Source organism: Peromyscus leucopus, chromosome 9 (genome assembly GCF_004664715.2).
Source record: "Peromyscus leucopus breed LL Stock chromosome 9, UCI_PerLeu_2.1, whole genome shotgun sequence".
NCBI lineage: Eukaryota > Metazoa > Chordata > Mammalia > Rodentia > Cricetidae > Peromyscus > Peromyscus leucopus.
Genome location: NC_051070.1, coordinates 49,765,431 through 49,909,174, shown reverse-complemented (window position 1 = coordinate 49,909,174; position 143,744 = coordinate 49,765,431). Strand labels below are relative to the sequence as shown.

Here is a 143,744-nt window from a genome sequence, read left to right as displayed (position 1 = left end):
CTTGAAGGACTCTGGTCTCCATCTGCTTTTCCTGAGTTGCCATTGCTTTAGTGGATGTTAGTAGCATCCCTTATATAGACACCCCAGTCATCTTTGTCCTTCTTTATTTTTATTTTTATTTTATTTTATTTTTTATCTCACTAAGCAGCCCTAGCAGGACTGAAACTCTCCTGTGTAGATCATGTTAGCCTTGAGTTTACAGCTATTCTTCTGTCTGCTTTGCAAGTGCTGGGATGATGGGCACGTGTCATCACACAGTCTAGCCTCCATCGGTGATTTCTTTGACCCTTTTTTTTTTTTTTTTGAATTTTCTTTGTTTTGTGCTTTCTTCTGCTCTGAGACAGGGTTCTCTCGATCCGTAGCTTTGTGCCTTTGCTGGACTAAGCTGTGCACACTGCCCGGCTTCTTTCACCCTTCTTAAGCACTCAACTAAGCTTACCTTAATTCTCCAAACATGTTTGCTCAAAGTCCTGAGTTCAATCTCAGCATCAGAACCAACAGAGCAAGCCAGCTGCTAGTGGCTTTTTATAAAGCCAAGCTGAAGTTTTAATAATGACCTCAGACCTTAACACAACTGACTCCATGATGGAAGTGCCATTCAGACTATAAAACTCAGCACAGACAGCAGCACCGGCCAAAACGAAAATAAAGGCCTAATCCATCAAAGTCCATAGTTCTGGGAACGTCTCTAAATGTACTGACCTTGATTTTTAGCTTCTGTAGTTCCGATTCTGGCTAACTGTTCTTGTTAACTAACGTGTGTCAACCCAGGACATGGTTTGCTTAAAAGCTCACCCTGAGAAGGCTCAGGGCTACACTGGGATTCTGAACACCCAGTGTAGTCACCAGCTGGCTGATAAAGACTTGCTATTGGCTTAACCCATGTCTGAGCAGTCGTCTCTGGTGAATACCCCACAACAGTTTTTTTGTTTTTTTAAAGCCCTGCTCTTGCTGCTCTCCAGCCATTTCTTTTGCGGTTCCTTCCCTTTTATTTGACTTTCTAGCAACACAATTCACTTATCCAACTCTTTCCAAACACATCTGAAAATCGACTCTTTCTAAAATCCTATGCATAACTACCTGCTATCTTATTATCTGACCTCAGGTGCTAGACTATCTGACCTCAGGTGCTAGACTATCTGACCTCAGGTGCTAGACTGTCTGACCTCAGGTGCTAGACTGTCTGACTTCAGGTGCTAGACTATCTGACCTCAGGTGTTAGACTATCTGACCTCAGGTGCTGACTGACCTCAGTTTAGACTGTCTGACCTCAGGTGCTAGACTATCTGACCTCAGGTGCTAGACTGTCTGACCTCAGGTGCTAGACTGTCTGACCTCAGGTTCTAGACTGTCTGACCTCAAGTGCTAGACTATCTGACCTCAGGTGCTATATCTTGAATGCATGGGTTAATCTAAGCATTCTTTGTTAAGCCAGAACACCTGTGCTTACCTGCCTTCTGACCCATTATATATTATCTATTGCTAAAATAATCAAATTAACCATCACAGAGAGGTGGCTTAAAACTTGAGTTTATTAAATAAGAAACTGTCCTGGCTGGTTTTATGTCAACTTGACACACAAACTAGAGTCATCTGAGAGGAGGGAACCTCAAATGAGAAAATGCCTCCATAAGATTGGACTGCAGGAAAGCCTGCAGGGCATTTCCTTAATTAGTGACTGATAGGGGAGGGCCCAGACCATTGTGGGTGGTGGCGTCCCTGGGCTGGTGGTCCTGGGTTCTATAAGAAAGCTGACTGAGCAAGCCATGGAGAGCAAGCCAGTAAGCAGCACCCCTCCATGGCCTCTGCATTAGCTCCTGCCTCCAGGCTCCTGCCCTATTTAAGTTCCTATCCTGACTTCCTTCTATGATAAACAGTGCTGTGGAAGTGTAAGGTTAATCAACCCTTTCCTCCCCAAGTTTCTTTGGTCATGGTGTTTTCATCCCAGCCATAGTGACCCTAACTAAGACAGAAACCCCATTTAAAGCCATTTATAGTGGCTCATGTCTATAATATCAGGACTCAGGAGACTGAGGCAGGGGGATTGCCATGAGTTTGAGACCATTCTGGGCTACATAGTGAGAGCCTGTCTAAAAAGAAAAAATAAATTAAGAAAAAAAAAATCTCAACTTAGTCATCAAACTGGGCAAACTGGTGCTTAAACCAGAGCTTTGCTCATGCTGGGCAAACGCTCTACCACTGACCCAATCCCTAGTCACAAGCTGTATTTTCAGGAACTCTGGTAGGAAAGAAAATGGCCCCCAAAGGGAGTGGCACTACTAGGGTAGTGTGGCCTTGTTGGAGTACAAGTGGCCTTGTGTGAGGAAGTGTGTCACTGTGGAGGTGGACTTTGAGGTCTCCTGTATGCTCAAGTCATGCCCAGTGAGAAAGACCACTTTCTGTTGCCTGTGAGTCAAGATGTAGAACTCTCAGCTCCTTCTCCAGCACCATATCTGCCTGCAGGCTGCCTTGCCACCTGCCATGATGATAATGAACTAAGCCTCTGAATCTGCAAGCCACCACAATTAAATGCTTTGCTTTGTAAGAGTTGCAGTGGTCATGGAGTCTCTTCACAGCAATAGAAACCCTAACGAAGACAATAGTACAAATAAGATAGCTGTTTGACTTAAACCAATTACTAACTTATTTGCTCTGCTTCATTAATCACCCTACTAAACTTTAAAAACTCAATGTGCCAAAGCTCAACTTTTTTTAATTGGATTTTGTTTTGTTTTTGTTTTTCGATAGGGTCTCATTCTGTAATTTAGGCAAGTCCTGAATCATTATCAAGTCCAAGTTGGCCTTGAATCATGGCAATTTTCCTGTCGCAGCCTCCTAAGTATTGGAATTACCAGTGTAAGCCACCACCTCCTGCAATAATTCATCTTTTGAGGTTTTCTAGGTAAGATGGTGAATTAGATCTGCCTCCAGGTGATCCAGTTAAGAAGACTCCACACATGAAGGAATGGTCTCTACTACAAAGAGAGAAAGAGTTTAATGCACGAAGGCAGCTCTAGGACAGCTGGAGAGCTAGAGACGAAGATGCACTGCACAGTGAATGGAAGCTATCAGAGGTCCAGTGAGGCACAGGGATGGGGGAGAAGCCCCATGCAAAAGTTAAACCAGATGTCCCTGGTGAAAAGAGGTTAGCAGTCACACAAGCCCACAGTCTTCATAAGTTGCTGGCTTTGGTGAGACAGAGATTCCTCTGTTCAAGGTCAGCTGGAGGATGGAATCCCCTTTGGTTACTCCATGTGGCTGGAAGTGAGGACCACCTTGGGATCCGGAGAACAGCTTACAGTCACAAGTCTAAGAGACTGAATTCACCTTCCATAGCCCCAGGGGAAGACAGCCCTGGGCTGAAGATTTGGAAAGCATGACATGGCCAGCCGAAAAGCTCATGCAGAAGGCTCCGCTCAAGTAGTGACGCTCACTCCCCCTCCCGCCAATGGCCAGGAGCAGATCTCCTCAACTAAGAGCCCTGAGCCTGAGGTCAACAGATAGATCAACCTCTGGAGCCACCTGCCTGCCCTTGAGTGCTGCAGAGTCTGAGAATTCCAAAGGGCATCCCTCGGCTGGGTGACCTGTACTTAGGCCATCTGTGAAGTATGAAGTAAGTTCCCAGCTAGAACATTGAAGACAAACTGATAGCAACACTCTTCATGTTGTTCTACAAAATAGCCAGGGAAGCCCCACTACCAATGCCTTCTAGGCAGCCAATATTACTGTGATACCAAAAGGATAAAAGAAAATTATAGACCAATTGTCCTGGTGAACATAGACATAAAAATTCACAATAAAATACTTGTGAGTTGAACTTAAAACACAATAAGAAGACCATACCACCACAAGCAAATCGGTTTCATCTAAGGATAAAAAGTTGGCTCAACATATCCAAGTCCATGAATACACTGTGACAGATAACGTGATTTAAGGACAGAAAGCACATGTTCTTCTCTGTAGACGCAGAAAATTACCTTCACAAAGGTCACCATCCCTTCTTGATAAAAGTCCTAAAGAAATTAAAAATAAGAGGAATGGGACATGTGGGGAATGCTGGGGGTGGTAAGGGTGTCATTTGGGGTAGATATGCCCCCATTGTGATCTCAAGATACACTGTGGACATGTATGAAACCATCAAAGAATAAATAAGAGATACTCTATTTTAAAAGGAACACATCTCAACACAACACAATAAAGGTTGTAATGACACACTGTGGACAACATCATCAGTGGGGGAAACTGGAAGTGAGATGCTTTTTCTTTTGTCTAAAATCTAGAACGATGCAAGAGTGTCTCTCACTATTCTTATTTAATATAGTGTTCAAAATCTTAGCTACAGAAATAAAACAAGAAAATAAAAAGGGAGGGATACAAATAGGAAAGGAAAAGTCAAACTATATCTGTAGATGGTATGATCTTATATTTAAAAGAACGAAGAGTCCACAAGAAAACATGTTTTCAGAAACTTTGCTGATGCAAAACCAACAGACAAAAATCAGTAGCTGTTCTCTATGCTAAGTGTCGTGGGATGAGTGAGAAATGTCCCTCATAAGCCCAGGTATTTGAACAGTTGGTCCCCAGTTGGTGGCACTGTGTGGGGAATGTTATGCAACCTTCAGGATGTGGAGTCTTGCTGGAAGAAGCACTTTCCTGGAGGCAGATTTTGAGAGTTCATGACCTTGCCCCACTTCTGTTCACTCTGTTTACTTCATCCTTGGAGCGGAAGATGTGATCTCTCAGCTTCCTACTCTGGCTGCCTGTTGCCATGACACACCGCAAACCGCCCCCCCCCCCAATTATGGACTCTCTCACAAGCCAAATTGAACTCTTGTAAGTTGGTTTTGGTCATGGTGTTCTATCACAGTAACAAAAGTAGCTAATATAGAGTGTGGTACCAGGAATGGAGTGTTACTATGTAGAATATGACCATGATGGGGTTTTGTTTGTTTGTTTGTTTGTTTGGTTTTTTTTTAAGGAATGTGGAAGATTTGGGGACATTGGATTAGAAAATTTAAAATTAATAAAATTTATAATAAAATTATTAATAAAATAATAATTGAAAAATTCCAAGAATTGACAAATGGGATAATATGAAAATAAAAAGCTTCTGTCCAGCAAAGGAAGCTCTCACCAGAGTAAGGCTACAGCCTCCACAATGGGGCAAGATCTCTGCCAACTGTATGTCAGAGCTGGGATTAATATTTAAAGTGTATAAACAACTGCAAAGATTAAAAGCCAAAGAACAAATGGTCTAATCAATAAATAGGCCAATGAACTAAATTGTAATTCCCCCAAAGAAAAAATCCAAATGGCCAATGAGTACTTTTAAAGTGCTTAACATCCCTAGCCTTCAGGAAAATGCAACTTAAAACTGCTTTAAGAGTTCTGTCTCTCCCTAAGCAGAAGGGCTAACATCAAGAAAACAAAATAGGGCATGGTGGTGCACACCGTTTACTCTTGGCATCCAGGAGGCAGAGGCAGGCAGATCTGTGAGTTCAAGGCCAGTCTAGTGTACAGAGGGAGTTCCAAGACAGCCGGCACTACACAGAGAAATCTTGTCTGGAAAACAACAAAAACCCAAAGGGGTTAAAAAATCAAATTTATAGGGGCTAGAAAGATGGATCAGTAGTTAAAAACCCTGGCTGCTCTTCTAGAGGATCTAGGTTCAATTTCCAGCACCCACATGGCAGTTCACAACTGTCTGTAACTCCGGTTCCAGGGGATCCGAAGCCTTCTCCTGGCCTCTGTGGATACTGCATGCGTGCACTGCACAGATGTAACACAGGCAAAACACTAATTAATACACATAAAATAAAAATAAATATTTTTTTTAAAAACAGAAGAACTAGAGAGATATCTCAGTGGTTAACAGCACTTGCTGTTCTTGAAGAGGACCTGATTTCAATTCCGAGCACCAACATGGCAGTTCACATCTGTAACTCCAGTTCCAAGGGATCCAATGCCCTCTTCTGTCATCTAAGAGGACCAGGCACAAACATGGTGTACATACATACATGTAGGTAAAATACCCATACACATAAAATAAGTCTTAAAAAAGAAAAGTGTGTATGTATGAAAAAAAAAAAAAGAATAAGAAACAGAGGACTGGGTGGCCAAGTAGCTGAGTATGAGGGATCTGAGTTCAAATCTCCAACACCATATAGGATCCAGCTGTGGCTGCATGTGCCTGTGGAGACAGAAACGGGGGTGTTTCTGGGGCTGCTGGCTACCAGCATAGCTCCAGGTTGAGGGAAAGACCCTGCCTCTCTAGAGAGTAGGGTAAAAAGTGATAGAGTATGTTGCTATGGATGATTGATTGATAAATAAAACACTGATTGGCCAGTAGCCAGGCAGGAAGTATAGGCGGGACTAGCAGAGAGGAGAATTGAGAGAACAGGAAGGCGGAGAGGAGGAGACGCCAGCCTGCCGTCCAGGGAGCATCATGTAAAGGCAGCAGGTAAAGCCACGGAACACATGGCGACATATAGATTAACATAAATGGGCTGAGTATAAGAGTAAGAACTAGACAATGGTAGGCCTGAGCTAATAGCCGAGCAGTTTAAATAATATAAGTGTATGTTTATTTTATAAGTGGGCTATGATACTGCCGGGGCTTGGTGGGACCCGGAGAGAAAAACTCTAGTTACAGTATGTGCTGGTCAGTCTTATGTCAACTTGACACACAAACTAGAGTTATCTGAAAGGCAGGAACTTTAACTGAGAAAATGCCTCCATGTGATCGGCTGTAGGCATTTTCTTAGTTACTGATGGTGGAGGGCCCAGCTCATTGTGGGTGGTGCCATCCCTGGGCTAGTGGTCCTGGGTTCTATAAGAAAGCAGGCCAAGCAAGCCATGGGAATCAAGCCAGTAAGCAGCACCCATCCACAGCCTCTGTATCAGCTCCTGTCTCCAGGTTCCTGCCCTGCTTGAGTTCCTGTCCTGACTCCCTTCAATGACAGACTACAGTGTGGAAATGTAAACCAAATAAACCCTTTCCTCCCCAACTTGATTTTGGTCATGGTGTTTCATCGCAGCAATAGAAACCCAAACTAAGACAGAGCAGGACACCCAGTGTCCTCTTCTGGCCCTCACATGCATGCCTGGGCATGCAGACCTACACACACAGTTATACATAAACACACACACACACACACACACACACACACACACACACACATAAAAAGAAAGGGATCTGGGGGGATGGCTCAGCAGTTAAGATACATACCCACTCCTGCAGTGGACCCAAGTTCAGTTCCCAGCACCAATGTCAGGAAATTCACAACTGCAGGTAACTTCAGCTTCAGAGGCATCTGGCCTCTATGGCACTGACACTGATGGTCACACAACCATACCCACACATTCAAAAATAAAAAGTAATTCTTTTTTTGTAAGAAAGGGTACAAGAAGACAAACAGCACAGATGATGGCGAAGGGAAGTGGGAAAGGAACTACTTACACAGCGCTGGTGAGATGTAGCCTTGAGCACCCACTGTGACGGTCACTATGGGCGTTCCTCACAAAAACTAAAAACAGAGCTATCATTGGACCAAACGACACTGGCAACTCCTGGACGTATATCACAAAAACTTTGTATCATTATTTATTACATCTCTACTCACAGTAAATAGGAAATGGAACCAGCATAGACTTCCAGCATAAAATGAACGGATAAAGAGAATGTGCATATGCACAATGGAATTTTTCATGAAGGAAAAGAAAATCACAATATTCACAGAAAAAAAAAATGGATGAAACTGTATAGATCATTAGGTTAAGTCAAACAAGCCAGACTCAGAATGACAACTGTTTTCTCTCATAGGCGGAATCTGGATCTAAACTTGTGTGTGTGTGTGTGTGTGTGTGTGTGTGTGTGTGTCTGTGTTTAGGTCATAAAAATAGAAAAGAGATCATAAAAGAGGAGAGGAGGGGAGGGGAGGGAGAGGCAGGGATGGGAGGGAAAGGGAGAGGAACAGAAACAGAGGGTAAAGGAATCCATGTGATATGAGAGTGAAGGGAGGGTTATGGGTGGGGTGTGTGGGGGGAACAGGACCAGCAGGAGTGGGTCAAAGGGGTGGCAGAGGGGAATATATACCAACAAGGACTGGCATGTATTTATAACGATGTCAATGAAAGCCATCAGCTGGTACACTCATTTGATAGTGAATTTTAAAATTTCTTATTTTAGGCCTGTGTATTTGTCACTGGAGCTTAAGTCCTGCAGAACCAGGCACAGACCCTGGAATGTGCTCCAGCCACCCAAATTCATCTCCATCTTCCACCCTGACGCCCACTGACGTCCGGTGTCATGTACCATCCAGAGTTCCCACCAGCATCGCACTCCCCCCTGGTTGTTTAATCAATATCTCCAGATTGGAGCACTTAGCCAAGACTCAGCTTCTTTCCTGGTCCCTTTGTCAAAGGCCTCTGGGCTCTGCTGCCTGGGGATGGTTCCTTGCTGTTCAGCCCTACTCCCGAGGGAAGAGGTTGCTGAGAGACGGATCCATGAGACATGATGGGCACTCAATGCTTTTGGCTCAAAATCTGAGTTTCCTAAGCCACTTAAATTTACTACGTTTAAATTCAGAGTTAGAGCACTGTTGTTTTGTTGAGTTCCCAGCAACCACATGGTGGTACAAATCTGTGTGATTGGTGTTTTTGTTGCAGGATATGTGCGTACTGTTTTAATTTTTTTTTGTTTATTGTGTGTGTGTGGTGTCTGTTATTGTAGGGAGGAGGCACATATGCCACAGTGTAGTTGTGAAGGCCAGAGGATACCTGTGAAAGTGTTTTTCTTCTCTTGCTTCTCTCTCTCTCTCTCTCTCTCTCTCTCTCTCTCTCTCTCTCTCTCAAGAACTTGAGCCAGAAAACAGACCAGTTGAAACTGATGCAGAGAAAAGTTGGACAGGCCATGATCGGTTGTGTAAACCAAAGTTATAAAGAAGTCGGCCCAGGAATATATAGATGCTATAGCAAGAAGAAAGCTATGAAGAGTGCTGTGTAGGAAAAGCTGGAAAAAGAGACCGTGTGGCCAATGAAAATGATCCTGGGTATAAAATGACTTTGCAGGCTATACCCGCCCCCAACACACACACACACACACACACACACACACACACACACACACACGAGCTCCACCCAAAGTAACCTACTGTCCCTTGCACCCCCATTGTAACACAAGTAAAATAATAACCCTGTCATGATTTACATGAGGCCTCTGTTGGATGCTCACCTGTCCCCCTGGTCTCTCTCGTCCCACTATGTCCTTGTGTTGTGTAAACCTTTACTCTGCGATAGAAAATTCCCATCCTGCCGGGAAGGTCCTTAAGCAGGAAGGTAAACAACTCAAAATAGCTTCAGGAAGTCCCTGAAACTGACCAGATTCTCAAGGCCCCTTTCCTCCCAGAGAAAACAATAAAAGCACCTCAGACCAGCTGAAGTGTCTGGAAGAGGTTTAGGACCAGAGTCACTTAGAAAGGGACACTCTCCAACCTGTGGAGCTGCCTGCAGGCTGCGGGTTCCCAGCCTTGTGAGTTGACACCCATGCTGGGGTGGGCTTTAGTGAAGCAACTGCCTTTCAGTCATTTCTTCTCCTTGTAAGTAACTCCTCACCCATACATACTCCTGTAAGTAACCCCAATAAAACTCACTGGTTCACCAAATTAGACTATGGTGATAGCTGTACTTTGGTCTGTCATGGCTCCCTATCCGGGATGAGTAGTGTAGTATCTCCCCAGGAAAGGTTTTGGTATACAACACCCTGCCTCCTCAGAGACCTTCTAGTCTTCACTATTTCAGAGCTTTGGTGAGCTCTGTTTTTTTCATCCCTTGCTTTTCAGCTAAAGCACTGCCCTCCTTAGAGAATGTTTCAGTGGCTGTCCATGGAGGCAGCCCTCACCCTTCCACAATGTTTATTATAAACCAGTGGTTCTCAGCCCATGGGAGTTACATAGCAGATACCCTGCATCTCAGATACTTACATTATGATTCACAACAGTGGCAAAATGACAGTAATGAAGTAGCAATAATTTCATGGTCAGGGGTCACTACAACATGAGGAACTGTAGTGAAGGGTAACAGCGTTAGGAAAGTTGAGGACCACTGCCATAAACTAAATCTGTCTGGTGTATTAGGTTGTTAAAGCCCAGCCTCCCTGTTGGAAAGTCGGCTGTAGAAGGGTGAGGATCGTTTGGGTCACCTTTCATTGTGTCGGTAAAGTCTCTGTCGTGACCCCAGGACCACAATTCCTCGCTTACTGTGCTGTGCTGGAGGATTAAATGGATGGAAAGGCTCGTGCTCAGATTTGTGTGCAAGATTTCTTTCCATCTGAGTGCTGTCTCTCTCTCCCTCTCCACTCTTTTCACATCTAAAGAGAAATGCAGACCAGGAGATTATCCAGCCAAACGTCTATCAGCAGAGGCTCCAAAGTGGTCTGCGCGCCCGGCCTGGAGTTTTCCCATGGCCATTCTCTCTGCCTCCGCCTTTGACCCTTTCTCATGATGACTCAGGCCAGAGGCAGCTCTGATGGCCTTTCTTGCTTGAGAAGTATTTCCTGGGGCCACTTTGAACCTACCTATGTCTCTGGTGGGAGGTGCCATACAGGAACTGCAAATATATCCACTATTATCCAGAATAGACAGGATAGACCAGCGTTTCATAATCTTTGGCTTTGGGCCATTTCATTGTTCTTGATGATGCCGGCCAGGCTCTTCACCAGTTCTGGGGAATCTAAAGTTTCTGACCAGCGCTCCAGAACACACACACAAGCCAAGGAGCTCAGTTTTGCAAACATTTAAATATGCATCTGTCAGACTTCTCTCTTGCCAAATGATTTCACATCTGAATCTGGCACTCACTGCTCTGTGGGTTTGGTATAAAGCCACTAACACTTCTAAACTCCAAACCCTCTTTGGAATTGTTCAGGTTTTTGTTTGAGAAGCATCTCTGGTTTTGCCAGGACCTGAGAACTACCTCTGGGGCGCTTTGCACAACACACTGGTGTGGTGGGAGTGTGCACAAGCCGATCCTGGAAGTGGATTGTCTGCACAGCCCGCAAATGAAGCGTTTTTGTGCTTGTCTGGTTGGGAACAGATAAAAAGCCTGGAGCAGACAGAGTGAAATGTGGCTGTTTGGCAAGGGTTTCCCAGAGAGAAGAAAAGGTCTGGCAAAGAGCAGCGTTTGAAGCTTCAGATCTCCTAGGAGAGAGAATTGAGTGCCTGTAATTAGAAATTTTATATCAGGTATTAGATTCACAAAATGGGCAGGGAATGTTCTGGAAGCCTGACTGCCGAGGACAGGGAGTCACTGTCTGCATGTCTGCATTGGGGCTGCCCAAAGGGAGTAACTTATTGGGGGAGGGGGGTGAGAACTAGACCTGGCGGCTGCCCAGCAAGACCAAGAGCAACGTGTTATCCAAGAAGAGCCGGGGGCCAGCTCCAGAGACTGAAAGGACAAAGAGCCCACTGTCCCGCAGGAACAAGTCCCGAGAAGCCGCCTTTAACCTCGCTGCTTTTACTCAAACATTTAGCAGTAAATTCACCTTGGTGCCTTTAGTGATATGAATCTGGGCAGGCTCGGAACCAGAGAGTGCGCCTTTGGACGCGTCTGAAAGTAAATGAAAAGATGGGACTCATGGTGTCTTTGTCGAGGAGACTGGTTGGGCTCAGGGCAGGGGTCTTGAGGTGGATACAATTCTGCACTTGCTGGCCCTGGCCTTTGTTTTTCTCCATGCCTTGGTGGGTAGGACTACAGCGACTCATTTGCACAGGGTCATATAGCGCTTCCCTGATTGTGACAAGCATTCAGACGGCAAGGTTAAGGCATTCTGAGGCACACTGTGCCAATTTAACGCCATTGTTTAGCTCATCAAGTGTTTTAGGAATTAAATTAAATTACTATACATTTATCAAGCATCTGTCTGTCACGTGAGAGCTAATGGGCAAAAGCAAAACGGGTTTGAAATGCAAGGAAATTGAAAACAAAGAGATAACGGCCAATCTTTTCTGAATTGTCTCCCCAGAGTTAAAGACAGGAAGCTCACGGACTTACCAACAGCTGAAGGAAACTTTTCTGGGAAGTGTCCCGTAACACAGCCAAAGCAAATATTTTGATCGCGAAGAAAACAAAGGTTGAAATGAATGTAAAACTGACCTTCACATGAAGATGCTAGATGAGTCCCACGATGGGAAGAAAATGCTGAACACATCCCGGGTGTCTAGCAAATGTACAAAGGTTAAAAGACATGGACGGCCTACAAGAAGAGCCATTTAAACATCTTACTCTGTGAAAAAAACAAGTTCTGTGTCACTTCATTTGGTGATGCTGAAGTTTAGACCCAGGACCTTACATGTGCTAGGCAAGCACACTACCTCTGAGCTGTGTCCCCAGCATCCCACACCCTCTTTCCTGAGAGTCTCACTAGGTCTTCCAGGCCGCTATGAACATGCTATAGAGTATAGACAGGCCTTACATTTTGAATCATCCTGCCTCTGCCTTCTGAGTGGGTGGAATTATAAGTATGAATTAGCCAGGCCAGCTTCATTTCTCTTTTTTCCTTTCTCTTCAAATCTCATTTTTTTCTTTCCATTTTCTTTTTGCTCCCTCTTCCCCCAAGTCTTTCCTTACCTCTTCTCTTTCCTTTCTTCTTCCTTCTTGCCTCATCCTTTTCCTTCTTTTTCTCTTCTTCCTCGTCCTTCTGTGTTTTAGGGACATTGGGAAGAAAGGGGCAAAAAATACATATTGTATTGAAATCCATCAATTAGACTTTGGCCAAGTCTGTTATGGTCAGGTGGTGGGTGGTTCATTGCATTTGCACTGGTTAATTGGCTGTAGTTTAGCATCCTTTATTGACGGCTGGCCACTGAGAGCAATCAGTCTCCACCATGGGTCCTTAAATTCAGAAGGTTCAGACATCGAGCAGGTTGAGACCGTCTGCAATCATTTTGTACTGCTATCGTAGAACCCCTCAGGCTGGATCTTTATGATAAACAGAAATGCAATGGTTCGTGACCTTGAGCTGGGAAGAAGAAGACGTAGGAGCCACATCTGGCAAGGCCCTTCTTGCTACGCATTTAAAGTAAGTCGTTGGTGACTCCGGCATTTGAAGCTAGAGGGTGGCCACAGGCCTGATGGCAGCTTGGTTTACATTGTGATTTGTAGCAGGCTAGTGGGGTAGTACATCATCTCACCTAAAAACAAACAAAACGGTGGTGATGGAGTGCTCTGTCTCTCTGGCTGATTTATCTTTCCCTGGTCCTCTCTGTTCCTGCCTATCTTCTAGCCTCTCCTAATACTAAGCCTAACACACTTCTATTTTGGGCTCTCTGTTTTTAGGTACCTTCTCTGGGTGATCCCTGTGTGTGTGTGTGTGTGTGTGTGTGTGTGTGTGTGTCTGTTGTCTGTCTGTCTGTCTGTCTGTCTGTCTCTCACTCTCCCATTCTCTCTCACTCTCTGATTCTCTGTCTCTCTGTGTGTCTCTGTCTCTCTATCTCTCTGTGTGTATCATTCTCATTCTGTGTGTGTGTGTGTGTGTGTGTGTGTGCATTTGTGAGCACCCATGTGGAAGCCAGAAGAGGGTGCCAGTAGTCTTCCTCTCCTTCTCTCTACCTTATTTCTTGAGACAGGGTCTCTCATCAACCTGAAGTGCTCATTTTAGCTAGTCTGGCTGGCAGCAGACTTCTGGATCTTGCCTGCCTCTGTCTCCCCACCCAATACCACAGTCATCGGCACACATGGCCATGCTCAGATTTTACACGGGTGCTGAGGATTTGAACTCAGGGCCTCTTGCTTCCACAGCCAGCACCTTCACCTATGAAGACATCTCTCTAAGCAACTTTAGGAACTTCCTTGTCTTCCTGTTGTTTTGTTCATTCTCATAGCCCAGCTCTCAGTTCAGTCCCCAGAACATACACAGAACTTGGGAAACATCTGTTAAAGAATAAATGAATCTGTGTGTTCAGGCACACACCTGTAATTTCAACCATTGGAAGGTTGAGGTAGAAGGATCAGGGACTCAAGGCCAGAGTAATCAATATAACAAGTTCAAGGCCAGCCTAAACTCCAACAGATCCTTCGTCAAAAGACAAAAACCAGAAGAATAAGTGAACCTGTCAGCGGAGGCCACGAAGAGACCCACCTTTCTTTAGTTACGACAACCAGTAAGTTTTTTTTTTATTTATTTATTTATTTATTTATTATGTATACAGTGTTCTGTCTGCGTGCCAGATCTCATTATAGATGGTTGTGAGCCACCATGTGGTTGCTGGGAATTGAACTCAGGACCTCTGGAAGAACAGCCAGTGCTCTTTAACCGCTGAGCCATCTCTCCAGCCCAACCGGTAAGTTTTTAATGATGCCTGAAATTGCAGGGAGACTGTGACTTTATTTTTAGATCCAATTCATTCTAGCTGACCTTTCCTTTGAAACCACACCACAAATATTTAAAGAGAATGAAAGATTTATCCTAAACAATTTGTTAGCCTCAAAGTCCAAGAATGTAGGGAGTTAAAAATCAAATGCTGCACTGGCCACAGGGCTAATGACTTTAACTAGCTTAGAATGTGGCACAGTTGGGATTTGTTTTTTTGCTATATTATGGACTTCAATTTAAAGTTATATTTTTATTTATTTCGTGTCGGCAGCAGTAAGGTTGCTTCCTTAATTTTAAATGCCTTTTTTTGTCCTGTCCCAGTTAAGTTGTTTGTGTAAAATGTGCAGTTGGGTTCCGGAGGGTGCTGGGGATCAGTTCCCCTGTGGTTTTTCCTGTTTGGAAAACAGTGTCCGCTTGCCTCCTGATACAGAGTAACCATTCCTTGACCCCTGCTGTTAGAGGGGTATATAAGCCCATGTTGGTACGAATAAAGAGAGCTGCTTCCCTGACAAACTGAAACTGGGTGTCTAGAGAGCTGTTTAACCTCCGTGTCCCTTGTGGGCTGTGGCGATTTTGTACGTGTGTGTGTGTGTGTGTGTGTGTGTGTGTGTGTGTGTGTGTGTGTACATTCTGTGGCCAAAGGACAGCCTGGGGACTCAGTGCTCTCCTTTCACCATGTGGGTCCTGGGGATGGAACTCTGGTCATTAGGGTTGGCAGCAAGTGTCTTTAGTTGCTGAGCCATCTTGCCTGCCCATATTGTGGTTTTGAAATGAGGAGGTAGGTTGCTTCTGAGGAAGGTTTTCCAGTGTAGCTCATTCATATTGTGAATCTTCCTAATGCACAGAAGTCTTAGTTAACTGGGTAACTCAATTTATGAAAAACAATTTAAATGACACATTTTGAAGCTTTCTAATTGATTTTAAACATTGGTGCTGTTTTCCTAAAGCACAACTTACTGAGACCCATACCCTGACCTAGTAACTTCTATTTTATTTTTTTGAAAGAGATCTCACTGTGTAGCTGAGGCTCGCCTTGAACTTGTGATTTTACTGTCTCAGCCACCCAAGACTTGCCGTTCCAAGCATATGCCACCACACTGAGCTCCCTGCTGAGAGGTGACAGAGTTTCAGATACAGTAAGTGGTAATTAGTAATAGTGAAACTTGGCCTTCTGGAGCCCATCCCTGGTATGGGAGTTTGAATGAAAATGGCCCCATAGGTTCATAAGGACTGGGAAGTGTGGCCTCATTAGAGTTGGTGTGGTATTGTTGGAGGAAGTGTGTCACTTGGGGTGGGCTTTGAGGTCTCAGAAGCTCAAGCCAGACCTAGTGTGATTCAGGCTTTTCCTGCTGCCTGCAGATCTAGATGTAGAACTCTCAGCTGTCTCTCCAGCACCATGTCTGCCTGCCTGCCTGCCGCCATGTTTCCTGCCATGACAGTAATGGACTAAACCTCTGAACTGAAAGCCAGCCCCAACTAAATGTTTTCCTTTATAAGAGTTTCTGTGGTCATGGTGTCTCTTCACAGCAATAAAAGCCTAACTTGCCGGGTGGTGGTGGCTCAGCTTTAATCCAGCACTCAGCAAGCAGCGATCTCTGAGTTTGAGCACCTGGCTACAATGAGTTCAGAAAGCTCAAAGCTACAAGAAACTGTTCAAAAAATAAAAATAAAAATAAAAGCCTAACTAAGACACCTTGGTAAGCACAAACTGAAGCTTGATGTTGAAGTAGTTATTATTTTTACTTGAGATTAGAGGCTCTGAGATCCATGCCTTCTGGTAGAGTCTCAATGCTTTTTGCTTCTTGGAAAATGGAGTTAATGGATGTAGTGGGCCTTGTTTCCTTCTCTCATTGCCCGGCTCCTGGGAGAGGAATGACTAATTCTGCTTCTCTACCTCATCCTTCATCTTGAACAGGAGCCTGTAAACTTAATTTGGGAAATGGCTAGGGAAAGGAGCTCCCAAAACAGAGGCAGATGATGGACTAATGCCTACAAGTTTCCATAGCAGTGTCCAGCACCGTAACTGTGAGATATTCCATCTTTGGTTGAGGATGTTTCACATTTTGGAATCTGCTTTAAAGTATGTCGAGGACTATGTGAAATATTGAGAATAAGCTTTTTCTTATTTTCTTGCAGGCAAGCTGTAAGTAATTCTAATTTGTTTTTAGTGTCTTTAATTTCCCCTTGTATCTTGTCTTTGGTGATTTCAGCATCCCTATCAATAGTAAATTCAATATTTATTAGTGCCCACTTGCTTATTACATCGTGTGTAGTCGTCACATACAAAGGAGGAATTGCTGAATACAACACTGGTGTACAGACACGCTGGTGGCTGGGGAAGCTATTGAGTGTCTTGGTCTATGCAGTGCTGCTATAACAAAACCTCCGGCACTGGGTAATGTGTAAGGAACAGAAATTTGGTTGGGTGAGAAAGGTGTTTGTTGTCAACCCTGAAGACCTGAGTTCAGTCCCCAGAACCCACATAGTGGAAGGAGAGAACCAACTCCTGAAAACTGCTTTTCCTCTCATGGTTCTAGAGGGTGAAAAGTCCAGGACCAAGGGTTCGATTCTAGTGAGGGCCCATGAAAAAAGGGCCGGAGGGCTCGACTGCCAGAGGGAAGAGGACCCTCACTCCCTAGTAACTAACTCACTCCGTGAAATAACAGCATCAATCCATTCACAGGAGTTCCCGCTCACCTCCTAAAAGGTTCAGTTCTCCACGCTCAACTGTTGGGGTGTTTGTGTGCCAGGCAGACTGTCTGTGGGCATGTGGGTGAGCATGTGGGTGGGCATGTGGGTGGGCATGTGGGTGGTCTCACACAATGCAGACAGGTTATGGAAGCCCCTTCTGATTTTGCTTCTTGGTGCATGGAGTAAAGCAAGATCCTAAATTGGGAGGGGAGGGAAAAGGGGATGCTGGGTACTCGGAGACAGGCAGCAATGTGAAATAATGCCGAGGAGATGGAGAGGATTTAGAACATGGACATGGCGTGATCATGTAGTCTCAGTGAGAGTTACTGGAGATCCCGGGTTTCTAGTCATGAATTTTTAGTATAACCGAGAGGCCGGTATGTTTTTCTCCATCTGTATTCATCTGTGTTGGTATAGACAGGTAGCAGCCAAAGTTGCACTTAGCCTAGTGTGAGGTCTTGACAGGACAGCGACATATATCAGGATGGGGAGAGGGCCTGGGAATGTAGCTCAGTGGTAGAGTACTTGCCTAATATTCAGAAGGCCCTGGCTTCGGTATGCGGTACCAAAAAAAAAAAAAAAAAAAAAGAGTGGGGTGGGGTGGGGAGAGCAGGTCACATGCACATTCGAGGCAGTATCGTTCGGTGAACCCTGCAGATCCTTAAGGACATGCAAGCCCTCCATATACGCCACTGGGGCTGTTCCCATAGCTCTGCTGTTTTGGAGGTCAGAGTCTGAGACCAAGGAGCCTAAAGCCAGAAGGCCTGGCTTGCTGTTTCCCTCTGAGGCTTCCAAAGAGCCACCTCACTGCGTCCTCACAGGGCCTTTTCTTTGTATCTCTGGCACATCTCTTACTCTCTTTAGGGTACCGGTCAGGTGGCTAGGGCCCTACCCTAATAACCCTTATTTGATGTAATCACCTCTTTAAAGGCCCTGTCTTCAAACTTTTCACATTTCCTGCCCACAGGGAGACATTCATAATATAGCCCAGCATGGTGGAACACACTTTCAATACCAGCACTTGGAAGGCAGAGAGATAGGTCAGCCTGGTCTACATAGAGAATTCCAGGGCAGCTAGAGCTATGTAGTTAAGACCCTGTCTCAAAAAAAATCATAAGTTTATAACTGAGGAAAGTTTTCATAGAGCAGAACTATGTATCTGGTCTTTTGACACTTTTCTCTTTAAAAATCCCTGCAGAGCTTCTCTATTAGATACCTGATGTAAATAACAACCAATAGATGGGTGCAAATAACAGTGAAGCATGTGAGCATCACGGATTTCACAGACTCTTGGATCCTAAACTAGGACAGAGGAAGAGGAATGGGATATTGATGAGACATAGAGTTCTGGTTCATCATCATAGGAAAGAAATACACATGTAAAGAGTTCAATAGACATATAGGGTATATGCAGATCCTCTTAAAAATCGGGGAGCAAATAGTAAAAGTCATATTTAAAAATACTGAAAGTAATTGCCTCCATGGAATGGCACGTGGTAGAAAGTGGGGCTCTGGAAGTGACAGTGTTAACATTTTGTTTGTCAAATGCTTATTTTCATGTTTATAAATACGGTTTATTATGATGCCTGATGATTGATGTGTTCACAGCAAAGCATCATAGAGATGGGGGTAGGCAGAAAACAAAAGGAGTCCGTGAGTCTCTTGCACTGTATAAGGAAGAAGGCACCCTGCCTCATGAACACAAACATTCTGATCTCTAACACAAATATCCCCGCACTGTGGATGCGCATGGCCTCATGGCAGCACCTGTAACTTATCCTCGTTTATTCTAATTCGAGTTCACCAAACAACTATGGCGATAATGGACTTTCCTATAGGTCTGTTCTTGGGAAAATGTGCTCAGCACCATTGTTTTTCATTATATGTGAATAAACTGACATTCTGGATTACACAGCTGTGCCTGTGAGTGGATTTATAAACACGAGTCTCTCAGGGAACTGTGGGTTCTGCATGCCCAGGAGGAGTCAGACGCCACGGGACAGTGGACAGGACTAGACCCGAAATGGTGAGAGCAGAGTCACTACTACTGTCCCATCCAGTGGCTGGCCGTGAGTAGTGTCTTCACCCTGTCTTTTTGCTAATAGCAACACGACTCAGCAAGAGTCCTCATTCCCAGCAGCTGGAATTCTCAGTTTTCCAGGGAGGGAAAGTTCCCTACTGTGTTGAAGAGCGGGAAGAGACACACTTCCAATGCTGATACACTGTCCTGCTGTGGAATACGTACTTCGTCAGTTATTTACACTGTTTTCTTGAACTGCCATTCACGCATTCTGTTGATTCATTCAGTTCTCCAGTCATCTTGACTAATGAGCAAAGCATTTTGATGGAAGATACAGGAGCCTAAAGATGAGTTCTAAAAAAACCAAGAAAGCAACCCAACCAAATGCCGTCAGATGGTGGGTAGGATGTGCGCATAAATGGAGTATTGTTCAGACTTCAGGAGAGGAAACTCTGGAATCCATTTCAATGTGGATGAAACTTGAGGGCATTTATGCTAAATGAAATCAGCCTGGTGTAGTGGCTCAGCATTCAGTAAGCTGAGATGAGCAGGAGAGTTCCTTCCTTGATTAGGACTAACTCACACAGCAAGATTCTGCCTCAAAAGAAAAGAAAAGCCCATACCTGAACAGTCTGTGTGATTTATCTCATACAAAACACCTAGAACAGTCAGATAGAAACAGAAAGTACACTGGGTGTTTTGGCGCACACCTTTGGAGGCGGAGGCAGGTGGATCTCTGTGAGTTCGAGGCCAGCCTGGTCTGCAAAGCAAGTTCCAGGACAGCCAGGACTATTACATAGAGAAACCCTGTCTTCAAAAACAAAAACAAACAAACAACCCCCGCCTCAAAACAAAAAGAAAGAGAAATTACAATGTGGTTTCCAGGAATGGGAAGTTGGTCTTTAGAGAGTATAAAATTTACATTTTACAAGATGAAAAGAGTTGGAGATGGATGTTGTTTAACAGCAGTTTTGTTTTGAGACAGGATTTCTTTATGGAATTTCTGTCCTGGAATTCTCGTTGTAGGCCAGGCTGGCCTAGAACTCAGAAATCTGCCTGCCTCTAAAGGTGTATACCACCACCACCCTTCTTATTTAACCTCAATTTAAGACCAGTGAACCCTATACATAGAGTGGTTAAGATACTGAATTTTAATAGCCTGGTGGTGATGGCACATGCCTTTAATCCCAGCACTCCAGGGCTTGGGATATGGCTCAGTAGGTAGAGGGCTTGCCTAGCATGCATGGAGCTCTAGGTTCAAGCCCCTGTCCTTCATAAACCAGGTGCGGTAGCACATGCCTAGGCAACATGAGACACTATTAAAAAACAAAAAAACAAAAAACTTGAAAATCCCAGCACTCTGGAGCAGAGGTAGACAGAGCTCTGAGTTTGCCAAACAAAGAGTGGGAAAGGGAAAAAGAATTTTAGTTCCTGCTTTAAGATGCTTACTACAAACCTCATGGGAGAACAAACTCGGTGGCCGGGATGATATTTATGGGAATACAGACAAAATGGAAATTAATAATTATGCAATTCTCTCAGTTTCTTAAAATCCGTTTGTTAGAAACTTTCCTCTGCGGCTGAGGAAGCAGAAGACCCCGGAGACTGGGCACTGTGTCTCTCTCTCTCTCGCTTTCATCCTGAGTCCAGCTGGCGCAAGCCAGCCTGGGGCGCAACACAAGTCCTCCTCCACCCAGCAGAGGGCGCCCGAACTGCAGTGCACCTCCAGGACCATAGGCGGCGCTCTAGCGCGGCCTCTCTGTCCCATCCTCGGTGGCTCTTCCTTCCGTCTTCCGGCCCCGCCCCTCCTGCCGCTCGCTCCCAGTGCGCATGCGGCGGTCGGGGAGCGGCTGGGCGATGGCGGCTTCTTCAAGTGGGGAGAAGGAGAAGGAGCGGGTGGGAGGCGTCTCGGTGATGGCAGGCGTTGGCAGCACACGAGAGCGGCTGCTCTCTGCGCTGGAAGATCTGGAGGTCTTGTCGAGGTAACCGCGGCCTGGGAAGCTGGTCGGGCCGGCGTCGGCTGTGGGCGTGGGCGAGGGTAGGCGGCTGGGGAGTCTCCCCGGAGTGCGGTGTCCTGGGGTCTGCTGCCTGCCGGGGCTTTGGGCGGCACTTCCCCACCCAGGGGACATCTCAGTGACAATGACCTGGAACCCCCAAGACAGTCAAAACTGCAGTCGCCTGTAAGAAAGGACCCTACCCACGGACACTCAACAGATAGTTAAAGGGAGTGCACTGGGGTGTGAGGAGCTGATGAGGTGCTGGGGTCCTGGGGTCAAGGGAAGGCGAGATGCCGACGCGAAGGAGCCCAGGGTCACGAGGGAGTCAGATGTGTAAGAACTGCTGGGAACCAGTTTGATGAGGGTCGAGCTGCAGCCTTCTGGAGTCCACTGATGGGCCTCCTCCTGGTGTTAGCAAGGCAAGCTTCCCCGAGAAATGGGCTGCTGCGAAGTCATCAGACTCATTAGGCGGCTGGTATGTGATTCCGTCATCCGAAAAAGCCCGGAAACCTGCAGGACTTGGTGGGATGATGGCTGGTCTGTGGCAGAGATAGATTAAATTATGTGTCCTCCATATTTATGGTCAACGATAGTCCTAAATCTGTCAGTTGAAGCCTCGTAAGGGGAAAGCCCCCATCGTCGTGACAGTCAGGACTGCCCTTACTTCAAGAAAACAGACCTACGTAAGCTGCAGCCCTTCTGGAATTGGCCGGCAGGCCCACAGTCCAGGTCAGGTAGTTTCTTTTTTTGTAAAGCACAGCTGAGACTTTTGGTGATGATGTGCGTAGCCTGTGAGAGCTGAAGTGGGTACAGTCCCATGAGTGTCCAGCTTGCTGGGGGGACCATGAACCCAATAGTCTTGGGGCAGAGAGCAGGTCAAACAGTTTCTTTTTATGTACTTTCACAGATTTTCTTTTTACTGTGTTCTTAAAAGGTTTCACTAGGTAGCCCAAGCTGGCCTGAATACGTCTCCCCCGCCACCCCTCTCCCCCAATACTGAGTTTACAGGCAAGCACCACCCTACCCTGATGGTTATTTTTCTTTTAGGGAACTTATAGAAATGCTGGCAATTTCAAGAAATCAGAAGCTGTTACAGCTGGATGAGGAAAACCAGGTAAACGGTTAATTTTTTTAATCTAAAAAGCCGTGGTGGCACACACCTTCAGAGGCAGGCAGATCTCTGTGAATTTGAGGCCATCCTGGTCTACAGAGTGAGTTCAGGACAGCCAGAGCTACATAGTGAGACACTGTCTAAATAAAACTGTGCTTTTTAAAAAAAGTATCAATTTAAAGATTTCAAGTAACATCCTGTTCTCACCAAAACAAATATGATCTTTTTTTTTTCCTCAGTCTTTTTAGACAGGGTTTATCTGTGCTGGCTGTCCTTGAACTCAGAGATCCATTTGCCTCTTCCAAGTCCTGGGATTAAAGGCTTGTGCCACCATCACCCATCTCTTTTTCTTTTTTTTTAAAGATGGATTTTTATGTAACCCCAGCTTGCCTTGAACTTACTGATTCTCCTGCCTTTACCTCAGTGTTGGGATTACTGGTGTGGTAAACCTGACTGGCGTGCTGAGTTCTTCTGTGTGTTGTAACATGCAGTATATCATGAGTCCTTGAAACAGTCTGGTATATAACAGGTGTTATTAGGGAAGATTTCTTTTTAGAGAAAATAGGCTCCTGGAGGGCAGTGACTTCCTGTGTATACTGCTGGCAAATGAAGGGCTACAAACTGAACCCCAGGCTTATGTTGCCCATTAACCTTGTGGTATTTTGCCATATCTGCATACCACCTATTGTCTGTCTGTCTGTCTGTCTATATCCATCCATCCATCTCTATCTATATATTTTTTTTGTTTGTTTGTTTGGTTTTTTTTTTGATGACAGGCAGATTTCTGCCTCTGCCTCCCAGTGCTGGGATTAAAGGTGGGTGCCACTACTGCCCAGCTTATTTTATTATTTGTTTGAAACTACCTCATTTTCTAGGCTCTTTGCACTATAAGCAATACTGGGTGTGAAATTACAGTTTTAAATGTATCCCAGTTAGCTTCTAATAGCTGACTTCTAATAGCTTTTAATATATTAGTGCAACTTGCATCTCAAGATTTTTAAAGTTTTTGGTGCCAACTAAAGTCACCTCAAACCATTATACCTTGGAAGAGCTTTTTATTCCATTGGTTTTTTTTTTTTTTTTTTTTTGTTTTTTTTTTTTTTGATGTTTGTTTTTTGAGACCGGTTTTTCTGTAGTTTTGGTGCCTATCCTGGATCTTGCTTGCTCTGTAGACCAGGCTGGCCTTGAACTCACAGAGATTCACCTGGCTCTGCCTCCAGAGTGCTGGGATTAAAGTCGTGCACCACTGCTGCCCAGCTATTTCATTGTATGTTATGTTTAAGGACAAACTTTTTAATTTTATCTTTGGGAGATGAATAAACCTGAATTTAGCACAGTACTATTTCTGAAAGATTTGTTCATGGAAAGGAGCAGAATAAGTGGAAATTCTTTATCTTCAGACTGTTTCCCCAAATTACCACAAATGGGCTGTGTATATTGTTAATACTGATTATAAACCTAGCCAATTCAAGTATGGGTTCTTGGTCTCGTTGGTGGTACCCTTGACTATCCTGTTATCTGATGGAATCAACTCTTTTTGTCAGGTCTTGGAGTTGCTAATTCACAGAGATGGGGATTTTCAAGAACTAATGAAATTAGCACTTACTCAGGGAAAAGTCCACCATGAAATGCAAGCTTTAGAAAAAGAAGTTGAGAAGAGGGACAGTGATATTCAGCAGCTGCAGAAACAGCTGAAGGAGGCAGAGCAGATACTGGTGAGTCGACCGTTAGTCCTGAAGAGGGCTGCTTCATTCTCTTCTGAAAGGTCTGGCTACATTTTGAAGGGGAAAACTCTCCCTCCCCCTTTATTGTTTTTTTTTGATTTTTCGAGATGGTTTCTCCGTGTAGTCTTGGCTGTCCTGGAACTTGCTCTGTAGACCAGGCTGGCCTCTAACTCAGAGATCTACCTGCCTCTGCCAAGTGCTGGGATTAAAGGCATGTGCCACTACTGCTTGGCTTTATTTAAATATTTTAAATTATAAAAATAGGAAGCTTTACTTTAATTTGGCCTAATTCAGGTTTGATACTAGTAGTTAAAATCTCCAGTTTATGAAATATTTTAAGTCAATAAACATGTACTATTTTCACAAATTCTTTAAAATTTTATTATTTTGTTTTTCCATCTTAAGGTAGGCAAGTTTGTTATCGATCAAGGCTCTATACTAGGTTTTCCTTTGATATCTACTATTTAAAACATTTTTATTTACATTTTTAAAAAGATTTATTCACGCAGTTTGTGTATATGGATGTTTTGTCTGTATGTACATTTGCACATCAGAAGAGGGCATCAGAACCCATGCCACTACAGATACAGATTGTTGTGACCTTCATGTGGGTGCTGGGAGTTGAACTCAGGGCCTCTGGAGGTGCAGCCAGTGCTCTTAACCACTGAGCTATCTCCCAGCCCCTTTTATTTACATTTTTAAAGAAAAAGATTTTTATGTGTATGAATGTTTTGTCCATGTAAGTGCACCAAATATTTGCAGTGCTGGCAGAGGCCAGAAGAGGGCATCAGGCCCCTGAACTAGACTAACAGATTATTTTGAGTTGCAGTGTGGGTATGGTTGCCAGGAACTGAACCTAGGTCCTTGTATGATGAGCCATCTCTGTCAGCTCCTTTCCTTTACCTTAAGACAGGGTCTCCCTATGTACTCTGGCTGGACTAGAACTCTCTAGGTAGACCAGGCTGCCCTCAAACTTGGAGCTATCTACCTGCCTCTGCCTCCTGGGTGCTGGGATTAAAGGTGTGCACCACCATGCTGGCTTGGCTACTTCTTTTGAAGAAGTAGTTCATTTGCTCTGATTAGTCCAGTTACTTTGCTAACTGCTAACGTAATTATCGTAGGATCACAGAAACGACTGAGTGTGACTTCCATGTGACTCAGTGGTGCTGCCATTCTTGTCCCTGATGAACAGCTTCCAGATGTGTCACATGGGCTCCAGGAAAAGGAGTCTGAGTGGCTTAGGGTAACTTAGAATCCCCAAAAAGAGACCCCAAGTAAATGCTTTGGGGTTTTTGTTTTGATTTTAATAAATGCTTTTAAAAATTATTTTTTTCTTATGAAAGTAATATTTACTCACCAGAAAAAAAATCAGACATACAGAAAAGTAGGAAAAAAGAAAATTTCCTTTTGTTTTGTTGCTCGAAATCCACATTTGTTACATCTGTTTGTTTTGTTTTTAGAGACAGGGTTGGTTTATTTCTTTTGGGTTCTGAGCATGCTTTTACTTGCACCCCCACCTTTCCCTCTCCCATCCTCCTTCCCCAGTGTTCCCTCCCTGTCCTTCCATATATTCCTAACAGATGTTTATTAATGGGAGGCTGAGTCATGAATATATTTCTTTCATTAAACCTATCAAGTGGAGTTTCAGAAGATTACAGTTAAATTTCAAAGATTTCTGAGTCTTAAAAGTTGTTCCTGTGGGTTAGTAACCTTGTGATTCAATCTAGAAACTGCTTGGCATAGTTAAGGATAATTTGCATTTTAAATTTTGTTTAAATTAGGCAACAGCTGTTTACCAAGCAAAGGAGAAACTCAAGTCAATAGAGAAAGCAAGAAAAGGTTAGTATCATGGGTAGGCTGGCTGACTTAAAATGCAAGTCTGTGTCTCAAGAAGCTGATAAAGGTTCAGGAGATGATTCAGTGGGTGAAAAGTTTGTGGTTCATGTGTGATCCCTAAAACCCATACAAAGCTGTGCGTGTGCCCATATTGACATGTTTTCACACACACCTACATACATTCTCACATGTGTTTATACATAAAACTTTTTTAAACTGATAAAAATACTAATCACACTGTTGAAAGGATGCCCAGTAGGTTTTCACTGTTAAGTGTGTTGTGTTCTTACATTGTAGTTGGCATCCCAGAGAGGGTAGACATGTCTTACAACCCTCCTCTAGTTATAAGAAGCAATCACTTGTGCCCTTCACTTACATGTATAGTAAAGACAGTAAAAACAGTCTATAAAACTGTTAAGAAAGAGAAAGGGGGTTTACATAGGATCTTGCAGGCTAGGCAGAGAGAACAATGGTGACCACACTAACCTGAGATGGGAGCACTGTTTGCTTGCCTGCCTTTTGCCCACTTTAAAGCCTTACATCAGAGCTCACTGGATCTCCAAATACTGAGAGTGTAATTATGGTTCTTTGGCTTTAATACCTTGTACATTTGGTCTGATTTGTTTTCCTCTGCCCGTTTGGAATCTGCTTCTGATGGTTAGAAATGTGAGAAAAGAGTTAACATTCTCTGAGAGATGGGAGGGCTTCTATAGCAAGAAACAAATCTTTAGGAGAGGTTGCCGACTGGTTAGAAGTCCATAGTGCTTTTTGAAATAGGTCCAAAGGATAGAAGGAAGAGCTGCTCCTGTTCCTCAGAGGCAGCTGCTATTTCTGTTTGGTGCCCGGTCCATCTAGAACCTCCTCCTCAGTAGTCAACAGGATGTGGACTGCTGGCTTAGCAGCGTGGATGTTGCTGGAATAAAGTGCTTTCCCCTCATTTTACTGTTCCTCACAGTGGTGGTCGGAAGAGTTCTGCATTTGATGGCCGCTAGTAATTGAGATTATTGAGCATTATCATACAGGTCTCAAATTTATGTTAGCTGATTTTGAAGAATGGTGTCTTGGTTCTTTAGTTTGGAAATGTTCATAACAGTTTCAGTGTATAAGCAGGTGTTAGGGAAGGTAGATGGCTGAGATTATCCTATTTTCTGATTAGTTTGAAGTTAAGTATGATGGGTGATTGTGATGTTTAGTTTGGAAATGTTCATAACAGTTTCAGTGTATATGCAGGTGTTAAGGAAGGTAGATGCTGAGATTATCCTATTTTCTGATTGTTTGAAATTAAGTCTGATGGGTGATAGTGATGTATACTCTTCTAAACTTATATTTGCTGATCTGAACTGTTCTATTTTCTCAACTCAGGCGCTATCTCCTCAGAAGAAATCATTAAATACGCACATAGAATTAGTGCAAGCAACGCTGTGTGTGCACCACTGACTTGGGTTCCAGGTAACATGCTTCTTATAGAAGATTAAAACTATTCAAATGTAGAATGCACTTGTCTAAAATAACATCTGCTAATAAAGGTGTCACAGTAAGGCCATCTGTGACCTGTTCTCTCTCAAGAGTATGTATCATTGTTACGTTTCCTACTAAAAAGTAAATTAAGTTGGAAGAATTGAGATTGTTATAATTTGCCTATCTCTGCCTCCTGAGGGCTGGGATTAATGGATGTGCCACCATGCCCAGCTTGAGAATTTTAAATGCAACCAGGCAAGGTATGGTAGTACATACTGTATAGTACATACTGTAAAGGCAACAACTGGAGAGGCTGAGGCGGGATTGCAAGTTTGAGGCCAGCATGGACTACATACTGAGACCCTTCTTGTCTCACGAAGAGCTTGAGGTTTTTAGTGTGCACCAAGGAAAGATTACTTCAAAGGACATAAAATGTTTCTTTAAAACCTGAGTTAGAAGCTCTTTTTATTGTTTTAGGAGACCCTCGGAGGCCGTACCCAACTGATTTAGAGATGAGAAGTGGATTGTTGGGTCAGATGAACAACCCTTCCACAAGTGGTGTGAATGGTCATCTCCCAGGGGATGCCCTTGCAGCAGGTAGACTGCCAGGTAATGTGAACTGGAAGGGTGTTTGCAAGCAGACCAAGGTTTTTCATAGGTGCCAGTGAAACATCATCTAGCAGCAAACACTTCTGTCCCTGCGTGCATCTTCTGTCACCCTCCCTGGCACTGGACCTTTCCTTTACTACTACTCTGAAGAGCATTTTTGCAATTGTGAGGCGGGCATGTTTTGTAGGTGCCATGTTTTAATGTGAAAGATTCTTTCTAAAGGAGAAGGGACGTAAGTGGGGGACTGTGCTTTCTGAAGCCCATTTTTAGCTATTACTTGTGTCCTAAAGTGTAGATTTGGGAACTCTGTGCTTATTAATTCCCAGATATTCCCTTCTTTCTCATTGCGATTGTACTACACTGTTGGTTAGTTATAATCCTTTTGAGAGACAAACCACACCAGCAACTTGAGTAGGAAGCTTGGAAGAATTATTAACTAGCAACAGATACGGATGACTAGCCATTATATATAGGACCATGGCACAGGACCCATGGCGGGGGTGGTAGATGGATGCAGTTTGTTGTTTGTGTGTTTAGCACATGTGAACCCTAATCTTGTTAGGTCTTTGGTACTACAAGGTAGGTGGGTAGATAGAATTAAAATACTTGCATAAAGGTGGGTGATTGACATGTAGGTGGATTACAGATAGAACTGATCCCATGTGCTTCTTTTCTCCAGATGTCCTTGCTCCACAGTACCCATGGCAGTCAAATGACATGTCTGTGAACATGCTCCCACCCAATCACAGCAGTGACTTTCTCCTGGAGCCTCCTGGGCACAACAAGGAAAACGAAGATGATGTCGAGGTTATGTCAACGGACTCTTCAAGCAGCAGCAGTGACTCCGATTGAAGAAGGCGTGTGGCAAGCAGCACACAACCAACTCCAGTCCTGTAGAGATCTGTCCAAAGGGAAATGCAGACCACAGACCGCTGGTTTTCTAGCTCATCTGCTGGGCACATGTTTGAGGATTAGTCAGCGTTCCTGTTGTGTTGGGTTCATGCTTAGCAGCTCTGGAAAGGAGACTGAAGGAGAATGACACACTACTCTGGGATTACTTGAAAGGGCTGAGCCAGGCATGGAGACTCATCCCTGTAATCCCAGCACCTGGGAGACTGAGGGATTGCTGCGTGTGCAGGGCCAGCTTGAGCTACATAGTAAGTTCTGAGCCGCACAGGGCTACAGAGCAGCCCTGGCCAGAACAAAGGCTGTGGAGTATGTGGTATTTCAAACGGAAAGTGCTCTCTTGAAAGTAGAGTCGGCTGCTTTTGTGGCGACAGAACTATCACTATTATTTAGATGTGGTTAATACTGTAATTTGTGTAAATAAACTTGCTTTTCTTTGTACTAATTTTTTCAATTTTCTTTTTAATTTATATATTTTTTTATTTAGGTACACCTTCAATGTAGGAAGGAAACATTTAAATCCAGTTGCACTTAAGCTGGGCAGTGGTGGCACATGCCTTTAATCCTAGCACTCACTCAGGGCAAAGGTAGGCAGATCTGAGTTGGAGGCCAGCCTGGTCTATAAAGCCAGTTCCAGGATAGCCAAGACTACAACAGAAATCCCTGTGTTGAAAACAGAAAGCAAACAAAAAATCTAGTTGCATTTGGTGATATTCAAATAAGATTCTGGTATATATGAGAATATACAAGATAAAATAACTATATCTTAACTAGTAATCACAATTAGGTTTCTGAGAACATTAATAGTTAAAAACATTTATTACAATCCCATACCACACAAACACAGAGTAAATTTTTTGTTGTTTTTACTTTTTCACAACAGGGTTTCTCCTGAGTGCTGGGGTTAAAGGTGTGCACCTGTGGTGATACTTTCTTAGCGTTCTAACAAATAAAGCTTGCCTGGAGATGAGAGTGTGGAGCTAGCCGCAAGAGGCCAGACAGTGGTGGCACACACCTTTGATCTCAGTACCTGGGAAGAGGAGACAGCGCCGCCCTTTGCAGTCTGAGGATTCCTGGAGGTAAATCTTTCTAGTGGCTGGCGCTCTCCTCATCTTTCAGCTTTCACCCTGATAGCTGCTGGGTTTTTGTTATTAAGACCAATTAGAACTGGAGCCCAGCGTGCCACCACCATCTGTCGATGGTTGTTCTTCACTCTTTGTTCTTTGGCTCTTTGGGGGCCCGCACCCAGCTCCCAAGTCATCACACATGGGAGACTTAATTCTTTCTTAGGAATGCCTGGCCTTACCTTGGCTTGTTTCTAGCCAGCTTTTCTTAAACTATCCCATCTACCTTTTGCTTTTTACCTTTCTCTGTTTCTGTATTTCTTTTCTTTCCGTCTTATTCCATGTCTGGCTATGTGGCTGGGTGGTTGGCTCTTATTCTTTCATCCTCTCTTCCCAGATTTCTCCTATTCTCTGTGCTTGGCAGCCCCGCCTATCCTTTCTCCTGCCTCCCTATTCGCTGTTAAGCTTTTTTTTTATTATTATTAAATTTTATTTAACTTCATTTTATGTACATTGGTATGAAGGTATCAGATCCTCAGAACTGGAGTTACAGTTGTAAGCTGCCATGCGGGTGCTGGGAATTGAACCTGGGTCCTCTGGAAGAGGACTGCTGAGCCATCTCTCCAGTCCCCATTCAGCTCTTTATTAGACCACTCAGGTGCTTTAGACAAAGTAACACAGCTTCACAGAGTTAAACAAATGCAACGGAGAAGAATGCAACACATCTTTCCATCATTAAATGTTTCACAGCATAAACAAATGTAACACATCTTAAACTAATATTCTACAACCAGCATATAGAGTAAATTTTATGGAAGGTTTTGGAATGGAAGACCATCCATCACCTTGTCTCCTTATCTCATGTTTTACAGGACTGGGTCTCTGCTTATATAATGTACACAGGCTAGCCTGGGACTTGGAGTCACCCACTACTTTTACTGTAGTTTGTCAAAAGGACTTACTTTGCACTGTTTTTAACTTCAAGCAGTTAATATCTATGTCTAAGATGTTTGTGAGATTATCAGTTTTAGGCAAATTTTTTTTTAATAACTGCAAATATAACATTATTGTAGAACATTTAAGAAACAACATAAAACATAAACTTAGCCTACCAGAGTTAGTACCAGTTAACATTTTGGTGTAGATTCTTGTTAGAAATCCACATGTGCATGTACCCCCCAGCACTGGGGAGGCAGAGGCAGGCAGATGTCTGAGTTCCAGCACAGCCTGTCACACAGAGAAACCCTGTCTCGATAAAGAAACAAACGCACAGGGCTGGAGAGACGGCCCAGTGGTTAAGAGCACGGGCTGCTCTTCCAGAGGATCCAGGCTCATTTCCCAGCTACCACACGGCAACTCACAACTGTCTATAGCTCCAGTTCCAGGGGATCCAGCACCCTCACACGTATGACAAAAACACCAGTGCACATAAAATAAAAATAAACTTTTAAAAAAATCCACATGTGCCAGGCATGGTGACACAGGCCACAGTGCCTGTATGGCAGGGGCAGGCAGATGTCTATATTTAGAGTTTGAGGCCAGCCTGCTGTACATAGCGAGTCCCAGGTCAGCCGACATGGGTGCTGGGTCCTTTAAGACGAAGCAGGAAGCATCTTCCCAGTCCCAGCAGTTTAAGGACCGTACACTTACACTTGAACACAAGTATTGAGAAAGATACAGGTGTAAGAGAAAATGGGATTGATAAATAGGTGCAATTTTGAAAGCAATTTCCTTAGCAAGCATCACAATAGTACAGTGTGTTGAAAGAGCAAAACTGAATTGTTAGCGACCAGACGAGACTCACAGAGGTGGGCTTGTAAAGGGGAAGATGAGCTGTGGTCTAGTGCAGTCATTCAAAATGCCTTTGGTTGCCATTTCTTTCTTTAGTGCTTTTGTAATTTTTTTTCTTGGAGCTGAGGACTGAACTCCACCTAGTAAGTGCTCTACCCCTGAACTAAAACCCTGCCTCCCCTAGGTTTTTGGATCCCTCTATAAATGCCTAAACATCATAGATTGTATTTTTAGACGTCTTTATGAAATGATATTTAACATTAGAAATTTAAAATGAGGAAAGTTTATTGACCACATAAAAATCGAATGCACGTTAACAGAGTCTTCTTACAGTCTTACAGAGAGAAAGTCATCATTTTATTCTTTGGCAAATCTCTTCGGTGGCTGACCTGACAGGAAGAAGCTGACTTCTCTTGCTTTTGCACCTGTTACAGTGCTTGCCCATCACGTGCAAAGCCCTAGGTTCAAAGCAACAACCACCGGAAACTAATGATGCCCCAGGCAGCTGCCAGTCAGCTGTTCTGCCACTTAAAAGAGAACGAGGAGGGATGCAGCTCCAATCTTCGCATCAGGGAGGCTCAGGCAGGAGGATCAGAAGTTCAAGGTTATCCTCAGCTACAGACTGAGTTGGAAGTCAGCCTGAGACGAGACTGTTAAAAGTGGGGGGAAAAAAAAAAGCAGTGATATTTGGGTATTATAAAAACAACTCTGGGCTGTACAACAGCCCTCTCCAGCCCTCTGCCGGGGCTGTGCACAGGAGGTGTGGGCAGCGTTCCCCCACCGTCATTTTGTTTATGCTAAGAAATTAACCCATGTGAGCCAGGCCATGGTGGCGCACACCTTTAATCCCAGCACTCGGGAGGCAAATGCAAGTGGATCTCTGAGTTCTAGGCCAGCCTGGTCTACAGAGAAACCGTCTCACAAAACAAAAACAAAAAAAAAAAAAAAAAAAAAAAAAATTAACCCATGTGAAACGGGAATGCTGGTGAAAGAAAAAAATAAGACCCCAAAGTAAAGGACACAGAGCTCCAGCGGCGTCTATGCTGCAGAGTGGACTGGCAACAGAGAAAACCTTACAGGAGCTCCCCGGGGCCTGTGCAGCAGAGTGACTGCCTGGTGACAGAAACATCAGCCAGAAACTCGTGCTCTGCCTGACCAAGGGAAGATGAGAGCGCACACGTAATCCAAGGGCTTGGCCTAGACGCTGATCAATGGGGGCTGGTTAGGAGCTTCAGCTATTAACATTAGTTAAGCCTGAGGTGATCCTTTATGCCCAGAAGGTTTCCCAAACCCAAAGCCCCCTCTAAAGCCAGAAGCAGCTTCAGATCCAAACCAGCCCCACAGCTGCCACTGCAGACGGGTGCAGCCCCGCGCATGCTGCTCCCGGAGAGGCTTCACTGTTAGAGCTCTTCTCACAGCGAAACCTGACAATTTGCTGGGGGCAGGAGGTGAGGGGTGGGGGAGGCAACCAACCAACCAACCAACCTTTGGCCTTGGCGCCCTGCAAAGATCTTGAGGACTCCTGGGAGATCCCCACACACACTAGGAGACCCAGTGCTCCGCTCTGTGTAATCCCAACATATGAGGACACAAGATCTCAGGAGGAGAAAGTGGGAAATTCAGATGACTTGGCCTTTAATAGTGGGATCCAAGCTTAGTTGTCTCACATTCAGCCCTGATTCTCTGTCAGAAACCAGGAAAGTACAGCATACCACATGTCATGATCTCTCGAGTTACGCGGTCATTTAAAAATTCTTTTCAAGTAAGAGGAAAAAGGACATCAACAATCATGATGAATTTTGCAGTGAGCAAATTGCTTCCAAACTTGAACAGCCACATTTGAGTTGTGACCTCTATTTGAATGAGAACAGGAAGACAAATTCTGTGGCACTTGCCTCCATGCAGCCAACAACAGTAACTTACAGTAGTACAGATAATTAACCACAAGTTCCTTATCCATATTACTCAGTAACACAGCCCAGGAAGATTTTCTCAAGGGTTCGAGTTACTTTAGGAGACTGTGAATAAACCGGTGACCACGTGGCTTTGTAGATAAAATGGAGTTATCCTGAAACGCGGAATCTTCCATTTACTAAAGTTTGTTTGTTTGTTTTTTTTTTAAATCAAGGAATTGTCCTAGCTCCTTCGAGGTGCTCTCCTCTATACCCGTCCAGGTGGTTCAGGTCCTCTCTAAATGGGTCGTAGCCTTGCTCTTTTAAACAACGGAGAGCCCAGAAAAGCTGGTCTGATGGAGGAAATTCTTCCCAAGGAATCCACTCCCAACCTAGAAGAGACAGATGATCGGTGCACACAGATGGCAGAGAGCAATGAGCTTTCACTTGGTGAACTGACCTATACTATATATTCAGAAAAACATGAGCTGAATTTACAAGTGACCTAGCACTAATCAAAGCAGCAGTGATGTCTGGGGCTAGCTTGGCTGTGCAAATCAAATCTACGTTTTAATGTGAAATACTGGGCTGTTTTGTTTCTTTGTTTTGAGACAGGGTCTCAAGCACCAAAGCTGTTAGTCCATACCTGAACTCATGTGAGGTGCCTATTGTTCTCACAGATAAGAAAAGATATCTAACTTAGCCAAGGTCACAGAGAACTGTTAGGTCCAAAGTGAACTTCCAAAATGGCAGTGCCACTGACTATGTGCCACTTACAGTCTGGGCTCAGCTCAGGCTGGTCTCTGACCAGGGTACACAGAAGGATTGATTGCTGGTACATAAACAAAAACCTATGCTGTGGAAGAATCTTTGTACACTGTAAGTATGTATTACTCTCATTTGTTAATAAAGAGCCTACAGCGGGGCAGAAGAGATTGGGCAAGAGAGCCAGACTAGGATGCTGAGAAGAAGGGTGGAGTCTTGGGAGTCACAAGCCAGACTTGGAGCAAGCAGGACATATAGAAAATGAGGTAACAAGCCATGAGCCATGTGGTAGAACTTAGATAAGAAATACAATTTTTTAAGTTGTAAGAACTACTTAGTAACAAGCCTAAGTTGTTGGCCAATCATTTATAATTAATATTAAGTCTCTGTGTGGTTATTTGGGAGCTGGCTGGTGGTCCTAACAGAAAAATTCTGCCCAAAAGCCTAAAATCAGCGCTCCTTAAAAACTGGTTCTTAACCATCCTAATGCTGTGACCTTTTAATATAGTTTCTCATGTTGTGGTGACCCCCCAACCATAAAATTATTTTTATTGCTATTTTATAGCTGTACTTTTGCTATGAATCCTAATGTAAATACCTATGTTTCCTGATGGTTTTAGGTGACCCTCGTGAAAGGGTTGTTTGACCCCACAGGTTGAGAAATACTGCTTAAAAGCTTGTGAACAGGGCTTCTGTCTGTCAGGAAGATCCACTACTTCCCTTATCTGGCCCTACAGCTCCATGTGGGGCATCTAGTTCCACATTAAGACATATCAAAGTCCCCAAGCTAGCACCGTCCCTTCTCCTTCCCTGCAACATCCCCCAACTCTAAACTTCCAGGCTATTCCAGCTTACAGGCTCCCTCCCATCACCACCTGTTCTTTAAAACTGTCAAGGCTTTCCCACCTTTGCTGTTCTCTCTGTCCTCCCTCCTACCTCTGGAGATAGCCATGGCACCTTTCAATTTCTCCAAATAAGCCTTTCTTTCTACCAATGGAGTGATCCAGTTCAGTGGTTGCACTGCATCCTCAAAAGAATACAGTGTTAAGAACCATGGCGCAAACCCAGGCAGTCTGTATTTTATGTCCCTCAGGATCTACGTATTTTCACATCTCTACATTTGTCTCTGTCTGCGCTGCTATAACAGGACAGCTTGCACTAAGTGGCTTATACACCGACATTTATTTCACACAGTTCTGCAGGCTGGACAACTATGATCGAGATGCTGGCAAGGTATGATGTCTGGTAGTGGCCCGTGGCTCATGGGACAGCCGTACTCCCTCTGTATCCTCCTATGTAGGAAGTGGCAAGGCTCTCTCTGGGGTCTCTTTTTATGTGAGCACTACTCCCACTTGTAATGGGCTGTTACACTTGATACGCAGTGCTCCACACAGGCTCAGAATGAACAGTGGGTCCCAGCTGCTGCTGCTATTTTGGGAGGCGATGGAAACTTTAGGAGGTGTGGACTGTGTAGAGGAGGTCACTGGGGATATGCCTCAGACAGCTATACCTGGCGCTTCTCAAAAGGTTGCACCTTGCTGTGGAATATTCCTTTACACTGTGTGAATATATGTCGCTATGACTGGTTTAATAAACAAGCTGTATGGCCAGTAGCTGAACAAGATAAAGTTAGGAAGGAGAGCCAAACTGAGAATGATGGGATGAGGAAGGGCAGAGTCTGGAGTCCCTAGTCTGATGCAGAGGGAGCAGGAGATGAATGTGTCATGCTAATAAAGGTACCACCACGTGGCAGAGCATAAATAAGGAATATGGGTTAACTTAAAATGTAAGGGCTAATTAGTAATAGTCTGAGCTATTGGCTAAACATTTGTTGTAGTGATATATTGTGTTCCCCAATATATTATGCACCCTAATAAACTTATCTGGGGATCAAAGGACAAAGCCAGCTACTATATTAAACAGAGGTCAGGCAATGGTAACACATGCCTTTAATCCTAGCATTCTGGAGGCAGAGATCCATCTGGAACTCTGTGAGTTCAAGGTCACACTGGAAACAGAGCCAGGCAGTAGTGGTACACACTCTTAATCCCAGGAAGTAATGGTAGGAAGCAGAAAGGTATATAAGGCGTGAGGACCAGGAACTAGATGCTTTTAGCAGCAGTTCAACTGAGACCCTCAGGAGTGAGGACTCAGAGGCTTTCAGTCTGAGGGTTCATGGAAAAAGGATTGGCTGAGGAGTTGGTAAAGTGAGGTTGGCTGTGGCTTGCTTGTTCTACTCCTCTGAGCTCTCAGTTTTCACCCCAATATCTGGCTCCAGGTTTTGTTTTGTTTTAATAAGACCGTTTAGCAATCTGTGTTAAAATTTGTGATTCATCTTAAGCCTCAGAGTGGTTATTTGGGACCAGGCGGTCGGGACAGGAAGCTTCCACCTACAACACCTGGCCCTACTCAGAAGGCTGCCCTGGCCCTCCTCCCACTGCTTCTCCGCTGTGGGGTTGGGAGGTGAGAAGACCTCTACTATAGCTCCTCCTTGATAGTCCACCTCACAAAGGGCCCAGAAGCCACAAAGCCCAGGACCATGGGCTAAAACCTAGGAAATCAGAGCTAAGGAAATCTTCTTCCCTTTATGTTGTTACTGTTTTTTGTCACAGCAATGCAAAGGCTAAGCTTTGTCCTCATGACCTAACCATGTCCCAAACACACATCTTCTGCTACCATCACCTTGAGGATTAGAATTTCAACACGGGGGTTTTCGTTTTTTATTTTCTTGTCTTTTTTTGGAGACTGTATCTTGCTATGTAGCTCTAGCTAGCTTAGAACTTGCTACGTAGTCCAGGCTGGCCTCAAACTCACAGAGATCTGTCTGCCTCTGCCTCGCAAGTGCTAGGGTTAAAGGCCTGTGTCACCACTGCTAGCTCCAATACAGGAATTTTTGGAGGGGTGAAGACAGAAATCTGAGAATCCAATTCTCTTCACACAGCAACGGTATGCCTAATAATATAGTTCTTTGAAGAAAAACACATTATTATATATGATTCTCTTACTCTCATTTTTTTCAGGTTCCATATTTTTTGGCTCTGAATCATGAGCCATGTCCACCTCTCCTTTCATTAATATGGTGACATAATGGTAATTCTCCTTCTCAACAAAAGAATTGACCACGGAGGCAAAGCGCACGTTTTTCAGGTGTAGCGCAGCCTCTTCCCAGGTTTCCCTCTGAGCGCACTCTTCCCAGGTCTCACTGGAAAAAGAAACACAGCCTGGTCAGTATACACATAACAAGAGACTCTTGGCTGGAAGGCTGTAGTATAAAATAAAAGCAACAGTAATTAGTTTATGCTTTAAAATGATTAAAAAAAACCCCTCTGCCTTGACATCCTGCATATTCTATATTTAGTGAATCGAAGGCCTAAAGAGCCTTATATTGGACAAAAATCATCATTTAACCACTAGCATTAATATTCAGGCCTGGAGACAGACCTAGGCAGCTAAGTGACAGTTTAGTGTGCCTGGTAAGAAGCCAGGCTTTTAAGATAGCTGTACCCAAGCTGGAACATGAAGTTATACTTTCTATCTTAAATAGAAAAGGGAAACATTAAATTTCTCGTGGGGTTGTTGTTTCAAAAGTGCATTAAATGCCTTCACTAGGCTTCAGAATCTCAGTTGAAGCCTCAAAATTGAGGCCATTAGGCAACACAGGAAGCAAAGAGCTCATGAGGTTCAGGAGCTTGCTGCAGTAGGCCAGAACAGTGTGTTCCCAGGTCACACACAAGTACAGGCTACCCTCACGAGGAAAGACGCTGTGCACTTTCAGCCTGGTAGGAATGTTTCCCTTCCTTACGATGGAGAGCTAGCGAGAGGCACCTCCAATGACTCAGCCATGACACAATCGCCAACCCTCAGGAAGCTGAGGCAGGAGGTCTGTTGGAAGTCCAGGCCACCCTGGGCCACAGTGAGTTCCAGGCCAGCATGGACCAGAATAAGACTTTGTCTCAATAACAGATAAACAACAACGAAACTCCCAAACACAAAACCGAACAGGAAAAGAACCAGTCATTGACACACTGAGCTGCCGAACTTCACGAGGCTTGCCAAGTGCGCTGCCTCAGAGCAGGCGTCCTGGGGCAGAGCTCACAGGTAAATGTGACTGCACCGGAACACAGAGACTGGGAATTCCACAGTGTGAATTTGGAGTGAGGAGACCATCTGGCATAGGTCCCCGGGCTGAGATAGAAAAGGGCAGCCATGAACAAGCAGCATTCCCATCCTGGAATGCATGTTCCCTTTGGACCAAGCAGATGCCACAAGAGACTGCCGGGGTCTAGTGTGGTGGTGCACGCCTTACACCCCAGCACTCAGGAAGGAGCGACAGGCAGATCTCTGTGAGTTCCAGGCCAGCAGGGCTACATAGTGAGATCCCCGTCTCTTTAAAAAAAAAAAAATTAAATCTATTAGATAATATTTACAGATAATAGGAAGTCTAGGATTTCCTTTTAAACAGTCTAGAAAATCAAGCACAGTACATGCTGGATAGAAGGAGGAGACGCAGAGGGCGTGAGGATCCATCTTGCAAGTGTTTTATATTACTACACATTACCAAAGGAAACCACACTGGATCCTGAGGATTTAGATACTTTAATCTGCTATATTAGTCACACTCTAGTAAAACACACTTATGAGCACAGGGCCAGGGTTTCTTCGCGTTGTGTAGAAACTGACTTAGCTACTCTTCCCACTTTGTGGGTCACAGGGGAGAAGGCAACGCGGCCAGAAATGAAATAAATGGAAATCTCATGGGGCAAATGAAATCTCAGTTTTTCATAAGCATCCTCTTTCTCTGTAAGCACTAAGCAACACAGACACAGCCACCTGCAGCCAGGGGAGGACAGATGGAGGACAGAGGAGCCGAGGAGCTCGGCACAGCGCCCCCTCCCGGCGGGAACCCAGAAGATCCCGGAGCCGTAGGGGACACACGGAACGCAAGTGCGCGCTGACGCGCGTGACACGGACGCATTTGTCGTGGGACTGGTGCTACTCTCACAACTTCCGTCTTCCCGAGGTCGACCTGCTCACCCGAATTCCAAATGGCCCCCAGGAAGCTGGAAACTGCCGGCTCCAAACGACCCTTTCCTCTTCCCCAGAAGGACGCAGCGAGGATGCTCGCAGCTCACCACCACCACGCCGACCCCCACTCCGGGGCGCCGCCTCGGCTCCGCGTTGGCGGTCATAGCTCCTGGCTGCCCCGGAAGTGATGTTGCCTGCTCCACATCCGCTTCCAGGCTGTACGGGAGCCGGCTGGAGCCGGGAGATCGCTTCTGTTGAGTGTGGTCTGTCTCAGACCCCAGGTGTCTGCTGGTAGATGGGTCGAGTAGAAACAACCCATAAAAATAACTGATGTAAGAGTATTCAAACGTGATTCGGAGAAGTAAATAACACGAATAAATTCAGCTAGGACAAATTATGTATTTTAGAGAAAAACACTTACAGCAGATAAAAATATGCACCAATGTGCCGGGCAGCACTAGGGAGGCAGAGCCAGGCGGATCTCTGAGTTCCAGGCCAGCCTGGTCTACAGAGTGAGTTCCCGGGAAGGCGCAAAGAGAAACCCTGTCTCGAAGCCGCCCGCAGCCCCCTACCCCCATTCACCAATTAAAAGTGAAATTCGAAAGGAAAACCTCTTGGGGGAAATCAGCTGTAACTAAACAGATTTGACATTTTACATCTCTGGATGGGTGGGTTTATTTTAAAAGTATTAATTTGTTTCTACTAAAGTAATATGTGCATAATTTTAGAAACTCAGTGGTACAAAAACTCCCAACAAGAACACTGTCTCCTTTAGTCCGGCTTCCAGAGACAGGTTTAACTCTTCGAAGTGTTAGTTTTTATATTTGCACACATATTTCTAAGTGTATCATATTTTATATACTAAGTAATTCATTAGAAAATTACAATATCAACTAGGTATGCTTAGCAAAGTCCTAAGTTTCGTCAGTCAACGAATGTGCAAATGAATAAGACAATTTAAAAGAAGAGACAGGAATAATCACTATTTTGAAAAGTGTTGGATATCTCCATCAGGGAATTGCACATCAAAACTACTTTGAGAAACCACCTCATTCCCATCAGAATGGCTGTCATCAAGAGAGCTGACAACAAATGTTAGAGGGGTTGTGGAGAGAGGGGAACCCTTATTCACTGTTGGTGGGGGTGCAAACTAATACAGACATGATGGGGAAACTCAAAAAGTTAAATATAGACTTACTGTACAACCAAGCTGTTTCAGACCTGGATATATACCCAGAGAATTTCATACCCTATCATAGAGATATCTGTATCCCCGTTTTTATTGCTTCTTTGTGCTCTATAACAAAGGAATGGAACCACCCTAGTTTTCCATCAATAAATGAATAAATAATGAAAGTTTGGTACATATATAACATGGAATTCCATTCAACTCTAAAGAAAAATGAAATTTAAAAATTTGCAGAAAAAAAATGAGGACTTGGAATGTATAATGTTAAGCAAGGTCACACACTCTCAGAAAGAAAAAAAACACTGCCTGTTCTTCCTCATATGTGCACTGTAGCCTGTAATAGAAATGTATACATGTAAACAAATGTATATGGAGGCACAGTAAAACATATAGAAAGGGTAAATGTAAGGGTGACAAGGACTGAATGAAGAAGGTAAAGGACACTCAAGTTATAAAAGAGGAAATAAGTCTAATTGCTTTTCTGGTTATACTCTGTCATGATTTTTCAGGGTCTTGGTGATGGATAAGTACATTTGATGGTGAAAGTGTAAAATCCAGTGTGAAACTCCACAGCTTCAGAATTGCTACTCTTACAGTATAGAAGCTCATTGAGCTGTATACCCTGGGGTCTGGTTAATTAATGTTGGTGGGAATGCTTCTTAAGATGTCACAGATGTGTGAGATTTATACTGTGGTGCACTGAACACTGTAACATGTTAGAAAGACTCTTAACAGTGTTCAGTGCACCACAGTATAAATGTCACACATATAAATACCATAAGATCTAGAGGATGGGTGGGAGTGCCTGGAAATACTGTCCTCTGACTGTGACAGGACTGTTGCACTCATGTACTCACAACAGCTGTGGTTACCCACAGAAGACCTGTACAAGATGGGGCCTGTCAGTATTCTACCATGGATGAGGGAAAGGCTCCACCCCTTTCTGGGGAACTGTTGGAAGTTAATGGTTGCTAGAGGACGAGAAGGTCATTTTCCTCAATGGTATAACCATTGATAAATTGCCTGTGCTCCAATAAATAGCTTCCTCACCATTATCACAAGCAACTTGTGATAGTTAGTCTTAATGGTCAACTTAATGAGGTCTAGAATCACCTGGGAGTTGAGCCTCTGAGCATGCCTGTAGGGGTTACCTTGATTAGGTTGATTGAGGTAGGAATACCCATCTACTGTGGAAGCCACTATTCTCTAGGATAGGATCCTGGAATGTATAAGATGGAGTGAATGAGCTGGGCGCAAGCATTCATTTCGGATGACCCTTGGAAACACTGTAGTCAGTGAGAGACACAGACACTCACTACTATGTCTCAGAAAGACAGTCTCCACTGCAGAACACAAAAAGAAAACACTTCACTAAGGAAACAGATGAACAAAGGGAACTAAGAAGGAATTCATCATACCCAACATAGTAAACCAGCAAAACTCTATCACTTGTAACAGAGGAAAAAAAAACAAACCTAATTCAACAGCCTAGAAAACAACCAACATGAAGTAGAATTAGCAAAATGTTCTCAATAATAACCTAAATATAACTGTTCTTGGCACTCCAAATAAAGATGCAGACTGGTTACTTGAAAAAAAAAAAAGGATCCAAATCTCTGCTATTTCTAAGATATATTCTTTGCTGGCAGAGACACTTAGTCAATTCAGAAAGCAAGTGGATGCTGAAAAGAAGCTGACTTATCAATTCTGATAACTGATAAAGTGGCTTTTTTTTTTTTTTTTTTTTTTTTTTCGAGACAGGGTTTCTCTGTGTAGCTTTGTGCTTTCTGAACTCACTTGAGACAGCTGGCTCGAACTCACAGAGATCCGCCTGCCTCTGCCTTCCAAGTGCTGGGATTAAAGGCGTGTGCCACCACCGACCGGCGATAAAGTGCTTTTAAATTGAAATTATATAAAGAAGGTCATTGCATGCTAATGAAGGGACTAATTCATCAAGAATACACAATTGTAAATATGTATGCTAAATGGTAGGGATACTGATTTCATAAAACAAAGACAAACAAAGAAAAAAAGCAATCACTAAAGACTTTAAAGACAGGTCTTGATACTAATAGCACCAGTAATAACTAGTAATAATAGTTGACATCAACATCCTATCCTTCTCAGCAGATAGGTCATCCAGACTAAAAATAAATAAGGAAACCTCAGAGTTAGTCTGCACCAAAGACCAGATGAATTTAACAGATATCTACAGAATATTCCAGCTAGCACCTTCAAGACTTTTTACTCTTCCATGGAGCTTTCTCTAAAACAGCACAGTTTAGCCTATGAAGCAAATGCTTACTAATGCAGAAAAGCCCCTTGAGACAGTTTCTTGCATCTGGACACAGCATAGGGAAATAAAATGAGAAATCAATAACAACAAAACAAAACAAAAAATAAACAACAACAACAACAAACCCAGAAAGTTTGAAACCATTTGGGGATTGAACAATACACTCTTTTCAAAATTCAAGTTTTATTTATTTTTATTTTTATTTTTTCTCTGTGTGAATATTTTGCCTCTATGTATGTATGGGCATTACATGTGTGCTGGTGACCACAGAGGACAGAAGAGGGCATCAGATCCCCTGGAACTGGAGTTATCAGCAATTGAGAGCCACTGTATAGGTGCTGAACCTCGAGCTGTCTCTCCAGCTCCACACAATATACTCCGGAATGACCCATGAGATCTTTAAAGAATCAAGGGGGCTATTGAAAAAAATCCCAGAATCAAATGAAATGAAATGAAAACTTACTAGTACCTCGGAGACACAGCCAAGGCAATTAGGAGAGAAAATTATACATATTCATGTTTTTTGTTTTGTTTTAAACTAATCAGGCCTGGGAAGATGCCTCTCTGGATAGAATTTCTTGTGCTCAGGCCTGATGATTTCAGTTTGATCCCTGGATCCCACAAAGCGGCAGAAGCAATCCAACTCCTGAGTGTTGACCTTTGGCCTCCACACGCATGCCATGTCATACTCATGTCTATAACACACACACACACACACACACACACACACACACACACACACACAGAGAGAGAGAGAGAGAGAGAGAGAGAGAGAGAGAGAGAGAGAGAGAGAGAGAGATCACAAATAAATAATCTAATCATGTAACTCAGGTTTTAGAAAGAATAATCAAAACTTCAAAGCAGCAGATAAAGTCATAAACTGCCCAGGCTCTGGTGGCACATGCCTCTAATCCCAGAACTGGGGAGGCAGAGGCAGGCGGTCGATCTCCAAGTTCGAGGCCAGCCTGGTCTACAGAGTTGAGTTTCAGGACAGCCAGGGCTGTTACACAGAGAAACCCTATCTCAAAAAAATAAAATATAATAAATAAACAAATAAATAAAATTTTAAAAAGTTTAAAAGGGAGGACATAAACTGGGATAGAAATTAATAAAATGAAAACTAAAACAAAACACAATATAAAGAATCGAAAGCCGGGTGGTGCGGCGGCAGCGGCAGCGGCGGCGGCGGCGCGGCAGCGGCGGCGGGGCGGGGGGCGGCGCACGCCTTTAATCCCAGCACTCGGGAGGCAGAGCAGGCGGATCTCTGTGAGTTCGAGGCCAGCCTGGGCTACCAAGTGAGTTCCAGGAAAGGCGCAAAGCTACACAGAGAAACCCTGTCTCGAAAAACCAAAAAAAAAAAAAAAAAAAAAAGAATCGAAACAACTTCAACACATTCTTTTTTTTTTTTTTTTTTTTTTTTTTCAAGACAGGGTTTCTCTGTGTAGCTTTATGCCTTTCCAGGCTGGCCTTGAACTCACGGAGATGTGCCTGCCTCTGCCTGGATTAAAAGCATTGCCACCATTGCCCGCCTCTTCAACCCATTCTTAACAAGCAATGAGACTGATGCAGTCATAGTTTCCAAACTATGAGACTCCTAGGACTGGGTGCACTCTGCTTAGATCTACCAAATCTGTAAGGAATAGCTAACGCTAATGCCCTGAAGCATTCCACATGGTAGAAAGGAAAGAATAATACTACACTTATCCTATGTAGTCAGTGTTGCTATGACAACAAATCCAGGCAAAGGCAAGGTCATATGGTCATTCTATTTTGAGCTTTTGAGGAACCTCCATACGGATTCCCAGGGAGACTGCGGCAGTTTTCATTCTCACTGGCAATGTGTAAGCATTCCTGTTTCCCCACATCCCTGCTGGTATTTTGTCATTGGATTTCTTGAAGATAGTGTCTGACCAGGGTGAGACAGAATCTCAAAACAATTTTAATTCACATTTTCCTGGTGGCTAATAATGTTGGAACACTTTTTCAAGTAGTTATTGCCATTCACCTTTATTCGTTTTAGGACTATTCTGGTCATTAGAATGGTCTGTTTCTCTCCCCACGATCTTGAATGCTGACATTAACCCTTAACAAGAGCCAGAACAATGTCTGTCAAATCCAGGTCTCTGCTCTCTCCCTCATCCTTAAATCTGGCAAACTCTTGTAGTGATCGAGCAAAGGGAAGAGCTAGTGCTTGGTGTTGTGTAATAAAGTAAAATAGCGCCTGTTGACACGTGCGTGCCCTTACCATCTGCTCAGAACCATTGCTTCTATGGGCTTGTGCTGTCTCCACCTGCTCATCCTCTGGGCTGTCTGCACAGCCCTAAGGACATTGTACACCCACTTTTCCGGGCTTCCCCAGCCCTTCTGTAGTAGGTATGGACACTGGGACTAAAAGTTGCTTCCAACTAGAGAATGCAACAGTCTGTAACTGTCCTGGAAGAAATGATGATGATGCACTCGTGTACATGTGTGGACAATGTCCATCTTCCGTCTTGCTAAGGCTAGCTCTCTCTTGCTTCTGCTGCTGAACTGTGTGCTCCAGGTTAGCTTCCCTGTGAACTTCTGGACAGTTCTTCTATCTCTATCTCCCATCTTGCTATAGGACTCCTGAGGTCACAAACTTATGCTACCATATGCAGCTACCACATGGGTGCTGGAGATGGAATTTGTGCCACCAGACTTGTGCAACTAGTGCTTTTCCTGACTGAGCCTTCTCCCCTGAAAGAATAAAGATTTTCTAAAGAGACACGGACACCCCTTCCTTTGGCTATCAAACTATTAAATAACTAAACCCAAGGAATTGGAACTTCCTTTGGAATCTCATGCCAGAAGGAAAAGAAATAGCCCTAGAGCCAACCAGAGCAGGAACTTGTCTCCTGGAAAGAGGTCACACAGTTCTGACAATTGTTCAGACCATCTTACAGAAGAGACTGGAGCCCAGACAGTGATGAGTGGGACCACAACTTAACCAGGGTTGCTTTGGGCATTTCTTTGCCCTCTGTTTAAACCTAAGCCTCATGTCTGGAGCCTGAAGATGAACTTGGACCTCTTCATTCCTCTTCTCAGTGTGTCCACATTGAATACATCTTTTTTTTTTCTGCTCTTCACTGTTGTACTTGGTTTCTTGTTCTTCCCTACACACAAGGGATTTTGTGACCTTGGCTGCCCATCCAATGCTCCTTGTTCTAGATTCTCAAATCTCTGTAGGGTAGCTCACCCTTTGTCCTGGATACAACAGCCCCTGGGAAAACACAACACACAGCGCCTTCTCAAGGGACTATCACCAAATATCTTGTTTCCTTCCGTATTCTCCTCTCACTGTCCACTCTAGAGGTCGGAAAATGGGAACAGTGAGCCCAAGGCAGAAGGGTAAATGTATTATCAGACCAGAACTGGCACAAAGGTTTCAGTAAAGAATGTATGCTGTGGACAGAAACACAGAGGGTGGAGAGGGGAAGGGAGAGAGGGAGAGTATGAATTGCTTCTTTGAGGGGCAATGGGATCCTATTAGAATAGCGAATTTAACTAGTCATATCATGTGGGCCATTTGTGTGAGGGCAGATTTTAGTAGATAAGAGGTGCCCAACTGTCTACATTGTTAGATAGTAAATTATTTATACCATTGTCGGTTCTGAGACTGGTCCTTTAAGGTAAGATGTCAGGGGTTCATCAGAAATTAGCCTACGTTTGTTTAAATTCTGGAACTTCTTTGGAGTTGAAAAGGGATGTTAGGGGGCTGGTTAGCATTGCTGACCTGTTATGAGGTCATAGTATCATCAGGCAAATGGCTCAAGCCATATCTGGGGAGGGGAAAGACAGTGATTATTGTAAGAGGTTAAAGACTGGACTGTGGGACATTCTTGGAGGCTGACAGGTCCTCGGTGGGAGACAGGTGCTGGAGTTGATGGTTGCTGTCCCCGGAGAGTAACATTTGGACCTTATACCCTCTAATCACAACCCATAAAATAACAATTGTAACAGAAGGTTAAGCAAGCAGGGGCCAGAGATACAGAGATGTACTTTTAAAAAGCAAGAAAGGGTCTGTAGGAGCTAATCAGTCTTCTAGACCCAACTTGACGGGATGTCTAGGAGCCGTCCCACCCAGAGCTGCAGTAAACTTTGATTTAGGTTCTTGGGGTTTGGGGTTATTTGAGATATTTTTTCTTTCCACCTTTCCATGAGTCCTGATCTAGCAGCACAGATGTCACTAAAGGAACTCGTGTGCCTCCTGCTCCTGCATTCAGGCTGTCTGGGAACCTGCAGTATTAGAAGGTTGCTCCTGCTAAGGAGCTAGGACTGTGTTGTTGTGCCTCTATAGATGTCGCTGTGACCTTCCAGACGTTGTGCAAGAGAGATATTTCTGATATTCCCATAAGTCAAAGGAGTCCTCTGAGACTAGCCTCGCCTAATGATGCCTATTGCAACCACAGGTTGTTTGCGGCTAGCACTCCAAAACGGGAATTTCAGACAATCCTGGAACTTTTGTTTTGTGACGTGGAGGGCTTGGAGGTAAGAGTGCCTTTTTTAGAAAGGATCCCAAACTGCGAAGATGCCAGAAGATGGGAAATCTGGACATCCAGCCTGGCAGTCCTATCCCTTGTTTGCAAAGACTAAAAGTTGGAGCCACATAGAAAGTTGCGGCATGCCCTCATAAGGTTACTAATCCAGTCATAAAAAGTGGCCTGTCAATAGGCTGCTGAAGTCGGCAGTAATAGAAGGGTCTGAAGGGCCTCATGGATTGAATCCTTCCGGCCTCATACCGGGAAAGTATTCAGCTATGCACAGAGGTTGCTTGAAGGTGGGGGAGTTGTGAGGGATTTGGTAAGCCAGGTTTTGAGAGACCAGAGATGAAAGGGAAAAGTGAGGTCCCACTGAACGACAAAAGTCATATTCATCGGAATGCCAGTGGCCGCTCCCGGTGCTTAGTAGTTATGCGAGTGCTGTTTGAAGGCAAAAAGGAGGACTGGGGAGATGCTCAGTGGGAAAAAAAAATCTTGCTTTGCAGACATTAACATTGATACCCTGCTGTCACTGCTCTAGAGGCAGTGGGACCTGGGAATGGAGCCCATAGATGAGGTGGACTCAAGTCTCCTGCCATAGCCAACTGTATTCAGAGCGTCAATTTATACTCTGAGGGTTAAGAAGAGTCACATAAGTAAAGGGTACAGTCACAAGGACAAGCTGCATGTGACTGGCAAGCTGCAGATGGCAAAAACATGTTTTTCTGTAGAGGCGTAAAACATCGGATTACGTAACAGCAGCAGGCAGTAGTGAGTACATTACACCTGGGAGGAGCATGAACTACATCCCAAGAACAATTCCTTTTTTTAGAAACTGAGGTCATAAGACTCGCCTTGTTTTCTCACAGTCACTCAGACTTCTCACAGGACTCCATTCTTGGGTTGTGTTCCGACACCTCACGGTGGTGGCTTGTACAAGAATGGCCCCCATAGGCTCATATATTCGAGTGCTTTAGTCACTGGGGAATGAAACTCTTTGAAAGGATTAGAAGGATTAGGAGGTATTGTGGGATTCCAATAAGGAGAATCCTTGTTGGAGGAAGTGTATCACTAGGGGTGGGCTTTGAGGTTTCAAAAGCCAATGCCAGACACACACACACACACACACACACACACACACACACACACACACACTCCCCACCTGCCCCCTGCCTGTGGATCAGGATGTAGCTCTCAGCTACTGCTCCAGTGCCATAAATACCACCCATGCTCCCTGCCGGGATGATCATGGACTAAGCCTCTGAAACTGCAAGTCCCCAGTTAAATGCTTTCCTTTATAGGAGTTGCCTTGGTCATGGTATCTCTTCACAGCTATAAGCAGTAACTAAGACACCCAACATAGGTTTTCTTAATGACTGACATTCAGGTGGAGTAGAATATGAATCTCAATGTACTTTTGATTTGCATTTTTCTGATAGTTTGTGAAACTGAATGTTAATTTTAATATGTATATTGAACACTTGTGTTTCTTTTTTAAGAACTATCTGCTTATTTTACCAGCCCTCTTTCTGATTGGATTGCTCCATTTCTTATTGTTTAGTTTTGAATTCCCTATATAGACTAGATACTAATCACCTGTCAGAGATATGCCTAGGAAAGAGGGTGGAGGTGTAGAAGTGACCTAAGACCCTTCAAGAAGCCCGGGAGATTGTGGATGGATCCCAGACATTGGACATTTTGTTATTTACACTGTTTGGGAGTTTGGCTTTTCTTTGATCTGATTGTGACTGTGCCCTGGTTCTTCCCTCTTGAAGTAAGAAAGTATTTAACTTAATTTTGATTTTTACAGGAGCCCACAGTAGAGATTTTGAACTTTTAAAAAAGATTTTGAATTTTTTAAAGAGACCGAAAAAAGGGACTAAATTTTTAGTGTCTTCAAATTTGTAATGACTGTGGGACTTTTAAAGTTATTTATGTTTTTAATGTGAGATCTTGATGGTGGATGAGAAAGGAAATGTTTTGGCTTAACAGTGATATGTTTGTATGTCAAGTTGACAAGGGATCAATTGTACTGTATCATTTTATGTCAACCTGACACAGCTAAAGTCATCTGAGAGGAGGGAACCTCAATTAAGAAAATGCCTCCATAAGACCAGGCTGTAGGCAAGCCTATAGGGCAGTGGTTCTCAACCTTCTTAGTCCTGTGACTATTTAATACAGTTCTTCATGTTGTGGTGACCCCCAACCACAAAATTATTTTTGTTGCTACTTCATAACGGTAGTTTTGCTACTATTATGAACTGTAATGTAAATATCTGATATGCAGGATATCTGATATATGACCCCTGTGAAAGGGCCATGCTACTCCGGAAGGGGTTGAGAGCCCCAGATTGGAAACCACTGATGTAGGGCATTTTCTTAATTAGTTATTGATGTGGGAGGCCCTAGCCCATTTGTGGGTTGTGCCTTCCCTGGGCTAGAGGCTGAGAAATGCCATGATGAGCAAGGCAGTAAACAGCATCCCTTCATGGCCTCCACATCAGCTCCTGCCTCCAGGTTCCTGCCCTGCTTGAGTTCTTGTCCTGACTTCCTTTGGTGAAGAAGAGTGATATGGAAGTGTGAGCCAAACAAACCCTTTCCTCCCCAACTTGCTTTTCAGTCATATGTTTCATTGCAGCAATCAAAACCCTAAGACTAGTTGTGACAATTGCTGTGATTGCTGTGACAATCCTGACCTTGTTGTTTGAGGGAGGATTGGGGGAGGACTTCGGAATTTTCAAGAAAAGCCACTGAGTGTTGAGAGCTCAGTGAGCTGTTCTGTAGTGAGCTTGGAAGATAAGAACGTTGAGGGCAGTGCAGAAGACGGAGGCCTGGCTTGTGAAGTTTCAGAGGGAAGTTTAAAGACTCTTTTGGGCCTTAAGATTCTGTGGTTCTGGTTAGCTGAGGCTGAAGAATCAGTTGTGATTAACAAGCTATCAGAACTACTAAAGTGAAACCTCTCAATGCTGGTCAGCTGGAGCTAAGAAATTAGCAGTCATTGAGAGCAGCATTGTGGAGGTGAAATCTTTGGGGAAGTGTTTCCTGAGAGTCAGCACACAGGAGCTGTGTTCCAGACATGGACAAGATTGTATCTTACACTGGGAGTTGAACTTGGTAGTTTAAGTCAACCAAGTGGTACTGGTTTTAAAGGCATGAAAGGGTCATGGAGAGGAGCTAAGGCTTAGCACTGTGATACACCAGGAGAGATCACTGGTGAAGGTGCAGTCTCAGTGGCAGTTGAAGACCCAGGACTGAAGGGTCATGCCGAGAAGTTGAGGCTTGGCACCATGAGGAGAGCCTTTTCACCTGTTGGTGAAAGTGCAGCAGAAGACATCAGCATTTTGGAGATGCCAGTACCATGAGACCAAGGACAGCAGCAGAGGGGAGTGAAGCCTGTGGAGAATTGCAGAATTTCAGGCCTTCTGGGACTTTGATCCATTTGGAGTTGGTCTTTGTATGTGGTCAGAGGTTGGGACCTAGTTTCATTGTTTTCCATGGCTATCTAGTTTTGCCATCAGTATTTGTTGAAGAGGCTTTCTCTTCTCCAACACATATTTTTTGGCATCTTAACAAAATCAGGTGGCTGTAGAAGTGTGTGTTTCCATTTTTTGTTATTTTCCATTGACCTACATATCTGTTTTGTGCTAAAAAAAAAAATTCTCCTTTTGTTATTATGACTTTTATGGTATATCTGGAAACCAGATACAGCAATACCTTTAGTGTTATTCTTTTTGTTCTGGATTGCTGTGGCTATCTAAGGTCTTTTTTAATCCTATGTAATTTTGAGGTGTTTTGGTTTTGTTGTTGTTGTTTTGTTTTGAGACAAGTTTCTCTGTGTAGGCTTGGCTGTCCTGGAACTTACTCTGTAGAGCAGGCTACCTTCAAACTCAGAGATCCACCTGCCTCTACCTCACTGGGATTAAAGGTGTATGTCACCAATGCCCAGCTCTATATGATTTTTTTTTAAAAAAAATAATTTTTGAGATTGTAACTTGATTACAGAATTTCTCCCTTCTCTTTCTTCCTTCCGAATCCTCCTATATGCTCCTCTCTGCTGTCCTTCAAATTCGTGCCTCATTTTTTTTTTTACTAATTGTTAATTACATGCATATATGCATTCACACACACACACATATTTCTAAATTTAGCCTATTCAGTCAGTATAATGCTACCTGTATTATGTTTCAGGGATGGCCATTTGGCACTGGACAGCCAGCTGGTGTGCTGTTTCTTGGAGAAGTCCACCTCTCCTGCTCCCAGCTTTCCTCAGTTGCCTGGAGCTCTTGGTATAGGGTGGAGGCCTTGTGGGCGTTTCCTCGTCCAGTGTGGCACATCCATTGGTGTCCTCCTTGTTTAGCTCATTTTTAGGCAGTCATGTTGGAGAGGCTTTATTGGTGAGCTTCTGAAGTTGCTAAGAGACACAGACTCACAGCAGACTCCCCGATTCTACTTGAATTTTAGGATTGTTTTTCTGTGTTAGGGTAAGAACAACACTGGAAATTTTGCTGGAGATTTCATTGGAGATTGAAGACTAGACTTAGTAGTGTAGCCATTTTCGTAATATTAATTCTCCCAACCCCTGAGCCTGGGAGGTCTTTCTCTCCTTTAGTTAGGTTCATTCTAAGATATTTTATTTTTGTGTTATGTGGTTGTCAGTTGTGAGTGTGATGGCTTCCCTGGTTTCTCCCTCAGCACATCGGTTAATGATGTGTAAGAAAGCTCCTGATTTGTATATTCTAATTTTGTATCCTCTCACTTTGCTAAAGTGTCTATCAGTTCTAAGTGTTTTCTGGGTGTTTCTACTGCTGTGGTGAAACACTATGACCAAAAGCAAATTGGGGATAAAAGGGTTTATTTCACTTCCACACTGCAGTCTATCATTGAAGGAAGTCAGGACAGGAACTCAAGCAGGGTAGGAACCTGGAGGCAGGAGCTGATGCAGAGACCATGGAGGGGTGCTGCTTACTCACTTGCTTCCCATGGCTTGCTCAGCCTGCTTTCTTACAGAAGCCAGGACCACCAGCTCAGAGGTGGAACCACCCACAATGGTCTGGAGCCTCCCCATCAATCACTAATAAGAAAATGCCTTACAGCTCAGTCTAATGGAGGCATTTTCTCAATGGGGGTTCCCTCCTCTAGGATGGCTCTAGTCTGTGTCAAATTGACATAAAACTAATAAAATTAGATAGCACACTGATGGAGGTTTTTTTTTTCTTTTATCTCATATATACAATCAAATCTTAAAATAAGGATGTTTTAACATTTGCCTTTCTTTTTTGTATCCATTTTTAAAATATCAATCTCTTTACTATGTATTCTTGTTTTTTTTAAGTATAGTACTATTTTGGTAGGTTCTTTTCTGGTCTTGCCTATTTGATGATCTAAGTGTATCCTGTACCTAGGCAGGCATCTCTTTGCCTAGATTTGGGAAATTTTCTGCGATTACTTTATTTACATTTTTCTTCAAAAAAAATTTTAATAGTCAGATGGTGGTGGTGCACACCTTTAATCCCAGCACTTGGGACGCAGAGGCAGGAGGATCTCCAAGGTCTAGGCCAGCCTGGCCTACAAAGTGAGTTTCAGGACAACCAGAGAAACCCTGTCTTGAAAAACAAAACAAAACCTAATTTTTAATCTTATCTTATGTCTATGGGTGTTTTGCCTGCATGTATGTACCATGTGTGTGCCTAGTGCCTCCAGAGGCCAGAAGAGGACACTGGATCCCCTGGAACTGAAAGTTAACTGACAGTTGTGAGCTGCCATGTGGGTACTGGAATTAAATACAGGTCCTCTGGAAGAGCAGCCAGTGCTCTTAACCATTGAGCTATCTCTCCAGGCCCTAAACTTTTTTTTTTTTAACTGCCATTAGCATTAAATTCTTCTATGCTCATGATTGGTAGCATTAATCTTTTTATAGGTCTTGAAAGTTTTCTTCATAATCTAAAAAAATAAACCTTTTCTCTTTTAGAAACACATTATTTTGGCCAGGTATGGTGGTGCATACCTCAGCACTTATGAGGCAGAGGCAAGCCAGGCTCCGTGAATTTGAAGCCAACCTGGTCTACATACCAAGTTCCAGGATAGCCAGGACTACATCATTAGATCTTGCCTCAAATTAGTAAAATAATATCATTTTATCTTATGTGTACGAGTGTTTTGCCTGCAGGTATGTTGGTGCCCATGTCTATGCTTGGTGCCTAATGAGGCCGGAAGAGGCACAAGCTCCCCTGGAACTGGAGTTACAAAGAGTCGTGAGCTGCCCTGTGGATGCTGAGAATGGAACCCGGGTCCTCTAGAAGAGCAGCCAGTGCTCCTGACCCGGCGCCATCTCTCTGGCCTCTCTTCACACTTCCTTATTAATTTACTATCATCCTTGTTGTAGTGATGCATTTCCTCTGCCTTGTCTTCGAGGCCTGGTACTCTGTCCTCTTCTTGATTCCATCTGTAGGGGAGGCTGTCCGTTGGAGTTTTTATTTGAATTATTGAAATTTTCATTTCCAACATGTAGTTTGGTTCTTTTCCCCCGTATTTCTATTTATTGAATTCCACTTTTATAGCCTTTATTGACTTGCTTCTTAGTTTACTCAGGTTCTCTTGCCATTCATTCTGGAGTCTGTGGTTTTTCTAAGGTCTTGGAGCGTTCTTATAGTCATTTGAATTCTTTGTCTGGGGTTTCATTGAATTTGCTGGCACTGGAAGGCATTCCTATTAGGATAATAATTTTTGGAGAGTTATGTTACCTCAGTTTTTCATCTTTCTTGTGCATTTGAAGTTTAGCCAGTTGTTGAGCTTTTTAAATCACCCTTATTCTTGCAGTGGAAATGAGAGAAACTAGGTTATGTTAGAATCGAGGTGCCATTTTCCTCTGCTAGACTCATGTTGGAGGCACCAGGCTCAATTCTTAGTACTCCCCTGACGATAGAATACTGTGTGCAAAACCAAACTCTTTCAGTGAGTAGGCCCACTATGAGAATACAATAATAATCAAATAAAAAATAAATAAATACTTCCTAAATGCCAAGAATAAAGGAGCACTGTGTTGTGTGAACTCATATATTAGTTACTGTGGGTGTAAATGGAAAGGAAATAAAGCAGAGTAAGACCAATAACTAGTAATGAGTTAAAGAGAAAAGGCAGAGGGGAGAAAAGCAAATAGAAAAGGGAGCAGACAGGGAGAATAGAAGGTTCTGGTAAAAGATTGAATGAAAAGAAAAGTTAAAGAAATGCAATCCAGCCGGACGGTGGTGGCGCACGCCTTTAATCCCAGCACTCAGGAGGCAGAGGCAGGTGGATCTCTGTGAGTTCGAGGCCAGCCTGGTCTACAGAGTGAGTTCTAGGACAGGCTCCAAAGCTACACAGAGAAACCCTGCCTTGAAAAACCAAAAAATTAAAAAAATAAATGCAATCCAGTAATTCAAAACAAGTCCTTGCCCTCAGAGGCTGAGACAAGCAGACTACAAATCAGGCCAACTAATGTTCTCTCTGGAACACTCATCAAAAGGAAAAGGAGAACAAGAGAAGGTATGTGTGGGGGAGTGGTGAGAACAGAGCAGGATGAAGCGACCCACTGAGCTGACACTGGGTATTATTAAACATCGACGGCTATGAAGGGAGAACGGGGTGGAGATGTGGACTCTGAATGCAGTCCTTCCTGCTTTCTATTCCAGTTTTAGCTTCGCAAGAACTTTCTTCTGGGGCCTAGATGCCTCTTATGTCCCCATGATCCTTTCTGACTTTAGGTCGCAGATACTGGACCTTTCCGTGAGTAGTCAGTCCTTCCTGAGTCAGGCCAGAGAAGCTGACGAAACCTCCTCAGGCTTGAGTTGGAAGTGCTGTTCTAACTTCTGCTAAGATGGGGCGTGGATGGGATGTTTGTGTCTGTGAGTGGTCCTCCCTGGGTTAGGTCACAGGCATGGGTTGTACCTCTGGGCGGTCCCTCAGAGACTGGTTATAAATGCTGGAATCCGTGTCTGTGTTCCCCTGCAGCCTTTCTGCAGTCAGATCCTCAGCTTGCCAAATGCAATGGTTCAGAATTCCTTTCCCTAAGTCTAGAGGGATTCTGCTGGACAAGTGTCAGCATTTAATCCCTAAAGTTTGGTTCCTGAGGTTCTGGGATGGCCAGACTGCTGATTCAACAGGAACGTTAAAATGGAATCTCATCGCTGCTCTGGTTGGCAGTATCAAGATTCCTCCTCATACCAACTCAGGACACTAAGTCTGTCTCCCTAAGACCTCCCACGTGGGGTGGGAGATGGCTTGGTGAGGAAAGAGCCAGCCTGGGGACATGGAATCAGATTCTCCTGCATTCACCTTAAGGATCTGGGCACAGCAGTGTTACACAGTCAGTCATATTACAGGTTTACATCTGTAACCCCAGCACTGGGAGGTGGAGGCGGGAGGCTCCGTTGGGCTCACTGGCTAGCCAGTTTAACTGAAATGGTAAGCTCCTAGTTCAGTGAGAGAGCTCATCTCCAAAAGTGAAGGTGAAAAAGCAATCGAGGCCAATATTCTGACATCATACTCTGGTCTCCATATGCTTCAGCATGGGTGCGCACACCTACACACATATGCATATCACACACACACACACACACACACACACACACATGCAACACACACACACACACCCTCCTACAGGAAGAGAAACTAGAACAGAAATCAGGCAGGACTACACTCATGAAGCACATTGAAACCACAGAGTTTCAACAGTTTACTGAGAGATTTCTTAAAGGGCTAGGTTAGTCCTTTTGACCTTCTGGGAGGATTGAGGGTGTTGGATGTCAAGCTATGTGGAAATAATCTTTAATTTTGAAAGCCTCATCCAGTTCCTGAATGTTATTAAAAATGAAAGCCTGGCCATAATCAGCCTGGTGGGAACAGAGGAGCCTGAAGTGTAGAATAATATACTCAGTGAGGATGGTGGTTACCTCTGAGGCTGTTTCTATTTTAGTAGGAAAAGCCTTTCTCTCACCAGTGAGAGCATCCACTAGAACCGGCTGTTCTCCGAGTCCTTGTATGGGCTATGGTTGAAATCTATTTGTCAATTTTCCCTGTCACAGTTCTCTTACGCTGAGCCGGTTGTAAAGGGGGAGGAGGTCTGAGAACCCTCTCAGGATGGGCTGACAACAGGTGGGTAAAGCTTTGGAAATGGAGCAGGGGTCTAAAGAATGCCTGTGCCTGTGGAAGAGGCTCAGAATGTGAAGGGTGTCGTGGGTATTGTCAACTTGACACAAACCTAGACATAGCTGGGAAGAGGGAATCTCAGTTGAGGAAGTGCCTCCATCAGACTGTCCTGTGGGCATGTCTTTGGGGGTATTTTATCAATTGCTAGTTGACGTGGGTGAGCCAAGCCCAGTGTGGACAGAACCAGCCCCGGGCAGGTGGTCCTGGGCTGTGTAAGAGAGGTAGCCAAGCAAGCCTGTAAACAGCACTCCTTCATGGGTTCTGCTTTAGTTCCTGTCTTGCCTTCTTGTGATGGCTCTTCCTGGTTGTCAACTTGACTATATCTGGGATGAACTATAATCCAGAAACGGAGGGCACACTTGTGATCCGATCTTGAGACAGGTAGACAACACGCCTTTGATCTGGATCTTGAGACTGGATGAGACACATCTTTAATCCAGACTTTGAGGATGGAAGGCACACCCGTAATCTGGGCCACACCTTCTGTTGGAATACTACATACTATAGACAATGGAAGAAGGAAGGGTGTTCTTTGCCTGCTTGCCCTCACCTCTATCAGTCCATCCATTCCTTAGAGATCCCAGCAGCCCAGCTGAGACACCCAGCCTCATGGGACTGAGCTGCTACTAGATTCTTGGACTTTCCATTCACAACTAGCCATTGTTGGACTGCAGCCTGTAAGTCATTCCAATGAATTTATATGTATATGAATTTATTCCATAGGTTCTGTACTCTAGAGAACCCTGACGAATACACTTCCTTTGATAGTAGACTGTAACCTGTAAACCAATAAACCCTTTCCTCCTCTAAGTTGCCCTTGGTTCATGTTTTATCACAGCAACAGAAACCAAACTAACAGAAACCCAAATGTGGCTTGGTGAAAATTGTTCAGAGTTTTCCATTATGAGCATCTAGGGAGCAACAGCTTGTTTGCGAGGGTGGAGTGGGGGGTGGGAGGTGCCCATAAAAAGAGATGATCGGTACTGCAGGGTTGCTGTGAAGCCCTGATTTAAAGCCTGTTCCACCTCTTGAGGGTGTATTGTAGATGAGGGAGAGTGTGATTGGGAACTAAGGCAGCCTTCAGTGGAAGCGGAGCCATTTGTTTGGTCAGTTGATCCACCAGGTTGTTACCCAGAGAAGCCTCAGAGACCTCCTGATGGGTCTTGCAATGAATGACTACCTGATCTGGAAGCAGCGAAGAGGCCCTTTCCTCTGCAGAATGGCTTCACAAGAACAGCACAGAGGAAATCTGTGTGAATAGTAAGTTTGATCCCTAGCCTATGGCCTCCGTGACACAGGTGTCACTGACACCTGGATCCTGCCACATAAGCCTCTTTCCACCTGTGATGGCCTTGTGGGGGGAAGTGGAGAATCTCACATATCCATTCCAGGGCTGGGGGGGGGGGATGTCACAGGAATTCTGTAGAGGCCTCAGAGGCAGATCCGGCAGTAAGGTCATGATATTTAGCCTCTGCCAGGTCTTACCATGTGCTCTGGAGTTTGTAGGAGCAGCTCTGGCACTTGTTCTACCAGCTGTAACTCTGTGGAAGGCTCTGGAAGAGTCTCAGAGATCTGATGAGGCACATAAGCTGTCATACTTAGCCCTAGGCTTAACTTAGATTTCTCTGCTGTTCAAGGAAGTCTAGGGACCATGTTATTTCTGGGGCTTACCCTACTCACTCTCCTTCTGGTCTCCTTAAGGCTTCATAAAGAGATTTAGCTTGCAGGCCAAAGTGGGGAATCCAATTCCTGCAAAATCCCAGCATGACAACAGAGTCCATTGTCATTGTTTTCTGGCTGGGGCCCCCATAGTCAAAATGAAATCCTCGTGGTTACTGGAAAGGCTCCTTGTGACTGGAATTAATATAAATCCCATTGACTGGCTCTTTTGGTACAAGATTGGGGCTTTTGAAGGAGAAACCTTCCATCTACATGAGGCTCACTTTTGAAGAGAGAACTGTACTTTGATCTGGAGTGGGTCTGTCTGGGTTGCAGGTTAACACGTCATTCACATGTTGAAGGGGTCTCTTCCCAAGGGGAAATTAAGGAAGGACAGGTTTTTATAGGGCCTGTCCAAAGAAGCAGGGACTTTCTTGAAAGCCAGGGCAGGGAAATAGTTCATTATTACTTTGAGTGAGCTCCCACTTTGCAGACTGGGCATGGTTGGCCATTGAGAAAGCTCAATAACCCTATGTATGTCTTTGGGCACTCTCAGATTAACTGTTGTCTTAGGGTTAGTATTGCTGTAATGAAACCCCACAACTAAAAGCAACTTGGGGAGGAAAGGGTATATTTCACCTACAGTTGCATGTAACATTCATCATCAGAAGCAGTGAGGGCAGAAACTCAAGCAGGGCGGGAACCCGGAGGCAGGAGCTGATGCAGAGGCCATGGAGGGGTGCTGATTTCTGGCTTGCTCCCTACAGCTTGCTCAGCCTGCTTTCTTATAGAGCCCAGGACCACTAGCCCAGGGATGGCACCACCCACCATGGGCTTGGCCTTCCCCTGTCAATCACTAATTAAGAAAATGCCTTTCAACCAGATCTTATGAAGGCATTTTCTCAATTGAGTTTCCCTCATTTCAGACAACTCTATCTTGTGGTCAAGTTGACATAAAATTAGCCAGCGCAGCTATCTTAGTTGACCACAATGATGGCAAGAAAGAGTCCTTTTACTCAAGTCTGGGTTGGTTTTCGGTGTGAAAATCCATGATTTTCTCAGACGGGCAAGGAGGAAGCAATCACTACTGCCATTTATTCCACCCGCCCTTTTCTCCCTTTCTTCCTCAGTTTGACAATTCTGGCCCTCAAGTCTCTAGTTAGTAAAGATCTTAGAAGCTGTGCTTAATAAAGGGGAGAGTGGAATCTGGGGTCTCTGGGCTGGTTTTTGAAGCCTTTGTCTAATACTCAGGGAAACTTAGCTTATGAAATGTACATCCAGGTCAGCTTGGCCCTCTGGACTCTCTGGGTGAGTGTATTGTGCATCCTCTCAGCTATTCAGACTGAAAGCTGCCAGGGTCTTCAGAAGATCCCCACATGATATCCCATAACTTGCTAGAGTTAACAGGCTAGATAATGGCTTTTTTCATTCCCCCTAACAGAAATGTAATCACATGGTTTCAGCAAATCCTTCCCCACTAATCTTTAAATTGTTGGTCTGATCTGATCGGCAGGGCTCTGTGTTGATCATGGTAATGAAGCCTGAGCAGGCTGGATCTGGGTTATGAGTGTGACCCTTATTTTCCTGGTGTGCCTGAAAGACAAGATTGGGACTTTTCCTCTTTTGCACAGACATGCAGCAGGTGGTCTGATGACATAGGCATTGTGTCAGGTTATGTCAAAAGCCATAGTAACGTTTTGGAACTCTCTAATGAAGGTGGCATGATTCTGGTTAAATGACCCTGGTCTGGATTGTCCTTGGAACGGGCTGGTCACAGGGAAGGGAATACTCTTGAGTATGGCAAGGTTAGCCACTTTGAAAAGCAGATGTTTTTCCTGGGAAGAGGGAATGGCTTTTATTTATTTTTGGCATTCCCTGTGTGATGTTTCCCAGTGAGTGTGTGACTGAGAGAGTTCTCCTGGATAGGGACAGGGAGATGTTAGAGAGAGCTCCTTGAGTGGAGAGAAGGAGGTGGGAGCAGGGCTTGTAAGCAAAGGAGTGGCTATTGTAGAGAAATCAGAGGTTGAACACGGGATGCATGAACACATAGGAAAGGCCATCAAGGCTGTTGTGTGTTGGTTTTAATGCAGCAGCGCTGTGTTATTCATTAAGGGCACTGTTACCGTGTGAGAAAGGCCACTAGGCACAACAAAACCCATTATCAGAGCTTTATTAGAAGAAGAGAGGGACAGAAGAGAGCATGGCCAGGCCTGTGGAAGACAGGTGCACAGAGAGAGAAGGCGAGGAGGAGAAGAAGAGGAAGGAGTCTGTCATTCGCTTCTTATGGATTCCCCGCACAAGTGCACACGGGCTTATGGAGCTGCGTCACGCATGCGCATAGTTTCCTGATCACGCTGTGAGCAAATTATGGAGTTGCGTCACGTGTGCGCATTGATTTCCTGATCACGCTGGGAGCAAATTATGGAGCTGCGTCACGCATGCGCATAGATTTTCTGATCACGCTGTGAGCAAATTATGTGATCACGCAGTGCACGGATTAGTAGGATGCAAGGCCCCTTGCTTGGCTACTGAACTGCGCATGGGTGGTCATGTAGCTGGGGGAGTGGCCAGGAATTCCAACATTGTGGAGAGGGACTAATGAAAGAGAATCTGATGAGGCATTTATGGCCTCTCTCTCCCCTAGCTATGGGACCTCTGATAAGGCTGTGAAAGCTTGGCCAGAGGAATCCTCAACCACAGTGCAAGAGGCCTACCTGAAGGCTATTACTGCCGACTGTGCCACTAGGAAGCCGCGGTTCTTTCTCCTGGCAGAGTAGCAAGGCCAATTTTTGTTACAAGGAAAATAAGTTTTCTTTTTGAGAATCAGAGACTCAAATTTGTACACTTTTTTTTTTTTTTTTTGCTGAGACATTGTTGGGGTGAGTCAGAGGAAATAGAAGATGGGACACTTATTGGGGTCCTATCAGAGGTGGAGCACTTACCCTGGAAATATCCCAGAGAGTATGAGAGTATCAGATCTCTCTGCGTGTCTTGGAAAAGCCCTGGTCTCATTGAACTGACTGCCCAGCAGTGCTCTCTTTGTGGACATACCCAAGAGAAGCAGCAGCCTCCCAGCCTGTGAGCTAAACTGGCCCAACTGGTCAGGCCAGACCAGCCTGGAAGGGATACCCACAAACTGAAACTGGCCAGCGGTTAGCTTTGAGGAGAGGGGACCCTCCCATCCTGGAGAAAGTAAAAACATGTGGGCATCTTGGATCAGGAAAATGGCAGATACAAACGCTATAGCCACACACAAATACCATAGCCACATGTCCTGTTTCCTCCCACACTGAAGCACAGAAGGCAAAACCAGTGAGGGGAGGCGGGACTGAGGCTGTCCTCAGAGACCGTGTGCACTTCCCCGGACAAGCTGCCCTTGGCAACACTCCTTCATGTTGGAGTGAGGATGCTCCCAGGAGGAAGAAAGGTAGCCCCTTGCCTTTACTGACTGTGGTAGACTAACTTTAACTTCATTTTTCTGTTGTCTTCTGGGTCCCACGAAAGCCTTGGGCCTTGGCCAGGGCCCTTCAGATGCAAATAAGAAGTAAAGCTTTCTACAATAGGCGGAAAAGCATTTCTTAGCTTTTACCTGAGGGGCAAAGTAGTCTGGAATTCCAGCTTAGAGGCCTTCAGATCCTATTGGAGAGCAGTCCCAGCCAGACATCTTTAGTTGCTCCTGAGCCAGTTGGCCACAAAATGGAGAGGCCAAGAGCTTTAAGGAGAGGTCCCAGCCAGGCCACCGAAATGTCATTCCAGGAATGAGGAGTTCCAAGTATGGGGTAAGTGTTTGCTAGATCAGAATTGATACAAAGATTTTTAAAAAACGAATATATACATTGGAGAGATGGCTTAGCAGTTAGAAGCACTTGGTGCTCTTGCAGAGGACTTGTGTTGATTCTTAGCATCCACAATGTTGACTCACAACCATCCTAGTAACTCCAGGTCCAGAGGAACTGATGTCCTCTTCTGACCTCTGGGTACCAGGCATGCCTGTGGTACACAGACATACATGAAGACAAAAATAATGAATACTTTTTTAAAAATACAAAGACTATACACAGTAGGGGCTGGGACTATTGCTCAGTTGGTAAAATGCTTGCTGTACAAGCATGAAAGCTGAATTCGGATCCCCAGCGCCGAGGTAAAAAGCCAGGTACAGCCCCCACACCTATAATCCCAGTGCTGAGACAGGTTTCCTGGGACTTGTTGGCTAGCCAGTCCAGTCGAATCTGCAAGCTCGCAGTTCCGTGAGAGGTCGTCCCCAAAACAGCAATGATAAAGTCGAGCGTGATTAAGGAAAACACTGGATAGCTGGAGGGAGCGGGGAGAGGCACTATGGATAAAAGTAACATGAGAGAATTCTCAGAGAGAAAATCAACTCCCCTCTCCAAGAGGGTATGGTGTCCTTTTATGGCAGTTAAAAGAAGTGACATGGTTTTAAGTGGGCAGATCACTCATAAATTTTAGTTCATTTTTTGACACAAAGTCTCTCTCTGTAGCCTTAGCTGTCCTGAAACTCTCTTCACAGACCAGGCTGGCCTTGAACTCACAGAGAGGAGTGTTGTGATTAAAGGTGAGCAAATCCCCCCCACCTATACATTTTATAATGTCATTTGCCTTTCCTGTGTGTGGCCATTTGGGGTGAGGCTGTACTTGTTGCTGTAAGTGTAAGTGTTACAGCTCTGAAGGGAAGGTATCCTGGCAGTCGGGAACAAGAAATTACCACAAAGTCACATTGCAAAACAAACTTCAGACAAGAGATTTATCTGGAAAAACACAAGAGGGTGGCTGCCTCTGCTCAGGAGAGAAGCAGCAGAAGGCAGGCTTATATAGGGTTTCCTAGGGACAGAGTTTTTCATGGTAGAGATTTCCAGGGTGGGGATTGGTGGGATTTCAAGTCCTGAGCTTGGGGCGAGCTCAGAGCTCAGGGATTGGTGGGGTTTCAAAACTGGGAGGTGAGCTCAGACTTTTTACCTCACAGTGGTCAGGCTCCAAGCAGTCAAAGTCTGATTGAAATAAAGTGTGGGAATTCTGGTTTTTATTTTTGGTCTTTTTGTTCCTATAGAACTTTCAATTGCTTTTCTGGGGCATGAACTTTTCATGAATTCTTCTGAGCTTTGGTTTTTAAAAGTCAAAGTTTAACTTCTTTCAGTTCAAAGCCCATGCATTTATTTGCAACTTAAAACTCGTCCTTGGCTAACATATATTCCTTTAGAAATTAGAGATTAATACAATCAATTGATTGACTAATTAAATGGAATGAAAGGTAGGAGGTTAAAAAATGACAGGTGAGATGCTAGGTGTGGTGATGCTTGCCTTTAATCCCAGAAGATGCAGGTGGATCTCTGTGAGTTAAAGGCCTACATAGTAAGTTCTAGGACCACCAGGACTACATAGAGAAAACTCATCTTAAAAAAAAAATTAGAGAGAGAGAGAGAGAGAGAGAGAGAGAGAGAGAGAGAGAGAGAGAAGAGGGGTTAAATAAAATGATGGAAGGGTTATGAATCTCAACTGTATTCCAATTATTGTCTTACCACCAGAGTTGGGAACAGCCAAATAGAACATGAGATACTGGATGACTTACATATTGTTTCTCAGCTTCCACTTTCCCTCTGTAAAATGCAGGGTTGGAGAACTACTTAGAAAATATATATATAAGAATTGAACTACCTGTCCAGCAGCTATTATTTATGTCGGTCCTTGGGAAAGGTTTGGAGTGAGGAGGGTTGTTTCAGATTTCTCCACAGCACTTTGTACTATTGGTCATTTTTTTAAAAAATTTATCTGTTTATTTTACATCCTGGCTGCAGCATCTCCCTAATCCTCCCCTTCCAATCCCTCCCTCCCATCCCCCACACCCCTCTCAACCCCCAGCACCTTCCTCCTCCAGGAAAGGGCAGGTCTCCCATGAGTAACAAAAGATGGCATATCAAGTTGCAGTAAGATTAAGCACCTCTCCATGTATTAAGGCTGGGCAAGGCAATCCAGTATGAAGAGTGGGGTCCCAAAAGCCTGTAAAAGAGTCCCTTAGTCCCAGCACTCAAGAGGCAGATATCAGCGGATCTTTGTGAGTTCCAGGACAGCCAGGGCTGTTATACAGAGAAATCCTGTATCAAAAAACCGAAGGGGGTGAAAAAAGAATCAGAGATAGCCTGTTCCCACTGTTAGGAGCCCCACAAGAGGACCAAGCTACACAACTGTAACATATATGCAGAGTGCCTAAGCCTGTCCCAGGCAGGCTCCCTGGTTGTTGGTTCAGTCTCTGTGAGCCCCTACGAGCTCAGGTTAGTTGATTGTGTGTATGAGCCTTCCTGGGGTTGTCCTTGACACTTCTGGCTCCTACACCTCTTCCCCCTCCTCCTCCTCCTCCTCCTTCTCCTCCTCCCGCCTCCAGATTCTGGAACCTGCCTAACATCTGGCTGTGGGTCTGCATCTGCCTCCATATACTGTTAGGGATTTTCAAGTCAGCAGTAAGACACAGTTGGGGGGTGGTGGTGGCTGTGGCCCTGGGCACCAGAAGATGAAGAGAACCACACTTAAATGATCCGGAAAATTAAAGTCTTCCCCCCTGAAGACTGTACATTCTCTCTTCACCCTGTCACTCTTACCAGTCCAGTGAAGGAGGAAGCACAGAGGTCAAAGGTGAAACTCTGTTGCACTTGAGGGACATTTTTCATTTTCTTCTTTATGGCAAAGCCAACTCCGTTTCTCTTCTGCTTCTCATTCTGCTGTCCTGTGCTGTGCACTCCAGTTTCTAAGACCCTTGAATAAATATAGGTTACATTTTTGCTGTGAAAAGAGTCTTTTGGGTAAAGCAACTTCAGCCTTAAAAAATAACTCGTTTTTTTTTTTTTTTACCACCAACATTTATTGAAGAAAAATGAAGTTATATGTTCACATACATTGTATATAAATGTTCACAATCATTTATTCATAATAATCCAAACTAAAAACAGCTGAGGTCCACACCAATAGGATAACAGCATCTTCATGTAACAGAATATTACTCAGAAGAAAACTGACTCAAGTAACATGTGTGCTTTTCACAGAGTCACGCTGAGTGAAACCACACACAAATAAAAGCCATACTGATTTCCCCTAATCCACAGCAACACAAAGCAGACAACAGTGGCTGGGGCTGAGGGTAGATGGACGGGAACCTACTCAAGGGACACGAGGTAACTTTGAGGATGATGGAAATGTTCTCTATTTCGGTTGTGGAGAAAAGCCACGCAGGTACATTTCTGTCCAATTCCTTAGGCACTGTTTCCCTTCGGTGTTTCTGTTATATGTAAATTATCCTGCATTTTGGGCGTTAACTACTTAGATGCAAGAATATAGAACATTGAGTCTGGAATGTAGACCATTGACAGCGAACTTCTGCCCTCCGGGGGTTCCTCCATTTGTGCTGTAAGCCTGTACGTATTTAAGGTTTCTTCCCTCTTTCAATAAACGGCATTCGACATCCAAAAAAAAAAAAAAAAAAAAAAAAAAAAAAAAAAAAAAAAAATAACTCGTATCTACTAGTTGTATCACTGATATCTACTAATTCATATTTATGGGTTTCGGTGTGGTATTTCCACACCACATCTGTGTACTGAGCAAATGTAACCTCCCTTTTTACTCTCTCTACCCAGTCCTTCCTAGCTTCTATTTTACCTTCAGGTCCTCTCTTAACTTGTGACAGGCCAAGACACTACAGAGGTTCCTCCATCCTGTGTTCTTGCTGAAGCCATTTTAGGTTTAACTGGAATTTGATCTACTTGGTGGACAATCCCATTGAAAATTACACAACTTTATCCTAGGAATCCAAGGTCAAGATGTCCCAGCTAATTTATCTTAGCTTCTGTTAAACTTATTGCTTGCATAACCACCACCACCACCTCCACCACCACCACCACCACCTCCCTACCCCTACCCACCCCCCAACCAGCTGTAAAGAGAGCTACTAGAATGCCGGTTTTGCCTTTAAAAACCTCTTCCCTGTGCATATGTATTGTACACGTATAATTACATATGTGAATGAAGGAAACAGCAAGGTAGGCATAAATCATATATGAACAGAAATATGTAGGTCATACACATAGAGTTAAATAGGCAGCCAAGGAAACAGCAGGATAAGTGTAAGTGAAGAAGTAAGTTCTAGGTTTACCCACATGCCCTTAAATTGCCTTGGACTCACATGGTTAATTGTGCTCTGCTTTTCTTTTCTTTTTTTCTTTTTTCTTTTGCGCCTTTCCTGGAACTCACTTGGTAGCCCAGGCTGGCCTTGAACTCACAAAAATAGTGGCACATGCCTTTAATCCCAGCAGAGGCAGGTGGATCTTTTTTTTTTTTTTTTTTTTTAAACAGAGATTCTCTGTGTAACCCTGGCTGTCCTTGAACTTGCTTTGTAACCCAGGCTGGCCAGCACTAGGGAGGCAGAGGCAGGCAGATTTCTGAGTTCAAGTCCAGCCTAGTCTGCAGAGTGAGTTTCAGGACAGCCAGGGCTACATACACATAGAAACCCTGTCTCAAAAAACCAAAGCAAACAAACACAACCCTGCAAACAGATGTTATCAACCTATAACCACTTGTTGCTTCCAACATCCATAGGGTATTTGTTTTAAGGTTGTTTTCAACTTTTTGGCTGCTTTCAGCAAATGAGAACCACAACACACACACACACACACACACACACACACACACACACACACTGCTCTGGGTCAGGGCATGGAGGAGTACATAACTTAAGAGCAAAGCTAAGTATTTCACTTAGGTTGATTATGCTGGACATCCAAGACATAGTTAGGCTGGTACACTGTGCTCCTAAAGATAGGTTAAACTCAAACAGGCTAAGCACACAGGTTGAATACATAGTCTTAAATGCTCTCAAGGAATAGTATTAACTCAGCTGCAGAGTCTGGAAAAAGTTCAGTCTCTTTGCTGGCAAGAGGGCTTTTCCAGAAAAAAATGTTATCACCACATCCTGGAACTTACTATGTGGCCAAAGATTACCTTTGGACTTCTGATCCTCCTGCCTCCAACACTTGAAATGCTGACTCTGCAGATATGTGCCACTGTGCCCTTTGGTGTGGTGCTGGAGATTGAAACCATGGCTTCCTGCATGCCAGTTAAGCTCTCTGTCAACTGAGCTACATTCCCAGTACTTCTTCCACACAAGTCAAACCTCAGTGATCCTGGGAAAGGGAGCAGACCCCAGTCATCTGGCTAACAGGGGGTTTTACGGCCAGTGCATGCTTTTGTGATGGTTGGCTTTAATTATGAATCTGACACAATTTAGAATTACTTGGGAATCGAATCTCACTGAGGGATTGTCTAGATTAGGCTGGCCTGTGGGCGTGTCTATGAGGAATTCTTGATGTGGGTGGCACTGTTTCCTGGGTGAGGAATCCGGATTGTATGGGAGTAGAGAAAAACAGCTGAGCACTTGTGTGTGGGCAGTAACCCATGGTTTTCTGCTCTTGACTGTGCAGGTAATGTGTCTAGTTGTTTCAGGTTCCTAGCATCTTGATCTCCCACAATGATGGACTGTAACCTGGAACTATGAGCCAAACACCCTTTCCTGTCTTAAGTTGCATTTGTCAGAGTGTTTTATCACAGTGCCAGGAAGTGAAATTATGATGTATGTGTCTGCCCCACCTAGAGACTCTAATAAAAATGTCCTAATTTTCCTTGGGGTGGGCCCTGGGGTGCTTTTCTTGCTTTGCTTTTTCATTTCAAACATTTTAATTAGCATATGTTAGCATATATCAACTATACGTAATAATAGGTTTCATTATAACATTTCACACTTGTTTTTAATACATTTTACATTTTCATTTTATGTGTATGAGTGTTTTGCCTGCATGTATACCTGTGTACCACTTGCATGCCTGGCGCCCTTGGAGGCCAGAAGAAGGCGTCAGATACTCTGGAACTGGAGTTACAGATGGTACGAGCTGCCATGTGTGTTCTGGGAATCACACACTAAGTGCTCATAACTGTGGTGGTATTGTGTTCCCCAAAATATTGTGTACTCTAATAAATTTATCTGGGGTCAGAGGACAGAAAAGCCACTAGTTAGGCAGTGATAGCACACACCTTTAATCCTAGCATTCCAGGGGCAGAAATCCATCTGGGATCTCTGTGAGTTCAAGGCCACATTGGAAACAGACAGGCATGGTGACTCACACCTTTAATCCCAGGAAGCAAGCCTTTAATCCTAGGGAGTGATGGTAGAAAGCAGAAAGGTATATAAGGCATGAGGACCAGAAACGAGAAGCTTTTGGCTGGTTAAGCATTTGGCTGGTTAAGCATTCAGGCTTTTGAGCAGTAATTCAGCTGAGAGCCATTCCGGATGAGGACTCAGAGGCCTCCAGTCTGAGGAGACAAGACCAGCTGAGGATCCGGCGAGGTGAGATAGCTGTGGCTTGTTCTGTCTCTCTGATCTACCAGCATGGACCCCAATAACTCGCCTCAGGTTTGATTTTATTAATAAGAACTTTGAAGATTCCTGCTACACATACCTGCCGAGCCATCTCTCTAGCCCCAATATAGAATGCATTTTGGTCACATTCAACTGTTTTCTTCTTCTGTTTCCCTCCCAATTCTGCAGATCCCCTTCCTCTTCCCAAATAATCTCACTTCACTTTTATGGGTTTTCTTCAATGACTGAATGGGTTTCAGTAGGCTCGCTCACAAGAGTATAGGCTACTTACTCCACTGAAGAAATTGGCTCTTCACCATCAACCATTAGCTGTCAATTAATCCTCAGGGAGGGGTGGGGCCTCCTGAGACTCTTATGCCTTCCATGACAGGATGCTGATGGGTCCTATTTATATTGGGATATTTCTCCCACTTTTTTTTTCTTTTCCTTTTCTTTCCTTCCTCCCTCCCTCCCTCCCTCCCTCCCTCCCTCCCTCCCTCCCTCTCTCTCTCTCTCTCTCTCTCTCTCTCTCTCTCTCTCTCTCTCTCTTTCTTAAAGACAGGGCTTCATTGAGTTTAGAGTAGTCTGGAAGTCTTTAACCTCCCGCCGCAGCTTCTGGTGTGCTGGGGTTGCAGGCATACATCACCAGGCATGTGTAGGGTGGGTATATTTTTAAAAACTAGTATACAGCTAACAGGTTTCCTTTCGACATTTTTTATATGTAGTTTTGGTTGATCCCCTCCTCTCCCTTACCTCCCTGCCCCTTCTCACCTGTGTCCTATTAGTTACCACACCCCCCACCCCAAGCATATTATTCTCTCCTCTGTGGTTTCTTGGCCTTAGCCTTTACTCACACATAAATGCATATAAAAAAAATTAAAGATAAGATCTTTAAATGAGAAAGAACAAGTAACATTTCTTTCTGGGTCCTGGATTATGTCGCTTAATATGTTATCCAATTCAAAAGTGATATATTTTCTTTTAATTGTATGTGTATGTTGCTGTATGTATGTGCACAGGAGGATAGTATTTTCTTTTAATTGTATGTGTGTATGTTGCTGTATGTATGTGCACGCGAGTACAGGCACCTAGGGAGGCCAGAAGAGGGTTTTTACCTGCAGGTCAGATCTTTGAGTTACAGACAGTTGTTAATTGCCAGATGGGTGCTAGAATTCGAATCCAGATCCTTTGGGAGAGCAGTCAGTGCCCTTAACCACTGAGCCATCTTTCCAGCCCCCCCCCCCCCAGAAGAGGGTTTTTAGATCCCATAGGCAGTGGTGTGCTTCCTGACATGGGTTCTGGGAATTGAGCTTAGGTCCTCTGAAACAGCTGTACCAGCTCTTAACCACTAAGCCATCCCTCCAGCTCTCGTTCCAAGACATTTTGCTCATGTTCCCAGAGTGTAGTCAGCTTTAGTGAGTGCCAAACTTTATCAGGCGCGTGTCTACTTTATTTTACTTAAGTTATTGTATCCTAAAGACTCAAAGCATACATTCACTATCACGAATTAACCCCCCCCCCCTTTTTTTTTTTTTAACAGGTGAGGCCACTAGGGCTCAGGGAAGATAAGTGGCGACGCTGCAGTTCTCTAGGAATCATTCTGGTGGCCCTCTGGCCACAGGGCAGGCACACTTTGAGGAGGAGGTGGTGAAAGTTCTTGAGGTCCAAGTTTCGGTCTCTGTTGGCCCGGGCCAGGCCACTCCGGCAGCGACGGGGTTAACGGCGAGGCCCCGCCCCCGGGGGATTGTCCCAGGTTCGCTGACCCGGTACGCGGCGGCGGAGGCAGTTGCGGTCTCTGCGCCTGCGCGGTGCCGCGGGGACCGGGTCGGACTCAGAAATGGCGGCGTCCATGTTCTACGGCCGGCAGTTGGCCGCGGCCGCCCTGAGGAGCCACCGGCAGCAGACGACGCTGCGGGCCGCCGCCCAGGTAAGTCCGCTCGGTCTCCTTCAGCCTCGGGGGGTGTCGGTGTGGGCGGGCGAGGCGCGCGGCGGGGTCGCGGCCCGGCTGCTGGGCTGCCCGCGGCGCCGGCAGGTCCCGGGTGCGGTGCTGTGTCGGGGCTGGGCGGGGAGGCTACGAGCCAGGAGTGCGAGCCGGCGCCCGGGCAGCTCCGCTCCGCTGCAGCCCGCGTCCCCAAAAGGCCCGGCCCGGCGCCTCGGCGGCCCGGCTGGCTTCGACTCCAGGAGCGTGGCAGGGCTCGTCCAGAGGAGCCCCGGGGTCGTCCTGGCCCAGGCCCGACGCTTCCGGGCCCCTTTTGGGGAAGAGGGGATGCCCTTCAAGTGTACTCTCGTGTCCCGGGAGCTGTCGATGCGGGGGAAGGACTTTGGAACACTAGCCGAGTCGGCCCACCTACCCTCCTCCCCAAGGAGTTGTGTTCTGATCAGTCAGTCCTGGCAGCGAGTGCTAGGGACGAGTTTTAAGTTTTCCAGCTGATTAGCCGGGAGAGTAAGGAAGGAATCTTTTAGAGGACTCTTATTTCTGGACAGACTCTGGTGTAGCACCGACTTCTTTTTTTGTTGCCTTGTTGCTCGATACTTAGAGTGTGACAGATGTTGACCTGAGGTCATTAGGCTTGTCAGCAGCACCGGGGTTGTCATTAAGACCGATTGTCATTGATGACGAGAGAGAAGTACTTTGGCCTGAGAGACAGACACAGCAGGCGAGGTGAAGGCTGCTGAGTTTGATTCCACAGCTGCCCCTTTCTGAAGCTGTGGGTGTGCTTGTGTGTGCTCTCCAACGCCAAGAACATCAAAACTGGGTGCTGGGGATGCTGTTCATTTTGTCGGGGACCCGCCTATCCTGTAGGAAGCCCTGGGTTCCAGCCGCAGCATCTCTGTAATCCTGGCATTCTAGGTGGAGGCAAAGCGGATCAGACATTCAAGGTCATCATCTTCTTCATAGAGAGTTCAAGGCCAGCGTAGGCTCCTGGAGACCCTGTCTCAAAACAACAACAAACCAATTAAACAAGCCCCGTAAAAATTGGCCCTTCATGTTAATGCCTTAAAACTTCCAGAGCAAGATATGTTTCTGAGATAGTCCCAGAGTTTTTGCTTATGGTCTGCAGTAACTCTTCAGGCACACTATAGTTGAAATAGATTTAGTCTCCCTCCCGCCCCACTTCCTTAAATGATGATGCCTAGTTTTTAGAAAATAAGGATTTAGTGAACAGGTATGTTTTCATTCTAATAGTTTTCATCTGTTTGGAAATCCCATTAAAAAACGCCGTCGCCTCTCCCTGTGGGATGTATGTTGTCTTTGTTACAGCTCTTGCCTGTCACTTGAGCATCAAGAGTGTATGTTTGGAGTTTGTTAGTAGTCTTGACAGCTTGCTTGTCCAAATGGACACATGTCTTAGGAGGAAACTTGTTCAAGGTCACACATTATTTTAGCAATTAAGTTCTTTAAAAAAATTCATAGGTTTGTTTTGGAGTTGGTCACCTTTTCTTTTTCCTTTTAGTTTTTTAGTTGATACATAATATTTTAATTTGTGTGTACTTAATGATTAAATCAGGGTAGTTAGCATTTTGTTACCTCAGATATTTGTTTGTTTTTTGTGATAAGAGTATACATAGCCGTCTTAGATTCCAGCTGCTTTAAAATAGAAATTTTGTTATTATTATTTATTATTATTACCACCCACAGCCTCTGCAGTAGAACACCTAAACTCCCTCCTCCTGTCTAATTGTAACTTCTGATGCTGCCCAGTCTTTGGATTATGCAGGGCTGGTATAGCTAACAGAATTTAAAACTAATGAAATTTGAAGTTACAGCAGCTAGTGCTGCAAGGAAGCAGTTTATCTAAATACTTCAGGCATTAAAACTCTTTTAAAGAGCTGGGCATGGTGGCACATGCCTTTAATCCCAGTACTCTGGGAGGCAGAGGCAGGCGGATGTCTGAGGTCAAGGGAAACCCAGTCTCAAAAAAAAAAAAAAAAATCAAAAAAACCAACTCAAACTCAGACTAATTAAAGTATTCCAACAGTAGTACAGTGGAAACTTGTGATGCTTTCACCTAATTTTAATATTTTAGCATACACCCCAACACCCCCCACCCACCCACCCCCCCCACCCCCCCAGGGTTTCTCTGTATAGTCCTGGCTTTGTACTTTGTAGATCACTCAACTCACAGAGATCTGTTTGTCTCTGCCTCCTGAGTCCTGGAATTAAGGGCGTGGGATGCCGCTACCACTACTTGGCTTCATATGCTTTATCTTTAAAATATTATATGCATGTATCTAAGAGTCAGAGACCACCTAAGAAAAACCCCAGTACTGGACATGAGAAGCCCTCTTTTGAATTGTTGTCCAAGAAACTCCAAAATGTACAGCCTATTGCTGTTGCCCTTGGTTACCACTCCTACCCCCAGAGGTGGAAGATAAATCTGTTCTTGAAGACACCATGTATTTCAGAAACAGGGCCCAGAGACCCCTGATCTGGAACTGATCCAATTGCCCCCTCCCTGAAGACTGGCTTTCATGAAAGGCACCTTGAAATCTCCCCAAAGGAGGAAGGCAACCAACAGTCCTACCCAACAGTCCTCCCTGACTGTGATGCCAGTGAACCACATCAACAACCAGTGGTGGTACTCTAAGGCTGCGGTAGTGGCACACATGCCTTGATGGTGGTCAACAACTTTCTAATTAGGTTTAAGATCTGCTCAGTAAGAGAGAGACCACTTTATACTGGAAAGCCTAGCTACTACTCAGTGCTGTTGAAGTCATGGTTATTGGAGGAGAATCTACAGCTACTAATTTATTAAACCAGCATAATCCCTAACAACAGTCTATAAACATTTGTTCTTACACCCACAGATAAGTGTAGTCTTCATCCCCCATCAAGGAAAATTCTCTTTGCAACAAATAGAGACTCCCTACAGAAAACCACAATCAATTAAAATGCAGAGTAGCGTAGCCCAGTCCCAGTGGATACATCTGCAGAACATCTCATACCTAAGGCTCAGGGAACATTGAGGAAGAGGGGCCATAAAGATTGTAGGAGCCAGGAATCAGGGGTCAGGGAGTCTGTTTTGAGATTGTGTCTCAGTAATATCAGAAGCTGTACCCAAAAGTCTCACTGACATGACTGCTCAAATGTGAGCTGAACAAGGAGGACACCAGTGGATGTGCCAGACTGGATGAAGAAAAGCCCACAAGGCCCCCACCCGACACCAAGAGTTACAGGCAACTGAGGAAAGCTGGAAATTGGAGAGGTGGCCTTCCCCAGGGAAGAGCACATCTATTAGTTACTCAGTGTTGAGTGATCATCCTTGAAAACATACATACAGGTAGCATTGGAAGGACTGAACATATAGGAATATATATTTATATATATTTAGGAATATATATGTATATGTGAATACATATTTGCATACAATAACAACTAGTGAAAAAAGAGGCCATGAATTTGAAGAAGATTTGAGAGGGGTGTATGGGAGAGTTTGGAGGGAGGAAAGGCAAGGCAAGAGATAAATATTGTAATTAAATTATAATCTCAAAATTATATATGTATATAAAATCACACCATTTCTTTTTGCTAAAACACCTGAGAGTAAGTTGCAGCTATCATGGCATTTCACCCCTGGATACTTACATATCATATAATTTTTTTTTTTTTTTTGAGACAGGGTTTCTCTTTGTAGCTTTGGAGCCTTTCCTGGAACTCACTCTGTAGACCAGGCTGGCCTCGAACTCACAGAGATCCACCTGCCTCTGCCTCTCGAGTGCTGGGATTAAAGGCATGCACCACCACCACCTAGCTCATATAACACTTTTAATCCTAGCACTTGGGAGGCAGAGTCAGTTAGATCTCTGTGAGTTCAAGGCCAGCCTGGTCTACAGAGCAAGCCCAAGGACAGCCAAGGCTACACAGAGAAAACCTGTCTTGAAAAACAAACAACCAAAACCAAACAAACAAAAAGAATAAAACATTTTGGAACCCTTAATAAGTGTAGTACCAGCTACCCGGGGACTGGGATATCAGTATCACTTGACTCATAAAGTTCTAGACTGGCCTGGGCCACCTCAGAACAAACAAATAAACCAACCAAGACAAAACAATAGGACCTTCTCCCCAATAAACATAGTGCACTCATATATGTAGGAACTTCATTTAAAGTGAATAATATCTAATGTGTAGTACCTACAGTATCCTTTAGATTTTATGTTTTAGGAATTGGGATCCTTTTCTTTGGTATTTCTTTTTGATGCATGCGGCTGAGGAGGTGCCATCTAGTGGTATATACTGCTGATTGACTCTTTTAAAAATTATTTTGTTTTTAATTATGTATGTATATGACTGCATGGGTATGTGCACATGTGTGCTGGTGTCTGTAGAGTCTGGAATTGAGCACCTGATCCCCCAAAGCCGGAGTTACATGCAACTGTGAGCTGGGTCCTCTGTATGTGTGTTAGTTTGTGCTACTAACTCTCTAGCCCCAGCATTAAAAGTTTTAGCATTAGTGCCACACTGTCTCCTGCAGAAACATAAAAAAAATGAGTGTGACAACCTTTACTAGGTTTATCTAGGTTCTTCTTCCACCTTTATTTTTGAGGTATAGTTTATGTGCAATAAAATCTATGGTTAGATTTAATGGCTAGGTTGATTTTTATGTTTGTGTACAGCTTCTAAGTCGTCACTCAGGTAAGATGGGTGTCTGAATTGTCAGCTCCCGAGAGCTTCTTGTGCTCTTCCTTTACCAGTTCTTCCTTGAAAAGTAGTTACTGGTTCTGGCTTCTGCCACCACAGGCTAATTTTTGACTGGTTTGAGCTATGTAAAAAACACAGGGGCTGGCAGGATGGCTCAGTGGGTAAAGGTGCCATCATGCTTGAAGACCTGAGTTGGATCCCTGGGACTCACATGGTGGAAGGAGAGTACTGACTTGTGCAAGTTGTCCTTGGGCCTCATGTGTGCCATGACCCGTGGACTCACATACATAAATATAAAAATATAGTAAAAATAGGAAATATCTTGGAAGTTTTTATTCTTATCTTTGGTGTCTTTACTTCAGCATTACATTTGTGACTTTAATTTACTATGTGAACAGCAGTGTTTTTTTTTTCCCCCTCTGAAGTATCCTACTATGTAACTATAATTTATTCTGTTGATGAACAATTAGGCCGTTTACATTTCTGTCCTATGAGTAAGGCTGCTGTGAATGTTACTGTATATGTCTTTGGGTGGTATAAGACTCATAGCTGTTGGTGATATCTAGGAGCAGGTCAGGAGGTAGACATCCAGAACAGTGGGAAGTTGCTGCATTTAATTTTGGAGTGACACGGAACTAAGGTATTCAGTTAGCCAAATGAAATGTTATCCAGGTTTAATTTTTATTGTTTGTTCTTGCTCTCGTTCATGTTCTTCTTGTTCCTCCTCCTCCTTTCTCAATGTTTCTTTGTCCTCTTCTCCGTGTGTGTGTGTGTGTGTGTGTGTGTGTGTGTGTGTGTGAACTCTGTGCACATGGAGTTCAGAGGACAACTTTGTGGAGTCATTTTTCTTCCACCTTTACTGGTTTTGGGGCTTGAATTCTGGTCACTAGGCTTGTATGGTAAAGCCACTTTTGTCTACTGAACCATGTTGTGGACCTTAGCCAGGCTTTTAACTAGATGAGTTAGTGGTAACTTGCTATTGTATGGGATTGGCTTGTTGGTTAGAGGTTCTCAAACTAGGGTCCTTAAGAATCAACTAAGTGATTTATTACCAGTTCAGATTTCTTTGAGTCCAATTCGGAGATTCTGGTTTTATAGAGAATGGAGTCCAGGAATCTTCATGTTAAGAAAAGTTTTAATTTTGATGTAGTAGATCAAGAACTCATTTCAAGAAACGGACTTTATGTAAGGCTCTTTAACTCTTATGGGACTGTACTTGATGAGAATTATGTTTTGGTGTGTTGGGTTTCATGTGGAAGTAATGGGAGTGTACAGCTAAAGAGTCCGATTGCAGCGCAGTCTTGGAAGAGTTTTGTGGCTAATTTGTTCTGTATATTGCCTTGGAGGGTTGAAAGGATTGAGGATTTTCAAAGGGAAGGCAGGTTTTTTTTTTTTTTTTTTTTTTAAACATTTTATTAGGTTTAGCTTAGACTCTGACTTGAAGTATTGGGACTGATAGATGTTAGAGCTCTAACTGATGAGTGTGCTTTCTGAGTTGTGGCCTTGCTCAGGAAGCTGAAAAGCTAGCTGCATATTTCTTTCTTGTTCAGCAGCAGAGATTAGAGATTTCTTTTTACATTTTTTAATAAGAAAAAATTGTGTGTGTGTGTGTGTGTGTGTGTGTGTGTGTGTGGTGTGAGAGAGAGAGAGAGAGAGAGAGAGAGATAGTGTGATATGTTTCTGTGTGTTGGGTATGTGTGTGAATGTTCCCCACAGGGCATGTGTAGAGGCCAGACGACGACTTTCACTTTTTTAAAAAAAAAATTCTTTTTTTCTTTTATAATTTAATTAATTTTACATATCAACCACGGATTCCTCTGCCCCCTCCTCACCTCCCTCACCTGCCTGCCCTCCCCCAGCCCACCCCCCATTCCCATCTCCTCCAGGGCAAGGACTCCCCTGGGGATTCAGCTCAGCCTGGTAGATTCAGTCCTTACCCTTCACTGTCACTGTTGTCCTACCTCTCCGAAAGAGACCTACTTCTTGTGTGTCTGTCTTTTTATAGAGTTTCTGTTCTGCCTTCTCATTGGTTGTAAACCCAACCACATGACGTCCTAGTCACTGCCTGTCTGTACAGACCTCCAGGTCTTCTATGGTTGGTATTGAGATTAAAGGTGTGTGTCTCCAATGCTGGCTGTATCCTTGAACACACAGAGATCTACCTAGCTCTGCCTACCAAGTGCTGGGATTAAAGGTGTGCACCACCACTGCCAAGCTTTTGCTATGGCTTGCTAATAGCTCTGACCCCCCCCCCGCAACTTTATTTATTAATATACAAATCACATTTTAGTACAAATAAAATATCACCATACTCCTCCCTTCACCCAGGCTGAGCAAAGTGTCCCTGCATAAGCCCCAGGTTCCAAACAGCCAGCTCATGCACTAAGGACAGGTCCCGGTCCCACTGCCTAGGGGCCTCCCAAACAGTTCAAGCTAATCAACTGTCTCACTTATGCAAGAGGCCTGATCCAGTTGGGGCTCCTCAGCTATTTGTTCATAGTACATATGTTTCTACTAGTTTGGATATTTGTCCCTGTGCTTTTTCCAATCACGGTCTCAACAATTTTTGCTCATACAATCCCTCCTCTTTCTCACGGATTGGACTCCTGGAGCTCTACCTGGGGCCTGGCCGTGGATCTCTGCACCTGCTTCCATCAGTCATTGGATGAGAGTTCTACAACGACAGTTAGGGTGTTGGCCATCCGATCACCAGAGTAGGTCAGTTCAGGCTTTCTCTCTACCATTGCCAGTAATCTTTGTGGAGGTATCTTTGTGGGTTTCTGGGGACCTCTCTAGCACTTTGCTTCTTCCTATTCCCATGGGGTCTTCATTTATCATGGTCTCTTTTTCCTTGTTCTCCCTCTCTGTTCTTGATCAGTTGGGATCTCCCACTCCCCTAAGCTCTCATTCCCTCTACCCTTGCCCTTCATTACCTCCACTCACGACCAGTTTGCTCATGTAGATCTCATCCATTTCTCTGTCGTTGGGCAATCCCTGTGTCTTTCTTAGGGTCCTCTTTACTAGGTAGCCTCCCTGGAGTTGTGAGTAGCAGTTTAGTCTGTAGTGGGTAGCCATTCTATCTTTGACCTGGAAGTTCCAACTCCCATTGAGGCTTTGGTAATGGTCACGCCTACAAGGCGGGGTGGAGAGAGGATGCTGACCACCTGAGATCTGGATGCGCGGGCCCTCTTGGTTCCTGGACCTAGGACGCTGAAGGTAGACCAAGCAGAGTTCTCCAGAGAACACTGCCGGACTGCACCTTTCCCAGACCCTGTTACCTATCCCTTCACTTGTAAGTTACCCCACAAAATAAACCTCCCTTCTAACTATGTGGAGTGGCCTTAATAATTCACCAATACTAGTCATCCTTTGTTTTACATCTAGTATCCACCTATGAGTGAGTACATACCATGTTTGTCTTTCTGAGTCTGGGTTACCTCACTCAGGATGATTATTTCTAGATCCATCCATTTGCCTGCAAACCTCATGATGTCATTGTTTTTCTCTGCTGAGTAGTACTCCATTGTGTAGATGTACCACATTTTATTTATCCATTCTTCAGTTGAAGGGCACCTAGGTTGTTTCCAGGTTCTGGCTATTACAAATAATGCTGCTATGAACATAGCTGAGCATGTGCCCTTGTGGTATGATTGAGCATTCCTTGGGAATATGCCCAAGAGTGGTATAGCTGGGTCTTGGGGGAGATTGATTCCTAATTTTCTAAGAAAGCGCCATATTGATTTCCAAACCTCTACTCCACAAAACTGGAAAATCTAAAAGAAATGGATAATTTTCTGGATAGGTACCACATACCTAAGTTAAATCAAGACCAGATAAACTATTTATTTATTTATTTATTTATTTATTTATTTATTTATTTATTTATACAAAGTATCAAAATACAATCACATTTCTAAAATGAAACCATAGGTTTACAGTTGTAGTCATAAGTAAGCTAAGTCAAAATCTGTAAGAGAAACACCAGTGGGGCACATGTATGAATGAAAACACTCCTGAATTCCCACTTTTTATCGAGCATCAAAGACCACCAATCTTTTAGTCCTCTTCTTGTACATTATTCTGTATCCACATTCTCTGCATCTGATTGGATCCTTGGACTTTATTTCATTTTCGGTGTGACACTCTCCACAAATATATATCATTGGCTGCTGCTTTGGGGGCTGAATGTCTTTCTGAGTGTCCATTGTTAGTGCCTCATCAGCTCAAAGAAGCTTTTCTGTGCACCAGATAAACTATTTAAATAGTCCAATAACCCCTAAGGAAATAGAATCAGCCATTAAAAGTCTCCCAACCAAAAAAAGCCCAGGACCAGATAGTTTCAGTGCAGAATTCTACCAGATCTTCAAAGAAGAGTTAATACCAATACTCTTTCAATTGTTCCACACAATAGAAATAGAAGGAACATTACCAAACACCTTCTATGAGGCTACAATTACCCTGATCCCTAAGCCAAAAATGCAACAAAGAAAGAGAACTACAGACCGATCTCCCTCATGAACATTGATGCAAAAATACTCAGTAAAATACTCGCAAACAGACTCCAAGAACACATCATAACAATTATCCACCATGATCAAGTAGGCTTCATCCCAGGGATGCAAGAGTGGTTCAACATACGGAAGTCTGTCAATGTAATACACCATATAAACAAACTCAAAGAAAAAAACCTCATGATCATCTCACTAGATGCAGAAAAGGCACTTGACAAAATCCGACACCCCTTTATGATAAAGGTCTTGGAGCGATCAGGAATACAGGGAACATACCTAAACATAATAAAGGCTGTTTACAGCAAGCCAACAGCCAACATCAAATTAAATAGAGAGAAACTCAAAGCGATTCCACTAAAATCAAGAATAAGGCAAGGCTGAGGTGACCCCAAAAATTCTACCAAGGAACTCATACAGCTTATAAACACCTTCAGCAACGTAGCAGGATACAAGATTAACTCAAAAAAATCAGTAGCCCTCCTATATACAATTGACAAACAGGCTGAGAAGGAAATCAGAGATATATCACCCTTTACAATAGCCACAAATGATATAAAATACCTTGGGGTAACTCTAAGCAAGTGAAGGACTTTAAGTCCCTGAAAAAAGAAATTGAAGAAGATGAAAGAAAATGGAAAGATCTCCCATGCTCATGGATAGGCAGAATTAACATAGTAAAAATGGCAATCTTACCAAAAGCAATCTACAGATTCAATGCAATCCCCATCAAAATACCAACACAATTCTTCACAGACTTGGAAAGAATAATACTCAACTTCATATGGAAAAACAAAAGACCCAGGATAGCCAAAAGAATCCTGTACAATAAAACAACCTCAGGAGGCATCATAATCCTTGACCTCAAGCTCTACTATAGAGCTACAGTAATACAAACAGTTTGGTACTGGCATAAAAACCAACATGTGGACCAATGGAATCGAATTGAAGCCCCTGACATTAATCCGCACACCTATGAACATATAATTTTTGACAAAGAAGCCAAAACTGTACAATGGAAAAAAGAAAGTATCTTCAACAAATGGTGCTGGCATAACTGGATGTCAACATGTAGAATGCTGCAAATAGATCCATATCTGTCACTGTGCACAAAACTTAAGTCCAAGTGGATCAAAGACCTCAACATAAATCCAGTTACTCTAAACCTGATAGAAGAGAAAGTAGGAAGTAGTCTTAAATGCATTGGCACAGGAGATCACTTCCTAAATATAACACCAGTAACACAGACACTGAGAGAAACAATCAACGGGACCTTTTGAAACTGAGAAGCTTTTGTAGAGCAAAGGACATGGTCAACAAGACAAAGCGACAGCCTACAGAATGGGAAAAGATCTTCACCAACCCCACATCTGACAGAGGGCTGATATCCAGAATATATAAAGAACTCAAGAAATTAGACATCAAAATGCCCAACAGTCCAATTAAGAAATGAGCTATAGAGCTAAACAGAATTCTCAACAGAGGAAGCTCAAATGGCTGAAAGACAGTTAAGGAATTGCTCAATATCCTTAATTATCAGGGAAATGCAAATCAAAACAACTCTGAGATACCACCTTACACCTGTCAGAATGGCTAAGATCAAAACCACTGAAGACAGCTTATGCTGGAAAGGATGTGGAGCAAGGGGAACTCTCCTCCACTGTTGGTGGGAATGCAAGCTTGTACAGACTTCCACTTTTGTAAGGGATTTGAGGATTAAACTTAGGTTACCAGGCATGCACTGCTAACACCTTATCCTTCCTTTTTGGTCATAATTCTGATTAAACTGAAAACAGAGATGTTTTAGTATCTCTCTGTATGACACTCTTTCTTATTCTTATTGCTTTCTGGCATGTTTGTTTACTACCTATCCTTGTGCACAAATACACACTAGAATAAGCCTTTGAGGATAATTTCACTGTTCTAGTTCCTACATGCTTTAAATGTTTAATAGAATGAATGAACATTCAACATGGATTGAAAAGGGAGCTGGGCGGTGGTGGGGCATGCCTTTAATCCCAGCTCTTGGGAGGCAGAGCCAGGCGGATCTCTGTGAGTTCAAGGCCAGCCTGGTCTACAAAGCGAATTCCAGGAAAGGCGCAAAGCTACACAGAGAAACCCTGTCTCGAAAAACAAAACAAAACAAAAACAAAACAAAACAAAAAACAAAAAACAAAAAAAAAAAAAAAAAAAGAAAAGAAAAGAAAAAAGCGAAGGAGTTTGTAATTGCCATGTTCTCTTGGAAGAGGTATGGGTCCAAATCATTCAGCTATCACACATCTAATGCCAGGTGATATAGATCCCAGAGAAGGGTAGAGAAGACAATTGGGAATCAGTTTTAGTTTTGTAGAGAAGATGATTGGCCTTAGAACTTCTGACTTTATCATTCAGTTAGTCATTTCCTGTAGGCTAGTGGAGATATGGTAATGAAGCACAGATGTCAGATAAGGACTAGGGATGGATGATGAGGAAACAGTTAAAAAGTTACTAGGGCAACTAACATTTGATAATTAACTGGTAGACCAGCTTTCAGTTTTATATTATAATTCATATACTCTGTTGTGTTTGGATGATTTAATGTAGCAATTTTGTTGTGGTTAAGAAGAACTGAGCACTCTAACTAAATATGAGGGGTGGCTCATTTGCTCTTTCTTTCTTTCTTGCAAAACAACTGCTAAACCACTGTCATACTTAAATATGTCTCCATTTTTTTAGGTTCTGGGGAATTCTGGATTGTTTAACAAGCATGGACTCCAAATACAGCAGCAGCAGCAAAGGAATCTCTCGCTGCATGAATACTTGAGTATGGACTTATTGCGGGAAGCTGGTGTCTCAGTTCCCAAAGGCTTCGTGGCAAAGTCATCCGATGAAGCTTATGCAATTGCCAAAAAATTAGGTACTTACAAACAAAAACAAAAACACCTTAGTCACCTTGACACAGAAACTTGGATAAGATGTAAGCTTTACTTGTGGTTTGATGACTTTTGACATTTATTTATTTCGAGAGGTAGGTTTTCATGTTGCCAAAGATGTCTTTGAACTCAGATTTTCCTGTCTTTACATACTCAAAATGCTGGGATTAGGTGTGTGCCACCACATTTGACTTGGCTTTTTTTTTTTTTTTTTTTTTTAGAAGGTAGGATTTTACAACTGTTGAAAATTTACAGTTATGAGATGATTTTGAGCTGTGGTGTTAGTGACTTAAGAACCACTTACATTGGCGCTAGAATGCAGAAATCCTCTTTTTAACTAGAACAGACTTAAGGGGAAAGTGATTCTCTTTGTATCTTGAAGGATGGTGGCTGTGAGGAGGGTTTTTGGTTTGTTTATTTATTTTTTGGTTTTGTTTTAGAAAGATTCTGAAGGGGACTCTTAGCTGCTTATGTGTGTGGTTGTGGAGAAGGTGGCTTGCACTTCCTTGCTTCCAGTGTGGGAAACATGAATGAGAATGAAGAAGCTGAGCTCTAGACTAAGTTTCCTCCCAGTAAGCGGTGTCTTTTTTTTTTTTTTTTTTTTAGATTTTTTTTATTTTTTTTTTATTTTACAATACCATGCAGTTCTACATATCAGCCATGGGTTCCCCTATTCTCCCCCTCCCACCCCCTCCCCTTACCCCCAGCCCACCCCCATTCCCACTTCCTCCAGGGCAAAGCCTCCCCTGAGGACTGTGACTGTGATCAACCTGGTAGACTCAGTCCAGGCAGGTCCAGTTCCTTCCTCCCAGACTGAGCCAAGTGTCCCTGCATAAGCTCCAGGTTTCAAACAGCCAACTCATGCAATGAGTAAGTGGTGTCTTACCTGCTCCCTGACCCATCCTAAGTGCTTAGAAAGATGTCTGAGAATTAGGTAGTAATCAGGTAGTCAGTACACAGTCGAGTTTGTTGAACGAGTTCAGGAGTTGCCCATATTTACTAGTACCTTCTTTTATCGAGAGAATCCTTAATAACTTCATTAATTTGAATTTGTAGAAATATCTTAAACAATTTTTGAGTCTAGGAAATAAGCCTACATTTACATTTTCAAAGATTTAGCATGAAAACACAATGAAATAGTGTAGTTTCTGTGCACTGTTTTCTGTATTTGGCGTTGGACCAGTTTTTAGGTAGGTGAGAGAAAGTTTGTTCTTGTTACAAAAGACTGAAAATGATGAAAGACCATTGCCAGTCTGCAACAGAGGATAGATAGCACTAAAGCTCTGACAGGAAAGGCTGGGGTTTTCTCTTCCCTGTGTGCCTGCATCTTCTCTGTGGGTCTGTAAGGAATTTGTTGCATGAATTGATGGAATTGGTTAAACTTTTTAATCATTTGACCCCATACTTAATTTTCTAATTCTTCTCCCCTTCTGTATATCTTGAATGTAAATGAATATTTCTAAAATACTAGAAAATCCAGAGTTGGCAGATAGCCAGGGAGAGCTAGAATGAATACAAGCTTTTTGTTTTAGTGTGACCAGTGCCTTTCTTCTGGTCCCTGAGGCTACCTGTTGATTTCTGATTAAGGACATTATTGTTAGCTTTTAAATTAATGTTTGAACTGCCTTTAACTACCTATTACTGGTTTTCAGACACTTGTGAGTGGTGGAGTCTGCGGCATATTGAAAAGGAATGGTTTTTCCTAAATAAGGCACTTCTGAGAGGCTAATATTTTCAGTTCTGGGTTTTTCAGGAACAGTGGAAAATAATCCAGAGTAGATTTAAGAGAATTCTGTTCCTTGTAAATATGTTCCCTTTTCCACATTCAGCAGGATGTGTCTTGGGGACTCTGGGAGCAGCTTATAAACATCAGTGATTACAGCTAAGGGTCTGCTGCCTGGAGCCTTGTTCTAGTGGGGAAGCCAAGCAACAAGTGAGACAGAGGGAAATCATGTATTAAGGTAGAAGTGGGTGAATCTCTGGTGGGAAAAGCAGATCGGAGAAGGGAAATTGGCCAGAGGTAGGCAGATTGCATTACTAACTAGGCTTGTCAGCATAAGTAAGCCTAAGGGTCAGTGTGAGGCTTGGAAAAGCTTGACAGGACAGCTGACTGAAGAGTACCTCAGATGATACGTTAGAGCGAGTCCTGGGGGCAAGATGAAAGGAGTGTGGCTGGAGTGCAGGGAGGGCCCAGGAGCTAAAAGGGCACTGTCTAGGCTGTAGGGCCTTGTAAGGCCCTTGTAAATAGTGAGTGTTTGAAGCAGTTGTAAGTAGAGTATCATCTGCTCACTGGCCACTGCTTCAAATATTCCATGGAACTGTGAGTCATCCAGGTGAGAAGAAGGCTGGCCAGGGCAGGTGTCCAGCTGTAGGAAAGAAGCAGTGGCCAAGATACTGCATCGTGACAGTGGGAGTGTTCTCTTGGTTCCTAAATACTTCCGTTAGGGCCATGTTCTGATTTAAGTAGTAAACATTTCCAGTGTAGGCTAATTTACATCATTCATTTTGTAAGTGTTCTTTTGTAGTAATCCTGTATGTAGTTTACTTTTTGTTTGTTTTTGTTTTTATTTTTCGAGACAGGGTTTCTTTGGGTAGTCTTGGTTGTCCTGGAACTTTCTCTGTAGTCCAGGCTGTAGTCAGAGATCTACCTACCTCTACTTCCCAAATGTGTAGATCAAAGGTGTGTAACTCTATACCTGGCTTAGTTCACTTTTTATTTGATCACCAGAGCATTTATTATCTCATTTATTGATTTGTTCATTCTGCTTTGTGCAGTAGGAAATGGCTTTTTCTCATAGTAGAGTACCTATCTTCAGCCTGTTCAAATACATATTTATTGGGTAGTGGTCATATCCCAGAGATGATTTTGTGTTAGAGATACATCAAATAGCACTAGCACAAGGCCCTATATAGTATGCCATAATATGGTAAACGATGCTATACTGGCAGGGTAGGCAAAATGTTCAGAGAGGCAGAATTAAGAGGATCAGAAATTCTGCATGTCTTTGTGACAAGAGAATGCCTTTCTTAAAGGTATTACCCTTGATTATGAACAGTGAGTACAATCTAGATTAACTATCCAGTTTGCTAGGTTTGGGTATGAATGCCCCTGTGTAGGTGCATGTGAGACCAGAGGATAAGTGTTAGGTATCTTCCTTTATTGCTCTCCACTTAAAAAAAAAAATTATCGGTGTGCGTGCGTGCGTGCGTGCGTGCGTGCGTGCATGCGTGCATGCGTGCATGCATGCATGCGTTTGTGCATCTGTGTGCAAACCAGAGGACAACCTTTTAGTTCTCTTCTGTGGGCCTGGAGATTAGTCTTAGGACCCTAGGCTTGTGTGGCAAATGCTTTACCTGCTGAGCATATTGTTAGACCTCCACATGATGTTTTTGAGACAGGGTCACCTACTGAGCATGATACAGTGTCAGTGAGTTGGCTGGCTAGCAAGCTTCAGGGTTCTCCCTGTGGCTATAGATGTGCATCTGTACCTGGCTTCTTCTGTAGGTGCTGGGTGTGAACCCAGGTCCTCATGCTTGCATATCAAACACTTTACCCACTGAGCCATCTTCTCAGCCCCAAGTTTGCTAGTTCTGTACAGTAAATTGGAAGTGGGGGGAATATAGTTTTTTTTTTCTGCTGGTTAAAGAAGTATTATACTATTTTTTTTTTTTAAGAATTTTTTAAAATTTATTATGTATACAGCATGTATGACTGCAGGCCAGAAGAGGGCACCAGATCTCATTACAGATGGTTGTGAGCCACCATGTGGTTGCTGGGAATTGAACTCAGCACTGCTAGAAGAACAGTCAGTGCTTTTAATCTCTGAGCCATCTCTCCAGCCCATATTATACTATTTATAAACTATGTGAATGACATATGAGTGTAGTACTTGGGATTTTTTTTTTTTTTTTTTTTTTTTTGACAGTTTTCTGTGTAGCTTTGCGCTTTCTGAGCTCACTGGGCCAGCTGGCTCGAACTCACAGAGATCGCTGCTGCTCGAGTGCTGGATAAAGCGTGCGCACCACGCCGCTATACTTGGATTTTTTACATCTATCTCTCTTAGTAACTCTTTGTAGCGTCACTGCTCAGTGATGTATGGTAACAGAATTTGCTGTTGTAGGGTTTAAGGCATCACCAGTCCAGGTACTGGAATTATCCCAAGTCCTCCTTAAAGTAGTATTTGTGACTCAGTATTTACAACATAAGTTTACATCTGAACAGACTGGGAAGGTTTTTTTTTTTTGTTTTTTTTTTTTTTTTTAAATTACTTAGATTTGTTTATATGTATGGGTGTTTTGTCTGCATATATCTATATATGTACACTACATGTATTCCAAGTGCCTGTGTAGGTCAGAAGAAGGCATTGGATCATTTGGAATTGGAGTTACAGATGGTTATGAGTCACCATGGTGCTGGGAACTGAGCCTGATTCTGCTGGAAGAGCAACAAGTGATCTTAACTATGATCCATCTCTCCAGCCATGAGAAGTGTTAAGAAAACGTTTTAGTCTTAGTATTGTGCTTTTAATACCTTCCAAGGCATTATTAGTCTGAACATTGCTAAACTACTTTTAGTACACCATTTCAGAGATGATTTAATGTGTCTAATCTTTTAAAGGCATAGATCTTTTTGTAAAAATTGGTTTATTTATTCTTTCATATTTACATCCCCAACCACCATTTCCCCTCCCTTCTTTTCTCCCAGGCCTTCCCCCCATCTCCTCTCTCCTCCAGATCCACTCCTCCATTTCCCTTTAGAAAATGGCATTCCTCTAGATAGCTGCCAAACATGGCACAGCAAAGTTACAATAAGACTAGGCACATGCCCTCATACTTTTCCTCCTACTGGATGAGGCAACCCAGTAGGAGGAAAAGTGTCCCATGAGCAGGCAAAAGAGTCAGAGACAGCCCTGCTCCCACTGTTAGGAGTCCCACAAGAACACCAACAAGAACACCAAGCTATGCAGCCATAACCTATGTGCAGAGGACCTAGGTTAGACCGATAAAGGCTCCCTGAGTATTGCTTCAGTCTCTGTGAGTCCCTATGAACCCTGGTTAGGTGATTCAATGAGCTATGTTATTATGTTGTCCTTGACCCCTCTGGCTCCTCTTCCATGGGATTCTCTAAGCTCAGCCTAATGTTTGGCTGTGGGTCTCTGCATCTGCTTATATTAGTTGCTGGATAAAACTTCTCTGATTGATGATGATTATAATAGGCTCTGGTCTAAGAGTATAGCAGAATCATTTCATTGACTTTTTTATTTTTATTTTTTTTTTTGCTGGTCATGTTTGGTGTTATCCTAGGTCTCTGGGATATCCAGCCCTCTAGCCAGTGTCAGGCATGGACTCCCTCTTGTGGCATGGGTCTCAAGTTGGACCAGTCATTGGTTGGATATTCCCACAAGTTCTAGGCTACCTGTACCCCAGCACATCTTGTAGGTAGGACAGATTGTAGGCTGAAGGTTTTGTGGCTGGGTTAGTGTTCCAGTCCTTCCACTGGAAGCTTAGTATAGTTACAGAAGATGGCCAGTTGAGGCTCCATATACCCCATTACTAGGAGTCTTTGCTAGGGTCACCCTCATAAGTTCCAGGGAGTTTCTATCAACTAGGTTTCTACCTCACCCCCAAAATGCTTCTCAAGTCCAGTTTTCTCTCCCAGTACTCTCCCCCTGCATCCTTCCACCCCTGTTTGATTCTTCCTGTTTCTATCCCCACCTTTTCCAAGTCCACCCATGAGGTCTGTTTCCCCTTTCTAGGGAGACTCATGCATGCCCCCCTTCAGCCCTCCTTGTTACTTAGCCTCTCTGGGTCTGTGGATTGCAGCATGATTATCTTTACTTTACAGCTAATATCCACTTATAAGTGAGTATATGTCATGTTTGTCTAATCTTTTAAAAGCATAGATCTTTTAGATGGTGAATATTCTACTTTTCAAATCTAGAAAATCTTAATACATGGAATACCTCAGTCTTAGACATTGTAGATTAATGGGACTTCATTTCATAACACTATTTAATAATGAGTGTTAAATACTCTCTTGCATGTGACTCCCTGTTTCCTGTCTGTGTAATAAGAAGTATTTTTCTTCTAGGATCAAAGGATGTTGTGATAAAGGCTCAGGTTTTAGCTGGTGGCAGAGGAAAAGGAACGTTTTCAAGTGGCCTCAAAGGAGGAGTGAAGATAGTTTTCTCGTAAGTCATAGTTTTTAAAAGAAAAATCTTATTTAAATTATCAGGTTGTTGAAAACACTGAGATTTACCTGTGATACAGATTTTTTTTCAACTGGAGAACAGAAGAATTTGAATTCTTTTTCTTATTATAGTCCAGAAGAAGCAAAAGCTGTTTCCTCACAGATGATTGGGAAAAAATTGATTACCAAGCAAACAGGAGCAAAGGGCAGAATATGCAATCAAGTTTTGGTCTGTGAGCGGAGATATCCCAGGAGAGAATACTACTTTGCAATAACAATGGAGAGGTCATTTCAAGTGAGTACTTGTAGACACATGAGGATTTATTTATGACATTCAATTTTAGAAGTTGAACATTTTATATATATATCTATATCTATATATATGTGAGGAATTAGAAGTATTATCCATAATTCACACAGAGAATTTGTCATTTCTGAAAAACTATATGGCAAAATTTATATAATGTAATATAATTTTTAAAAAGCTATAGGAAAAATCCCACTGTAATACATTGGGTATTCAAGTTGTAAATTCACTAGAAATAGCTTAAATCTCTGGAGATCATATTTGGGTTAACAGACTGCGAAAGTTAGTTTCTTGTATAACAAAATAGTCTTACCAAAGACAAAAGTCAGAATAAACAAAAATGTGTATCTTTTGTCATCTTGTTCTTTTTCACTTCTGGGTATATTTTACTTTACTCTTTGTTATGTTTTTTGTTTCACCAGGTTATTTGGAGTGAGTTGAAGGTGACATTAAATAGTGAGTGATAAAGGCACATTAGTACTACTTTCCTCTATGGAACCTAAAGTTCAAACATTGAACATAAGCATCAGCTTCAGTTAAACCCTTTCACAGACAAGATGCATGGAGGATATCCTGTGGGAGTCTAGCTCAGACCTTTCGAAGGGTTCTTGTGGGGAGAAGAGAGGAATGAGGAAGTATTAGATAGAAAGATGGAAGGGCCGGGTGGTGGTGGCACATGCCTTTAATCCCAGCACTTGGGAGGCAGAGGCAGGCAGATCTGTTGTTGCGGTAACGCCCGCGTTACCGATAACCGTTCACCATGCTGACGAAGGCTGCGATTAAAATAGAGACAAAGACAGCGGTCATCCGTACGATGAGTCGAATGCCGTTATGAAAGAGGAAGAAACTTAAATACGTACAGCTACAGCACAAATGAGAACCCCGAGGCAAAGTTCGCTGTCAATGGTCACATCCAGACCAATGTTCTATATATTGCATCTAAGTAGTTAACGCCCAAAATGCAGATACACAACAAGGAACTTCCTTAAGCATCAGAAGGTGATACGTAGAACGAAAGGAGACATTGATCAAGTCAAGCAAGCAAGCTGCAGCCATCCAGCGGGGCGGGGCAGGGCCATGGCGCCCACAATCTGTGAGTTCGAGGCCAGCCTGGTCTCCAAAGCGAGTTCCAGGAAAGGCGCAAAGCTACACAGAGAAACCCTGTCTCGAAAAACCAAAAAAAAAGAAAAAAAGAAAAAAAAAAAAAGAAAGATGGAAGGAGATGTTAAGAAAGACAGAGACACAAGAGAGCTTCAGGGGGGCCCTGGGTCAATACCCAGCCACCTTGAGGTTTATTCCAAAGGGCTTTTTATACAGTGCCAAGGGGCAAAAGACCTCCTTTCAAGATCAAAGTACAATGTACAGCCCAGTATAGAATCTTAAAACACCTGGTGGCCATGCCTGTGGCCAGACCATCCCAATATGCAGCCCTGCTGGGTACAACAAGCTCAAATTCTCTGACCTTGAGTAAGGTCTTACTAGGGAGTCCCCATGTGCCCCAACAAAGTCCCCCTTCTTAATAATACAAAGATTTCAAGTGAGGGTACAGAGCTTATTAACTCTATGCAGCTCTGAATCAGCTTTCCACTAAGAGCTTTCAAGTAGCTGGAATAATCATAGCAATACATCTGCTCCTTATGGCTGCTGTACCTCCTAGTAAAGGGGTAGAGGATGATCAAGATGGAATGGCCTTTTTGAATGGGTCTAAAATAACTACAGAAGTTTTAGTTGCACCAAACCCTTTTTTAAAATCAATAAATTCCTGATGCAACTGTATCAAATCTAAGGACTCTTAGTATCACCATACTATGGTTTATTAACATTAGTAGGTTAACATCATAATTCTAGTATGAATTACTATACACAATTATAGTTCTCACAAACTTACATCCAAAAGCAAACTCTTAATAGAATTATTTACACTTTTAAACTGGATTTTTTTTGTCTTTTTTCGTTTTTCGAGACAGGGTTTCTCTGTGTAGCTTTGCGCCTTTCCTAGAATTTGCTTTGTAGACCAGGCTGGCCTTGAACTCACAGAGATAGCCTGCCCCTGCCTCCCGAGTGCTGGGATTAAAGGCGTGTGCTACTACTGCCCGGCTTATTTACACTTTTAAACTTTAGCAAACATCTAAAAGCAGTTTTTTTTTTTTTTTTTTTTTTTTTTTTTTTTTTTTTTTTTTTTTTTTTTTTTTTTTTTTTTTTTTTCCTCGAGACAGGGTTTCTCTCTGTGTCATTTTGGTGACTGTCCTGGATCTCACTCTGTAGACCAGGCTGGTCTTAAACTCACAGAGATCCACCTGACTTTGCCTCCCAAGTACTGGGATTAAAGTTGTGCGCCACAGCTGCCCGGCCCAAAAGCAATTTCTTAATAGAACTTTATGCATTTCTTGCTAACAGAACATAGGGTACATTAATACAGACTAACATTATCCATACAAAGAACTCCAATTCATCAGTACATTTTTTTTTTTTTTAATTAAGTGGACTGAGGAATATAACAACTCCTCTTTACTGTATATTTTTTGAAGCTGCATCTTGAGCCTGGGTAGAAAAAACAAACTTATCTATTTCTACACCAATTCCATCCAATCCTACACAACAGTTCCATTTCTACACAAAACAGTTTGAGAGTCACCATAGTTGATAGAGTATATATGTGTAGGTGAGATCAAAATTGTCCCATTGGAATTGAACCACTCTTGTCCATCCCATTTCTTAATTCTGAAAAGTTCAAACATCAATTTTGATACCAGTCTTAATCTTCTACTGAAAGCTCAAGATCAGTACCTGCCTCACCAGCTGTCCTGAGGTCTTTGTAAAGCTGTCCAAGTCACAATGAATCTGAAGCAAAAAGCTCCAAATAGGAAGAATCTCACAACCAAAAATTTGTTGCAGTTCTCTTACATGCAACAACCTGTTCAAATAAGAGTCTCTGTAAGCAAACAAGCTGCTAGCTCTGTCCCATTTCGGTATTTACAGTCCTGATCTGTCTGCACCTCCTGCCTCTGGCCTGCCAGCCCTGAGACCCTGGTGTCCTGAGGCCCAAGGGCTCGAACCTGCCTCATGCTGCATGGCTCTACTTTACCCTGCCATTGGGAGCTCCGACTGGCCTGGGTTCCAGTGCATCTCCGCTGCCATTCAGCCTGGAGTGTGGCTCTGCCTCACTCAGCAGTTCCAGCACTGCTGCTGCTAGGGACTCAGTCCTTGTGCTCAAAAACCTCAGCTGCACTTTCTATGCCTGGGCATGTCTCCATAGGTACCCCAATGCCCCCAGAACACACATACACTCAGTCTTTGAGGCACCTATTCCCTGGCCTGCCAGGTGCATGCCCCATGGGCATCTTTCTCGGGAGGCTTTGTTTCTGCAAAGTGGCCAAGGTGCCCTGCCCACTTACCCTCCAGTTGCCCTCAGCTCTTCCCAAGTTCTCCTGGGGCATCCCTCATTAAGCTCTTCAAGATTGCGGAGCCACGTTCTCACAAACACCCTGGCTGATTGCGCTCTCCTCATGAGGCTCTACTATGGCAGAAAGCATACAGACTCTCGCTGCTCCAGACCCTCACTGCTCACCCTGGCTCTCTTGGTGTCTGCTGCCGATGATGAGTTGATGCCATGGGTCTCAGCTGCTGCTCCTTCTGCTGTTTTCTGAAGCTGGCGTTCTCTGAAGCAGCGATTCATTCTTGGACTGCTAAGTCTGCAGTGGCTGCTCAGTCCCAGATGCTGCTTTCTGCATCCCAGATTCTGTGCTGCCTGAAACCTACTCTAAGTTAAACCTTCTTAGCCAAGTCTTCACCATATCCCTATACCTAAAGCCTATCTTTCTCAACCCTCGCCAAAACTTTTATGACTTAACTTATATACAACTTTAGACCTAACTTAGTAGGGAGGGAGGGAGAGAGAGAGAGAGAGAGAGAGAGAGAACTTTCTGCAGCCTAACTTCTATTACCCTGTTCTTTATTTACAATTTTACTCCTGAAGAAAAGAATATCACCGTATCTCAATTAATTATTGAGCACACCCAGTTAACCTGTAGTGTTCCTTCTCTTTTATCCTCCATACCCAAACTCCATGTTCATGCGCCATATGTGGGAGTCCAGCTCCGACCTGTCAAAGGGTTCTTGGGGGGAGGAGAGAGGAATGAGGAAGTATTAAAAAGATTGAAGGAGACGATTAGAAAGACAGAGACACAGGATACCTTTGGGAGAGCTTTGGGTCAGTACCCAGCCTCTCGAGGTTTATTCCAAAGAACTTTTTATACAATACCAAGGGGAGTGGCAAAAGACACCCCCCCATCCAAGATCAAAGCACAATGTACGCCAAGTGTAGACCCTTCAAAACACCTGGTAACCACGCCTGTGGCCAAATCATCCCATTATGCAGCCCTGCTGGATAAAGCAAGCTCAGATTCTCTGACCTTGAGTAAGGTCTTACTAGGGAGCCCCTGTGGGCCCCCAGGATATCCTATACTGTAACTGACTTTTTGAGCTCAGTATGTTTTTATATGCTTCCGAAAACAATAATAGGTCCAGCCTTTATTGTTTTCTCCCAGGGTCCATGGAAGAGTAGCAAACAGCTGAGGGTTCTAATCTGAGGGATATTCTTTAGTCCATTCACTTTATTCTTCTAAGTCAATTCTATCTACACAGTTTCTTTTGTTCTTAGCTCTCCTAGTCCCTTCTGCTCTTTTCTATTCTGTCATCATTCTACCTAGTTCTTTCCATCTCCGTCCTTATCTTTGTTCTTCTAAATCAATTCCCCTAGTGCTGTGAGAGAACCAGTATATATACACATGCAGTAATTCTTTGGCAAAGCAATTCGAGGCTTGAAGTTTTCAGGGTCACAGAGAGAGGTGATAAGGATCCACACATGAAGCAATAATCGTCAGCTTCCAATTACAACCCAAAAGGGGAGTGACTAAAGGGGAGTTCTCTAGTAGGGTCAACTAAAGGCTAAGATCAATTAGGGAATTCTAAAAAGTCTTGTGTAAATAAACCGGGATGAAGGTAAAGAGTTGAGGTTTTTATTGTTAGTTGTTATTTTCTGTTACCTGTAAGTGAGCTGAGCAAATCTGTGAGATGAGCTGTTTATCTGCATTTGTCCTTGGATAAAAAGGTGTCTTAGCTGAAATACTTTTATCCGGAGAGTGGCCCTGGCCAGATGTATGTAAAATAAACACAGCTGGGGAAAGTTATCCAATTACCCTTAATATAGAGAAAGTTATGCCCCAGCTTGAGATACAATCATGAGATTACATGTACACATAACATGGGAATGCACAGTAAATGGGAAGAATCATAGCTGTTATTGCACAAGGGTTTATGACAAGAAACAACCAATTCATTCAAAAGGCAGTAATTTCATAACGCCTTGCATGGTGCTTTCCTCTAACAGAACCCTTAGTTCTGATAGGTTGACCTTCAGAACTCTAGTTGTCAGTTGCTGTATACTCCTATGGTCTTTTGCTATCAGCTGCTCTCAATGATATTCTGCTTGGTATGTTAACTACTCTGCAGTATTTGTTTGGTTAAAACAAATATCTAAAAATTTTTAATTTTTATAAGGTATTTCTTGAGGTATAACACTAGGTGGTAGTAAAAACTCACTCAATGCGATTTTTAAAAAGCATTCTTTCATTCTTCAATGAGAGCTGTAGAGATACCTCTGTGTTGTATCATTTAACTTTGTAAGTTATCTTATCACAGATTTGCAGGAGGTGTGTTTTATGCATTTACTTGCTTTCTTTACACATTCTTTTCCTCCTTAGTATACATCAGTAACTATTGTGTTAGTAAATGTCTGAACAAACTAATAGGACTTTATTTTTTTATTATGTTTATTTTGTTAGCTAGTGACATGTGTGCCATGGGGCTGTATGGAGATCAGCAAGCTCCCAGGACCTTTTGTCTCCACCTGCAGTGGGTTATGGGATACTGTGTTGTGCCCAAAGCTCGTTTTGAAGCCCATGCTAGCCTTAGACTTGCATGGATCCTTTTGCCTTAGCCTCCTGGGTGCTAGGATTACAACTTCTGCCCAGAATAACTTACTTTGATTGTAGTGAATGCAGCAAACTGAATGTTTTCTTATTAAGGAAACTGAATATGTTATTAAAGATAGGGCAGAGTATTTGGGAGAGAATCAAAGTTGAGTTCATTTTAAGGACTTCAATATTCAGAGACGTATTTGGGTCTTTCTTACTAATGGAAACATGCTTCTGTTTCAGTTACATATTTGTAATGTAATAGTGTAGAATAAATAGTGAAATCATTTGGCCAAAACCACCATGCTCATTTTGTTTGAGACAGAGCCTCCTTCTACATCCCAGGATGGCAAATTATGAAACTCTTCGATGTTATCACCTTAGATTGATAGAGAATTGGTTGTGCTTTCTGGAGTGTGACCAGCTTTGGAAAAATCCTATAGATAGGTCGTGGTTGAGCAAACAAATCAGGCAGCATCTGGGAACACAGCTCAGTGCATGAATAGCATGAATAGGCACTAGGTTTTAAAACCAACTATATCAAAAGTCAGTTAGCAATTAAAGCTAGGAAGCAAAGAATAGTTTTTGATTGAATTAAAATTATATACACGTCTAGGTATGGTGGTGCATGCTTATATTCTCAACACTGAGGAAACTGAGGTAGGAAGCAGGAGACTCTTGAGTTTGAGACTACTTGGGCTTCCTAGGGAGTACCAGGCTAGCCAGGGCTCCTTTGTCTTTTATACTTTAATTTGGGGTTCCTCTGGTCTTTGGTACCAACACATCAGAATACTTGGGCAGGTATATCCGTGAGTTGGTGTACCAGAGGGACAGACATCAAGTCACCCATTCTAGCATGTTGTTAAATGAGAGTTACTGACATTGCCTACTGCCTTTTGGTATTGACTTTGTCCTGAGAAAATCGAATTCATCAAATGACCTTTGCTATTTTACTTTCCTAGTAAAACTTGATATCATCTGCTGAATAAGTGGTTCACCTGACTGTCAGAGTTTGGCTTTGCCTGAAATAGATGTGTACTAAAACAATTCCATTTTCTTAAATAGATTTTTATTATAGTGAGTGGCTACTATATACTTTAAATTCAAACTTAATTTGAGGTAAGGATTCGTGAAAGACAAAAAGGACAAAGAACTTAGGTTATGAAAATGAAAATAACATTATTAGTATAAATATATTTGAACTTACAACTATTTCCTAGGAACTAAATTGTTTTGAAATATTATAACAGATTTAAAACTAAAAGTCATTCTGAAGTGGTTTTTCAAATGCATATAGAAAATGAACAGGCTGGCGGTGGTGGCGCATGCCTTTAATCCCAGCACTTGGGAGGCAGAGTCAGGAGGATCTCTGTGAGTTCAAGGCCAGCCTGGGCTACCAAGTGAGTTCCAGGAGAGGCGCAAAGCTACACAGAGAAACCTTGTCTCGAAAAACCAAAAAAAAAAAAAAAGAAAAGAAAATGAACAGATTTTTATTTACTTGGGAAGGATGTCATAGAATTAGTATGAATAAAGGCTTTTCACCTTCTTTTATGTGTTATTCCATATGTATCTATTTTTAAATTGGAAGATAATTCTAATTCCTTTTTCTTTTTACATTTTTATTTTATTTTGTGTGTGTATGTGTTTGTGTGTATGTGCAAATGATTGCCCACACTCACTGGTGTTGTAGTATATGGGTTAAAGTCAAGACAACTTAAAGGATTCAGTTCTTTCCTTCTCCCTTGTGGGACCTGGGGTATTGAACAAAGATCCTCGGGTTTGGGGGTAATATCATCGCCTACTGAGCTATCATGCTGGTCCCCTCCCTTCCTCCCCTCCCTCCCTCCCTTCCTTCCTCCCTTCTTTCCTCCCTTCCCACCCCCTCCCTGATTAGGGTTTCTCTGTGTAACAGCCCTGGCTGTCCTGGAACTCATTCTGTAGCCCAGGTTGGCCTTAAACTCTGAGATCCCCCTGCTTCTGCCTTCCAAGTGCTCAGATTAAAGGTGTGCACCACCACTGCCCGCCCCACCTTCTATCTTTCCTTTTTCTCCCTCCTTCCTTTCTCACTCTTTCTACTGATGTTTTTGTTATTTGAGAGTTTGTTAATGTTGATCTTTTTAGCTTTCTAATTTTTAGTTTTGTTAGTAGTTTTTAAAGTGTTTTAAATTCCTGTCATACTATCACCATGGCCATCATATATTCTAGGATGTTACCATTGGTTAAGTTTTATGATGGCCGATTAAATCAGACTTCTTCTGAGGCACTCTGACTACTGCCCATCCCTTGTCAGCTGGAAGCAGTTAAGAACAGTGTCTCAGCATTTCTGTTGCTGTGAAGAGACACCATGACCATGGCAACTCTTATAAAGGAATACATTTAATTGTGGTGACTTGCTTACAGTTTAGAGGTTTGGTCCATTTTCATCGTGACGGGAAGCAAAGCAACATGCAGGCAGATGTGCTAGAGAAGGAGCTGAGAGTTCTTATATCTTACAATAGAAGGGTCTGTCTCACTGGGTGTGGTTTGAGCATATATGAGACCTCTATAGTGACACACTTCCTCCAAAAAGACCACACTTACTCCAGCAAGGCCACGTTTCTTAGTAGTACCACTCCTTTTTCTTTGAAATCACTATAAGCAGTATACACCTCAAAACTCCTAACAGCAGTCTGGGTGGTGGTGACCCACACCTGTAATCACAGCACTCGGGAGGCAGAGGCAGGCAGATCTCTGGGTTCTAGGCCAGCCTGGTCTTCAAAGCGAGTTCCAGGACAGGCTCCAAAGCTACACAGAGAAACCCTGTCTCAAAACAACAACAACAACAACAACAACAACAAAACAAAAAGCAAAACAACAACAACAAAACAAATGAACAAACAAAAAAACCCTAACAGCATTTAAGGTGACCTCTGAGAGTGAGGAATGAGGGACTAGGAGTTAGACAGATTCCCAGATAGACAGACAATAAGATGGTTAATTTCCAAGATAGCTGCTTCTTCATTCTTCTGATCAGAGACAAGCCTGGCAGCTTCAAAGGCCTTGTGGGCTTTTCTCCTGACAGTGAGGCTCCTGCTGATTTAATCATTTGTACTGAGGCCTTATTTTCTTAGTTGCTCATGGCAGTAGCCAGGGCTGTTCTTGCAAGATGATTTCTTTTCTTTTTATTTGCTTGTGGAAGACTAGGAGCTCAGAAAACCTGCAAAATTTTCCTTAGATACTTTCTTGTTCTCATTTAAGCAATACTTTAATGTCTCTTGAGATTTATGTGAAAAATGCATAAGTTATATTTCATGTGTTTGATTATGTTTACTTTTTGGTGTAAGTGTGTGTGTGTGTTTTATCTTTTTCTCTTTTAGGCAAGGTATCATTTTTGTTTTCTGTTTCTTTTCCATTTTTCAGTTAAACATTTATAGTGGTTAATTGTTGGAGATATGTTATTTTGTCAAAGCAAATTTAAATAATGTGTGGAATCAGTAGATACCCAAATCAGACAGTGCACACATGAGTTTTAAAATTGTATTGAGTCTAAAGTAAAATTTAATGGTTTGTCTTCTTCATTCCTTGTAGGGTCCTGTATTGGTAGGAAGTTCACAAGGTGGCGTTAACATTGAAGATGTTGCTGCTGAGAATCCTGACGCCATCATTAAAGTACCTGTTGATATAATAGAAGGCATCAAAAAGGAACAAGCTGTGACAGTATGTTATGTTCTGAAACATCTTTAGTTTTTAATTAGATAATTATAATACTTAAGTAAAGATAGTTAACTTTGTAAAACACAAAAAACAATTAAAGCAGTTTAATTTCTTTTTTAAAATTGCAGTTTTTGAAAGTACCTACAATACTTTTCTTTGTAGGCTCCATAAGTATTACTGTGTTACTTTGAAAAATGAGAATTTTTTTTTTTTTTTTTGCCCCTTTCCTGAAACTCACTCTGTAGCCCAGGCTGACCATTGAACTCACAGAGATCCGCCTGCCTCTGCCTCTCAGTGCTGGGATTAAAGGTGTGCGCCACCACGGCCATCTGGGGATGCTTTTTAAATGGGCCATTGTGCCATTGCTATATCTAGAAACATTAGCAGTAATTCTTAATGTTTTCACATATCTAGTCATTCACAGTTTCCTAATTATCCTGTTACTGCTTCTTATAGAAGTTACCTGAGTCAAGATCTGTAAGAGGTCTTTCGTTGTGACTCTTTAACATGGCCCATAGCACCTTTTTTCTAATGTATAGGTCTCCTTTCCCTTACTTTTAAATTTCAGTTTATTTGTTGAAGAATCAGGGGTGATTATCTGCTTTTCATAGTATGAGTCTTCTTAAATGTTCCCTGTCCCCATTCTTTCCAGTAAATTATGTATGGTGATGGAGAGGCAGTCTTAACACACACACACACACACACACGCACACGCACACGCACACGCACACGCACACGCACACGCACACGCACACGTGCACACACACACAGAGTAACATTTGTTTATAGTTTCTCTGGTTTTCTGTACTGTCCTTCCCTCCCTCTCCACCTAGCCTCTGTCTGTCTGCTCCTTCCAAACAAAGTGTTGTGTCTGTAAGGATTGCTTGATGTTTTACTGATGTTATTGAATTAGATTATTTGATTTGTGTATAAAGGTAAGTTAAATTGTTTGCTGTGGATAGAAACACAAGGTTTATCAGTTGCTGTGAGAAAACACTGTTAAAACAAACTTCGTAATTGAAGTATAGCAACAGCAGGCTCTGACTGGCATAAGGCCCACAGGACAGGAGGCATTTCTCCAGTGAGACCTGCATTTAAACAGATTTGATTTATTAGGAGTTGTATTAGATGATGACTAGAGTGTGAGGTTCAGATGAGGAAGCAAGTGTTTGATTCTTAAGAGCTAAGATAAAGCAGATGCATTTCTCAGTGCTTGGCAATATAATGCATATTGGATTAATGAGAACCATTTTGCAATTCTCAAATATTTGTCTATACAAAACTAATGAAAATCTCTATAGTGAAATGGTGCTTTTGTAGTATTATTTTTAATTTAAAAAAGTTCTTCACCCAAATGACACTTTTTTTTTTGTCAGCTACTTTATTTTTTGCTATTTGGCTCTTTACATGAATTGTATTCACCCTCAAAGGATTTAAGATTTTTCTGTTACTGAAAATCAAGAATGTGTTGCAGCCTTTGATAGTTGAAACAGAGGAAAGAATTCTCTATAGTGTTTCTGAGCTGTTTCGTATATCACTTTTGAAATTTCTCATGACACTTTGAAATGGATCATTTTTCCAACTGAGAAAATAGCTCGGTGTAGAGCACTTGGCATGCATGTAGGAGGTCCTAGGTTCAGTAGCTGCTAGCAACGCAGCCAAAGGGATGTATACTTGCTTCATCATAGAAGTTGTGAACTAGAACTGCTTGCTTGTGGCTTTGATATTTATTGTTTGAAATGCTCCTAGATGTCTCTGATTCAGATATCTGCTCAACTTCTGTAACTCTTCTAGATGAGAGACTTAAATACCTGCATCTCTAGGACCTGCCAGAGTTGAGTTTTGAATGGATGAGATAGTGTCTTTAACTGTATCTGACCTATTGGCCCAGCAGACACGCCTTCCATTCCCTTAAAAGGAAAGTAGGATGCTTTAATAACTTTGGTCAGTTATTTAATGTTTGGACATTATCGACCTACTGTTTAGATGTAGTTTTACAAATAAAAGTCTCTATTTCTTCTCTGTACTGTTCTAAATTTTAGTATATGTGCTGCTGAAATGAGCATAGCATGTTTCTGTTTCAGTGTAGGTTGACTATAAGCTTGGAGGCAGTGGGTAGGTATGGAATGAACGCTGGGACTGGAATCTAGGAGAATAGCCAGCACACGACCTCTGAGTTATTTTTTGATTGGTAAAATGGGCACAGAACCTACCCTGTGAGGATTTCGCAGCAATAAGTTTTATTGTTTGAATCTTTAGTGGCAGCTCTTCAGTGATTGTTAACTATAGCTCGTGTTTATCTTTTTAAATGATAAAGTTTTTACTTGCAATATTTTAATGCTGATTGGACATATGCAAACGACTACTGAAAAAGGCAAATTACTTTCAGCTTGCACAGAAGATGGGATTTCCAGCTAACATTGTGGATTCTGCAGCAGAAAACATGATCAAGCTTTATAAACTTTTTCTGAAGTATGATGCGACTATGGTAGAAATAAACCCAATGGTAGAAGATGCCGATGGACAGGGTAACGTATCTCCTATCAGATGCCGTGTGTCATCTGTTGTTTGTGATGCAGAACACAGGCAGGACTTGTTCCTGTGTAGCACCTTATGTTCTCATGAATTGTGAGCAGATTGGAATGAAACCTACTTAAAAAAATTAGAGTTGCACTGCCTCATATGGTGACCACCAGTCAGTCATGGGTGTCTGGTTAAATTAATGAAAATGATACCATTTGAAAATCCAGGTTAGTAGTCACATTGTTCACATCCCAGGGCATCATATTAGATGGGACAGAAATGGAGCATTTCTGCCTAGGCAAAGTCCTGACGCCAGCTCCTGGTTGGAGTAATGAGGGCTGTGGCAAGAGTTAGTTGTGATCTGGGAGAATTAGCCATCCAAGTTTGCATGCTTGGGTCTTTTGTGTGAAAGGATAAGCTCAGGCATGAAGTCATGCCAGTATTGGAGCCACTAAAGTGTAGCTGATCTGTTGTGGGCTCTCTTTAGCATATGTATAACTAGTACATCATTTCAACTGCTGTGCCCTCCAAATAGAGAGTTTGTCTTTTTTTCTTTTTTAAATGTAAGCTGTTTTTTTGTTTTTTATTTTTTGTTTTTTTCCAGACAGGGTTTCTCTGTGTAGTTTTGATGCTTGTCCTGGATCTCACTCTAGACCAGGCTGGCCTCGAACTCACAGAGATCCACCTGGCTCTGCCTCCCGAGTGCTGGGATTAAAGGCGTGCACTGCCACCATCTGGCTAAGTTGTTTTTTTTATCCTACACTAATTTCTTCTTGTTATTTGTATTAACTGCTTCCACTGCTGTAATTTATTTATTTATTTTTTGTAGGCTGTTTGGACAGTTAACTCCCCTTAAGTATTTGTAGTCTCATTTTCACTTTCATACCTACAGTTATTTCTGTTCTTTATTTAGTCATTTATATGGTAATGTAAAGAATGAATAAACTGTCTTATAACAGTAAATACAATTTGTAAAACAATGTAATGAAACATTTTTTGAAGAGTGATGGATTACCTATGTAAAGCATCTGGTGTTACTGTTCTGACTATGTTATTTGAGAGAACAGTCAGTTAACACTGAAAACACTTGTCACAGCTGAATTACAGCAGCTATGAGCTGCTATTGTGGGAATGCCTTCATGCTCTTAACTTAGTATGCTTGTCTTTTGGTTGTCTTCAGGTTTTCTTAGTGTACTTAAGTGTGTGTTTAGGACAGTGTGTGCTTACTAAAAATGGCAGTGCACAGGGGAAGAAGTACTGCAGCCCAGGACTGTCTGTATGTGCAGCGCCTACTGGGCCATACTGCACTCTGTTGGTGCCTTTCACCTCTTACCCTTAAAATACAGAAGTATCTTCTCTAGTTGTTTTGACTGCATCTGTGATTGTCTTTCATACAGAATTTAGAAGATTTTTGGGTCAAATAGTATTTTTGAGGTATGTTTTGATCTTTCAGTAATAAGATTTTGTGACATCTTTTCCCAGGTAGATTTCTTCTCATTCCATCTCTCCCATTCCTTTCTTTTTCCATTATTCTAATATATTTTCAGATTCAGTCTTGTTGCATACTGTAGCTGGAAGTTTTTCTGTGTCCCACCCAGCCACGAGGTCTCTCAGCTGCTTATAAAATAATCACTCAGAAGTTATATTAGTTACAACTGCTTTAGCTCAAGCTCTTTGTTTATTAAGAATGCTCACTTCTTTTTTGGCATTTGATCTGCATATTTTACTTAATTCTATTGTTTAATTTTGCTCACCTTGGGGGAACTTATTAAGGGTTTTAGGTTTTGGCTTAGAGTTTCTACTGCTGTGAAGAGACACCATGACTACGGCAACTCTTATAAAGGAAGACATTTAATTGGGGCTGGCTTACAGTTCAGAGGTTTAGTCCATTGTCATCATGGCAGGAAGCATGGCAGTGTACGGGCAGACTTGGTGCTGGAGAAGAGCTGAGAGTTCCAAATCTTGATAAGCAGGTAGGAGGAGGAAGGCTGTCTCACACTGGGTGTGGCTTGAGCATGCGAGACCTTAACACCTGCCTTCACAGTGACACACTTCCTCCAACAATCCACACCTACTCCAACAAGGCCACACTTCCCATACTGCCACTCCTGTGGGCCAAACATTCAAACACATGAGTGTATGAAGGCCATTCTTATTTAAACCACCTCATTCCACTCTCTGGCCCTAGTAGCCTTATAGCCATACCTTAATGCAGAAATGCATTAGGTTCAACTTTTAAAAAGTTCTCATAGTCTATAATAGTCTCAGACTTGTTTAAAAAATCCAAAGTTGAAAGTCTCTTCTGAGATTCATGCAGTCTCTTAACTACAATTCCCTGTAAAAACAAAATCAAAAAGCAGATCACATACTTCCAACATGGCACAGGATATACATTATTGTTCCAAAATGGAGGAAAGGGAGCATAGTGAGGAAATGCAGGACCAAAGCAAGACCAAAAGCTAGCTGAGCAAACTCTAAACTCTGTATCTCCATATGTGAGGTCAGAGTGCTCTTCAGATTTCCTTTCAGCTTTGTTGACTGCAACACACTTCTTTCTCTGGGTTTGGTTTCACTCCCTATTAGCAGCTTTTCTCAGCAGGTAATCCCATGACTGTGGCATCTCTAACATCTTGGGGTCTCCAAGGCAATCCAGGCTTCACTTTCACAGCTTCACACAATGGCCTCTTTGGGCCTCCATGCAGGACACCCCTGACTCATGCCTTGCCTCTGTGGCTTTCCTTAGACGTGGAGGAAGATTCTGTAACCCCTTTCTTCGATCCCTGACTTATAGCCAGAACTACGTGGCTGAAGCTGCCAAGTTCTACTGCTTGCTTGAGCTGGAACATGGCCCCCTTATTCAATTACATCTTCATTTACTTTTCTGTTTTCAGTGGTTTCCTTCACTGCCTAAACTTGCTTATCCTGGAACTTGCTTTGTAGACCAGGCTGCCCTTGAATTTAGAGCTCTTGGAGCCCCTGCCTTCTGAGTGATGACATTAAAGGGATGCACCACCACACCTGGCTCTTAGCTTTCCTTTAATTCCTTTTCATAAGTTGGAAACTTAGCTGGATTGAGTCTTGCCCTGAGGTCACCACTCTCTTTAACATCCAGCTCTTTAATCAGTTTATGTCCTTGAACACAGGATTTAGCTCCATTATACTTCCTGGTGCCCCTTTTCTCCTCATTCAATATATTTGGTATTTTTACTTGCTCAGCATTCTCTTTTTGTTATAAAGTGTTATATAATATTCACTTTATAAGAGTGAATATTAGGAACCACACAACAGAGTCTGTACTAGGCTGTTTTGAGATTTTATTTGCCAGTTCAATTAATCCAAAATTCTTCACTTTAGCTTCGGGCAGATTTTTTTGGACAAAGACAAAAAACAGCCACATTCTTATCAAAGTATCATAAGAATAGTCTCTAGGCCATATACTAAAATTTCTCCTCTGAAACCTCGTAAGCCAGTCCTCTACAGTTCAAATTACCCTCAGCACCAGTCTTCTTCCATTATTCTACTAGGATGGCCCATTAAGCATCCCTTAAAGAATTCCACTGCTTTCCTAACCCAAAGTTCCCAAATCCACATTCCTCCAAACAAAAGCATGATCAGTCCTGTCACAACAATATCCCATTCCAGATACCAACTTCTTAGGTTTCTACTAATTTGAAGAGACACCATGACCACGGCAACTCTTATAAAGGAAAACATTTAACTGGGGCTGGCTTACAGTTCAGAGGTTTAGTCCATTGTCTTCATGGCAGGAAACTTAGCAGCGTGCTGAAGAAGGAACTGAGAGTTCTACCTCCTGATCCATAGGCAGCAGACTGGGTACCACATTGGGCAGAACTTGAGCTTATAAGAACTGAAAGTCCACCTTAGTGACACTTCTCCAACAAGGCCACACCTCCTGATAATGCTACTACTCCCTATGTGCCAAGCAATCAAACACTTGAGTCTGAAGGCCATTCCTATTCAAACCACCACATATTTCAACTAGACCCCTTTTTGATTTCTTTCATTTTCAAGATGAGATTATTTCCCCATACCTCAAGAGCAGTAACTATTAATATGTAATGTGTTCTTTTGTTATTGTTTCATTTAACAACCTTTAAGCTAAAAAAAAAAAAAAAAGAGAGTTAATCCCATCTTTTGGGATGCAGAGGCAGGTAGAGCTCTGTGAGTTCGAGGCCTGCCTGGTCCACAGAATGAGTTCTAGGACAACCAGGGCTACACAGAGAAACTCTGTCTTGAAAAACACACCAAACCAAACCAAAAACCCTTTAAGGTTTTAGAGTTAATAATTTTACTTGGGTTCTGCTCTTCTAAGTATGTACTTTTTCTAATATTGTTAAATAAAATGTTTTTCTGTTCTTTTGTCTGTAAATGTGATTTTTTTTTTTTTTTGTGGAGTACACTAAGTATGAGAAAAGAGTCACACACAGAGAAAACTTACGATGTCACTTAGATAGGAAATTTTAAAATATTCAGCACATAAGCAGAGTTAGAAGGGTGGTTTCCAGGCTTGTGATGTGGGGAAATGGGAAGATACACTGGTCATAATATTAACTTTGAGCTATGAATATCTCTAAGACCTAGTTATGGCAGGTGATGCATAGCACATTAAAATGAAGGAGAGATGTTTACTTAGTTCCCAGTTTGGCTTCCCATCTGTTGGGTCCTAATGAGAGCCTCTCTCGGGAATGGTTTTAACAGGGATAGGAACATATTGACAAGTCACACCACGGGGGCAGGAAACCAAAAAGATCCTGGTGCAGTCTTGCTCTTTTTACTACAGCTTGCTCTCATATGAACTAGCCAGCTCCCAAAAGAACCATGTTAACCCATTCAGAGAGCAGCACCCTCTAATGGTTGGCTGCACTAGCCTTTCCTCGTCAAGGTTCCAGCACTTTCTACATACCACACAGGACTGAACCTCTACAATACAGGACCTTTGGGGGAATGCATGAAAACCATGTTCAGACTGTCAGCACTAACTCAGTTCTCCTGTGCAGCAAGCCCTCTTACCCTTAGAGCCGGCTTTCTTCCAGCCACTGGTTGCTGTTTTGAATGAGATCTTTGCCATCATTTCTGCTAGAGTGAGACGTTGGTGTTTACTATAGATTTTAATTCTACCTTACTGTTTTTATTTTTCTTAGTTAAAACAAAAAGCCTTTTGTGTAGCTTGCCCTCCATGTTTTTTTTTAATCTTCTTTTTCTTATTAAACAGCTTTGAATTCTGACCTTACTGGCATCATTCTAAGTATAGTAGGTTTCTATAGTAAATTTAAATAATCGATTTTTCATTAAGAAGAATATACTGTTGTAAGTACAAATGTGGACCTCTTTAGTTCTTTTAATATTGACAGTACTTCTGTGAGGTAGGTATTATTGCTATCTTTATTTTATAGATTATGAAACTAGGAATCCAGATAGCAAGCTTGCCTGAGGAATTGTGACTAGTTAGTTGTAAAGATGTGCTGTCAACCCCAAACCAGTGACCTGTAGGACTTGAGCTCTTAATTACAACAGAGTTGCATGCCAGGGATATTTATCTTAGGAAAATGTATATTGCTATGTTGGGAGCAGAAGGAGATTAGAAATAGGGTAGACTTTAGAAAGCTGTGTTGTAAGGTATAGTTACAGACATTACAGATTGACAGATGGTACATACTTAGTTTCGAAAGTATTTGTTAAATATTTATCTTTTTGTAAACTCTTGTCATAAAACATAATATATAGTGTAAATTTGGGGAAGTTTCCATATCAGTCTTTAAAATAGTAGTTTGAAGACATTTTTGGTAACTAAATTTAGAATTGCTGTTTTGTGTAGTTTTTTTTGGGAACATATCTACTGGATAGGATGAAGTATATCTCGTAATGTATACGGTGTAGTTTGAATAATTGAAAGATGGAGAACTAAGAGTCTGTTTTTTAAGTAATGGGAAAACAATGTCTAAAAACAGGATAATATAAAAAAATAGAGAGTTGGGCATAGTGGTATGTGCCTTTAATCCTAACACTTGGAAGACATAGGCAGGCAGACCTCTGTGAGTTTGAAGCTAGCCTGGCTTGCATAGCAAGTTCCAGGCCAGTCCAGACTACATAGCGAGACCCTGTCTTAAAAAAAAAATTTGAACAGATTTTGCTTCAATGGCTTATCATCCATTGTCATTGGATCTCCTTGAGGTCCTTCAGTGACTACTTCCATTCCCTGCCAGAATTTCAATCAAAATGGATGTGACAACTCAATTACAGAATTAGATAATCTGTGTACTCAAATGCTAGTCAGTAGTAGGATAGAATTTGCCCTGGAATATCAGGTAACTGTTCTCCTGGGCAGCTCACTTTAAGAGAACATAGATTTATAATATTTGCTGTTATTAGCAGATAATTTGTTCTTCATCCTCTCGGAAGAAGTGAGTATAATGAGCCAGAAATGGGCCAGAAATCATGTTAATAGTGAATCTTTGTTTTCTTGACCTTACCTCAACTCTGGTATATTGGAGTGAACATAGAGCTCTTGACAGGAAGATATTCGCTTCCTATTTGGGTTTGGATTTGGTGGCCACTCTTCCCAGTCTCAACTTGTTTACCTTTGATTAGTCTCCAGGTACACCTATGGCAAGCTCAGATGTTTGCTCCCAGAAGTTTCTAGTAAATAATATACTCATTACAGCTAGGAGAAAGTGTTAGATGCATCCTGAAAATATATTTTCTTTTCCCCATAGTAAATTATGTTTAATTATTTTGTTTAATGCAATATCAGGAATTCCTGCAGTGAGGTTAAATTAGGGATTTAAGACATTCTAACCAGGCGGTGCTGGTGCTTGCCTTTAATCCCAGCACTCGGGAGGCAGAGGCAGGTAGATCTCTGAGTTCAAGGCCAGCCTGGTCTACAGAGTGAGTTCCAGGACAGCCAGGGATACACAGAGAAAGCCTGTCTTGAAACAAAGATATTCTAAATACTGTAATAATAAACCACATAAGGACACATCTGGAACCGAAAGACCAAATGTGGTGAAGCCTAAAGGCCCTTAACTGAAGCTTCTGCATCGGAAGTTTATAGCTGTGCTCTGTTTTAATTTTTTGTTTGACTATTACATAGAGAGATGATTAACAAATTATAGGCAGAGTTAGGATTGTTTCAGTCAACGTTCCTTCTCCCAGGAATGGGCAGTTTCTTCACAGACTTAGAAATTATATTGTTTGGATTTCAAGTCTTTTATTGTGCCTTACTTTGAAAGCAATAAGATATTTATAGACTCAAGTGTCTCACAGCTTTGGCTTCTCAGCACATTTACAGCAGCAGTAAAATCAAGCCTGTAAACCCTAGCCATTGAGGGTCAATCAGTTCCCCAGGCATTATTTGTCCTTAGACTTTCTCAGAAGTCACATCAAGTGTGTAGTGCTCATAGTGAGGAAGATTATCAAATGTGATAAGCAGTTTCTTTCTTAGTAAATGATGTAAATTAAATACCCAGGAATTATGCAATAGTGCATCAATATGCAGTTCATGTAGGAAATGAAAGGTAAGAATTGTCATTTTTTTCCCCTTGTCAGTATTAGTTTAACACGATGGGTCATTTATTAAGTTAGTCACTACCTGCTCTTGTGTGTGTGTGTGTGTGTGTGTGTGTGTGTGTGTGTGTGTGTGTGTGTTTAATTTGGTTGATTGATTCTTTTATTTCCAGAGTTGTATTTGGTTCTTTTTCAGTACCTCAATTTCCTTGCTGAATTTTTCTTTGAATTTCTCCTCTGAGTTATTGATGGTTTGTCTACCTTGGTGACTTTCTTGTCTAGGTCCTGAGTTGATTTTCTCTCTTTCTACCTCTCCATGTTTACTGACCCTTTTTGAAAGTGGAACTCCGCAGTCTTTCTCTGACTGTTGAGAAGTGGTTCCTTGTGGCAGTGTTACGGTAGACTGTTGTCCCATGTGTCTGAGTTTCTTTGTTGTGTTTAACACATTTGGTGAGATGAGTGTGTCCTTGAGTTTTCTTTTCCCCCTTTTCTACTGTTTTTATTTGTTTTATTTTATGTGAGTTCTCCAGGAGAGTTGGCTTCACATGGATTTATTTTCAGAAGGAACGCTATCTACCTATAGCAAACATAGTGGCTTGATAACCATTCTGGTGTTGTGTTTGAATAGTACAAGACACTTGTGAACTTCACCTGTGCCCCAATAGGTTCAGAGACAGCAGCACAAGGGCACTTGTGGGAAATGTAGTTTATAGGTTTCTCATTTGATTTTTTTGAGGTTTATTTTTATTTATAAGTGTTTGCCTGAGTGTATATCTGTTCCTCTCATGTGCGCAGTGCCTTGGGATGCCAGAAGAGGGAGTCAGTTTCTCTGGGACTCTAGGTACAGTTATCAGCCACCATGTGAGTGCTGGGAATTGAATCTGGTCCCCTGGAAGCACAGCCAATGCTCTTAACTGCTGAATCATCTCTTCAGCACTAAGTTTCTTCTTGTAGAGCTAAGGAACCACTCAAGTAGCAAAGTGAACAGGCAATGGGCATAGGAATAAAGACTTGAAGTAAATGGAAAGGAAAGTATGTGGGTTCTGGAGTTGAGGACTAGTAGTAGAGAAAATACTGAGCATTAGGTTTACAAAAAGGATAGGCAAAAGCTTTTTCCAGAGAGTTACAGTTAAAAATGACAAAGTATAGAAGTGTAAACACTAAATTAATTTAAAAAACAAAGCAATAAAATGAAATATTGTAGTTCCTTGAACATCCTAATTAGGAAGATTAAAGATATACCTGCCCCACCACACTGGCCCTTTCTCCCCTCACTGGTGGGGTGATGGCTGCAGTCTGAGGAGACAGAGAAGTCAGTGTGTCCTTTGAAGCTGATGAAGATTTCTATGAATGACATCCACTTTCTGCCAGAACTCTCTGATCTGACTCCTTAGGCCTGTAGATTACAGCCTCATCTCTGGTGCCTTGGAGATCAACCTATGCAGGGCTTTCTGTGACAGAGGCTGTGAGGGTGTGGGAAGACTTGATCACCTGTGTTAAGTTCCAGCTTGCACTTCCCATGGTCAGGCAGTCACTGATGGGTGTGTTGGATGTAGAGACAGTAACTCTGAACATTAAACATCCCCAACTCTTCTCCAAGTTGAAAATCTCTCAGCTTCTGAGTCCTGTGCCACACTTCTGCTCTGTGTTCTTACCCTATACTGAGAAGGGTTAGGCTACTGACAGATGAAGTCAGAGAAATTATTTCATAGAGCTCATGGTGTTGGGCATGGTGTCATGTGCCTCTGATTCCTGTGGAAGATGAAGGGGGAAGACTGTGAGTTTGACTTAAAATAAGACCCTGTCTCAAACAACCAAGGGTTGGGATGTAGATCAGGGGTAGAACTTCCCTACTATGTGCTGTGCTCTGTGTTAGATGCACATAATACCTCAAAAAAAAAAAAAGTGAGGGAAATAAAGGAGTGAATGATAGGAGCAAAATTGGAGCACATAGTTTAACAGGTTGGTAATTGCTAAGTACTTTATGCTTTATCAGCCATTTACAGTCTTGAGGCTTGGAGTTTTTCTAATTTTTTTTTTTTTTTTTTTTTTTTTTTTTTTTTTTTTTTTTTTGCTTTCTGAATCGCTTTGGACAGTCTCGAACTCAGAATGCTGTTCTCCTAGTCTGTTCGTTCCACTATTCTACTTCTTATTCTTAGTCTTTTAAAATTGTGAATTACATTTTTAGTTCACAAGTCATAATAGAAATAGGCAAAAGCCATCTGGTCCATGGGCCATAGTTTGCTGACTCTCACCTCTTAACATTCAAGTCTTTAGGGTTTCTGCTGCTAAGGATGAGAAGAGGGAGGAGAAGGAGGAGGTGGGGGGGGGGGTTGAAATTAGCATCACTATTAACACTATTTTGCAGGTCAGTGGGATTTAGCCATTATGAAAGGGGGAGTGGGTTTAGGATTTACTAGAAAACAGAATATCCTTGAGTGATAAGAGGGCATGGTATCTGGGCTCAAGGGAAATATTTTTAGCTAAGAACGCAGCCAGTTAATTCTTAGAAAGGTTAAAAAAAAATATGTAATGTCTTTGAGGAAAGTTTTTTTCTTTTTTGTTCTTTGGTTCTGGGATAGCTGCAGAAAAAATAACTTTGGGGTATTTTAAATTCCTATTTTTCATTAAGAAACAGTTTGAATTCATCGTGAATGTAAATTGAAATATTTTGAATAAATAACATTAAAATGTGCTCTTTACCCTTAAACTAGACTGTGTTTATGTTGGATAGTTTGTTGTGTCTGTCATAAAATTAAGATTACTTTCCTCATTTTCCTCTCTAAGTGCTATGTATGGATGCAAAGATCAATTTCGATTCAAATTCAGCCTATCGCCAAAAGAAGATCTTTGATCTTCAGGACTGGAGCCAGGAAGACGAAAGGGAGAAAGATGCAGCTAAAGCAGATCTTAATTACATTGGCCTTGATGGGAACATAGGCTGTCTAGGTACCTACTGTGTTTTCATGTTACAGTTGGCTTTCAAAAACTTAATGTATTTTCTCTGTTCCTTATACAAATCATCTTTCCCTCTTGATAGTAAATGGTGCTGGGTTGGCTATGGCCACAATGGATATAATAAAACTACATGGAGGGGCTCCAGCCAACTTTCTTGATGTTGGTGGAGGTGCCACAGTCCAGCAAGTAACAGAAGCATTTAGGCTTATCACTTCAGATAAAAAGGTAAGTTAGGTGGGGCTTATGTGTTAGAATTGGAGTTGTGAGAAGTAACTTGATTAATTGGTAGATGTCATTATGCTAATTCATCATTAAAATTTAGAGTACTACAATAGTTTGAAAAGAGGAATTGAAATCTTTAAGTGAAATACAAGTTAGAGAACCTTTGACAGAATTAATTAATGTTGAAATTTAGCAAACAGTGAAGAACTTTGATAAAATTAGATAAAGATATTAATGCTTCTGATAAGCTAGCATGGGAGCCACTCATAAGGAAAATAGTCTTGGTATTATTTGACTGCAGAAGCCTGGGATTGTGAAACTATATGTACTCATGCATAATTACTTAGTTCATTAATAAATATTGTTGATGTGTTGACAATATTTAGGTTTTTGGCATTAGACTTTAGGAAAAAGGAAATCACAGAAGATGCTAGAAGGTGGAAAATATTCCTTGTTCCTGGATAGAATTAAAAAAGATTTTTTTTTTACTGTTTTTTCCTTGGAATCTCATAGAGTTATTTACCACAAATATATATGTGTGTGTGTGTATATACATATAATATATATACACACATATATGTATATATACACATATATGTGTGTTTATGTATATATTACACTAAGGATTCAGCTGAAATGAGGCGCACTGGGAGCTGGTGCAGTTGTACTGCAGGGGCAGTGGTTAAGGCTTTTGGGATCGATGTGCTGAACTGAGTTGTGTTGACTGTGTAGTATACAATTGGCTGTAAATATGCTTACTTCTAAACATTTTATTTTCATTCATGTATATGTGTGTGTCAAGTGTGTGTATGTGTAAGTGGGGACCCATAGAAGCCAGAAGAGGAGCTCCTGAAACGGGAGTTACAGGTGTTCCTGAGCCACCTAATGTAGGTGCTGGGAGCTGAACTCTGGTCCTGTGCAAGAGTAGCAGTCACTCTTACCTGCTGAACTGTCTCTCCAGCCCCAGGATGTTACACTTCTTCAAATGATTCGAGATGCATTTGAAAGTCCTCAGCATTTGGAAAACTTAAGTTCTTAGGAGATTGGGAGATGAGGAAGCAGAACCTGTCCCCCCAGAGTTGTACAAAAAGAAAAGCTATGGAAAGAGAGAGAATAAAGTGATAGAAGTAAGATCACATCAGGAGAGAGAGGTTGGTGTCTGGGCAGACAGTTTAGAGAAGTAAGACTATAGGCAACGGTGAAGAAAGAGCTCCTGAGATTGGCAAGAGCAGCTTGTCAGGGATTGAGTTTTGATTAGCTAAAGGGGCTGTGATTCAGAGGAGAAATAGTTGTGTTATGACCTGGGGTTGAGTCAGTCAAACATTGGTTGTATTGATAGGGCTGAATGATAGCGACTAATGGTGATGCTTTCTTTCTGTGACATTGCTGTAGGATATGATCTGAAATGATTGTTGGTAAATAGGAGGAAGTAGATTGAATTACAAGGTTTTATTGTATGGGATATAGTAGAAAACAAATAGAAGCGGGCGTTGCAATTAGCAGAAGTAAGTTGTTGTGGTTGGTAGAGGACTGAAAAAAAAGAAAATGATGGTTTTATCTGAAAATGTTTCCATGGAATTGATTTTTATAAGACACGAATACTGCTGTTTTGGGAGAAGAGGACAAACACTTATTCCTTTAATTTACTTTATTGATAGGTGCAGTCTATTCTGGTCAACATTTTTGGAGGAATCATGAGATGTGATGTTATTGCACAAGGAATAGTAATGGCAGTAAAAGATTTAGAAATTAGAATACCTGTTGTGGTACGGTTACAAGGTGAGTGTTAAAGGTGTTGTTTCTAATTGTTTAAATGATGCAATTGTAAGGAGCACAGTTAATTTAAAATAGAATTTTACAAATAACTATGTCCTTTCAGTGAAAGTATTAAATATAAAACTTGGAAACTGTGTTAGTTATTTTTCTGTTGCTGTGATAAAATACCATGATCAAATGCAACTTAAGGCATGGGTAGTGTACACCTTTAATCCCAGCACTCGGGAGGCAGAGGCAGGCGGATCCTGAGTTCAAGGCCAGCCTGGTCTACAAATCGGGTTCCAGGAAAGCTGGGACTACACAGAGAAACCCTGTCTCAAAAAAGCAAAACAAAAACAAAAAGGCAACTCAAGGAAGAGTTTATTGTGGCTTACAATTACAGAGGACAAGGTAGCCATAATAGTGGAAAAGGCACTGTGCAGGAGCAGGAAGCTGAACTCCCATCTCAGTCACACACACAGTGATGTACTTCCACCAACAGGTCTCTCTGTCCTAAAGTTCTGTAACCTTCCCAAACAGCGCCGGCAACGGGGGACTCATGTTCAAATACGTGAGCCTGTAAGGTCATCTCTCACTCAGACCACCACAATGATTTATTTATTTTTTTAAATTTACTACACTGGGCAAAAAATGCTCAAAGTTTTGCTTTGTGTAATATGATGTGTTAGACTTTTCTTCTGGACTACCAGTCAGCTCCTAAATCATGACACGGAGAGTTATTATTAGTTATGGATGCTCAGCCTTATCTGTTTCTCTTTGTGTCTTGCCTCAGGGCTTTTTTTTTTTTTTTTTTTTTTTTTTTTTTACCTTTCTTTCTTTCTGTATATCTTACTTTCCCACTCTCTCCGTGGGTGGCTGGCGGTTGCCTGGCTTCTGGCCCCAGGCATGTCCCTCTCTTTCTCCCTTGTGCTCTCCTCCTCCTCCTCCTGCCTAGATTTCTCCTGCTAATTCTCTCTGCCCGCCAGCCCCACCTAGCCCTCTCCTGCCTAGCTATTGGCCCTTCAGCTTTTTATTAGACCTATCAGGTGCCTTAGGCAAGCAAGGTGAAATAGATGCATCACATCTTTACATAATTAAACACGCATCCTTACATAGTTAAACAAATGCAGCATAAACAAATATAACACACCTTACACAGTTAAAGTAATATTCCACAACTTAAACAGATGTTACACATCTTTAATAATTAAAATAATATTCCACAACAGTGATGTGTTTTGTGATTTTTCTGAGATTCTGACTTATCTTTTATTACTATGGATATGATAAAATGAAATATTTCATAAGGCAGTTTTAAGCTCTTACAGTATTTTTCTTAAGTATTTGTGTTAAATAATAGAAGCTCCTTTGCTGAAATACTTACAGTGTGAAAAAGATTTTAAATGCTTTTGTGTGTGTATACATATATACACACACACACATATATGTATATTTAACTCATTTACTTATATTTGTGTAAATTGTTTCCAGGTACACGAGTTGATGATGCTAAAGCACTAATAGCAGACAGTGAACTTAAAATTCTTGCTTGTGATGATTTGGATGAAGCTGCTAAAATGGTAAGTGGGCTCTGATTATCCAAGAAAAAATTTGTATGGAAAGGATCTATCGGTCTTTAGATTCTAAAATGATCCAGCAAAGTATTAATACTGCTAATATTAGTGCTTAGTCTAAATATATGGAAAGCAAGCTTAATTCTGGGGAGTGACAGCAATCTTCATATTGCTAAGATGGAGTTTGCAGTGGGGGATAAAGATTGTACTCAGCCTCAAATGCAACAGGAAAGGCGGGGATTTCTATCCAAGGATCCAGACCAGGTGGTCAGCAAGTGGGAGATTACTAAAAGAAATCAACGTAAGAGATTCTTGTTCAAACTGGACAATGCAGGAGAGTTTGGAGGCAATGAGAATTGAAAAAAAATATTTTTTTTTAGAACTTTTTATACCTTATATTTATTGTTCATCTTAAACAATGGCCAATTTGTGCCCAATCTGGTCTAATCTATATTCTTTCCTATTCTTCTCTCAGTTATTATTAGTTAGTAAATCTTCATGTATATCATTTTATACATCCCAATCATGCATATGAAGGTGAAGTAGTATAATGATGTAAGGAATTGCTGTTGTTTAAATAGGACCTTGACCAGCTGGTAGTTGGAGCCAGGTAGTGGTGGCGCACGCCTTTAATCCCAGCACTTGTGAGGCAGAGGCAGGTGGATCTCAGTGAGCTCAAGGCCAGCTTGGTCGACAAAGCGAGTTCTAGGATAGCCAGGGCTAGATAGAGAAACCCTGTCTTGAAAAACCAAAAAAAAAAAAAAATAAAAATCAAATAGGATGCTGGCGTGCGTATTGTGAAAGTTCAATAGTTATTTCATACCATCTAGGTTCTTTGTTAGATGTGGGGTCAAACTCTTTGTACTGCATGCAGTTGGGTAATATATAACTGCATTTTTAAATCTGTAGCCCTCCTGTTTTAAAGTAATCCTTCTCTGGAGTTTGTTAAATACTGTGTTAAGGTCCTGTGGAGTCTCCCTTGGTCTGGATTTAATGGTTGCAATCCTGGGTATTATCTATTTATTATGTTCTTCTGTTCTCTATATTTTCTCCTAAACTGGAAGTTCAGTCTGTAGTATTGACTAGGTGTGACAATGCTTCCCGCCCAGCCCCCCCTCAAGAAGTCTCCTGATGGTAAAATTTCCATGTATGGATGAAGAAATAGCTTATATAAATTCACTTATTTAAAGTCATATTTCTATAACCCTAGACTCTTTTTTGTAACTACTTTACTGGAGAGAAGCTGAATTTTGGTTTTAGACATGTCTAATTTGTATGACATTTTGTATGGAAACAGATATTCTCATATCTTACAGGGCATTGGAGTTTTTGTTGATATCATTACCTCACAGAAAACCTACCAGCAATTCTTATATCTAAACTCCTACCCAGTATTATAAATTAAGCTTGTAAGCTTTTTCAAAGTAGATTTTATTTAGTTGTGCTTTGAATTGTAATATCTTACGAGGGTACTCACTGTCTTTGTCTTCAAGATCAAATTTAGGTAAGATGTATCTAGTTATATATCTTTATCAGAACATATTTAGTTGACTATATGTTATGAAGAATGTCAGACTTAACAGTCTTGCAAGTGTCTAAGACAGTTGTACCATCAGAATAGAGACAGTTTGTTGCTTGGCTTTCTGAACTCACTAACAGCTGCAATCGTCAGAGATAGCCGCCCGCTAGTGTTTTAAATGAAAAATATTCTGTATTCATTTTGCCTTGGTTTATAATGTGTTCACCTTTTTATGAACATAGAATCAGAGATGCCCTGTTCTCTCTTTCAGGTTGTAAAGCTCTCTGAAATAGTGAGCTTAGCTAAAGAAGCCCACGTGGATGTGAAGTTTGAGTTGCCAATCTAAGCAAGAACTTGGTGACTGGCTGAGGTGTTAATGTGCTGTAATTCTTTATTATACTGTGGTCTCAGCTATTGTCCCTTTTTTTAGTGTGTGGAGAATGTACTCGCCATATAGCGCCTCACAAACCTTTAAAAGCATTTGGTCTGCATTTGATTCTGCTGCTCAGAATGAACTGTTGGTATAAAGAATATATGATGCAAAGTGCTGGTTTCTTTTGTTGCAACCATCTTTTTTGCTTCCTCTACAGAATGTCACTTAGAGTACACCTCTTTTCTGTTGGATACAAAGTTCTTCTTTGCTAAGAGTCCTATAAATAAAATAACTACAAAGATAAAGCTTTATTCTTTAGTATGAAAATATATCTAAGAACTGCCTCATTAGAACAGTGGCATGTTAAAACATTGTTTTGTGTAAGAAATATTTATCGACAGCATCAAATAGATCCTAACTGTATCTTAAATGTATCAATCATTATTTATACACAGAACTTTCAAGCACTCCTCAGAATATCTTCTAAGTCTTTCAGAGAAGTAACATGTTGATTATTTGAACATCATTTTCATCATTACAGGACAATGAAAACTGCAAGTCTTCATGATTCTGTGGTGGTAAAAACACCTGCAGGTTGAGATCTAAGACATTTATTAAGAACTTGCTAGGCAAAATTAAGATTGCCAATATAAGTTAATAAACGTTTCCCAATGTAATTTGGAGTAATGTATTTTCTTTTCTTTTGAAATAACAGTTGTAGGTGATTATTTTAGTAAGTAGGTTTAAGGAGCCAATTTGTAGATTGTACAGCTGTATGTCCCAGTACATGCTCTAAAGCTTTCTATAGAGGATTCAGTAGAATTCTGCTGTTCACAGACATCCTTTCTAGTATATGTATCATTATTACTTCTTACATGTATGTTTGTATCTTTCAATTTGGGAAGGTATATAGATCCTTTTTTCTTTATGGCCCTATGTACCTCTTCCTTAAAAAGCCCATTTTAGCACTTAAAATCTCTAGTTTATAGTTAAGTTAGAGTCCATATACACTACACTAGTTTCTGTGGAGACTGTAACAAATTTTAAGTGTGTGTATGTGTCTGTGGTTATGTAGATGATTTGGGGGTTGGAATATATGGCCTCCTGTGCCAGGCAAACACTTGACTACTGAGCTACAGCACTAATCCTAATTTTGCCTCTTCATTGGCTTGGTAGATCCTAAATCTCAGATGTGTGTGGTCGGGAGGGAAAGCAAAAACTAAACTAAAGCTGCTGGTGTTGGTGACATGTACTATCCAGCGAAGAACTGTATTTAGAGAAACTGTTAGACCAAGGCCAGTGTAAAGGACTGTAGTGAAAATCTGTGCTTTCTGTGGAAACAGGAAGGAAAAAAGTGTGTGCTAATCAGTTTTCAGATTTTAGTAATTTGTAGTGTGAAAAAATGTAAAATTGAAGGTTTGATTTTCAAGAGTTGAAAATGAAAGAGTAAGACAGTAGTGTTGATTTAGAAGTTGGTATCTAAAATGACATTGAAGAGCTGGGATTACAAATCCATGAGTTCCTGGAAACCAGAATCGGCCTCACTGACTAACATCTGTACTCATATAGGAGGGTCTCTGTTAGCTAGAGCCAGCCTGGTCTACATAATGAATACCAGATCGTATTCTGCTATCTCCTTCATTGAAGTCGTGTCCCGGTCCCCCCCCCCGCCCTCCCACTTCCTGACTCTCCAGACACTCCAGGTTAAATATACACGTCTAAAATGTCAAAGCTAGGCTCCCACATGCTAGAGAGAACTTAGTGTTTGTCGTCCTGGGCTTGGTTATGTCTCTCTGATTTAGTTTATTTTCCAGTTTATTCCATTTTCCTGAAAATTTCCCAAGTTCGTTTTTCCTTACAGCTGATTAAAATTCTGCTCTGTACATGTAGCACACTTCATTATTCATCAGTTGATGAGTTTCTAGCTATTGTTAGTAGCAGCATGACATGTTATGCAAGTCTCTATTACAGGTAGGATGTGGAGTCCTTTGGGTATATGATCAGAAATGGGCCGGGTGTTGGTGGCGCACGCTTTTAATCAGCATCAGAGCAGAGCAGTGGATCTCGTGAGTTCGAGCAGCTGTGCTACAGTGAGCTCAGAAAGGCAAAGCTACACAGAGAAACCTGTTCAAAAAAAACAAAAAAAAATGGTATTGCTAGATCATACGCTAGTTCTTGTTTTCGCTTTTTGAGAAACCTCCACACTGATTTTATAGTGGCTATATTAATTTACACTCACATAAACAGAGGCCAAGTGTCCCCTTTCCCCATCTTTACCAGCATTTGTTGTCATTTGTTTTCTTGATGATCACTGTTCTGAGTGGGGTGAGGTAGAATCTCAAGGTAGTTTTAACTGGCATTCTCTGATGACTGAATATTAAATCATTGCTGAACACTTTAAAAAAAGCCTTTTAGTCATTTGTATTTCAAGACTCTGTTCAGTTCCTTTAAAATTGGGTTGTTTTCTATATTTTTAGTTGCTTGATTTATTTGTCTATTGATGTATAGCTGGTGAGGGTTTTCTCACATTTTCTGGGTTGCCTCTTCATTTATGGACAGTTTGTGTTGCAGTTTCCTGAGGTCTCATTTGTTGATTATTGATGTTATTTTCTGTGCAATCAGTCTTCTTCAGAAAGTCCTTACTTTACCTGTGCCTAGACTGAATGCTAGGCTTCTAGCAGTTGCAGGGTAGGTAGTTCTTATGTTGAGGTTCCTAATCCATTGTGCAGGTTGAGAGATTAGGATCTAGTTTCATTCTTCTACATGTAGATATCCAGTTTCCTCAGCACCATTTGTGGCTGATGCTCTTTTCTCCAGTGTATTTTTGGTATCTTAGTAAAAATCAGGAGGCTGTAGGTGCATTGACTTCTATCTGGGTCCTTGACTCTATTCCACTGATCTTCGTGTCTGTTTTTGTGACAGTACCATGCTGTTTTTTGTTTGTGTGTTTGTTTACTATGGATCTGTGGTAGATTAGAATCAGATAATGGTGGTATCTCTAGCATTATTTTTGTTTAGGATTTCTTTAGCTATCTAGAGACTTTTGTGCTTCCACGTGAATTATAAGATTTTTTTTTTTCTGTTTCTATGGAGAATATCTGTAGAATTTTGATTGGGGTTGCACTGGATCTGTAGATGGTTTTTGGTAGCATGGCCATCATCCCACTATTAATCATACCAATTCATGAGCATAAGAGGTCTTTACATTGTTCATTGTCTTCCTCTGTTTCTTCACTGTTTTAAAGTGTTAATTGTAGAGTTCTTTCTCCAAGTTTATTGGTTTGTGTTTTGTTAATTGTGAATAGAATTGTTCCGGATTTCTTTCTCAGTATACTTGTCCTTGGTGCGTGGGAAGGCTGTTGATTTTTGTATGTTCATTTTGTATTCTGCTGACTTAGTTTATCAGTTCTAAGAGTTTTCTGGTAGACTCTATGGTGTCTCATGTATAGAATCATATAGAGATACTTTGATTTCTTTTTCTGTTGTATTCCTTTTGATTTTTTTCTCATTGCTCTAGCTGAGACTTGGAGTATTATATTGAATAAGAGCAGAGAGAGTGGGCACTTTGACTTGTTCTTGATTTTAGTAAAAATGCTTTGAGTTGTCCTCTATTTCATTGGCTCTCAACCTGTGGGTTGTGACTCCCAGGGGGTCAAATTACATTTCACAGGGGACCTGTGGATCCCTTGTCACCTAGGTCACTGGAAAACACATATACTTACATTACCATTTATAACTATCAAATTTACAGTTATGAAGTGCAACGAAGATAATTTATGTTGATCACCAAATATGAGTAGCTGTATTAAAGGGCTGTAGTATTAGGAAAGTTGAGAACCACTGCTTCTATGCCATATAATACAATATTGGCTATGGTTGCTATATGTAGCCTTCATTGTGTTGAAGTATGTTCCTCCTATTTGAGTTTCTTCAGGACTTTTAACATGAAGCAGTGTTGGAATTTGTTAAAAGCCTCTTCAGCATCTACTCATGACCCTGATTTCTGTTCTTGAGACAATTTATATAATTTAGAGCATCTATTGATTCATGGAATAAAGCCAACTTGATCATGATAAATGACATGTTTTTAATTCTCCTGGCAAGTATTTTGAGAATTCTTGTCTGCTTCTCAGGGAAATTGGTCTACAGCTTTTTGTTACATCTTTATCTGGTTGATAGGATGGTACTAGTTTTATTAAAAAAAGTTTGATAATGTTCTTTCTTTTCTTTATTATGTAGCAGTTTGAAGATGTTGATATTTATTCCTTGAAGATCTGGTAAAATTTACCAGTGAATATATCTGAGCCTGGGACTTTACTTTTAGTTGATTTTTAATTATGACTTCAATCTCATTGCTTGTTATAGACCTGTTTAAATGTTATCTTGTGTTAGTCTAATTTTGGTAGATCATATCCATACAGAAATTCATTCCCTTTCAGATTTCCCATTTTAGTGGAATGTAGGCTTTCTTAGGTAAGATCTGATGGCTTTCTCAATTTCATTGGTATCTTGTATGGCTCCCGTTTATCTCTAGTAAATTGAATCTGTTTAGTTTGTCTAAAAGTTTGTCTATATTGTTTACATTTTCAAAGACTCTTTGTTTCATTGATTCATTGCATTGTTGTTTTGTTTGCATATCATTCCTTTCTACCCTGATCCTAGGGAGTTCTTTCTGTCTCTGGTTCTTATTTTTCCAAGGCCTTAAGGTTAACCATTGTATTAGTTATTTTTCTGTTGCTGTGATAAAATGTCATGACCAAAAGCAGCTTTGGCTACTGTACCAGACAGGGTTGTCTATAATGGCGAGGAAGGCATGGCAACAGGTGCCTGGCAGGAAGCTGGCTGATTACATTTTTGTCCTACAAGAAGCAGAGAAAGAACAAGACGTGGAACAGGGCTGTAGAGCCTCAAAGCCCACCCCCACTGACATACTTCACAACTCCATAACTTTCCCAAACAGTGCTACCAGCTGCAGACCAAGTGTTCAAATACTTGAGCTTATGGGGACATTTCTCATTCCAACTACTATAGTCATTCAGTTATTTATTTGGGAGCTTATGATTTCTTAATGTATGCTCTTAGAGCCAAAATAAAAATCACCCCAAGACTGCTTTCAGTGTATCTCAGGTTATTTTGTGTTTTCATTTTCATTTCTGTCTAGGAATGTTTTTATTTTATTCTTGATTTCTTTAAGGACCCACCCACCAGTCAGTAGTGTGTTGTTCAGTCTCCATGGCTCTGTGTGCACGCTAAGGTTTCTCTTGCTCCATTGTGATCAGATAGATTACAAGGAATTGTTTTACTCCTCTTATTATTTAAGACTTGCTGAGCCGGGTGGTGGTGGCGCACGCCTTTAATCCCAGCACTTGGGAGGCAGAGGCAGGCGGATCTCTGTGAGTTCGAGGCCAGCCTGGGCTACCAAGTGAGTTCCAGGAAAAGGCGCAAAGCTACACAGAGAAAACCTGTCTTGAAAAAACCAAAAAAAAAAAAAAAAAAAAAAAAAAAAAAAAAACTTGCTTTGTATCCTAATATATGAAAGTTCTGTGGGCGGCTGAGAAAAAGAAGTTTGTTAGATCCATTTGACCTGTGATGTAATTTGATTCAGGTATTTCTCTTTCTCATTAGGATGGCCTATCCATTGGTGAGAGTGGTGTATTGTATTGATGTTGCCCACTATTACTGTGCTGGGGTGAATCTGTTACTTTAGGTCTAGTAGTATTTGTTTTAATGAATTGGATTTATCTGCGTTTGGTCCATACATGGTTAGAATCTTAATGTCATCTGATGGATTGTGCCCTTCAGTGGTGTGAGGCAGGCTTCACTATCTTTCCTCACTAGTTTTGGTTTATGGTCTGTTTTGTCAGATAATAGAACTGTGACACATGCTTGTTCCCTAGGTCTTCTTGCTTGGAACTCCTTTTTATACCTTTTCCTCCTTTGTGGTGAGGTGTGTTTGTTGGAGACAACAAATAGTTCTTGCTTTTTTATCCGCCAACTTGTCTTAGGGTTTTCTGGAGGACAGAATGAATAGAATGAACATATATGTGGGATTTATTAGAGTGACTTACAAGTTGTGGTCCAGCTCATCCAATAATGACCGTCTCCCAACAAAAGGCAAGAATACAGTAGTTGTTCAGTCCATGAGGCTGGATGTCTCAGCTGGTCTTTGGCCTGTGTTGGAGTCCTAAAAATTGGGTTCTAGTACCAGTGGAGGAATGCCCTAGCATTGGCTTAGATGAAGTTGCCAGCAAGAGTAAAGGCAAGCAGGCAGAAAGCAAAAAACAAAACACACAAAAAAATGCTTCCGTCTTTGATATCCTTTTCTGTGGGTTGTCCGTCCTCTCCCATCCAATCAAGAAAATCCTTACACGTGTGCCCAGCTAGTTGCATTTTAGTTGATTCCAGGTGTAGTTGAACGAACTAAAGTCACTAAGGTCTTGATTCTATTTCTCAGCCCTCTTTCCCCCAACAGCCATATTTGCCTTGACAGCATATTTGGAATTTCCATGATCCTGGCCAAGGTCTAAACGCATTAACCAAAATAAAGTTTGTATCAACTAAACATAAACTAAAGTAACTGATAAAGGTATAAATCAAAATTGTGGTGTTGTGTCTGAAGTAACTGCTCTGTTCTGCTGAAACAGATCTTGCAAGGTTGCTCTGCCCCTCATCTAACATTGATATAGTTGTGGTCTGTGTGTTTTTTGGCTTTAAAAACTCTGTACCCGCTGGAGAGATGGCTCAGCTGTTAAGAGCACCTGCTGTTCTTCCAGAGGTCCTGAGTTCAGTTCCCAGCAACCACATGGTGGCTCACAACCATCTCTAGTGCAGTCTGATACCCTCTCCTGGCATAAAGTCATACATGCAGATAGAGCACTCATATACATAAAATAAATCTTAAAAGAAAAAAAGCATCACTGTAACAAAACAAAACAAAAACAAAAACACTGTACCCCTGACTTTGGCACCAAGCATCTTTCTGAGACATTAGCAAAGAGCAGGTCACCACCCAAAAATAAAGCCAATCTTATACTCTGCACTGGCTCACTATGCTGATGGTCTGTAACTTTCTCTCATGGATTATTTCATAGTCAAGTTGTCTACCAAGATCAACTACCTCACTACCATGCCTTTTGATTGGCAGAATTGAGATCGTTAGTCCTCAGAGTTGTTATTGCAAAGTATATTCAATTCCGATCATTTTGTTTTATTTTGTAGTTATTTTACCTCCTCTCTCACTTGACTATGTTTTAGCACAGTTTATTATTTCTTGTGGCCTGATGGATGGGATTTGCTTATTTGTTTTTCAGTCTCAAAGATTTCTTCAAATACCTTCTGTAGAGCTGGCTTAGTGGTGGTCATAATTCCTTTAGTCTGTTGTTATCATGAAAAGTTCCTGTTTTTCCTTCAGTTATGACAGATGGCTTTGCTGGACATAGCAGTCTGGGTTGGCAACTGTTGTCTTCAGAGTGTGAAATACATCCTTGTAAGCCTCTGTGGCTTTTAAGTTTCTGTTGAGAAATAGGCTGTTATTCTGATGGCCTGCCTTTCTATGTGATTTGGTGTTTCTCTCTTGCAGTTTTTAGTATATGTCCATCACTCTGTATGTTTAGTGTTTTGTCCATCACTGTATGTTTAGTGTTTTGTCTATCCCTCTGTATGTTTAGCACTTTGACTGTGATGTGATAAAGTGGGGTTCTCTAGCCTGGTCTGCTGGGTGTCCTAATGTCCCTGTGTCTGGACTGGCATCTCCTCTGTAACTCTGGGAAGTTTTCTGTTAGACTTCCTTTGAAGATGACTCTATGCCTTTAGGGTGAGTCTTCTTCTCTGCCCAGCTTTGGTCTCATCAGAGTATAATGTGAAATTCCCACTGGTACCTTAATCCTATCCTCTGTCCTTGTTAGACTGTTCCAAGCTCAGTCTCTGTTCTCCTTGGTCCATTCTATTACCGAGACTTTTCCATAGGATTGTTGTTGTTATTGTTTTTTTCCCCCAGCATTTCAGTTTATATTTTATATTTCTATTTCTTTGTTGGAATTCTTAGTGTCCTGATGAGACTGCAAGAAGAGAAGCAAGCCAAACCCATCCAGATTGTGAAGCAGTTTTCTTCTGAGATGAAGCCTTTCAGGGGAACTTGCTAAAACACAGGATGGTCTAAACTATTGCTTCTCAACCTGTGGGTCACAACCCCTTGGTGGTTTGAATGACCCTTTCACAGGGGTCGCCTAAGACCATCAGAAAACACCGATATTTCACAACAGTAGCAACATTACAGTTATGAAGTAGCAATGAAAATAATTTTATGGTTAGGGTCACCACAACATGAGGAACTGTATTAAAGGGTCACAGCATTAGGAAGGTTTAGAACCGCAGTTCTAAGGGGGGCGGTGGTGGTAAAACATCCTGCAGGGAAGCTCCTTAAACTCAGAAAGGAAACAACTCGGAGAGCTCAGGTGAGGCTGAGCAGACTCCCTAGGCTCCTCTCCTCTCCAAACGTGTAACCAGTAAGGACAGCTGAGAGACACTCAGATCAGCCGAGCAGCCTGGCAAGGACACTCTCCCACCTGTGAGCCGCCTCAGGCTGTGTGATGTCCTAGGTTTCCAGCTTTTGTGAGCCCTCACACATGCGGGGGTGGGCTTTTAGTGATGCAGCTGTTCTTGAGTTATTTCTGCGTCCATAAGCAACCCCAATAAAACTCATTGGTTTACCAAGTTGAATTTGGATGGTGTCCTCACTGGCTGTCATCAGCCGTGAGCTGGCCTAAGTCGACCTTTGTCCGTGTCTCTCCAGGAATCATGGCACACAGCATCCATGAGGATTTTCATGTTTCAAACTAAGACATTCTGGCATTTTTACATGAAACAATATGCTGTCATACCCAGTAGTGCTCTGTATAAGTTTTGTAAACCAGTTAGAATAACTTTTCAAAAAATTTAGAACTTAAAATTTTAATCTGTCATGACCTGATTCTTTGATAAAATAAAAACAAAAGTCATTACTGGAAAATGAAATGTTAAAAGTCATACAAAGTAGTCCCAATTTAATTAATTTTGACCCAATACCATAAAAATGCCTTTTAAAACTGTTTTAGAGATTTCAGCTATTCACGGCCATCATCAGTCCACAGATCATGTTTTCTGGAGGACCAAGAATAGCTCCGTGACAGTTGGTGAGAAGCATGTCAACACTCAAAGTGCAAGTCAGCTGTAAGGAAATCCTTAGGAGAGGAGAGAGGCTCCTGCTCAAGCTCATGTGACTTGGGGTTTGTAAATCCTTGTAGCAATCGCTTTAATCACAAAGCCACAGAGTCTAGTCACAGCCAGTACAGTAACAAGTCAGTAAGTGTAAGGTGGGGGATGTGTTTATTGTCAGTGAACAGAAACATTCATTCATCTGTTCATGTAAAACAGCCTTTGTCTCAGAGGGGAAGAGAGGGTTTATTTTGGGCCAAATAATGAGTGATCATTGCTCACAAATTCAGGTTTCTCCGTTTCCAATGTGGATTCAACTTCATCATAGTTACAGAGTAAGAAAGCCACCAGGCACTTATCAAACGTGTTGGTGGAAGTGGCTGGTTAGTTTGGATTGGTGTAAGTGAGTGGTCTGTTAATGCATTCCAAAAAGAATTTATCTGGTAGTCCCAAGGATGTTATGTCAGACATAGAGGTGAGCAGTGAAGGACTAAAGGCTTAAAGAGAATTTGGCTATGGACCTACAACATTCCAACTACACCACAATCATGAAGTTTAGATCAGTCAGCCCTGTAGAGTCTTTAGCATAAGTATGGCTTCCCTTCACTCCTGGGACATCCAGTTCACAGGTGTCTGGTAGGAATTGATTCACCACTAGTTGAGACTATAGTCAAGTAGTTGAGGGTGATAGTTCCAGGAGGGCAGGATGAGCATGGGAAAAGGAAACCAGAGGTCAGTTTCCAAAGCATAAAAGCATCTTTTTTTTTTTTTTTATTGGTTTTATATAGTGTTGGGTGAAGCAAGCATCATTTTTAGAAAAAGATAGCTGTTTTGGTAAAAATGAGACTGTAAAAAACAAAAACAAAAACCTAACTAGAAAGCTATGAAAAACAAACAAACAAACAAAAAACCCCACCTGTGCTGGCCGGCAAGCATTTTCCTGGTCTCTGCAGAAGCACAGTGCTGTGCGGGGCTATCCTTGGAACTACAGAGCCACAGTCTTTATGAGCGCCTCTGTCCACCTACCAAGGTTGCATGCATATAGACATGCATAGCGCACACACACCCACCCACCCCTAATTAAGTCCTGAAAGTCTTCATCTGTTTACTGAGCATGTGTAGAAGTTGTGTGTGCTTTTGTGTGTGTACCTGATGTGAAGAAATTTTTGTATATTTGAGATGATTCGTTTGCCTATTAAATGTTACATGTGTATTAGATACCCTTTTATAGCTTTAAATCAATACCTGAAATAAAGTAGAAAGTTCTGTTTTGTTTAGTTCACGATTGCAGGGCTTCAGTTCATAGTTGGCGCTCTTGCTCTGGGGTCGGGGCATGGGGAAGCCCAACATCATGGTGGATGTACCGGTATGGTGAAGGAAAGTGGTTCACCTTAAGGTTCTTTCTTGCTGAAAGCAAAAAGAGGAAGAGACTGGGACTAGAGGCCAGGGCATGCTCCCACTGGTCTACTTCAATTCCCCATCTCCTAGATTTCATCACTCCCCAGCAATGCCGTCAAGCTATGAATCCATGACACGGTTGACATTAGAGCACCTGTAATCTAGTGGTCCATCAGCTGGCGGCCAACTCTTAACACATGAGCCTTTGGAGATATTTTATGACTTAAACCATAATAACATGTTTGCCATATATCACTTAATATCAAACAAATGTGTCACTCGGTTTCCGGTTTTCATGACATACGTAAAGCCTTAATTTGGGCACAAAATCTGACTTTGGGCTATGTATGCAGGTCTTTTCTCCCATAGGGCTTAGTCAGACACCAATTATTTACAATATCTGTTTTTGAAATGTCTTATTTCTCACATACTAAATCATTGTATGTTCTTGGGTGTGTACGAAACATTTACAAGGAGACTCTAGTGTTTGCTTAATGAGTCAGGGTCTTGCTATGTATCCCAGTTTGGCCGTGATCTCCTCTGTGCAGTCCAAACTAGCCTCAAGTTTTGTGAGTCTCCTCCCTCAGCTTCACTTGAGTACTGGGATTACAGACCTGAATCACTTGGCTTACAGGAAGACGTCTAGGAATTAGGAAAGTGATCTAGGCTATACTGTTTGAGCCCCAGTGTATTGAACAATATGAGCTGCTGTGAAATTGAAGCACTGATTGGCCTAGTGATTTACCAATGGTGTCTGGTGGGCCTTGGCTCTTGAGAGGCAACACTATGTTGTTGTTGATAGTAGGAGAGGAGTACCAGGCCTCGAGTCCAGGCCTTTGTACACACTGAGCAAGCGCTCGACGGCTGAGCTGCCATCACCCAGTCTGAATCTTACGTCATGCTTTTTCTTTGGGAGGAATACTGAAGACAGACAGGCCCAGGGAACAGTGCTAAGTAAACTGGTCATGGCTTTCATAAATACTGTGACTCAGTCATTACCATTACATACCATCTCTGAGCATGTGAGAACGATTTCATTATAGGTTTTCTCTTAATCACCACCAGTTGAGCTTACCCAGGCTGCTGGTTCTCATGTGTGTGTGACATCATACATCTGTGTGAAATATCTGGCCTTCATCAACTGAGACCATGGGACAGTTATGGAGGCACATCTGACTCTTTTCCCAGCGTGCTCCCCAGAGCCTTCTGGGACTCCTCCCCGTGCTGTTCTCCCCTGCTCAGATTCTGCCCTTCAGGGCTCGTCTTGTAACTCACTGCCCAAGACCAAGCGCTTCACTGACCGTTGGTAACGCAGCGGGCAGCGATTATTTACGGGGCACTGTACTGCACCTGCCGCTTGTTTTGTAGCGTTCTTATCGCTGTCGAGGCAGAATTGTGAGGGGTTTAAAGACACCTACACACTCTCTGCATAGACACGGCAGTGGCACGCTGACATTGTTCGTGCCTCAGCTTAATCATGTGAGCAGTGTTTGGCAAGCCAGTCTTCCAGGGGACTGGTGAGTAAAAGGGCACACAGAAGTCAGTTGTTTTGAAATGCCCCATTGAGAAGAAAGCAAATTGAAACCTGTACTGCCTCTGAGGAGAAGACATTTTATTAAAATTGCAGAGAAAAATCCAAGGATCCATTGCTTCTCAATTCAGTGCCATGAAATACCTAGTATTTTTGAGAAATGGGTTGCCCAGCAATGAGAAACCTATGTGGTCAAGGACAGTGAGACCAAGGCCTAGGCGTTGCAGTTCATTTGGTTTGCTTAAACAATGACCAGTAAACAGACTGTATGGCAGAGCCTGTTTGGAAATGGCACTTGCATCAGCTGATCAGTCGCAATTGTGTTCACATGCTTTTGGAAATGTTTGTGGCAGGGACAGGTGCCCTCAACCTTCACTTTGGGCTTTTTGTTCCTTTTGTGACTGCAAAGAAAGTAAAAATGAGATCTTTTCTGCAGGCTTAGCTGCAGATCTAGACACATATGTGTCTTTGGATGCCTGTTAAGCATGCAGTTCCTTCAGCCCATAACCACAGTTTCTGGTTCAGCTAGGTGGTGACATGTATACATAATATATTCCTTAGGCGATTGTAATAGAGGCCATCACTTGAAAAACACCAGATTGTAACACGAATCTTAAAGGTCTTATAATAAAACCCAAGCCAAATATTGGGGTGAAAGCTGAAAGATCAGAGAGGCAGAGCAAGCCAGCCACAAATTTTTACCTCTAGGGAATCCTCAGTTTCAAGAGAGTGAGTTCCTGTTTCCTCATGCCTTATATACCTTTCTGTGTCCTGCCATATTACTTCCTGGGATTAAAGGCGTGTGTCCTTCCCAAGCAAAGACATAAAATCTCAAGTACTGAATATAAAGGTGTGTGCCACCATGCATGGCTCTGTTTCCAGTGTGGCCTTGAACTCACATCCAGATTATCTCTGCTTCTCAAGTGATAGGACTAAAGGTGTGTGCCACCACTGCCTGATCTGTGTCTTTAATTTAGTGGCTGACTCTGTCCTCTGATCCCCAGAGACATTTTATTGGGGTGCACAGTATATCACCACACCAGATTAAGATGGGGTAGAAGAGAATTGGATTGGTATTGTTTAATGCACCATTCACAATCATGACACTTCCTCATTTTGGTGGATTCCTTCCAGATCTCAAATACTATGTCTACTTGCTCCAGACACAGTGCTTTGCATGTATGTTGAGAGAACTCACATTTATTTTTATTTATGTGTATGTGTGTATCTTTCTGAATGCATACCACTTGTGTGTGGGTACCCTGGAAGCTAGAAGAATGCATTGGATCCCTGGAACTGGAGTTACAGGAGTTTGTGAGCTGTCACAGGTGCTAGGAACTAAACTCTGGTCCTCTCCAAGAGCAGTGGGCACTCAGTCACTAAACCATCTCCTCCAGCCCCCTCACTGGACAGTGGAAGTCATCATTTTAGGCCTTATAGCCTGCTGCCATTTAAGGTGTCAGTGTGAGGCCACATGCTCCTGATTGTAACCAGGCTAAGGATTCTTTTTACCAGAAGGTTAGTCACTGAGCACAATAGAGGAATCTGAATGGGAACAAGTAGATTCAGTACCAGCTTGACTAACATTTGAGCCATAGAGTGTGCAAACAGCATTTTGGGGTGGAGGAGCACCTCGCTCTATGACCCTGGGTTGGAAAAGTGTAAGAGACAACATTAGCCACCACATACTAGCTCTGCTTGCCAGGCATGACTTATGATAATTGGCTAGAATTCCTACAGCTTGACTTGGTTTTTTTGTTCTATCTAGCCTGTCCAACGGTGAAAATGCCAATGAAGGAAAATACAGTTAGAGTGCTCAGAGAAGGGGCTAAACTTATCGGTCTGTGGCTTCTGGATTAAGGGAAGGGTGATGGATCAAGGCAATGTCTTCCTCAAAGAAGTGGGAGCTGAAGTCTGGTACAGGGGGCCATGGGTGTTGGGAACTGAACTCAGTTCCTGTATAAGAGCAGTGCCTGATGTTCTGCTCTGAGCCATTTTTCCTGGCTCAGAACATCTGGCAGCAGTTCAGAATCATCCTATCATTGCTATTGCACCCACCCAGAAGATTAGAGTCTCAGGTCTTAACTTGTTCACTCCAATGCCCATAGTTGGCTATCCTAACCAAGAAGACTACAGAGATCTCTTCTAATGAAAGAGTCTGTGATTCCAGAATTCAAGTATACAGTTATTTCAAGGAATGACTTTCAGTATCCATTCAACTCATTCAGCACAATTAAGGATCCCTTATGTACCACATGGTACCAGATTAATGAATGACACATGATCCCTCACTTAAGCAGCTAAATCCAAAAGAGCATGCACCAAATACATAACCATGAGCTGTGCCCCCTGATGGAAGGCAGGTGTTTTGGCCATCACCAGGTATGAATTTCAGTCTAATTGAATCCAGCAAATGCTTTTTTTTTTCCCAGTTGGGATCATTTTGATATTTAAATACAGTGAGTACTGACCACACACATAAAGCAACATGCACAAAAGAATGAGCTTCCTATTGCCTCCATCTTACAGCCGAAGCTGCTGCTAGCTTCCTTCCTTGGAAACACAGCCAGGGCGCCTGCTCTTTTATGTTACAGCTGTGAGGCATTGTGTCAATTCTATACAATGCTCCTGTCCTCCTGACATTTCCTTTCTTTAAACAAACAAAGTGGTGAAAGGTCATTTGTGCCTGCTACCTTCCACTGATGTTAGTGTTTCTACTCACAGCCCAGACCAACTTACTCAAACAGCTGGAGCTGGGATAGTGGTCCAAATGGTCACACTCAGAGCAGGACAGAGGTGATAGGTGAGGACAGGAGTCTCTGTGAGATAGTGAGGGATAAGTTCTCCCCACCAGGTTTAAATAGATCAGTGAGACAGATTTTTAAAAGTGTGGGTGGGTGGGTGGGGGGTGGTGGTGGTGGTAATCCAAACAATCACTCACTCAAAGTCAGCTGAATTTTTAAGTTCCTCAAGATAGCTCAACTGTAACAGTAACTGTCCAGATGTTTCCAGGATAGCTCATCTGTAGCCGCAGTCCAGATGTTCCTAGAATAGCTCCACTATAACAGTAGCAATCCAGCTGTTTCCAAGATAGGTCAACAGTAGCAGTAGCAATCCAGATGTTTCCAGGAGAGCTCAGCTATAACAGTAGCAATCCAGATGTTCCCAGGAAGAGAAGGCAGAGCCCCTGCTTTCCTGGCAGCCCTGTGTCAGGCTCCCAAGGCTGCTGCTGCTGCTACTTTTGCAACTTTTCAGTCTCAAAGATAAGAAGAGCCAGGATCATAAGTGGCCCCAGTTCACAACGCTGCGGTGAAAAGAAAAATGCACTTTTTTTTCTTTCTTTCTTTTTCTTTCTTTCTACCACAAAGAGGAAGAGTGGTTCTGGCAGCACTGGCGTCAGGTCCAGAGTCCTTCAACGGTTCCACTGAGCTGTCCACCATCCTCCTCTAGCTCCTCCTCAGCCTTCACCGCTGTACCTTTCATCTTTCATGGGCTGAGGGGACAGGGGTTGCCAATGTGGGAGCAGTCGCCACGATGGTGGAGGGGCAGCAAACCATTCTGAAGTATTGACTTTGTACCAGGTGTTACGCAGGGTTAGAGTCAGGAACTCTTGGATCTGGTCCCTCTCCTCGATTCTCATTTGATTTTGTGGTTGATTTGTCCAGCTCTGGCAATTTTAACTGCTGTTCATCTGATTTTCTTTGGGTGTGGCAGCCAGGCAGACATTCCAGGATGATGTGAATTTGATTTGAAGTATTTGTTGGAATGCTAGGGCCTGTCCTGGTTAGCCTCAGTTGTCAATGTGACATATCCTAAACTGAAGAATTGTCTGGGTTAGGTTGGCCTGCCGGCCAATCTAATGTTTGTAAGGGATTGTCTTGGTTGTATTAATGTGGAAGGGACCAGCCGCTGTGGGCAGTGTCATTTGCTGGACAGGTGGTCCTGGAGTGTGTGAGTGAACAAGCAGCATTCCTTCATGACTTCTTTTTTCAGTTCCTGCCCTCACTTCCACCATTGGTGAAATATGACCTGGAAGTGTAAGCCAGGGAAACCCTTTCTTTCCTCCTCAAGTTGCTTTCAGTCAGAAAGTATTATCACAGCCACAGACTGAAAGGAGGACTGGCCACTGAGTCCCCAACCCAACAGCTGAATTGACATCAACCCAGCAGAACTCCAGCTGCTGTAGAACATCAGTCATGAAATCACATTAATTGAATCCAAGTGATCACAGACAGGGTTTGCTTCTCCCCATTCTCATTATGTCTGGGGGCCTCCTATGTGCCAGCCACACTGTTCAGACACAGGGTTACACCAGCCAACAAAACAGGCACATATGGTTTCCCGCCCTCAGGCAACTTGGGATCTGACCTAATATCTGAATATCTCTTGACAGTTGTTGGCCCTGCTTCTCAGCTTGGACATTTTCACTCTAAGTGTCTCCTTGCTAACTCAGAGTTTCCTAACTCTCCAACAGCTCTGAACATTGGAAAGATTCCTATTAGATGATGCCAAACCTCTGCCTGTAGCATTGATCTGCATGTTTGATCGAGGTTCTTCTGTCGCAGTCCACTCTGGATATAGCCAATTCTTGTTTCATATGGTGGAAAAATATCTTTGTTTCTTTCAATGCCCCTAGTGTGCCATTTTGTGTGTAGAAATACATCTGAACACAGGTGTACTTGTAAAGCAGTGGCATCTTGGCTTGACTTGGGTGTCTTCAAGCTGCAGTTCTCAGAATCTCCTGATGTACTGGCTTGGGAATGCTCTTTCCACCCACAGCTGAAATATGAACTTACCCTTTCATGTGCATCGTCACAGTAGCCCTCTGTGGCAGGACTCGACAGATGACCCTGAGAGGCAAAGGCTAAGTGACTCACTCAAGGTTTCACAGTGCTGTGACCTGAGCCAACCTTTCTGTCTGCACTATATCATTACACACCTCTTTCCATCACTTTGCTGGCTTTAATAGGGAAGTGATGTTAGCCTTTTAAAGGTTTCTGGCCTTTATAGTCATTGCTGAAAGAACCTGAAGTCAACCCAGAAGGGCCTTTGTCCAAGTGTGAGCAGGACAGCAGTGTGCCTGGCAGCCTCTCTGGTACCCTAGGTCTTTGTCTTATGTCCTTCCCCCTCATCCCTTCTGTTTCCTCACCTTTCTGCTCTGTGTTTTTAAGTTTTGCTTTTTTCCCCCCTTCTAGTTCATTGGCTTTAATCTTGGAGATGAGAAGATGTTTCGACCTCAGAGCTGATACATTATTATCTGTCCTTGTCAGGAGTAGAGGCTCCCAGCGCCTCTGAATCCACAAGGGTGAAGTAGGGAGTTAGGAGCTGGCAGGTCTCCAAACTGGAAAGTCCATTGCTCCAGTGAGAGGTTGTATGCCCCAGGTCGGGGGGCAGTGCCAAAGCACACAAAGGAAATACGCCACTTCGCAAGTTGCCGCCGCCGAGTGAGAGCATTGGTTAAGGACACAGACGTCATATTTATAAGGAAAGGGTTCTTTTTTTCATAAGTACATCCCAGAAAGGTCGTCAGGGCAGCACAGGAGTAGGCACAGACCTCAGGGGGAGGAAGGTGACCAACTCCCTAGAGGTGACAAAATCAGATAAACCTGTCTATGACTGACAAGTAGTTCACCTCTGTTCCACCTGCCATCAGTGAAGAGCATGTGCCTGGGAAGGGTGGTCAACATTGACGTTCATGCTACTATAAGTCAATGCATTGGGTCAGTGAAAAGCCTCTCTGCCAACACAGTCATCCAAACCAGACCAACTCAGATTGAATTAAGAAAAAGCCCAGATTTAATGGGTAAAATGCTCCTGGGTGATTTTTCTGCTCCCAGAGAGGAGATGGGGAAGAGAGACGGAAAAACCATGTGTCTGTTTTCTGGGGGTCAGTTTAAATACCCTGCAGGAGTGGTCTGAAGCATCTCTAGGGAAGGAGCCACAGTTTGGCGGGCTTTCTGAGGTGAGGCAGGGTTTGGAGAGAGAGAGAGAGATTGGGGAGGGGATTGAGGTGGAGCTTCCACCAGAGCACATACAAACAGTCATGAGTAAATAAATAATAAAATTACCATTGGATGATGTGGCACACACCTTTTATTCCCATACTTGGGCGGCAGAGGCAGGCAGAGTTATGGGAGTTTGGGGCCAACCTCGTCTATATTCTGAGTTCAAGGACAGCCAGAGATACATAAAGAGACCCCATCTCAAAAAAAAAAAAATTCCAACTTTGATTTGTATTGACTCATCCTGAAATCATTTTCCAAAATGCACTGAAGTATCCCAGCTTAACCTCAGCAGAGGTCCCAAGGCTCAGGACAGTATCTCTTAAAGTCATATCAGGTGTCAGCCACTGGTCCCCGTCAAATCATTCTCAGAAATGAACATAGCCGCATATGGTAGCAGAGTCAGGCAGATCTCCTTGATCCAAGCCAGTTTGGTATACACAGTGAATAAGATAGTAAGGCATTTCTCAATAACACACACACACACACACACACACACACACACACACACACACACACACACACACATTAGTTGAATATAATTTTGCTTTGTTGTTTGAGACAAGATCTCATTAGAAAGCTCCAACTAGCCAGGCAGTGGTGGTGCATGCCTTTAATCCCAGCACTCAGGAGGCAGAGCCAGGCGAATCTCTGTGAGTTCGAGGCCAGCTTGGTCTACAGAGTGAGATCCAGGACAAGCACCAAAACAACACAGAGAAACCCTGTCTCGAAAAAGAAAAGAAAAGAAAGCAAAACAGCAACAACAAAAAGAAAGCTCCAACTAGCCTAAAATTCACACTGTATAGTTTAATGAATAACATATATTGAATATTTGAAAACAAATTCCGGCAAACATCTCATTCCATACCATTGGCTCATTCTTCAAAGCACTGCTCAATACACTTTCCCCACTTCTATACAAGACGGTGTTTCAATTAGGCACCCAATAATTATCTGCTTTTTTTCACATAAGATCTCAGCCACCTATAAAACAGCGCCAGAGGTTTATTTTCTTTGTCAGACAGTGGTATTCATTATCAGTTAAAGTTCCCTTCCTGGGTTTCTGTTGTGACACTCTCTGGTCTAGTGAGAGGATGCTTGCAGGGGTATTCCTTTCTGAGCGGTAGAGCCCCTGCCTCCCGTCCACTGTAACTCATATTTCAGGATTTCCTAGACTCTTCTTTCAGTCCTAGGACCTTTCGTGGCTTGCAAGACAACACTTGCTGATCACTTTAGTTGAACAGCGTGCTTAGATACCAGCAGGGGCTTAGAGCCAGAAGCAGGGTGGCGGGGGAGGAGGGGCCATCTGTTTTTACTAGACTGACTTCCACAGCATGAAAGCACCAAGGGGTGGGGGCAGTGCTTCACCATGCTGGAGATCAAGGGAAGGCTTTCAAAGCCAGATCTGGAAGGAGAAGTGAGGGTAGCTAGGCGAGCAGGCATCCCTGGCAAGGAGTGGCCTGGATGCATGTGGGTAGGTCCCAAGCGCACAGGGATGTTAACCAGTAGGGCATGGTGAGGAAGGAATGAAGGCTGGAACTAGGGGTTGGGTGGGGGAAGTGGAGGGATTGTGGTTCTTCATTCTTTCCTAAGCTCCTCAAAGGAGCTTTATTGTATGAAGAATGGATTCAATTCCCCCGTCCCCCAGGTTATCCCAACACTTTAGTTTAATGCCAAGTGTCAGCACAGTGCTCTTTCCATCTTCTCGTGTCACTGTCTCTGTGTGGGGACTTTCCTTCTTCTCTAGTGGTCTGGTTGTCCACTCCTGTGCATTATGGAGACTTTGTAGTATACTTTGATATCTGGCTTTTTAAAAAAAATCATTTTTGTGTGTTTATTTTTTTAAATTTATTTTTAAATTTGATGTGTATGGGCATATTTTACCTGCATGTATGTCTGTGCACCTAGTGTATGCCTGATGCTTACAGAGGCCACAAGAGGTTGTTGGATGCTCTGCAACAGGAGTTACCAAGGGTTGTGAGCCACTCTGTGGTTGCTGGGAATCGAACCCAGGTCCCTTGGAAGAGTAGCAAGTACTCTTGACCTCTGAGCCATTTCTCCTGCTCCTTATTTTTTTATTTAGAGAGAGCATTTCATGTATCCCAGACTGGATGGGAATTGACTATGTAGCCAAGGATGACTTTAAACTTCTGATTCTCCAGCCTCTCCCTCCTCAACGCTGGGATTATAGGTGTGAGCCAGTTCTGTGTAGAACTGAGGATTCAACTCAGGACTTCATGTATGCTAGGCAAACACTCTACCCAGGATCCTCTTTTATCATTTAATTCTTGGTTGTAGTTAGGCCTGAGGGTCGGGTGCTTGGGAAGCTATGTGTCTCTGTGTCCCCTCTGTGCTGTGACGTAGTTGTAGTGCTGCAAATGATGATGTCTTGCATCATTCCTTCTCACTTCTCATGGTTCATTTCTCTGCTGGCAATAAAGTTTTCAGGGACCCCCACACTCTGGCTCTTAACAATCTTTCCACCCCCTCTTCCTTGCTGTTCATGAGCCTTAGGCATTTGCATTTTAAGTGACTCTCCAAGTGATTCTACTGTGGAGCCGGTAATCCCAGTGCCAGATTTGCTACTAGGAATATCATTGTTTCGCTTTACAATGGCTGTGAAGATGCCAGGAGTTTCGTGTAGTGGGCTGTGAAGAGTGGAGGTGGCATGCATGGCTGGTGAATGTGATGAGATGATGTTTAGGAGGGGAATCATGACAGGGAAACTGCCAGCCGCAGCGTGACAGGGAGATGAATGCTGTTGCCTGTAGCGGCCCGAGGAATTCTTTTCAGAGACCTCTACTCAAGTGAAGTCTGGGAGGATTCTTAGACCACAGGGAAGAATTTCAGGATGAGTCAATACAAAGTCAAATTAGCTAAGGAAAGGGTCTAGTATAGATTGAACCAAGGCACTAAAATAGGGAGGGGAGAGGTCAAAAAGATTGTAGTAAGTGCTCTAGAGTTGGGACAGGTAAACCAGGAAGAGGGTCACATTTAGGTGTCTTAAGGGTAGCTATAGTTAGAGTGTTTTGGTGGCTTAGGAAGTTACAGTGTTCCAAGTAAAATGTTTTGGTGTGCTTTTAAGGAACTATTAAAAAGTAAATGAGGTCATGGGGTTGAAGGGTTCACAACACGCCCCCACGGTCGCATATACTGGGCGGACACTTCCGCCTAGCCAATTCCAGGTCAGGATAGGCATTTCCAGGTCAGGGCGTCTCTCATAACCAGGATACCCAGCGGACCTGGACACCTCCACACGGACCAAGGAGTCTAACGCGTGCGCGAGTCAGGGGCTCGCACGAAAGCCGCCGTGGCGCAATGAAGGTGAAGGGCCCCGTCCGGGGGCCCGAGGTGGGATCCCGAGGCTTCTCCAGTCCGCCGAGGGCGCACCACCGGCCCGTCTCGCCCGCCCCGCCGGGGAGGTGGAGCACGAGCGCACGCGTTAGGACCCGAAAGATGGTGAACTATGCCTGGGCAGGGCGAAGCCAGAGGAAACTCTGGTGGAGGTCCGTAGCGGTCCTGACGTGCAAATCGGTCGTCCGACCTGGGTATAGGGGCGAAAGACTAATCGAACCATCTAGTAGCTGGTTCCCTCCGAAGTTTCCCTCAGGATAGCTGATAACTAACAGGGGTGGCTAAACTCTGCAGGTTAGTGCTGCGGGCCGCAGGAATATATCATAAGAACTCAGCTGGTTATGGCAAAGTCACTACCTGGAGGAATCAGGGAATTCCTCCAGAGGAAGCCAAATCCCAAGGAGTTTTTGGTGTTACTTGGCTTGTTATATATCAGCTGTATTCTGTTATGAAAATCATGTGTGCCTTCATAGTTTTTCCAATTGACTTTCCCCTAAGAAGGACTAACAGTGTAGACTGATCACTCTCTGGACATACACATTCCAGGTATTTGGAGAACAGCCTCAGGAAAGGCTTTCTCTGGAATCAGATTATCTCCCTTGGCCACTTTCAAGGACTACAGGAAACACCACCCAGGTGGGTGCCCATTGTTAGTCCCAGGTAGACTAACAATGATAACAGCCCACGTGCAAGTCTCCTGACTTAGGGTAAATTCCACAAGGAGACGCCGCCTAAGAGAGGTGGACGTTAATAGCTTTACACAATTTAGCTCAGACCCTCCCTTTTATATACCGGGACTTCCAGGGCACAAGGGGAGAAGAGAAAAGAGAATGGAAGAACTAGATGGGTAAGAACTTGAGAGGAATGAACTGAGATGGGGAAGAACTAGATTGAAGGGCTAAAAGAGAGGACTAGAGAAACAAGATGGAAGATGAGGAAGAGCCAGATGGGGAAGAACAAGATGAGGAAGAGCCAGATGAGAGAGAAGGAGATGAGAGAGGAGCTGATAGGGGAAAGAACTAGATAGATGAGAACCTAGAAGGGACAGAACCAGATGAAGGAGTTAAGATAGAACCTAGAGGGGACAGTACATAAATATAGAGAGAAATCAGGCAAGAAAGGAGCTAGACATGAGAACAGAACTGAAGCTGAGTATAAAGGATGTTATGCCAGAGGAATTAAAGCAAGTGGACGATAGAGCTCTGTGTGCTGAGATTCTATTTCCTGAAAATAGTCCTCGCCGTTAGTAGTTCTCTCTCCTGAGCCCCTGGGATGTATAATATTAAGGCTGGTCCCTCTAATATTATACAAGAGGTTAGTAGGCTGATGAGATTTCAAACATCAGTTAAAAAATGAGAGGCATCCCATACACGAGGAAGTCGAAGTGTGTGCTCTGACTGTAACGTGTTTCAGACTCTGCTGGTAAAATTCTCTCCGTGCTCAGCCAGAGAAGGTGGTGGGGCTCGCTCCCATGTCCCATGTTACTCTTCTTTCTGTTCTACCACATGATGATGCTGGCTGCCAAGAGGACTCAAGAACTCCCAGCAGGGATATAGAGCATCATCCTTGCACTTACTACGTTTGCCAATTAGCTTACTCCATTCTTGGAATCATTAAACACACACGTGACTTTCTTGAACTTCAAATATTTGATGTGCTAATGTGCTTTTGCGTGTGTATTGGATAAGAGCAAGCTATTTGCCAAATGATAACAGGATTCACACCACCCTATACTAAACATGAGTTACTTTCACGATACAAGAATTTGGAGGAACGTGGGTGTGGTGAAAATCCATGCCTCTGGGTTCACTTCTGGAACTTTCTATAGCATTCTAGGTTAACATCACTGAAGTCCACATGCCTGACCAATGGATATAAATAGTCATTCAGATTTTCATGCTGTGTTCTTCTTCAATGAGTAGTTTATATTCTTTTATCTACAATTTTACCAGTTATCACTGAGATTCTGTTAAGGAGAAAGAGAAGGAAAGGAATGAAAATACTTTGAAAATTTCTGTTCTTTTTTTTAAATTAAGAGACATTCCCAGGAACTTGATTTTCAGTGAATATTTTGCAGGATTTTGTGGGGCTCCTTGTCCATAGAGTCAGGTAACCAGTCTCTCATGAGTATAGACGGGAAGACAGTTTGAGAAGAAGGGGGACCAGTGGGAGGAGCTGGGACAGAAGAGAGGGCAGGGTGTGTAGGTGTGTGTTGATATGATTGAAGTATATTATATACATGTATGAAAAGGTTGGAGAGAAACCCATCATTCTGTGCAGTCAATATACTCAAAGTTGACCTGGGGAGGTGGCTCAGTGGTGAAAGCATTTGCTACAGAAGCACTAGGACCTGAGTTTGGATCCCCAGCACTTGCATAAAAGTGGGGCCTGGTGGTGCAAGTCTGCAGCATTGGGGAGGCAGAGGCAGGAGGATCGCCAGAGCTTTCTGACTAGCGCTAGCCTAAGTGGTGAGACATCCTGCCTCAAAACACAAGGCAGAGAGGATCAGAAAAGCACTGTTGACCTTGACCTCAAGCCTCTATGCGCACGGACACAGGTGCGCATATGTGTGCGTGCACCCCCCCCCCCCCCGCCCATATACTAAAGTTTAGAATAAAAGAGTACCAGCCATCTAGTTCACCTCTTCCTTTGAGGCCATCCTCTGGCTAGGGTTCCATTGGCTGTCTCTGGCCCTAAAGTCAGGTGATGAGGGCAGCTGTGGTTTGTTTTAGTTGATGGAGGTGGAGATGCTCCTCTAATCAGTTACTCTGATTAGATCATTACACTTCACAAACACGCATCAGTTTATCACACCATACCCCACAAGCATGTAGGCTTATTGTATGTCTGCTGAAAGAGAAAGAAGAGAAACAACACACTGTTTTTCTTTTTCCTTGTCCCGTCCTCTGTGCATTGTCACTAATTAATACAAGTGTAATTTTATGCGACTTTACCTCTTCGTGTCTCATTATTTTCCCTCCAGTGTAGGAAGTTGCTGTCCACTTCATTTCTTATTCTCCCTCTTTCTCAAAGAAAAATATCCAATTTAAAAGCCATTTTCTTTAGTTTACTCCCATAAAAGTCCTCTGGTGACCTCCCCTTTGCCAACAAATAAACCATTTCCTGACCACCAGCAGCAATCAACACCTTTACAATCAATTCCCTCTAAGGTTGGTGTTGCCCAATACTAAAAGGCATCTAACTTTAAGGAGAAAAAAAAAAAAAATGTTTGCTATCATGAGTGAAATATCATATTATAGAACGTTCATTTCTGATGTTTTTGAAGCAATAGCCAAAGTTATGATGAACTCTCTCTCTCTCTCTCTCTCTCTCTCTCTCTCTCTCTCTCTCTTCCGTCTCTCTCTTTCTCTCCCCACTTTGGAACAGGATCTTATGCTTCTCAGACAGGCTGGCCTTGAAGCCCTGATCCTCTTGCCTGTTACCTCCATCTGCCAAGATTCCGGGTGTGTCACCATGCCCAGCTTGTGCGGTTTGGTTTCAGAAGACACCCCCGCCCCCACCACCACAAAGCTGCTCTGTTGTTTGCTCTGGATTCGGTTCATTCCCAACATGAAGTGACAAGAGGGACGGTCACAGCTGGGAGGAAGGAAGGTGCACGAGATGCTGAGAAAAAACACCTCTTGGTGTATGGCCAAAGTTACCCGGTGGTAATGAAGCCACGGCAGGCACAGTGACCACTGTCATGTGTGAAAGGCTATGCTGTTAAAAAGGCAGGCAGGCTTGTTCCGTTTGCTTCATAAGCAAAATATGTACCTATGGAGACAGCCATAAGGCGAGTCCCGGTCAGGACCCAAGGAGCTGCTGGGTTGCTCCCCGTCACCTGATGAAAGGGTGTAGCTCGGTGGGTGATTATTCACAGGACCTCTGTAAAAGTTTTGTTGTTGTTGTTTTGTGTGTGTGGGAGGTGGGGAGGAGAGAAGCTGGTTTCTATGACTCTTTGGTTATTTTATTTTATGAATATGGCCATTTTGTCTGTGTACCACATGCTTGGCCTGGTGACCTTAGAAGGCAGAAGAGGGTGTTGGATCCTCTGGGACTGGAGTTACAAGACTGTTGTGAGCCACAATGTGAGTGCTGGGAATCAAGCCCAGGTCCTCTGGAAAAGCAGCCAGTGCTCTTAACCACTGAGCCATCTCCACCTCTGGTTTGTAAGAGTCTTATAAGAGCACACTGCTTTTTTTTTTTTTTTTTTTTTTTTTTTTTTTTTTTTTTTTTCCGAGACAGGGTTTCTCTGTGTGCTTTGCGCCTTTCCTGGGACTCACTCTGTAGTCCAGGCTGGCCTCGAACTCACAGAGATCCACCGCTCTGCCTCCCGAGTGCTGGGATTAAAGGCGTGTGCCACCACCGCCCGGCGAGCACACTGCTTTTTATGATGGAAATGAAAATGGTTTAATTTAAAGAAGCCCTGAGTCTTTTCAAAACACTGTAGAATGCAGGCTAAAACTTGAGGTTGCAGATAAGCCCTTTATTTACAGAAGGGCAATTTTCCATATTAAATGTTGAGTGTATGTAAATCGTTGTTCATGAATGTTCACATACACAAAAAATGCTGTTCTGAGTGTCCCAGTCAGGCGTGGGGCTGTGAGCCTGCGATCCCATCGCCTGGGAGGCTCAGGCAGGAGGATTGTATCAGCTCAGCCCAGGCAACAGTGCAGGCCTTACTCCAAAGACAGAAACCAGGATGATGCAAACATGCGAGGCTTTTTAACACACACACACACACACACACACACACACACACACACACACACACGGTCATTTCCATCAAGCACGGTCGGCAGAGCAGTGGCTGTGACCTTCATGGAGCCCCAGAGAATGAGAGCTATTGCCGACCACGATGTAAATGACGAGCCCTGGGGTCCTGAGCCAAGATACAGCAGAAGGGTGGACCGCAAGAGACAGGCCTTTCCTCGTAATGAGACCCTTGGAAAATCCTTCACTGCTGTGTTCAGCCCGCACATCCATTGTTTCGGAAACACCATCTTGATAAGGGTGACATGAAGCCAGTTCACTCAAGGTGTTACATCCTTCCTTTAAAGTGTTTGAGATTGTTCAGGATTTCATAAAATAGCAATAACC

General features: G+C 42.7%; 4 protein-coding genes across 4 annotated transcripts; 2 read left to right on the top strand and 2 right to left on the bottom strand.

Annotated features, from left to right (window-relative positions):
* The first annotated feature begins 20,882 nt into the window (after window positions 1-20,882).
* On the top strand, window positions 20,883-29,165 carry Med4 (mediator complex subunit 4). The gene is made up of 7 exons (XM_028877653.2): window positions 20,883-21,061; window positions 22,124-22,190; window positions 23,732-23,902; window positions 25,693-25,750; window positions 27,110-27,196; window positions 27,683-27,814; window positions 28,494-29,165. The coding sequence occupies exons 1-7, from the start codon at window positions 20,910-20,912 to the stop codon at window positions 28,664-28,666; spliced, it is 840 nt and encodes a 279-aa protein (XP_028733486.1). The 5' UTR covers window positions 20,883-20,909; the 3' UTR covers window positions 28,667-29,165.
* A 4,024-nt stretch (window positions 29,166-33,189) lies between these two features.
* Window positions 33,190-39,430, bottom strand: Nudt15 (nudix hydrolase 15). The gene is made up of 3 exons (XM_028877654.2): window positions 39,267-39,430; window positions 37,238-37,434; window positions 33,190-33,859 (listed from the first exon to the last, which is right to left on the bottom strand). Exons 1-3 carry the CDS (start codon window positions 39,419-39,421, stop codon window positions 33,699-33,701), a joined length of 513 nt encoding a protein of 170 aa, XP_028733487.1. The 5' UTR covers window positions 39,422-39,430; the 3' UTR covers window positions 33,190-33,698.
* A 30,845-nt stretch (window positions 39,431-70,275) lies between these two features.
* On the top strand, window positions 70,276-117,844 carry Sucla2 (succinate-CoA ligase ADP-forming subunit beta). Its single transcript, XM_028877655.2, has 11 exons — window positions 70,276-70,418; window positions 82,358-82,538; window positions 88,646-88,745; window positions 88,877-89,039; window positions 98,594-98,722; window positions 101,109-101,247; window positions 111,554-111,715; window positions 111,807-111,949; window positions 113,605-113,725; window positions 115,193-115,281; window positions 117,066-117,844. The coding sequence occupies exons 1-11, from the start codon at window positions 70,329-70,331 to the stop codon at window positions 117,138-117,140; spliced, it is 1,392 nt and encodes a 463-aa protein (XP_028733488.1). The 5' UTR covers window positions 70,276-70,328; the 3' UTR covers window positions 117,141-117,844.
* Window positions 79,018-79,450, bottom strand: LOC114698800 (DNA-directed RNA polymerases I, II, and III subunit RPABC4-like). The gene has a single exon (XM_037208392.1). The coding sequence runs from the start codon at window positions 79,337-79,339 to the stop codon at window positions 79,163-79,165; it is 177 nt and encodes a 58-aa protein (XP_037064287.1). The 5' UTR covers window positions 79,340-79,450; the 3' UTR covers window positions 79,018-79,162.
* Window positions 117,845-143,744: the final 25,900 nt, after the last annotated feature.

Bases quoted from the DNA above. Each gene is read 5' to 3' on its own strand.
- Med4 (XM_028877653.2), top strand. From the start codon at position 20,910: ATGCGGCGGTCGGGGAGCGGCTGGGCGATGGCGGCTTCTTCAAGTGGG. The intron at 23,903-25,692 runs GTGAGTCGACCG...TGTTTAAATTAG, and splicing joins AGGAGGCAGAGCAGATACTG to GCAACAGCTGTTTACCAAGC. The intron at 27,815-28,493 runs GTAATGTGAACT...TCTTTTCTCCAG, and splicing joins TGCAGCAGGTAGACTGCCAG to ATGTCCTTGCTCCACAGTAC.
- Nudt15 (XM_028877654.2), bottom strand. From the start codon at position 39,421: ATGACCGCCAACGCGGAGCCGAGGCGGCGCCCCGGAGTGGGGGTCGGC. The intron at 37,435-39,266 runs GTGAGCAGGTCG...TTCTTTTTCCAG, and splicing joins GGGGGCCATTTGGAATTCGG to TGAGACCTGGGAAGAGTGCG. The intron at 33,860-37,237 runs GTAAGAGAATCA...TGTCTCTTCTAG, and splicing joins GGAACCTGAAAAAAATGAGA to GTTGGGAGTGGATTCCTTGG.
- Sucla2 (XM_028877655.2), top strand. From the start codon at position 70,329: ATGGCGGCGTCCATGTTCTACGGCCGGCAGTTGGCCGCGGCCGCCCTG. The intron at 89,040-98,593 runs GTGAGTACTTGT...CATTCCTTGTAG, and splicing joins CAATGGAGAGGTCATTTCAA to GGTCCTGTATTGGTAGGAAG. The intron at 111,716-111,806 runs GTACCTACTGTG...CCCTCTTGATAG, and splicing joins TGGGAACATAGGCTGTCTAG to TAAATGGTGCTGGGTTGGCT.
- LOC114698800 (XM_037208392.1), bottom strand. From the start codon at position 79,339: ATGGACACTCAGAAAGACATTCAGCCCCCAAAGCAGCAGCCAATGATA.